The 144179-nt window shown below is 42.6% G+C and overlaps 2 protein-coding genes across 3 annotated transcripts; one reads left to right on the top strand and one right to left on the bottom strand.

The window, feature by feature from the left end:
- Positions 1-59059: 59059 nt before the first annotated feature.
- LOC120065273 (RNA-binding motif, single-stranded-interacting protein 2-like) lies at positions 59060-131760 on the top strand. 2 transcript variants are annotated; one of them, XM_039016138.1, is made up of 14 exons: positions 59060-59169; positions 87397-87560; positions 92096-92154; positions 92552-92643; positions 99340-99497; positions 102913-102992; positions 111533-111642; positions 124467-124510; positions 124784-124877; positions 125126-125176; positions 125507-125617; positions 125852-125932; positions 126101-126188; positions 127314-131760. In XM_039016138.1, the coding sequence occupies exons 1-13, from the start codon at positions 59098-59100 to the stop codon at positions 126179-126181; spliced, it is 1197 nt and encodes a 398-aa protein (XP_038872066.1). In that variant the 5' UTR covers positions 59060-59097; the 3' UTR covers positions 126182-126188; positions 127314-131760. The 2 variants fall into 2 exon arrangements, with proteins under 2 accessions (XP_038872066.1, XP_038872065.1); XM_039016137.1 differs by having other exon boundaries at positions 87394-87560.
- Positions 131761-133425: 1665 nt separating this feature from the next.
- On the bottom strand, positions 133426-140432 carry faim2b (Fas apoptotic inhibitory molecule 2b). The gene is made up of 13 exons (XM_039015504.1): positions 140165-140432; positions 139067-139105; positions 138537-138591; positions 138178-138245; positions 137857-137921; positions 137696-137749; positions 135703-135756; positions 135345-135384; positions 135154-135191; positions 134604-134691; positions 134374-134469; positions 133977-134030; positions 133426-133732 (listed from the first exon to the last, which is right to left on the bottom strand). Exons 1-13 carry the CDS (start codon positions 140177-140179, stop codon positions 133583-133585), a joined length of 816 nt encoding a protein of 271 aa, XP_038871432.1. The 5' UTR covers positions 140180-140432; the 3' UTR covers positions 133426-133582.
- Between the last annotated feature and the right edge of the window lie 3747 nt (positions 140433-144179).

The following is a 144179-nucleotide window of genomic DNA, read 5'->3' as shown; positions in this document are numbered from 1 at the left end:
ATACATTATCTGAACAAGGATGGGGCAAAGTCTTCATGAAGAGAAATGCATGACTTGAAGAGGCATGTAAACCTATATCCCCAGTATTGTCAATTTATAATCCATCACCAACTAAATTACCTACATTGCAATTATGAGTCCCAGATGATAATTCCTAAATGTTTTCCAGACAAACCCCAAAATCTGTGATTAGCAGTTCTTTAGAATAGATAATGAGTACCTAAATTATGAAGGAGGGCTTTTAGGGCATACAGAACATTCTATGGTACCAACAATGCATTACCCTGAACAGAAATAACTTATGTTTAGTAGTGCTGGGACAAAAACTGCAACTGGCTAACTCAATAATCATTCTTAACCTGTTGAGGACAGAGGGCGCTGTTTTCACTTTGGGGGAAAATCGTGCCCAATTTAAACGGCCTCGTACTCAATTCTTGCTCGTACAATATGCATATTATTATTACTATTGGATAGAAAACACTCTCTAGTTTCTAAAACCGTTTGAATTATATCTGTGAGTAAAACAGAACTCATTTTGCAGCAAGCTTCCTGACAGGAAGTGGAAAATCTGAAATCGATGCTCTGTTCTAGGGCCTGCCTATAAATGTCCTTGATATTTATTAGTATACATGCACTTCATACGTCTTCCACTAGATGTCGACAGGCAGTGAGAGAAGAAATGGAGTGTATAACTTGATCTGGGGTCGAATAAAAGCTCTCGGCATGACGTGTCACCAGTTTCCTGTTTTCTGGAGAGCGCGAGAAGGGACCTGGTATTGCCTTCTGAAAAGCTGTCGTTATAGACGACTAATATCTCCGGCTTTGATTTTATTTGATAAATGTGACAATATCATCGTAAAGTATGTTTTTTCAATATAGTTTTATTAGATTATTGAAATTTATTCGGGACGTTAGGCGTGTTGCGTTGTGTGCCTTTGTTCAGGAAGGAGAGCTTCGCGCTACTTTGCTAGCTTTCCGTGCTAATTGACTGGAGAAGAGGACATTCTAAAACCAAACAACGATTGTTCTGGACAAAGGACCCCTTGTACAACATTCTGATGGAAGATCATCAAAAGTAGAACCCATTTTATGATGCTATTTCATATATCTGTCGAACATGTGAAATAGTAGTTTGCGCCCAGATTTTGGGCACGCTCTCGCTATAACTAAGCTGGATGTCGTAATGAAGTTATTTTTAGAATTCTAACACGGCGATTGCATTAAAACCTGTTATGGCTGCAAGCCCGATATCGGTACACCTATGACAACATCCCCCCACCCCCCCCACACTGATTAGCATCGCTAGCATAGCGTCACAATTAAATAGTAGCATCTAAATATCATTAAATCACAAGTCCAAGACACCAGATGAAAGATACAGATCTTGTGAATAAACCCATCATTTCTGTTTTTTAAAATGTTTTACAGGGAAGACACAATATGTAAATCTATTAGCTAACCACGTTAGCAAAATACACCATTTTTCTTTGTCCACCATTTTTTCTCTCCACCACTAGCTATCACCAATTCGGCCAAATAAAGATATTGATAGCCACTAACCAAGAAAAAACCTCATCAGATGACAGTCTGATAACATATTTATTGTATAGGATAGGTTTTGTTAGAAAAATGTGCATATTTCAGGTAGAAATCATAGTTTACAATTGCACCCACCATCACAACTCGACTAGAATTACTACAGAGAGCAACGTGTTTTACCAATTTACTCATCATAAAACATTTCATAAAAATATACAGCTCACAGCAATGGAAAGACACAGATCTTGTGAATTCAGACAATATTTCAGATGTTCTAAGTGTTTTACAGCGAAAACACAATAAATCGTTATATTAGCATACCACATATGCAAACGTTACCCCAGCATGAATTCAAGCCAAAGAGAGCGATATCGTTATCATCGCCAAAATATATTAATTTTTTCACTAACCTTCTCAGAATTCTTCCGATGACACTCCTGTAACATCATATTACAACATACATATAGAGTTTGTTCGAAAATGTGCATATTTAGCCACAAAAAACCGTGGTTATACAATGACAAAACTAGCAAAACTAGCCTGAAAATGTCGGGCGCCATATTTGACAGTGATCTTGTCTCATGATTAACTATTCATAAACTTGACTAAAAAAATATAAGTTGGACAGCTATCGAAAGACAAATTAGTTCTTAATGCAATCGCTGAATTACATTTCTAAAATTATCCTTACTGTGCAATACAGGGTTCGCCAAGCGAAGCTATACCAAAGAAAATGGCGGAATATGCGTTTAAAATTTTTCGACAGAACAACGATTTATCATCTTAAATATTTCTTACTATGAGGTGATCTTCCATCAGAATCTTGGGCAATGTATCCTTTCTTGGGTCTAATCTTCTTTTGGTCGAAAGATGTCCTCTTGTCCGTCGAAATGCCCACTAACGTTCGACCGGTACTGGAAACGTGCCCAAAGCTTCAAAGTGCATCACTAAGAATTGCCTCATCAGCATGTTGCATTGAATAAAAAGAGACAGGATGAGGAGTTGTGGCTTGGAATACAGAGGCTTTAAGCCTGAACGCTTTCTTTAGGAAAGCAGCTGGGTTGGTGTTTCTGGTGAAAATAAACTGAGTAGGCTCATGAAATAAGCAGGCCTTGCAGTTTAAAGAATTACACAACACAGGCTACATGAAATCAACAAAACTGGTAGGCTACAGGTATTTCATGAGATGTAGCCTATTTAACGACAATCAATGCAGTACTAATTTGATAAGGAGCTGAAAGTGGACGTCAGTAAGCAGTTGCAACATAGTAGCCTCAACCCTCATCTTGTGAACGCTGCGTGTAACAAATCCGGTATCAGGATAAATAAAAAGCAAGGTCTGCTAACTTTCTTTAATTATGTTTAATTACCGCAAGCAATGAATGGCAAATGCAATTTTCGTATATACGGGTTCGCTGTATCTCCACGCAGGGTAGAACAGGGAACTGGCAGGAAGTACGTAAACAGCTGTTCTTATACCGTGATGACGTAGTTCCAACGCGTTTGTTGGCCTATCACAGTAGAGGCTGAGCGCGGTTTAGACTTTGCTCCGCCTTTGCTGGCCCTCGGACTTGTCCAAGTCCCGTAGTGCTCTCCTCTGTCCACCTCTGGTTGTTGGGTAGATTAGATCCGTCTTGTGTCTGTCGACTCTACACTGAAACAGTTCCTAATATGGTATTGTCCAGTGCCCTACCCTCCCTGGTTGGCCTAGGGATTTGCACCCCTCCCCTCTCCAGATTGACCACAACTTTTATGGCCTGTCACTCAATGTTGGTCAGTCTTTACACACCTACATCTGTATTGTGTGTGTGTGTGTGTGTGTGTAACAAAACAATATTCATCTTCATACAATATGGTAGCAGGCTATAGTGCATAAACATAAATCCTAACAATTTTCATGTCATATGTCAAAATGAATGGCTACTTAATGACTGATTAAATTTTGTCTGTAACCAAAAGACCAAGCTACATGAATGCAGATGTGACAATGTATCGCATCGTTTTCTGTGAGGAATATCACATTCGCAACAAAATAACTCGATTATTCAACGGAGTTGTGGCAATTGATAACAGATGTTCATTCCAATGGCTGGTAACCTACACAAATAAGTAACTTTCCTGGCTGCTCACGTCACACCTCCACAGCGTGTCTGTGTTGATTGATAAACTAAATTGCCACAGCCTAACCACTTGAGCGCAAATGTGTATTCCATGTAGCAATGCACCGGGCAAACATAAGGCTATTTGCAATAATAATTTCTGCCTAAGCAATTTAAACGGTCTTTTCTGAAAGTGGTTCAAGAAAAGGCAGTAAGGACAGGCGCGTAAAAGACAATTAGTTAAGGTGATACTTGCAAATTAGTGCTGCTTACCGTCGATGGCTCTGGCTGGAACGATTACTTCCAAACTGTGCAAGAATCCCCAAAAAAGCAACCCAAGCACCAGCGTGTTTGCTGTGGCGCGCAACATTGTTTTTTGGAAATATTCCAAACAAGATAAACGAAATAAAACTCATAAACCACAGGTTTAAGTCCATAAGAAATGTTGCCGTGCTCTTGCGATGCTCTTCTGATATGCGCTTTCTGATGCGCAACGGAGCTGCAATGGCTTTGTGCCCGCAACGAGAATAAAAACGGTGTATTCTCTCAGAGCTAAAGCCAAGGCTTCTTAAACCCCTGGAATGCTATGGATTCATTTGATACATGGATACTGTCACCTAGCTAGTTGGAATGATCTGTTAGTTTTTCTGTACATGAAGGAAAGGGAGAAACGTGTGCCCAAACCATAAGTGGGTGTCATTTTCTTTGTTCTCCGTGACAGCCGGCAAAACAGTTCTAACAGCCACTGCAGGAAAATAGCAATTTGTCGTTCCCCAACACCACCACCTGTGTTGCTGGTGGTAACACAGATTGAGTCGCGAGTGAGCCTCAACCCGTTAAACGGGCTGATGTTTGTGACGTCGGCATACCAATGGCTGGCCACGAGCTGGCTCTGTCCACGAGCATTCAGCGTGCTAGGCGACCATTGGTCAAATACTTTTCGGTGACAATTTCCACGAATCAAACTAGAGGGCGATGAGTGTATGTTTATCATAGTGGCATCGATTTTCAGATGTCTCAAATGGATATAATATGTTTTCATTAAAATGCTAGTGGCATAATCAACTCCTCATCCAAAAGCTGTTCCAGAGGCCAAGTTTTTCCACAGAATCCCCTGAAATATAGGGGAAATCATTCAATTGAAATACATTAATTAGGCCCTAATCTATGGATTTCACATGACTGGGTAGGGGTGCAGCCATGGGAGGGCCTTAGAGGGCATAGGCCCACCCACTTGGGAGCCCGGCCCAGCCATTCTCCCCACAAAAGGGCTTTATTGCAGACATAAATACTTGAGACATCTGTGGCATTGTGTTGTGTGACAGAACTGCAGTTTAAAGGGGCTTTTTTATTGTCCCCAGCACAAGGTGCACCTGTGTAATGATCATGCTGTTTAATCAGCTTCTTGATATGCTACACCTGTCAGCTGGATTAACTATTGTGGCTAAGGAGAAATGCTCACTAACAGAAAAGTAAACATATGTGTGCACAACATTTTGAAGAAATAAGCTTTTTGAGTGTATGGAACATTTCTGGGATTTTTTATTTCAGCTCATGAAACATGGGACCAACACTTTACATGTTGCATTTATGTATTTTTTCAGTATAGATAGGCCTACAGTGGCACGGCAACCTTGATTTGTTTGTGTGATAGCAGAGAAACACAAAATATATAAAATATGACATAATTTTGTTCTATTTATGTTTGGGTAAAGGTGCATATTTCAGAAGTGTTAACAGTCATATTTCCAGATGTATAATTTATTGGCACTGTTTTCAGGACTCTATCTAAACAGTAGAAAACTTTTTTTCTGGGATGGTGGCTAAAACATCCCATAATACATTAAAAATGAACTGTGAACAGTGTTGAGCAGTACATGCTAAAAACTGCATACAATAACACAATTTTTATGTATGTACACGGAGGAAGATTAATAGCCTAAGATGACTACTCACCAGAGGTATATTTTAAAAACTCAGTCCCATTTTTGGAGAAAAGCCTTCCCCCCTGGTCCTCTGCCCATCTCTAAGAGAGGGTTTTATAATCCACACAAGGCCCAGGTCCCCGCCCAAGACGTATAAATCACCAGAAAGCAACAGGCGAGTTCAGCTGTGTTCTACTTTCTGACATCTGTTGGCTTGAGCTAGTAAACACTGACTGCCCAGATCAGCTTGGGGGAAGGAGATATTTCCACTCCAACTAGACTGCATTTAGGGAAAGGCTGATTTTTAAAGGAATAAAACCAACAACACAATGATTTTGCCTTGCTCTATGGTTTCACATTTTAGGAATACCAGAGTGAGGGGAGTTCTATCTATACTGTATTCATTTTCCACATGAAAGGGCACTGTAGGCAGGCTATAATAATAATCATAATCATAATCATAATACAAATATATAATAAACATTATGGTCTGCATGAGGAACATTTGTCAATTTAGGAGATACGACTGTACTTGGATTTCTGTTGTTTTTAAGTAGTGGTCAGTTGCATTGGGGCCTGTCTGCATGGGATTGTGGTCTGACATGAGTGAACACTCACAACATGTGCTGTTGCTCAGATTGAGAAATAATGGCACCCGAGACAAACAATCAGCAATTGAAAGTTTGACTGCCAAGAAAAAGAGACCAATTACGTGCAACTTTTGGGGGTAATTATCACAACTCCTTATAGACTGGAAATGCTTACCCTGCCTGCATGGTACTCGAAACCCATCAGTGTGGTTGTGAAACAAGGACCAAGAACAACAAAAGCCAAGTCATTTGAAATAGGTTCAAGTTACTATTGCATTAGATTTGTCAACAGAGTGGGAGAGACCTTGGAATAAGAGTTTCATGGTCAGCATCAATCAGTAAGAGATGTTATGCCATTTTAACACGTGTTCATGTTATATTTGATGAGCCCTTAGACGAGTCACTGTAATATTCTGAGGATTTAGTTGATACCTGCAAAATCGAAAGACTACTATTTGGTAAAAAAAATGTGAAAGACCATTAGACTGGCTCAATTAAGGGCCTTACCCCCTAATTGGCTTTCACAGCTACACAGTTGAGTAAGAGGTGCTAAAACAGTCTGGCTTGCTCTAAAAACACATTGACATTGTTGACCAAGCTCATGTGAACTAGCTAAAATGTAGGAAGCGCCTTAGCTAACTACCCAACTGAAACCCCCTCAGCCACTTGGGCCCCCCTGAGTCTAACCCTTGCACTTGTCTTTTCTTACTAGCAATTATTTAACTGATAGCTGCTTTATTTGAAGAATGTTTTACTTACTATGACTGTGGTAAGATGGTTGTCCTACCTAATTAATTAAAGATGAATACATTAACTGTAAGTCACTCTGGACAAAAATGTCTGTTACATGACAAGAATATTACAATGTAAAATGTAAAACAAAAGTATAATTAATTATAGTCTTTCAGCTCACTTTCCTACTGTGCAACCCCCTCTCTCTACATGTACTGTATGTGTGTGTGTGTGTATGTGAGAAAGTGTCTCTCTCTTTGTCCCTCTCCCTCTCCATGTCTGTCTCTCTCCAGCAGGCTGTAGCTGTCTCTCTATCTCAGTAGATGGACAAACCCTAATAAGCATGCGGATGCAGCAACACTTTAGTGAGAGAGAGGCCAATGTCTCTCTCAAAAGCTTTTAGTCTTCTGACAGCCTGTCACACATACACACATGCACACAGGCACACACACACACACACACACACACACACACACACACACACACACACACACACACACACACACACACACACACACACACACACACACACACACACACACACACACACACACACACACACACACACACACACACACACACACACACACAATATTAAATTGCCAGGGCAGTGTGTCACTCTAATAGGTTAATTAAATGGACATCTTGCTTGACCCCTGTCGTCCTCCTCTGTTTGTCTGTTCTTCTCTATCTTTTCGCTGTCTTCACATGAGTGGAATGACAATTTATTCTCTAGGGGAGGAAGCAGCAAGCTGGTGAGAGGGTTTATGGGATACTTTGAAAGGTATCTGTGTTGATCTTGAAAACCCATCTGCCGGTGTGGTTAAACAGTGGTTAGCACGATGGTCTCCTTTAGTTGTCTAATTAGTCATCTAAATACTGATAACAAAAGCACAGGTAATGAAATAGTTCTGCTGATTTGATATGTGTTTATATTATTGCATCGTTATATTGTACATTCTAACTCCGGAAACAGAGAGAGGTAACGTATCAGAGTACAGTGGAGGCTCCTCAGGGGAGGAAGAGTGAATTTCAGAAAAATGTAAATAGTGACACATTAAAAAAGTTATCCCTTTTAGATAAAACTATATTAAATATATTCACATGCCACAAAATAATTGATTAAAACACACTGTTTTGCAATGAAGGTCTATAGTAGCATCAACAGCACTCTGTAGGGTAGCACTGTGGTGTAGCCGGAGAACAGCTAGTTTCCTTCCTCATCTGGGTACATTCACTTCAATACAAAACCTAGGAGGGTTGTGGTTCTCACCCCCTTTCATAGACTTACACAGTAATTATGTCAACTTCCGGAGGACATCCTCCAATCTATCAGAGCTCTTGCAAAATGAACTGACATGTTGCATAAGCATGTTGCATAAAGCATAAGCTACAGCTTGCAGTGCAGTGCAGTGCATAACATGTGGTGTATAGTTGACTCAAAGGGAAAAAGCAAGCGGGAGAGAGAGGGAGCTATCTATATTTCTTATTTTTTCCACTTTCACTTTCACTTACTTAGCTATTGAATGCAGCTACCATTAGCTAGTTAAGCCTAAACCCCCAGCTCAAACAAAGAGGGATACTATGTTAGCTAGCTGGCTATGGCTATCCAACATTGGAACTCTTCCAAGTCAAGGTAAGCTTTTGGTTTTATTAATTCATTGCCACCGGGGCTCGCTGGTGTAACTGCTAAATTCCTTGCTGACTGTACACTGTACACTATACTGCATGATTGTAGCAGGTTTTCTAAGGCGTTAGTTCTAGTAGCAATGTTGACTATGACGTTATGATATGGTGACAATGATGTAGGCTGTGTGTCGCGGTTATGATAGGAAAGTTTAACTTGGAAAGGTTTTTTCGACTGGTCACAGACAGCTGATGTGTTGTGCACTGATGTTCACAAGCAAAGAGAAAAGGTGAGAGGAGGAGAGCATGTAGGTGCGAGAAGAAATTATCCAATGATCAAAGGGATCATGCTGTATGTGCTGTATGTGGCTGCTATGAAAGTGAACTGTGTTTGCATGTGATCAGGGGTATATTCAATTCACCGAAAACATTTCTTAAACGGAAGCAAACGGATCTAAATGGGGATTAACATACCTATATTTGTCCAGTAGAATCTCTCGTTGGATAAATGATTACACCCTAGATCAGCTAGATCCAGGCAAGAGTGTGCAAGGCGGTATTGAATGTGTCAATGTCTGTCCCCTTGATTACTGAAATTTCTCTCGACCTGAGCACCTAACGTATGTTGTAAACTTTAATTCATATGCTAGTTTGCAGCAACCTCATGATGGGTATAGGGAAAATGTGAGTATCATAAAGTAGCCTAAACCTATCAATGTTACATTGAGCTGGGTGAATGGAATATGAATGACAGTCATCCAATATGCTGTAATAGAAATAAGGCCATGCTCATAAAAAAATAATCGTACTCCCTCATCTAAAACAGCACCGACCGCGACTGATAGGTTGAGCCCAAAGCTTCAGCGCATGCATTAACAGTAACATGTGGCACAAGTCTGACCTCTAGTGGCTATGATGAAATGGCATACACTAACGAGCGGTAGAACAGTGGTCCTTTGTGTTTTTGAGAAAGAAAATACTTTTACAACATAGCACGGCTATTTACAGGAAATATGTCAGCACACTGTTGATAAATTGTTTGTATTCATGTATATCTATTTATAAAGCTTCCAATGTTCTTGGTCAACAGCCACATGTCCGTATTCGTATATTTTATTATTTCTTATTGTTGTTGCATAGTTGAGAAGGAACATGTGGATCATGTACATGCAATTAATAAAATGTGAAACTTGAAACATAACACACCGTTTTTTTTCATTTCTTTTCAAATGAGAAACATATCCAACAAGATGTTTATAGAACATTTCCATGAATGATGAACAACTTTCTATGACATTTTAGGATTCAGTAATTGGCTATGGTAGGATATGAAGCTTAGATCATTAATTTAAAGATGAAGATATCGTACACTATTGTAGCCCACAGATACAGTGCCTTCAGAAAGTATTCACACCCCTTGACTTATTACACATGTTGTTGTGTTACAGCCTGAATTCAAAATGGATTAAACTGAATTTTTTCTCTCACCAATCTACACACAATATCCCATAATGACAAAGTGAAAACATGTTCAGAAATATTAGCACATTTATTGAAAATGAAATACAGATATCTAATTTACATACAGTACCAGTCAAAAGTTTGTTTTTTTGTAAACTATTTTTTACATTGTAGAATAATAGTGAAGCCATCACAACTATGAAATAACACATGGAATTATGTAGTAACCAAAAACGTGTTAAACAAATCAAAATATATTTAACATTTTAGATTCTTCAAAGTAACCACCTTTTTCCATGATGACAGCATTGCACACTCTCAACCAGCTTCACCTGAAATGCTGTTCCAACAGTCTTGAAGGAGTTCCCACATATGCTGAGCACTTGTTGGCTGCTTTTCTTTCACTCTGCGGCCCAACTCACACAAACCATCTCAATTGGATTGAGGTCGGGTGATTGTGGAGGCCAGGTCATCTGATGCAGCCCTCCATCACTCTCCTTCTTGGTCAAATAGCCCTTACACAGCCTGGAGGTGTGTTGGGTCATTGTCCTGTTGAAAAACAAATGATAGTCCCACTAAGCACAAACCAGATGGGATAGCGTATTGCTGCAGAATGCTATGGTAGCCATGCTGGTTCAGTGTGCCTTGAATTCTAAATAAATCACGACAGTGTCACCAGCAAAGCAACCCCACACCATCACACCTCCTCCTCCATGCTTCAAGGTGGGAACCACACATGCAGAGATCATCCGTTCACCAACTCTGTGTCTCACAAAGACACGGTGGTTGGAACCCAAAATCTCACATTTAGACCGGTCTCACCGGTCTAATCAAATCAAATCAAATGTTATTAGTCACATGCGCCGAATAGAACAGGTGTAGACCTCACAGTGAAATGCTTACTTACGAGCCCCTAACCAACAATGCAGTTTCAAAAAATACGGATAAGAATAGGGAATGAAAGTCACAAGTAATTAAAGAGCAGCAGTAAAATAACAATAGCGAGACTTTATACAGGGGGGTGCCGGTACAGTCAATGTGCGGGGGCAACGGTTAGTTGAGGTAATATGTACATGTTAATGTCTACTGGGTACAAAGTCTAATGTCTAATATCCATTGCTCGTGTTTCTTGGCCCAAGCAAGTCTCTTCTTCTTATTGGTGTCCTTTATAGTCGTTTCTTTGCAGCAATTCGATCATGAAGGTCTGATTCACCCAGTCTCATCTGAAAATTTGATGTTGAGATGTGTCTGTTACTTGAACTCTCTGAAGCATTTATTTGGGCTGCAATTTCTGAGGCTGGTAACTCTAATGAACTTATCCTCTGCAGCAGAGGTAACTCTGGGTCTACCTGTGGGGGTCCTCCTGAGAGCCACTTTCATCATAGCACTTCTTGGATTTTACGACTGCACTTGATGAAACTTTCAAAGTTCTTGAAATTTTCTGAATTAACTGTCCTTCATGTCATAAAGTAATGATGGACTGTTGTTTCTCTTTGCTTATTTGAGCTGTTCTTGCTATAATATGGACTTGGTCTTTTACCAAATAGGGCTATCTTCTGTATACCACCCCAACCGTGTCACAACACAACTGATTCGCTCAAACGCATTAAGAAGGAAAGAAGTAGGCCTCCCGGATGGCGCAGTGGTCTAAGGCACTGCATCGCAGTGCTAGCTGTGCCACCAGAGATTCTGGGTTCACTCCCAGGCTCTGTCACAGCCGGCTGCGACCGGGAGGCCCATGGGGTGGCGCACAATTGGCCCAGCGTTGTCTGGGTTAGGGAGGGTTTAGCCGGCAGGGATATCCTTGTCTCATGGTGCACTAGCGACTCCTTTGGCGGGCTCGGCGCAGTGCACGCTGACCAGGTTGCCAGTGTGTTTCCTCTGACACATTGGGTCTTTATGTGAGTCTTTATGAGTAGGTTTCTAACAGCTTTCCACACCTGGATTGTGCAACATTTGCCCATTATTCTTTTCGAAATTATTCAAGCTTTGTCAAATTGGTTGTTGATCATTGCTAGACAACCAAGTCTTGCCATAGAATTTCAAGTAGATTTACATCAAAACTGTAACTTGGCCACTCAGGAACATTCACTGTCTTCTTGGTAAGCAACTCCAGTGTAGATTTGGCCTTGTGTTTTAGGTTATTGTCCTGCTGAATGGTGAATTCATCTCCCAGTGCCTGGTGGAAAGAAGACTGAACCAGGTTTTCCTCTAGGATTCTTCCTGCGCTTTTTTATCCTGAAAAACTCCCCAGTCTTTAACGATTACAGGCATACCCATAACATGATGCAGCGACCACTATGCTTGAAAATATGGTGGTACTCAGTAATGTGTTGTATTGGATTGCCCCAAACATACAGTGCCTTGCAAAAGTATTCACCCCCTTGGTGTTTTTCCTATTTTGTTGCATTACAACCTGTAATTTAAATAGATTTTTATTTTTATTTCATGTAATGGACATACACAAAATAGTCCAAATTGGTGAAGTGAAATGAAAAAAATTACTTGTTTCAAAAAGAAAGAAAAAAGAAAATGGAAAAGTGGTGCGTGCATGTGTATTCACCCCCTTTGCTATGAAGCCCCTAAACAGATCTGGTGCAATCAATTAACTTCAGAAGTCACATAATTAGTTAAATAAAGTCCACCTGTGTGCAATCTAAGTGTCACATGATCTGTCACATGATCTCAGTATATATACACCTGTTCTGAAAGGCCCCAGAGTCTGCAACACTACTAAGCAAGGGGCACCACCAAGCAAGCGGCACTATGAAGACCAAGGAGCTCTCCAAACAGGTCAGGGACAAAGTTGTGGAGAAGTACAGATCAGGGTTGGGTTATAAAAAAATATCCATAAGTTTGAACATCCCACGGAGCACCATTAAATCCATTAATAAAAAATGGAAAGAATATGGCACCACAACAAACCTGCCAAGAGAGGGTCGCCCACCATAGCTCACGAACCAGGCAATGAGGGAATTAATCAGAGAGGCAAAAAAGAGACCAAAGATAACCCTGAAGGAGCTGCAAAGCTCCACAGTGGAGATTGGAGTATATGTCCATAGGACCACTTTAAGCCGTACACTCCACAGAGCTGGGCTTCACGGAAGAGTGGCCAGAAAAAAATAAGCAAAAATGTTTGGTTTTCACAAAAAGGCATGTGGGAGACTCCCCAAACATATGGAAGAAGGTACTCTGGTCAGATGAGACTAAAATTGAACTTTTTGGCCATCAAGGAAAACGCTATGTGTGGCGCAAACCCAACACCTCTCATCCCCCCGAGAGCACCATCTCCACAGTGAAGCATGGTGGTGGCAGCATCATGCTGTGGGGATGTTTTTCATTGCCAGGGACTGGGAAACTGTTCAGAATTGAAGGAATGATGAATGGTGCTAAATACAGGGAAATTCTTGAGGGAAACCTGTTTCAGGAATCCAGAAATTTGAGACTGGGATGGAGGTTCCCCTTCCAGCAGGACAATGACCCTAAGCATACTGCTAAAGCAACACTTGAGTGGTTTAAGGGGAAACATTTAAATGTCTTGAAATGGCCTAGTCAAAGCCCAGACCTCAATCCAAATGAGAATCTGTGGTATGACTTAAAGATTACTGTACACCAGCGGAACCCATCCAACTTGAAGGAACTGGAGAAGTTTTGCTTTGAAGAATGGGCTAAAATCCTAGTGGCTAGATGTGCCAAGCTTATAGAGACATACTCAAAAAGACTTGCAGCTGTAATTGCTGCAAAAGGTGGCTCTACAAAGTACTGACTTTGGGGGGGTGAATAGTTATGCACGCTCAAGTTTTCTGTTTTTTGTCTTATTTCTTGTTTGTTCCACAATGGAAAATATTTTGCATCTTCAAAGTGGTAGGCATGTTGTGTAAATCAAATGATACAAACACCCCAAAAATCTATTTTAATTCCAGGGTATAAGGCAACAAAATAGGAAAAATGCCATGGGGGGTGAATACTTTCGCAAGCCACTGTAACACTTTGTATTGAGGACAAAACCTTTATTGCTTTGCCACATGTTTTGCAGTATTACGTTAGTGCCTTGTTGCAAACAGGATGCATGTTTTGTAATATTTTTTATTTTGTACAGGCTTCCTTTTCACTCTGTCATTTAGGTTAGTATTGTGGAGTAACAACAATGTTGTTAATTCATCCTCAGTTTTCTCCTATCACAGCCATGAAACACAGCCATTAACAGCTATTAACTCTTTTAAAGTCACCATTGGCCTCATGGTGAAATCCTTGAACGGTTTGCTGCCTCCACGTCAACTGAGTTAGCAAGGACGCCTGTATCTTTGTTTGTGACTGGGTGTATTGATACACCATCCAAAGTGTCATTATTAACTTCATCATGTTCAAATGGATATTCAATGACTGCTTTAAAAAAATGTGTACCCATCTACCAATGGGTGTCCTTCTTTGCGAGGCATTGGAAAACCTCCATGGTCTTAGTGGTTGAATCTGTATTTGAAATTCACTGCTCGACTGAGGGACTTCACAGGTAATTGTATGTGTGGGGTACAGAGATGAGGTAGTCATTCAAAAATCATGTTAAACACTATTATTGCACACAGAGTGAGTCCATGCAACTTATTATGTGACTTGTTAAGCACATTTTTACTCCTGAACTTATTTAGGCTTGCCATAACAAAGGGGTTGAGTACTTATTGACTCAAGACATTTCATCTTTTCACTTTAATTAATTTGTAAAAATTTTGAAAACATAATTCCACTTTGTCATTATGGGGTAACTTTCTTGTTGATGCCTCAGCTTTGTTCAAAACACTTTTCTCCTTCTCATTCCAAACAATGAGAGCGATAGGGAGAGGAATGAGAAGAGGCAGGTCATGGAAAAACTGCAATTAAACCGAGCGGAGACGAAAACCTCCTTGTCATTGAAGGCTACCACAGCATTCTATTCTCCCTTGAGGACATCGCTGGAGGAACACAAGGTCACCACGAAACCTCAATAGAATGTCATCTGTCCTCCCTTTCCCTTTCCTCACCACCGTATTTATCCAACTCACAGTTTCCTGGCGGTTCTGAGGGAACACAGGGTGTTTTTTTGTCCAGGTGCAGCACAATAGGCCTAGAAGCCAAGGTGACCTGGGGAATGTAACTTGGGCCATAGCTGTGTAATCATTGTTGTGTTTGATAATGTTATGATACTTTTGCTATCTTAATGTTGCTGTAGCTGTCTGTTACTGGCTTTATCCTATTTCATTTGTGTTCTTGGCTCTTTCTCAATTCATCTTTCCATGATTCCTAGCATCCTCTCTCCACGCCTTCTGCTCAAAAGACATTGAAGAAGTACATTAGAGGGGAAGGACCTTGAAACTCCCAATACGGTTGAGAGGGAGGTGAGTAGACGTGGAGACCGGAGCTGAAGAATCCTGGACAAATAAGGATTGAGATAGAATGGGAGCCCCATGCAGAATAAGGTCACCCTGACCTTCCCTATACCCCTCTGAACTACCACTTCCTCCTCTTCCTGTCTCCGTCTGTGAAGGCTTCCTAGATTAAACCACTTCAAACACAGCCTTTGTTCAGAGTCACTTCCATACAGAATATCACTCTGTTCTTCCTTCTGCTTTTCTGGGCCTGATACTTTGGGCATCATAGCTAGTTGCTACATTGGAGTGCTTTGGCAGGAACTTGAGGGCGTAATCTGCTGTTGTTACTTGGTTTCCAAGAGTTGAGTGTCTGATAGCCCACATAGCAGCAGTAACTGACGACATACGTGTTAATCTATCAAATGTAGCAGCCTGGTCCAAGCAGGCTCCTCCTATTAGGAACTTTGGATCAACTTCCTAAAATGAAATCAAAACAGACACAGAGACATCATTTGAGGGAGAATGACGAAAAGTAAGGAGTTACAAGAAAATACACTATGCGTATTAATGGGCACACTCGCACGTACACACCCACCGCACGCACTCCCCGCACCACACACACACACACACACACACACACACACACACACACACACACACACACACACACACACACACACACACACACACACACACACACACACACACACACACACACACACACACACACACACACACACACAGTCCATCTTCTGACCTCAAGATGGCGCCATCATCCTGCCATTTGTCACACTCGCTCCACAAACCAACAGTCAACAGAAAAGTGATTAAAACTGGACGTTCTGTCCATTTAGAGAAACAATCAACAAATCAAGCAATTTTTTTCTCCCCTCTGACAAGGCACCTTACAGTTGCTTTTCCCAACTTTGTTACAGAAGACTCAGTGAAGGCACGTTCCATCCCTTCACTCTCATGGGAGCTGTGAGCTTGAAAGGGTGCTTTACTCTAAACTCTGAATCCTCAAGTCTGGCAGGCATGTGGTGTAAGACACACACACACACACACACACACACACACACACACACACACACACACACACACACACACACACACACACACACACACACACACACACACACACACACACACACACACACACACACACACACACACACACACACACACTGGGGTCATGTTGCAGCTGGTCATTATGTTCACTTACAATCATCCTTTTTTCTCTAGAGGAAAAATAATATTACACCTCTGACATTCCCCCCCGAAGAAGACACAGGTTGATTTTTGGGAAGACCAGGCGACTGTTGGTCTTATTTAGGTTTCAGAAGGGACCGTACTTACGGATACAATGTTGTATTACAGGGCATCGAGCCCCTATTATTAACATCAAAGGAAGTGGAAAAACCCATTTCATCCTTCTGCCTGCTTAACACCTGATTCTAATGTCAGACAGTTGGAGTTTTGGATGCTAATTTTGGATGCAGTTCCTGTAGAACTGCATCCCAGACCAGCATACTGACCTGCACTGCATATACTGCTAGAATTCACATGACAATGAGAACCTTGTGTTGTTTTTGCAGCCATACTAGTTTGCACTGATATAAAGCAATGGACATCGCAGGACGTAGTAGTGGTAGAAGTGGTTGTAGTGGCAGTAGTGGTAGTAGTGGTAGTAGTAGTAGTGGTAGTAGTAGTGATAGTAGTAGTAGTAGTAGTGGTAGTGGTAGTAGTGTGTTGGTCATTACTGAGACGTTAAGAAAGAGTGTTTTGAATACTGATGTTAACCTTTCTGGTTATAACCTTTTTCGGCAAGACAGATCTTCCAAAGGTGGGGCATGGCAAGGATTTACCAAGGATCACCTTCAGTGCTCGGTTGTCTCCACCAAGTTTGTCCCCAAACAATTTGATTTGCTGGTTTTAAGCATTAAACTTTCAAATAGCTCTTCGATGACTGTTGCTGGGTTTTATCGTCCTCCATTAGCACCGGCTTGTACCCTACCTGCCCTAAGCTCTCTCCTGGACCTTTACACTAAGTCTGAATTTGTCCTGCTAGGTTACTTAAACTGGACCTACTTAAACCACTGTCACGACTTCCGCCGAGGTCGGTCCCTCTCCTTGTTCGGGCGGCGTTCGGCAGTCGACGTCACCGGTCTTCTAGCCATCGCCGATCCACCTTTCATTTTCCATTTGTTTTGTCTTGTTTTTCCGCACACCTGGTTTGCATTCCCTCATTACTCGTCTTGCATATAACCCTCTGTTTCCCCCCATGTATGTGTGTGGAATTGTTATATGTAGTGTATGTGTACTCCAGGCTGGTTTGTGTGTTTAGTTTTCTGAGTACCGTGTTTTGTTCGCCTCATTAAAGGGCTCCGTTTGCTACCCATTTCTGCTCTCCTGCGCCTGACTTCCCTGCAGCCAGTTATGCACTCCTTTACAACCACCTGTCCAAGTCCTAAAGCAATGGGACTAAATCTTTCTCAGATTATTACCAATCCCACAAGGTATGACTCCAAACACCCAGAAAAGGCTACTCTCCTCGATGTTATCCTCACAAATAATTCTGATAGGTATCAGTCTGGTGTTTTCTGTAATGACCATAGTGATCACTGTTTTACATCCTGGTGTTCGCAATGGCTGCTCAGTGAAATGACCTGTACTGATTTGTTATAGATGCTTGCGAAAAAACTTTAAAGAGCAAGCATTCCTTCATGACCTGGCCTCTGTAAATTGGTATAGAATCAGCTTGATCACCTCTGTCGAAGACGCTTGGACCTTCTTTTTTAAATATTTTCAGTGATATTGTTAACAAACATGCCCCCATAAAGAAAATTTGAAATATAAACAGCCCCTGGTTCGACCGTGATCTTGCAGAGTTACTCCACCTCAAGAATTGCATTTGGCGAAAGACTCGGCACACGCATACTCAGGCTGACTGGTTCTCGTTCAGGCAAATGAGAAATAAGTGCACTCTAGCTATCCGGAAGTCCATAGTTAGTTACTTTAAGGAGCAGTTCTCTCTCTGTGGGTCTAACCTCAAGAAGTTTAGGAAAACGGTTAAAGACCTGGAGAATAAACCCTCATCCTCACAGCTGCCCATGTCCCTTAAAGTTGATGATATGGTTGTTACTGACAAGAAGCACATGGCAGAGCTTTTTAATCACCACTTCATTAAGTCAGGATTCCTATTTGACTCCTTACCCGTCCAACATTTCCTCATCTCCCACCCCTTTTAATGCGACTAGCCCCGATGCTCCTCCCTCTTTTCCTACAAAGCTACAAAGTTTCTCCCTGCAGGCAGTCACTGAGTCCGAGGTGCTAAAGGAGCTCCTTAAACTTGACCCCCAAAAAACATTTGCCCCTATAATCGCCAAGCCTATATCTGACCATTTTAACCTGTTTCTCCTCTCTGGGGAGGTTCCCATTGTTTGGAAGGCAGCCACGGTTCGTCCTTTATTTAAAGGGGGAGGTCAAGCTGATCGTAATTGTTATAGGACTATTTCTATTTTGCCCTGTTTATCAAAAGTGTTGGAAAAACTTGTCAATAAACCAACTGACTGGCTTTCTTGATGTCTATAGTATTCGCTCGGGTATGCAATCTGGTTTCCACTCAGGTTATGGATGAGTCACTGCAACCTTAAAGGTCCTCAATGATGTCACCATTACCCTTGATTCTAAGAAATGTTGTTCTGCTATTTTTATTGACTTGGCCAAAGCTTTTGATACGGTAGACCATTCCTTTTTTGTGGGCCGGCTAAGGAGTATTGGTGTCTCTGAGGGGTCTTTGGCCTGGTTTGCTAACTACCTCTCTCAAAGAGTGCAGTGTATAAAGTCAGAACATCTGCTGTCTCAGCCACTGCCTGTCACCAAGGGTGTACCCCAAGGCTCGATCCTAGGCCCCACGCTCTTCACAACAACATAGCTCAGGTAGTAGGAAGCTCTCATCCATTTATATGCAGATTATGCAGTCTTATACCCAGCTCGTCCTTCCCCGGATTGTGTGTTAAACACTCTACAACAAAGCTTTCTTGGTGTCCAACAAGCTGTCTCTGCCCTTAACCTTGTTCTGAACCTCTAAAACAAAGAATGCCCCTCTCCCCACAGGTGTGATTACTACCTATGAGGGTTTAGAGCTTGAGGTAGTCACCTCATACAAGTACCTGGGAGTATGGCTAGACAGTACACTGTCCTTCTCTCAGCACATATCAAAGCTGCAGGCTAAAGTTAAATCTAGACTTGGTTTCCTCTATCGTAATCGCTTCTCTTTCATCCCAGCTGCCAAACTAACCCTGACTCTGATGACCATCCTACCCATGCTAGATTATGGAGATGTAATTTATAGATCGGCAGGTAAGGGTGATCTCGAACGACTAGATGTTCTTTACCATTCCGCCATCAGATTTGCCACTAATGTTCCTTACAGGAAACATCACTGCAATCTATACTCTTCGGTAAACTGGCCGTCTGTATACCCGTCGCAAGACCCACTGGTTGATGCTTATTTATAAAACCGTCTTAGGCTTCACTCCCCCCTATATGAGATATCTACTGCAGCCCTCATCCTCCACATACAAAACCCGTTCTGCCAGTCACATTCTGTTAAAGGTTCCCAAAGCACACACATCCCTGGGTTGCTCGTCTTTTCAGTTCACTGCAGCTAGCGACTGGAACGAGCTGCAACAAACACTCAAACTGGACAGTTTTATCTCAATCTCTTCATTCAGACTCAATCATGGACACTCTTACTGACAGTTGTGGCTGTTTTGTGTGAAGTATTGTTGTCTCTGCCTTCTTGCCCTTTGTGCTGTTGTCTGTGCCCAATAATGTTTGTACCCTGTTTTGTGCTGCTGCCATGTTGTGTTGCTACCATGTTGTTGTCATGTTGTGTTGCTACCGTGCTGTGTTGTCATGTGTTGCTGCCATGCTATGTTGTTGTCTTAGGTCTCTCTTTATGTAGTGTTGTGTTGTCTCTCTTGTTGTGATGTGTGTTTTGTCCTATAATTTTATTTAATGTATTTTGATTTTTAATCCCAGCCCCCGTCCCCACAGAAGGCCTTTTGCCGTTTGGTAGGCCGTCATCGTAAATACGAATTTGTTCTTAACTGACTTGCCTAGTTAAATAAAATAAAAAAAATATTAGGTTTTGTTGTGAAATTGTTAGATATTACCTGTTTGATACTGTTGCATGGTCGGATCTAGAAGCATAAGCATTTCGCTACACTTGCAATAACATCTGCTAACCATGTGCATTTGACCTTTTTTTTTTTTTTTTTGAGTGGTGGTAGTGGTGGTAGTAGTGGCAGTGGTAGTGGTGGTAGTAATGGCAGTAGTAGTAGTGGTAGTAGTAGAAGTAGTGGTAATAGTAGGGGTAGTAATGGTAGTAGTAGGAGTGGTAGTAGTAGTGGTAAAAGTAGTGGTAGTAGTAGTAGGAGGAGGAGGAGGAGTGGTAGTAGTAATAGTGGTAGTAGTGGTTGTAGTAGTGATAATAGTAGTGGTAGTAGTAGCGGTGATAATAGTAGTGGTAGTAGTAGTGGCAGTAGTGATAATAGTAGTGGTAGTAGTAGTAGTAGTAGTGGTAGTAGTAGTGATAATAGTAGTGGTAGTAGTAGTAGTAGTGATAATAGTAGTGGTAATAGCAGTGGTAGTAGTGATAATAGTAGTGGTAGTAGTAGTAGTATTGGTAGTAGTAATAGTGGTAGTAGTGATAATAGTAGTGGTAGTAGTAGTAGTGATAATAGTAGTGGTAGTAGTGGTAGTAGTAGTGGTAGTAGTGATAATGGTAGTGGTAGTAGTAGTAGGGATAATAGTAGTGGTAGTAGTAGTAGTAGTAGTGGTAGTAGTGATAATAGTAGTGGTAATAGCAGTGGTAGTAGTGATAATAGTAGTGGTAGTAGTAGTAGTAGTATTGGTAGTAGTAATAGTGGTAGTAGTAGTAGTGGTAGTAGTGATAATAGTAGTGGTAGTAGTGGTAGTAGTAGTGGTAGTAGTGATAATAGTAGTGGTAGTAGTAGTAGGGATAATAGTAGTGGTAGTAGTAGTAGTAGTAGTGGTAGTAGTGATAATAGTAGTGGTAGTAGTAGTAGGGATAATAGTAGTGGTAGTAGTAGTAGTGGTAGTAATGATAATAGTAGTGGTAGTAGTAGTAGTAGTGGTAGTAGTGATAATAGTAGTGGTAGTAGTAGTAGGGATAATAGTAGTGGTAGTAGTAGTAGTAGTGGTAGTAGTGATAATAGTAGTGGTAGTAGTAGTAGGGATAATAGTAGTGGTAGTAGTAGTAGTAGTGGTAGTAATGATAATAGTAGTGGTAGTAGTAGTAGTGGTAGTAGTATTGGTAGTAGTAATAGTAGTGGTAGTAATGATAATAGTAGTGGTAGTAGTAGTAGTAGTGGTAGTAATGATAATAGTAGTGGTAGTAGTGATAATAGTAGTGGTAATAGTAGGAGTGGTAGTAGTAATAATGGTAGTAGTGGTAGTAGTGATAATAGTAGTGGTAGTAGTGATAATAGTAGTGGTAATAGTTGGAGTGGTAGTAGTAATAGTGGTAGTAGTGGTAGCCGTCTGCCATGCTGGGGATGTAGCTCATTGGGTGACTAGGCTACTATCTGGTGTTGTACGGTACGGTTGGATCAGTGCTCGCTGCTTGCTCTGTTGTTTGTTGACACCATCTCCATGGGTACAGGGCTCAGCTGGAGATCTGGCGTGCGTCAGTGTGAGCGGCGAAGACTCAGTCCTGGGACGTAGGGCCATGTGGGTGGAACCGGTACAGGACATGCAGGCCTTCATTACACTCTTAGAAAAAAGGTGCTATCTAGAACCTGAAAAGGTTATTCGGCTGTCCCGATAGGAGAATCCTTTGAAGAACCCTTTTTGGTTATAGGAAGAACCCCTTTTGTTTCCAGGTAGAACCCTTTCCCCAGAGGGTCCTTTATAAATGGAACCCAAAAGCGTTCTACCTGGAACTAAAAAGGGTTCTACTTGGAACCAAAAAGGGTTCTCCTATGGGACAGCCGAAGAAGCCTTTTGGAACCCTTTTTTTTCTAAGAGTGTACTCTGCAACACCACCCCTTATTCTCTCCCACAGTGTGTGAGTTGGTGGGTGTGAGTGTGTTTTTGACATCGATCTAGTCTAATGGCATCAGTTGACGTAGCAGCTAATGAGTGATGGTGTCCCATGATGATGTTAAAAATGCCATGTCTATGTTCATTGGAGGTTATTCAACCAAACACAACGGAAGAGAGTGTGTCATTGTTTAGTATTGTGATGTTCCTGAGCTGTTGCAGTCAGTGACAGGTGCAAGGACAGGCAGCCATGCAACATGGGAGGCAGACCATTTTGTATTTGTGCTGGGGCTGAGAGGCTGGCCTCCCTCAAGACTGAGGCAGGCACATCTGTAGACAATCCAACTTCAGAGCAGAGCAGGCTTAGCAGGACCAGCTGTGGAGTGCAGGGAGGTGAAGATAAGACTGAGGAGAGGAGAAGAGAAGAGAGGAGAGGAGAGGAGAGGAGAGGAGAGGAGAGGAGAGGAGAGGAGAGGAGAGGAGAGGAAAGGAAAGCAGAGGAGAGGAGAGGAGAGGAGAGGAGAGGAGAGGAGAGGAGAGGAGAGGAGAGGAGAGGAGAGGAGAGGAGAGGAGAGGAGAGGAGAGGAGGGGAGGGGAGGGGAGGGGAGGGGAAGAGAACAGCATAGAACAGAACAGAACACTCAAGGGAAAAAACTGAACTAGAAAATAGTTTGAGAGAATGTTGTAAGGGGAGGCTTTCTAGGCACCAGGCTGATTATGAAGGTATAATACTGTGATGATAAATGTTAAATTCAATGACAGACTTTTCTGGGGCTACAACACCAGACACATACAGTCCGTCATCACATTTTCACTCCAAAACTGTATTCATTTCCTCTTCCACCTCTACAGAGCTGTATCAAATTATAAGTTCTGACTTTAAATGTCTCACTCATAGCCTTTTCGAGTTACAGTAAGGGTGTTGCAACTACAATGTGAGCATACAGTCCTATAATTCCTATAATAACCTCAACCTAAAACTTCTTACCTGGGAATATTGAAGACTCATGTTAAAAGGAACCACCAGCTTTCATATGTTCTCATGTTCTGAGCAAGGAACTTAAATGTTAGCTTTTTTACATGGCACATATTGCACTTTTACTTTCTTCTCCAACACTTTGTTTTTGCATTATTTTAACCAAATTGAACATGTTTCATTATTTATTTGAGGCTAAATTGATTTCATTGATGTATTATATTAAGTTATTGTTGTAATTGTCATTATTACAAATAAATTAATTAATAAGGTGCTATTTTGGATAACTTAGTGTTGACATGAACAAGGGACTGATGAAACTTGACTTTCAGTTGATGTGTATTTATACATTTTATATTCTTGTCGATTGTGAATTTAGCATTATATGATTTTTTTTTTTTTTTTTTAAATCGGCCGATCAATTGGTATCGGATTTTTTTGGTCCTCCAATAATCGGTATCGGTATCGGCATTGAAAAATCATAATCGGTCGACCTCTAGATTAGACTACTGCAATGCTATACTTTCCAGCAAACCGGAAAAGCACTAAATAAACTTCAGTTAGTGCTAAACACGGCTGCTAGAATCTTGACTAGAACCAAAAAAAATTATCATATTACTCCAGTGCTAGCCTCTCAACACTGGCTTCCTGTTAAGGCAAGGGCTGATTTCAAGGTTTCACTGTTAACCTTTGAAGTATTACATGGGCTTGCTCCTACCTATCTTTCCGATTTGGTCCTGCCGTACATACCTACATGTACGCTACGGTCACAAGATGCAGGCCTCCTTATTGTCCCTAGAATTTTATGGAATGGTCTGCTTATTCATGTGAGAGACGCAGACTCTGTCTCAACCTTTAAGTCTTTATTGAAGACTCATCTCTTCAGTAGGTCCTATGATTGAGTGTATTCTGGCCCAGGGATGTGAAGGTGAACAGAAAGGCACTGGAGCGACGAACCACCCTTGCTGTCTCTGCCTGGCCGGTTCCCCTATCTCCCCTGGGATCCTCTTCCTCTAACCCTATTACGTGGGCTGAGTCACTGGCTTACTGGTGCTCTTCCATGCCGTCCCTAGGAAGGGTGCGTCACTTGAGTGGGTTGAGTCTCTGACGTGATCTTCCTGTCCGGGTTGGCGCCCCCCTCGGGTTCGTGCCGTGGGGAGATCTTTGTGGGCTATACTCGGCCTTGTCTCAGGGTAGTAAGTTGGTGGTTGAAGATATCCTTCTAGTGGTGTGGGGGCTGTGCTTTGGAAAGGTGGGTGCGGTTATATCCTGCCTGGTTGGCCCTGTAGTCGGACGGGGCAACCGTGCCTCCCGACCCCTCCTGTCTCAGCCTCCAGTAATTATGCTGCAGTAGTTTATGTGTCAGGGGCTAGGGTCAGTCTGTTATATCTGGAGTATTTATCCTTTCTTATCCAGTGTCCTGTGTGAATGTGTCACGTTCCTGACCTGTTTTCCGTTGTTTTTGTAAGTGTTTAGTATGGTCAGGGCGTGAGCTGGGTGGGTAGTCTATGTTATGTGTTTCTATGTTGGGTTCAATGTGTTGCCTGATATGGTTCTCAATTAGGGGCAGGTGTTTGACGTTTCCTCTGATTGAGAACCATATTAAGGTAGGCTGTTCACACCGTTTGTTTGTGGGTGATTGTCATCCGTGTCAGTGTTTGTTACCACACGGGACTGTTTCGTTTGTCTAGTCTGTTCCTGTTCGTGCGTTCTTCGTTTATATGTAAGTTCTCATGTTCAGGTCGGTCTACGTCGTTTTTTGTTTTGTAATTTCTCAAGTGTATTTCGTGTTCGTCTTGTCTAAATAAATTCATCATGTCTTCACAACACGCTGCATTTTGGTCCGATCCCTACACCTCCTCTTCAGACGAAGAGGGGGAAATCAATCGTTACAGAATCACCCACCAACCAAGGACCAAGCGGCGTGGGGGAAAGCAGCAGCAGCGATCGCAGGATTCCTGGACATGGGAGGAAATACTGGATGGTAAAGGTCCATGGGCTCAACCTGGAGAATATCGCCGCCCTCGTGAAGGGCTGGAGGCAGCTAAAGCCGAGAGGCGGCGGTATGAGGAGGCAGCACGGAAACAGGAGCAAAATCTGGACTACACTACGTGGGAGGAGATCTACAGGTGGGCGATCGACCCAGGGAGAAAGCCGGAGCCCGCCTGGGATTCTTTGGCGCAGTGTGAGGAGGGATACCGGCGAATGGAGGCAGCACGACGATGCGGTAGGAAGCCTGTTAGTCAAGCCCAAAATTTCTTGCGGGGGGCTAAAGGGTAGTGTGGCGAAGTCAGGTAGGAGACCTGCGCCAACTTCCCGATCTTACCGTGGAGAGCGAGAGTACGGGCAGACACCGTGTTATGCGGTAGAGCGCACGGTGTCTCCTGTACGTGTGCGTAGCCCGGTGCGGGTTATTCCACCTCCCCGCACTGGCAGGGCTAGATTGAGTATTGAGCTAGGTGCCATGAAGGCGGCTCAACGCGTCTGGTCTCCAGTGCGTCTCCTCGGGCCGGCATACATGGCACCAGCCTTACGCATGGTGTCCCCGGTTCGCCTACACAGCCCAGTGCGGGTTATTCCACCTCCCCGAACTGGTCGGGCTACGGGGAGCATACAACCAGGTAAGGTTGGGCAGGCTCAGTGCTCAAGGGAGCCAGTACGCCTGCATGGTCCGGTATATCCGGCGCCACCTCCCCGCCCCAGCCCAGTACCACCAGTGCTTACACCACGCACCAGGCTTCCTGTGTGTCTCCAGAGCCCTGTTCCTCCTCCACGCACTAGCCCTATGGTGCGTGTCTTCAGCCCGGTACCACCAGTTCCGGCACCACGCAACAAGCCTCCTGTGCGTCTCCAGAGCCCTGTTCCTCCTCCACGCACTAGCCCTGTGGTGCGTGTCTCCAGCCCAGTACCTCCAGTTCCGGTACCACGCACCAAGCCTCCTGTGCGCCTCCAGAGTCCTGTGCGTCCTGTTGTTGCTCCCCGCACTAGCCTTAAGGTGCGTGTCCTTAGCCCGGTACCTCCAGTTCCGGCACCACGCACCAGACCTACAGTGCACCTCAGCCGGCCAGAGTCTGCCGTCTGCCCAGCGGCGCCTGAACTGCCCGTCTGCCCAACGCCTTCTGAGCTGTCCGTCTGCCAAGCGCCGCCTGCGCTGTCCGTCTGTCCTGAGCCTTCAAAGCCGCCCGTCTGTCCTGAGCCTTCAAAGCCGCCCGTCTGTCCTGAGCCTTCAAAGCCGCCCGTCTGTCCTGAGCCTTCAGAGCCGTCCGTCAGTCAGGAGCTGCTAGAGCCGTCCGCCAGACAGGAGCCGCTAGAGCCGTCCGCCAGACAGGAGCCGCTAGAGCCGTCCGCCAGACAGGAGCCGCTAGAGCCGTCCGCCAGACAGGAGCCGCTAGAGCCGTCTGTCAGACAGGATCCGCCAGAGCCTTCCGCCAGACAGGAGCCGCCAGAGCCTTCCGCCAGACAGGAGCCGCCAGAGCCTTCCGCCAGACAGGAGCAGCCAGAGCCTTCCGCCAGCCATGAGCAGCCAGAGCCTTCCGCCAGCCATGAGCAGCCAGAGCCTTCCGCCAGCCATGAGCAGCCAGAGCCTTCCGCCAGCCATGAGCAGCCAGAGCCGTCAGCCAGCCATGAGCAGCCAGAGCCGTCAGCCAGTCATGAGCTGCCCTTCAGTCATGAGCTGCCCTCCAGTCATGAGCTGCCCTCCAGTCATGAGCTGCCCTCCAGTCATGAGCTGCCCTCCAGTCATGAGCTGAGTCATGAGCTGCCCTCCAGTCATGAGCTGAGTCATGAGCTGCCCTCCAGTCATGAGCTGCCCTCCAGTCATAAGGTGCCCTCCAGTCATGAGCTGCCCTCCAGTCATGAGCTGCCCTCCAGTCATGAGCTGCCCTCCAGTCATGAGCTGCCCTCCAGTCATGAGCTGCCACTAGTCCGGAGCGACCATTCAGTCCAGAGCTGCCTCTCTGTCCGGAGCTACCTCTCTGTCCTGAGCTACCTCTCTGTCCTGAGCTACCTCTCTGTCCTGAGCTACCTCTCTGTCCTGAGTTATCTCCTCTATCTAGGGGGGACCTGTGTTAAGGTTCCTAGACCAGGGTCGGGGGCGAGGATCACCACTCAAAGGACGCTAAGGAGGGGGACAAAGACAATGGTGGAGTGGTGTCCTCGTCCTGCGCCGGAGCTGCCACCGCGGACAGATGCCCACCCAGACCCTCCCCTAGATTGTTAGGTGGTGCGCCCGGAGTTCGCACCTTGAGGGGGGGGGGTTCTGTCACGTTCCTGACCTGTTTTCCGTTGTTTTTGTATGTGTTTAGTATGGTCAGGGCGTGAGCTGGGTGGGTAGTCTATGTTATGTGTTTCTATGTTGGGTTCAATGTGTTGCCTGATATGGTTCTCAATTAGGGGCAGGTGTTTGACGTTTCCTCTGATTGAGAACCATATTAAGGTAGGCTGTTCTCACTGTTTGTTTGTGGGTGATTGTCATCCGTGTCAGTGTTTGTTACCACACGGGACTGTTTCGTTTGTCTAGTCTGTTCCTGTTCGTGCGTTCTTCGTTTATATGTAAGTTCTCATGTTCAGGTCGGTCTACGTCGTTTTTTGTTTTGTAATTTCTCAAGTGTATTTCGTGTTCGTCTTGTCTAAATAAATTCATCATGTCTTCACAACACGCTGCGTTTTGGTCCGATCCCTACACCTCCTCTTCAGACGAAGAGGGGGAAATCAATCGTTACAGAATGTAAGTATGCTCCCTCTAATTTTCTCTTAATTTTCCCGAGGAGCAGTTGTTGGTGCCTTGCTCAAGGGCAGAAAGGCAGATTTCTCCACCTTACTGGCTTGGGGATTCAAACCAGCGACCCTTTGGTTACTGGTCCAACACTCTTAACCGCTAGTCTACCTGCCACCTTCAACAGGGAACACTCACATTATTGAATTACTGATTTTATATGAATATATTTGCAGTTTAAAATGTGGCCTGTCTGTCGTTAATTTGCCTGTGTTGCTTGCTTGCCAAAGAGGCATTTTAATCATTTTTGACATCCCCTCCAAGCCTCTCTGTCCTGTTGTGCAGGTCTGTCTATGGCTGTTGTGTTTACCTTTCCTCTATAAGAGCCTGAGGTCATTTGTATTGCTTGAAGGAGAGTATTATACCTTCATAATCAGCCTGGTGCCTGCATGTGACATCCCCTCCAAGTCGATAGCATATCTTGGGGGTATGATCTTTGACCCTCTGTGACCCTCATTATTCACGATTCATTCAGGATTATCTGTAATCGTGGTAGCATTTACATTAATGTAGAAGTGTTTAGAAACATATTCTATTCTTAATAAAAGTCACTCCAAAATGACACAATACATTATTTACCATTCATTTCTATTGGGAACAACATAATCTGAAACACAACCAAAACAAACTGCAAATGTATCCAACAAATTTGTTAAGTCACAAGCTTGATGTAGTCACAAGCTTGATGTAGCCACCGTTAGAGAGAGGCAGGGAGACCAGAAAAGCCAATGAGGAAACAATGGTGACAAGTGGGCATTAGCCAGCCAATTGACCTGCACCAAAATAATAAAGAGACCCTCTCTGGCATGCTTACTCTTCATATCCCCTCCACTCAGTAAAGTCCTCTGCAGTCTAAGAGAAGCGATTGGGCCTGATGTTCATTGACACTGTTAGCATAAAAGTGTAAATATAGTTCATCTGATTTGTGTCACAATTGGGGCGTGCATTGTTTTTCCCTCGTCATACTGTACTTTCATGCCTAATTGAGGCCAGCAATGAGAGGAGCCTCCACCCAGCTCATTCTACTGTTGATGGAAGCCAGATTTGAGCCCCACTGCAGAGACATACAGACCAGAGGGAACACATCAGCATCTACATGCTGTTTCACTGGGGACCTTTCTCATTGTACGCATTGAAGTGATATTCTGGTTAAACTTTTACTAATAATAGTTCAGACCCAAATTGGTTTCTGGTATTTCAATACCTCTTGGTTGTGTGTGCAGATTTGTAGTTAGCCTTAGATGACAGTGAACTTGACTGACACCATTAAGGGACTGTACGTTATTTATAACGAGGGATACCTGGAGAAAATCGGACCTCTCTGAAATGGAAATAGACCCGACCCTCCCTGAATCCCTGAATGCTTGAAAAAAAACAAGTAACTCTCCCCATACCCAAAATAATAATTAAAGCATAAAGTGGATAACAGAGATAACATGCCTACCGTTTACCCTCACTCCTAGGACAGACCAGAGCCTTAGATATGCAGTTTTATAAGTATTAGTTTTGTAAGTATTACATGGCAAAGTAACCAGAAGGTTGTGGATTCGCAGACAACCTCGGACAAGGGGGGTGTGAAAAGATATCCATTAAAATAAAAGCACTGCATGAATCTATCATCTTATTTGCCTTTTGAGAAAAAAACACCTTTTATAAACACATTTCATGCAATTCTACATCATTTTACATGACTGGAGACAAGCAGAATCTTTATTAATACCGCGATAGAGCATGACAATGAATGAGCGGATGCTGTTGTTCTGATACATTCCATACAGGCTGTTGTTAATAAAGAGCATAGTCTAAGTTTGGAACAGTGCTAAAGTTGTATATCAACTGTAAAAATGTTACAGTTACAGCAGAAGAATATGATCATCAATGAATTAGAGAAAAAGCCATTTATTGTTTAACATATCAGCCGCATATCATCAGGTAGGTCTATATGCACTTGTAAAAAAAAATCTTTTGAAAAACTATAATTTTCTAATTTAGCATCTGCTAGGCTAGATTAACAAACTAGGCATGCATAGCTTACCGCATGATCCTCAAACCAAAGACTGGTCAAACTCGTGTTTCTAAAAGTGTATTCGAAGGCACTGTAGAATGACTATATAGACTAATAAGGATTTTTTTGTTTCCTTATTATTTAATTCTAAGTAATTATTTGTTTTTTATTTCATTTTAAACAGCCTAAATGTGAAATGTTGTTGAAGTGCTGTTGTTGATGTGTTGTTGAAAGGCTGAGTGCTCCTGCCAGCCTGTAGCATGTCACAAATGCTTCACAATTGATTTCTTAAATGGCAGGCTATAGCCTTAAAATAATAATAATATAGCCTACATAATTCATTTTCGTTTCTTCTTAGGCTACCTGGCTTGCTCCTGACTGATTTAGAGTTAGTATGTTGTTTAATATCCAGTTGAAATGTCCAACGTCAGTTGACAATGACAGAATCACGTCTCCTCGGCTATAGAATATCATAGAGACAAACCAAAGATATCCCATATGCATCGGAGTCACAACTTTTTACAGCTTGTTTCTAGCACTAAGCATTGCAGACTTAAACAATGTTATACAGTGTATCGCTTTAAATAATCAGGTCCATTAAATTGTTTTCAAAAGCTAACAAGGGGTAAGCCTATGCTTTTAGCCATTTTCTTTAACAGAAGCCACAGTACCCTCACATACCTCCTCAATTCGAGCCCTGGTTTTAACTTAACACACCAAGCTCTTCACTGACACTGAGATATTTAAGGAATGCATGGTGACTGAAGGAATTGGCTGACAGAATCTATGGATAGTACACTATAATTTCATCTGTCAAACAGGTATGTCTACCTCTTATTCCTTGAATAGGAAGAAATAGGCTCCAACACTAAGCCCTCTTGTTGTTAGTTGCCTAAAGTCAAATTAAAATGAAGACTGTTTAAATGAATTAGGCCTTCTCGATTAGCCTTCTTTCAGCACCCATGCGCTGTCCATCTCCGCGGCTGCTGCTTCACAGTAATCTAAGTTATGCTTATTTTGAGGTCAATAACTCTGATAAATAGCTTCATTATGGGCAACAAAACATATTGTTTTTATTAAAATCAATTCTAGAAGTAACAAGCTTACCTCCGGTCCTCCTTATCTTCGCGCTCTCCCTCTCAAACTGAACAGGACGTCATTAGGCCTAGTCTGTGCGCACAGATATAGATTTTTTTTAAACAAATAAAAAAGTATTTTCGGAAGAAGCTTTTAACTCACCTCCTGAAGTGCTACTGTACACAGCACAGTCATTGATTAGGCAGTACAAAAGGACTTACATCAGCCACTGTACACAGCACAGTCATTGATTAGGCAGTACAAAAGGATTTACATCAGCAAGAGCAGGGCAGGCCAGGGTTTACATCAGCAAGAGCAGGGCAGGCCAGGGTTTACATCAGCAAGAGCAGGGCAGGCCAGGGCTCATGATTGGGTACACCTATCCATTGCAGTGTGTAATGCAGTGTAGCCTAGTTTTATATACACCATCCCAGCAGCGCAAAAACCTTGGAAGGAAGTACATTTTCTTAAAAATATAACTTTGCCCTGTGCTTCTCCGAGCATGCTCTTCATATAGCCTAGGCCTATAGCCTATAGTATAGGCAATGGATAATATTTTTGAGACCACACTAGGCACACTTGATATTGCCCTAGTGGGGGGCATCATAGGGCACACATCGAGATATTATAATAAGCAACTCATTCTCAAACCCTGAGCAATATGACATTTAATCGATTACAAATGAACTACATGACCCTCCCCTGGACTAAATAAAAAATACTAAACCCTTCCCCTGACAAAAATGTAAAAAGCATGACCCTCCTCCATTTTCCTCTGAGTAACAATTATGTACATTTCTAACATTCCCTAACTCCTAAATAAGATAATGAGTTGCATCATTATTTGGAACTATAATCAGCTCCTCCTTAGTTTGTGCTCCCCCTCCCATTCCTCCCTCATTCCCTCCCTCCCCTCCATACCTCCACTAGCCTCAGAGCCAGATGGATTATCTCATCAGTCAAGTCTCCCAGAGCTCTATGCCTGCTCTGTGTATCCCACCAATACTGTTTCCCCAGTGAGAAAGCAGTCAGAATTCTTCACTGAAAAAAAGTTAATGATCTCATCAGCCCCACTCTCTATTTATCTACACTTTGCAAAGGACTCAAACAGGAAACAGCAAATCTAGCCCAGGCACAAAAACCTCTTAAAACAGTGCTTCAAAGAAATACATTGCATAAGGGTTTGGCAGGAGTTTGGGAATGTAATCCCTAACAATAGAGATAGCTAGAGTCTTTTCCACAGAGAGAGAGAGAGAGAGAGACGGAGAGGGGCGACAGAGAGAGAGATGAGAGAAAGACGGAGAGAGAGACGGAGAGGGGGCGACGGAGAGATAGACGGAGAGGGGGAGATGGAGAGAGAGACGGAGAGGGGGCGATGGAGAGAGAGAGACGGAGAGGGGGCGACAGAGATAGACGGAGAGGGGGAGACGGAGAGAGAGACGGAGAGGGGCGACGAAGAGAGAGACGGAGAGGGGCGACGGAGAGAGAGACGGAGAGGGGGCGACGGAGAGAGAGAGGTGGGCGACGGAGAGAGACTAGGGGGAGAGAGGCTAAGGGGGGAGAGAGAGACAAGTCCTTAAATTGAATTGAGAGAGAATCCAGAAACAGGAACAAGATCTTCTTATCAGTGCAGGGTTGTCACAGTCCTCTTATCCACAGAGGAACACAGTGATTCCTGGCAATCAGACAGCAGCTCTCCCAACCCAACACAGTCCAGCTGAGTTTTCTATATAGAGAGGAGAGCATCCCTTTTCAAGCCCAGCAAAACATAGAGAACCCTCTCTCTATCTATCTCTCCCTCCCTCTCTTTCTCTCGCATTCTCAATTCAATGATGTTTACATTGCCAAAGCTAGTGAATTAAACAATAAACAAAAGTGAAAAGAAACTAATTTAACAACATAAACAAAACAATATTAGAAATTAACAGCAAACATTGCACTCAAAAAGGTTTCAAAAAGATAAAGACATTTCAAGTGTTATATTATCAGGTATGTACAGTGTTTTAGCAATGTGCAAATAGTTGTAGTAGGAATAGTAGGGAAGATAAATAAACAGATAAGTATTGGTGGTATTTACAATGTTGTTTTTGCTCCACTGGTTGCCCTTTTCTCATGGCAACAGGCCACACATCTTGCTGCTGCGATTGTACATTGTGGTATTTTGCCTTACAGATATGTGAGTTTATCAATACTGGATTTGTTTTCTAATTCGTTGTGGGTCTGTGTGATCTGTGGGAAATGTGGTCTCTAATGTGGTCATACATTTGGCTGGAGGTCAGGAAGTGCAACTCAGTTTCCACCTCATTTTGTGGACAGTGGGCACATATCCTGTCTTCCCTTGAGAGCCAGGTCTGCCTATGGTGACCTCTCTCAATAGCAAGGCTATGCTCACCGAGTCTGTACATTTTCTTCATTTTGGGTCAGTCACAGTGGTCAGGTATTCTGCCACTGTGTACTCTCTGTTGAGGACCAGATAACGTTCCAATTTGCTCTGTTTCTTGGTTGATTTTTTCCAGTGTGTCGAATAGTTATCTTTTTGCTTTCTCATACTTTTCTTGGGTCTAATTGTGTTGCTGGCCTGGGGCTCTGTGGAGTCTTTTTGTGTTTGTGAACAGAGCCCCAGAACCAGCTGGCTGTTGTAGTGGAATATGTGGGCATTGCTTACTTTTAGGTGCTTGTAGAATTTAAAAGCTCTTTTCTGGATTTTGATAACTAGCGGGTATAGTCATAATTCTGCTCTGCATGCATTGTTTGGAGTTTTGTGTTGTACACAAAGTATATTTTTGCAGATTTCTGCATGCAGTCTCAATTGGGTGTTTGTCCCATTTTGTGAATTCTTGGTGGTGAGTGAACCTCAGACCTCACAAACATAGGGGGCAATGGGTTCTATAATGGATTTAAGTATTTTTAGCCAGATCCTAATTGGGTTAACCTCTACATCACCAGAGCAACAGAGGAGGAGTAGGTCGTCACTTGTCGTCACTTCCTCTTGAATTTGCAGACGTGTTGCTGTGCGTTTTGTTGCTGTGCGTTTTGTTGCCAACCTTACTTTACTAGCTGACAACTTTACGTTTTTTTTTTTTCTTTTTAATTACCGTTTATATTTTTAGTTTTTCCATCACAACTTTTTTCCCTCATTCAACTTTTTCACTCCGGACGCTTTATCTGGACATGGTTCGTCAGCACTTTCAACAGCCGAAGCTAAGTAGTAACATTAACATGATGTCTTCTAATTGCAGTCGCTGTACTCATAATATACAGGAGAACGATCGCCTTATGGCGAGGATAGCTGTGCTGCAAGCCCAGCTTCAGACGCAATCGTTAGGCAAGGGTAATTTCAGTGTAGGAAAGGATGAAACAGCGTCTGTGCCACCAGTAAGTACAGATAGTAACGTTAGTATAAATCCCCCCGCACAGTCCCCGCACCCGGACAACTTTCTCATGGCTTCTGGAGGGAAATGCTGTAGGAATGCTCAACTGGTGTCGCTCATTCAGCCGACAGAAACTTTCAACCGGTTTTCCCCATTAAGTAGCGAGTCGGAGTCTGAGGCCGAGTCTTCTCTTGTCTCTACTCCTCCCGTTACGGGGTCTGAGACGCCGAAGGCTCCCACCATTAGCTCTGACAAATTGAAAACCCTAGTCATTGGCGACTCCATTACCCGCAGTATTAGACTTAAAACGAATCACCCAGCGATCATACACTGTTTACCAGGGGGCAGGGCTACCGACGTTAAGGCTAATCTGAAGATGGTGCTGGCTAAAGCTAAAACTGGCGAGTGTAGAGAGTATAGAGATATTGTTATCCACGTCGGCACCAACGATGTTAGGATGAAACAGTCAGAGGTCACCAAGCGCAACATAGCTTCAGCGTGTAAATCAGCTAGAAAGATGTGTCGGCATCGAGTAATTGTCTCTGGCCCCCTCCCAGTTAGGGGGAGTGACGAGCTCTACAGCAGAGTCTCACAACTCAATCGCTGGTTGAAAACTGTTTTCTGCCCCTCCCAAAAGATAGAATTTGTAGATAATTGGCCCTCTTTCTGGGACTCACCCACAAACAGGAACAAGCCTGACCTGCTGAGGAGTGACGGACTCCATCCTAGCTGGAGGGGTGCTCTCATCTTATCTACCAACATAGACAGGGCTCTAACTCCTCTAGCTCCACAATGAAATAGGGTGCAGGCCAGGCAGCAGGCTGTTAGCCAACCTGCCAGCTTAGTGGAGTCTGCCACTAGCATAGTCAGTGTCGTCAGCTCAGCCATCCCCATTGAGACTGTGTCTGTGCCTCGACCTAGGTTGGGCAAAACTAAACATGGCGGTGTTCGCCTTAGCAATCTCATTACGATAAAGACCTCCTCCATTCCTGCCATTATTGAAAGAGATCGTGATACCTCACATCTCAAAATAGGGTTACTTAATGTTAGATCCCTCACTTCAAAGGCAGTTATAGTCAATGAACTAATCACTGATCATAATCTTGATGTGATTGGCCTGACTGAAACATGGCTTAAGCCTGATGAATTTACTGTGTTAAATGAGGCCTCTCCTCCTGGTTACACTAGTGACCATATCCCCCGTGCATCCCGCAAAGGCGGAGGTGTTGCTAACATTTACGATAGCAAATTTCAATTTACAAAAAAAAAAATGACGTTTTCGTCTTTTGAGCTTCTAGTCATGAAATCTATGCAGCCTACTCAATCACTTTTTATAGCTACTGTTTACAGGCCTCCTGGGCCATATACAGCGTTCCTCTCTGAGTTCCCTGAATTCCTATCGGACCTTGTAGTCATAGCAGATCATATTCTAATTTTTGGTGATTTCATATGGAGAAGTCCACAGACCCACTCCAAAAGGCTTTCGGAGCCATCATCGACTCAGTGGGTTTTGTCCAACATGTCTCTGGACCTACTCACTGCCACAGTCATACTCTGGACCTAGTTTTGTTCCATGGAATAAATGTTGTAGATCTTAATGTTTTTCCTCATAATCCTGGACTATCGGACCACCATTTTATTACGTTTGCAATCGCAACAAATAATCTGCTCAGACCCCAACCAAGGAGCATCAAAAGTCGTGCTATAAATTCTCAGACAACACAAAAATTCCTTGATGCCCTTCCAGACTCCTTCTGCCTACCCAAGGACGTCAGAGGACAAATATCAGTTAACCACCTAACTAAGGAACTCAATTTAACCTTGCGCAATACCCTAGATGCAGTTGCACCCCTAAAAACGAAAAACATTTGTCATAAGAAACTAGCTCCCTGGTATATAGAAAATACCCGAGCTCTGAAGCAAGCTTCCAGAAAATTGGAACGGAAATGGCGCCACACTAAACTGGAAGTCTTCCGACTAGCTTGGAAAGACAGTACCGTGCAGTATCGAAGAGCCCTCACTGCTGCTCGATCATCCTACTTTTCCAACTTAATTGAGGAAAATAAGAACAATCCAAAATTTATTTTTGATACTGTTGCAAAGCTAACTAAAAAGCAGCATTCCCCAAGAGAGGATGGCTTTCACTTCAGCAGTAATAAATTCATGAACTTCTTTGAGGAAAAGATCATGATCATTAGAAAGCAAATTACGGACTCCTCTTTAAATCTGCGTATTCCTCCAGGGCTTAGCTGTCCTGGATCTGCACAGCTCTGCCAGGGCCTGGGATCGGGAGAGACACTGAAGTGTTTTAGTACTATATCTCTTGACACAATGATGAAAATAATCATGGCCTCTAAACCTTCAAGCTGCATACTGGATCCTATTCCAACTAAACTACTGAAAGAGCTGCTTCATGTGCTTGGCCCTCCTATGTTGAACATAATAAACGGCTCTCTATCCACCGGATGTGTACCAAACTCACTAAAAGTGGCAGTAATAAAGCCTCTCTTGAAAAAGCCAAACCTTGACCTGGAAAATATAAAAAACTATCGGCCTATATCGAATCTTCCATTCCTCTCAAAAATTTTAGAAAAAGCTGTTGCGCAGCAACTCACTGCCTTCCTGAAGACAAACAATGTATACGAAATGCTTCAGTCTGGTTTTAGACCCCATCATAGCACTGAGACTGCACTTGTGAAGGTGGTAAATGACCTTTTAATGGCGTCAGACCGAGGCTCTGCATCTGTCCTCGTGCTACTAGACCTTAGTGCTGCCTTTGATACCATCGATCACCACATTCTTTTGGAGAGACTGGAAACCCAAATTGGCCTACACAGACAAGTTCTGGCCTGGTTTAGATCTTATCTGTCGGAAAGATATCAGTTTGTCTCTGTGAATGGTTTGTCCTCTGACAAATCAACTGTACATTTCGGTGTTCCTCAAGGTTCCGTTTTAGGACCACTATTGTTTTCACTATATATTTTACCTCTTGGGGATGTTATTCGAAAACATAATGTTAACTTTCACTGCTATGCGGATGACACACAGCTGTACATTTCAATGAAACATGGTGAAGCCCCAAAATTGCCCTCGCTAGAAGCCTGTGTTTCAGACATAAGGAAGTGGATGGCTGAAAACGTTCTACTTTTAAACTCGGACAAAACAGAGATGCTTGTTCTAGGTCCCAAGAAACAAAGAGATCTTCTGTTAAATCTGACAATTAATCTTGATGGTTGTAAAGTCGTCTCAAATAAAACTGTGAAGGACCTCGGCGTTACTCTTGACCCTGATCTCTCTTTTGACGAACATATCAAGACTGTTTCAAGGACAGCTTTTTTCCATCTACGTAACATTGCAAAAATCAGAAGTTTTCTGTCCAAAAATGATGCAGAAAAATTAATCCATGCATTTGTTACTTCTAGGTTAGAGTACTGCAATGCTCTACTTTCCGGCTACCCGGATAAAGCACTAAATAAACTTCAGTTAGTGCTAAATACGGCTGCTAGAATCCTGACTAGAACCAAGAAATTTGATCATATTACTCCAGTGCTAGCTTCCCTACACTGGCTTCCTGTTAAGGCAAGGGCTGATTTCAAGGTTTTACTGTTTACCTATAAAGCGTTACATGGGCTTGCTCCTACCTATCTTTCCGAGTTGGTCCTGCCGTACATACCTACACGTACGCTACGGTCACAAGACGCAGGCCTCCTAATTGTCCCTAGAATTTCTAAGCAAACAGCTGGAGGCAGGGCTTTCTCCTATAGATCTCCATTTTTATGGAATGGTCTGCCTATTCATGTGAGAGACGCAGACTCGGTCTCAACCTTTAAGTCTTTACTGAAGACTTATCTCTTCAGTAGGTCATATGATTGAGTGTAGTCTGGCCCAGGAGTGTGAAGGTGAACGGAAAGGCTCTGGAGCAACGAACCGCCCTTGCTGTCTCTGCCTGGCCGGTTCCCCTCTCTCCACTGGGATTCTCTGCCTCTAACCCTATTACAGGGGCTGAGTCACTGGCTTACTGGTGCTCTTTCATGCCGTCCCTAGGAGGGGTGCGTCACTTGAGTGGGTTGAGTTACTGACGTGATCTTCCTGTCTGGGTTGGCGCCCCCCCTTGGTTTGTGCTGTGGTGGAGATCTTTGTGGGCTATACTCGGCCTTGTCTCAGGATTGTAAGTTGGTGGTTGAAGATATCCCTCTAGTGGTGCGGGGGCTGTGCTTTGGCAAAGTGGGTGGGGTTATATCCTTCCTGTTTGGCCCTGTCCGGGGGTATCATCGGATGGGGCCACAGTGTCTCCTGACCCCTCCTGTCTCAGCCTCCAGTATTTATGCTGCAGTAGTTTGTGTCGGGGGGCTAGGGTCAGTTGGTTATATCTGGAGTACTTCTCCTGTCTTATCCAGTGTCCTGTGTGAATTTAAGTATGCTCTCTCTAATTCTCTCCTTCTCTCTTTCTTTCTCTCTCTCAGAGAACCTGAGCCCTAGGACCATACGTCAGGACTACCGGGCATGATGACTCCTTGCTGTCCCCAGTCCACCTGGCCTTGCTGCTGTTCCAGTTTCAACTGTTCTGCCTGCGGTTATGGAACCCCTACCTGTCCCAGACCTGCTGCTTTCAACTCTTAATGATCGGCTATGAAAAGCCAACTGACATTTATTCCTGATTATTATTTGACCATGCTTGTCACTTATGAACATTTTGAACATCTTGGCCATGTTCTGTTATAATCTCCACCCGGCACAGCCAGAAGAGGACTGGCCACCCCTCATAGCCTGGTTCCTCTCTAGGTTTCTTCCTAGGTTTTGGCCACCGTGCTTCTACACCTGCATTGCTTGCTGTTTGGGGTTTTAGGCTGGGTTTCTGTACAGCACTTCGAGATATTAGCTGATGTACGAAGGGCTATATAAAATAAACTTGATTTGATTTGATGTTGAGTTTTATGTTCCTTTTGATGGCATAGAAGGCCCCATTCACAGCCTTGTGGAAGTTACTTGTGGTGTTGATGTTTAGGCCGAGGTAGGTATTATTCTTTGTGTGCTCTAGGGCAACAGTCTATATAGAATTTGTATTTGTTTTCCTGGCAACTGGACCTTTTTTGGAACACCATTATTTTTGTCTTACTGAGATTCACTGTCAGGCCCCAAGTCTGACAGAATTCATGCAGAAGATCTAGGTGCTGCTATAGGCCCTCCTTGGTTGGGGACAGAAACACCTGATCATCAGTAAACAGTAGACATTTAATTTACGGGTCCAGTAGGGTGAGGCCAGGAGCTGCAGACTGTTCTAGTACCCTCACCAATTCATTGACATACACTACTATTCAAAAGTTTGGGGTCACTTAGAAATGTCATTGTTTTTGAAAGAAAATCCCAAAAAAATTGCCCATTAAAATAACATCAAATTGATCAGAAATACAGTGTAGACTTTGTTAATGTTGTAAATGACTATTGTAGCTGGAAACAACTGATTTTGAATGGAATATCTACACATCAGCAACCATCACTCCTATGTTCCAGTGGCACATTGTGTTAGCTAATCCAAGTTTATCATTTTATAAGGCTAATTGATCATTAGAAAACCCTTTTGCAATTATGTTAGCACAGCTGAAAACTGTTGTGCTGATTAAAGCAGCAATAAAACTGGCCTTCTTTAGACTAGTTGACTATATGGAACATCAGCATTTATGGGTTCGATTACAGGCTCAAAATGGCCAGAAACAAATAACTTTCTTCTGAAACTCGTCAGTCTATTCTTGTTCTGAGAAATGAAGGCTATTCCATGCGAGAAATTGCCAAGAAACTGAAGATCTCATACAACGCTGTGTTCTACTGCCTTCACAGAACAGAACAAACTGTCTCTAACCAGAATAGAAAGAGGAGTGGGAGGCCCCGGTGCACAGCTGAGAAAGAAGACAAGTACATTAGAGTCTCTAGTTTGAGAAACAGATGCCTCACAAGTCCTCAACTGGCAGCTTCATTAAATAGTACCTGCAAAACACCAGTCTCAATGTCAACAGTGAAGCGGCAACTCCAGGATGCTGTCCTTCTAGGCAGAGTTGCAAAGAAAAGCAATATCTCAGACTGGCCAGGATTAAAAAGATTAAGATGGGCAAAAGAACACAGACACTGGACAGAGGAACTCTGTCTAGAAGGCCAGCATCCCGGAATCGCCTCTTAACTGTTGACGTTGAAACTGATGTTTTCAGACCCCTTGACTTTTTCCACATATTGTTATGTTACAGCCTGCCATTGACTATGTACAGAACCAGCTTGCGACGGAGCTGCAGGAGTTGTGACCCGCCATTTTTGTTGGTTGTTTTGACGCAGTTGTGTCTAGGGGTGGATATTGGGGAGGGAATGCTGTCACCTCCGTGTAGGTGTTTGCCCCCCTCTGTGCTGACAGTGTCAGGTTCTTGTCTAGTTCTGGCATTTAGGTCGCCACAGACTAGTACATGTCCCTGGGCATGGAAATGGTTGATCTCCCCCTTTAGGGTGGAGAAACTGTCATCATTAAAGTATGGGGTTCTATTGGGGGGATATAGGTAGCATACAAGAGGAAATGTTTCTCTGTTGAGATCATTTCCCTATTAATTTCTAACCACATGTAAAATGCTCCTGTTTTGATTAATTGAGAACAGTGGGTTAGGTCTGATCTATACCAAATTCACATACCCCGTGAGTCCCTTCCCTGTTTAAATCCTGGTAGTTTGGTGGATGGGACTACCAGCTCTCTTTAACCTAGAGGGCAACCAGTGGGTCCATCTCTTCTATGCCATGTTTTTTGTAGAAATGTCTGTATTTCTGATTTCTTTGGTGAAGTCTGGGTTCCTGTTCTTTAGGCCAAAGGCAGATTACTTCAGGCTATTCCAGCATGCGCCGGTAAAACCTTTGTTTTCCATAGTGTCCAGTGTTATTCGTGTGGTTTAGTATTACCATTAGTTGTGAGCAGAGCATGCTGAGCATCTGGTGAATGCCTCTTAGGTTGTTGGATGGGGCATGGTTAGGTCGTCGGATGGGGCTTTGTGTTACAAGGTGGGATTAAAATGGATTTAATTGTAATTTTTTGTTAACGATCTACACAAAGTACTCTGTGATTCTAACATTTGTAAAAAACAATGTATGATTAGATAAGTATTCAACCCCCTGAGTCAATACATGTTAGAATCCCCTTGGACACCGATTACTTCTGTGAGTCTTTCTGGGTGAGTCTCTCAAAGCTTTGTACACCTGGATTGTTCAACAAAATTCTTCAAGCTCTGTCAAGTGAGTTGTTGATCATTGCGAGACAGCCATTTTCAAGTCTTGCCATAGATTTTTAAGCTGTTTTCAGTAAAAATTGTATCTAGACAACTCAGGAACATTCAATGTCATCTTGGTAAGCAACTCCAGGGTATTTTTGGCCTTGTGATTTAAGTTATTGTCCTGCGGAAAGGTGAATTAATCTCCCAGGGTCTGTTGGAGGGCAGACTGAACCAGGTTTCCCTCTAGGATGTTACCTGTCCTTAGCTCTATTCCGTTTCTTTTTATCCCCATTTTGGAATATTTTTATTCTGTACAGTCTTCCTTCTTTTCACTCTGTCAATTAGGTTAGTATTGTAGAGTAACTACAATGTTGTTGATCCATCCTCAGTTTTCTCCTACCACAGTCATTATACTCTGGAACTGTTTTAAAGTCGCTATTGGCCTCATGGTGAAATCTCTGAGCGGGTTCCTTCCTCTCTGGCAACTGAGTTAGGAAGGACGCCTGTGTCTTTGAAGTGGCTTTGTATTGATACACCATCCAACGTGTAATTAATAACTTCACCATGTTCAAAGGGATATTCAATGTCTGCTTTTTTTGTTTTACCCATCTACCAATTGGTGCCCTTCTATGTGAGGCATTGGAAAACCTCCCTGGTCTTTGTAGTTGAATCTGTGCTTGATATTCACTGCTCGACTGAGGGACCTTACAGAAAATTGTGTTAGGGGGGGAACAGAGAGGAGGTAGTCATTAAGAAATCATGTTAAACACTATTATTGCAACTTATTATGTGACTTGTTAAGCACATTTTTACTCCTGAAATTATTTAGGCTTGCCATAACAAAGAGGTTGAATACTTATTGACTCAAGACATTTCAGCTTTCCAATTTGTATTAATTTGTAAAAATGTCGAGAAACAGAATTCCATTTTCACATTATAGGTTATTGTCTGTAAGACATTGCCACACAATCTCAATTGAATCCATTTTAAATTCAGACCCGGGGGGGTCGACTGGTTGAGGTGTAGGGAGGGGAGGGGGGACTGGTGATGCTGTGGTCTGGTTGCAAGTCCTCTGGGTACAAGTCCGGGGGGGGGGGGGGGGGGGGGGGGAGTCTTACAGGTCTTCTCATCGCTCTGTTGCTCCTGTGTAAAGTGCTGGGGCTACGGTTGAGTGCGATGTCTCTCTCTCTCATTATTATCAAGACACTATTCACTTTATCTCAGGGGATATCTCGGAGGGTTGCATGTGTTCCTCCTGTGTGTTTCTCCTGTATGTTCTTCCTGTGTGATCCTCCTGTGTGATCCTCCTCTCTGTTCTTCCTGTGTGTTCGTTCATGTAAACTGTGCTGGCAATGGATTATGCAATGACCATTATTGAAATGGTAGAAGATAAGGTGTCATGGCAGATAGGACATGGCAGATAGAAAGATGCAATACCGCAAAGGGCTTATCAATTTAAGTGCTCCACCCTCCATTGTAGTGTGTGTTGTGAATTATGGTGCCACCAACCTTGATTTGCATACTGTTATGTGATTGGTTGACCTTGACCTTGGGAGGTCAGGGCTTCCCTGTCAGAATTTAGCAGTAATATGGACAGCATTATCAACCTGGGTTACCAAGGGAACAACATTCAAAAGACACTATGGGGTTGCTGGATACTGTCACAAACCTGAGATGGATTCATTCACAGGAAGACTGAGTTGAGATCAAGTCTGGGAGAGGCAGAGTCCCTAGGGAAATATAATTTTCAGAATCAAGATTACCTCAATTCAAGGGTGATGTCCACTAATCTGATTTTATCCAAGAACAGCATAAACATAATCTGCCTTTGTATTAATCTTAATCTAAGCTATTTCTCTCAACCAGCTTCACCTGGAATGCTTTTCCAACAGTCTTGAAGGAGTTCCCACATATGCTGAGCACTTGTTGGCTGCTTTTCCTTCACTCTGCGGTCTGACTCATCCCAAACCATCTCAATTTGGTTGAGGTCGGGGAATTGTGGAGTTCAGATCATCTGATGCAACACTCCATCACTCTCCTTCTTGGTAAAATAGCCCTTACACAGCCTGCAGGTGTGTTGGGTCATTGTCCTGTTGAAAAACAAATGATAGTCCCACTAAGCCCAAACCAGATGGGATGGTGTATCGCTGCAGAATGCTGTGGTAGCCATGCTGGGTCAGGTTGCCTTTAATTCTAAATAAATCACAGACAGTGTCACCAGCAAAGCACCCCCACACCATAACACCTTCTCCTCCATGCTTTACGGTGGGAAATACACATGCAGAGATCATCCGTTCACCCACACTGCGTCTCACAAAGACACAGCGTTTGGAACCAAAAATCTCCAATTTGGACTCATCAGACCAAAGGACAGATTTCCACTGGTCTAATGTTCTTGGCCCAAGCAAGTCTCTTCTTATTATTGGTGTCTTTTAGTAGTGGTTTCTTTGCAGCAATTCGACCATGAAGGCCTGATTCACACAGTCTCCTCTGAACAGTTGATGTTGAGATGTGTCTGTTATATGAACTCTGTGAAGCATTTATTTGGGCTGCATTTTCTGAGGCTGATAACTCGAATGAACTTATTCTCTGCAGCAGAGGTAACTCTGGATCTTACATTCCTGTGGCGGTCCTCATGAGAGCCAGTCTCATCATAGCGCTTGATGGTTTTTGCGACTGCACTTGAAGAAACGTTCAAAGTACTTGAAATGTTCCATATTGACTGACCTTCATGTCTTAAAGTAATGATGGACTGTCATTTCTCTTTGCAAATTTGAGCTGTTCTTGCCATAATATGGACTTGGTATTTTACCCCTACTTTGTCACAACACAACTGATTGGCTCAAACGCATTAAGAAGGAAAACAATTCCACAAATTAACTTTTAAGAAGGCACACCTGTTAATTGAAATGCATTCCAGGTGTCTACCTCATAAAGCTGGTTGAGAGAATGCCAAGAGTGTGCAAAGCTGTTATCAAGGCAAACGTTGGCTATTTCAAGAATCTCAAATATAAAATACTTCTTTGGTTACTACATGATTCTATATGTGTAACGATTTTCCTCCTCTTCAGACGAGGAGTATGAAGGATCGGACCAATACGCAGCGTGGTAAGTGTCCATGATAGTTTAATCAAACTGAACACGACAAAATACAAAAATAACAAAGTGAATGATAACGAAAACCGAAACAGTCCTGAAATGTGAAACAAACACTAACACAGGAAACAATCACCCACCACACACAATGGAAAACAGGCTACCTAAATATGGCTCCCAATCAGAGACAACGATAAACAGCTGCCTCTGATTGGGAACCACACCAGGCCAAACACATAGAAAAACAACAACCTAGAAAAAAGAACATAGACTGCCCACCCTAACTCACGCCCTGACCACACTAACATAGAGACACAAAAACGGAACTAAGGTCAGGACGTGACAATATGTGTTATTTCATAGTTTTGATGTCTTCACTATTAATCTACAATGTAGAAAATAGTAAAAATGAAGAAAAACCCTTGAATGAGTAAATGTTCTAAAACTTTTGACCGGTAGTGTATATATTTGATAAAATATAGAATTTGGGCTTTACTAATATAGCCTTTTTTGTTGGCACAAATCTACCTCCATATGTTTTTTAAACAGGTACCGGCTACCTTCAGACATTAGTTATTAGGCCAAACCGTTCGGATGCTACAGACGTTTTTGTGAGAATACCGATTTTATGGATGTCTCCTGGTCTGACAAACAGCTGTAGTTCTTCCTCAGGCGGATGCTGTGGCTTGAGATGCAGCCCATGTAAAGAAACTGATATCTCTAGCTTATACTGACAGATTTTGATGGGAATGTTTTTATTATGTTCATTAGTGCATCAATAGACTCTTAAGGACTTAACCAACAAACTCTCTCGCTCTACTAAATTCGAGTTAGCAAGAGCATTAGCATGTAGCAGAGTTTCTGTGTGTTTTACAGAGCTGGCTATGCTGATAACACATAAGGAATGCCAAGCATGCACAAACAGCCCTTCCCCCATCTGCTCTACTCCATATCCCTCCTTCCCGCCCTTCCCTATCCTCCCTTCTCCTTCCTTCCCCCAGCCCTCATCCCCATGCCCTCCTCTCCCTTTCCCTCGCTTTCTCTTTCTCCCTCTCTTCAGTCTCAGAAATCTGTTCCTCAAATGACTTCCATCTGGACAGTGGAGTAAATACTTAGCTCTGGTGATTCTGGATTCCAGTGAAGAAAAAAGAGAAAGAAAACAGAGTGTCGTAAGTCTAGAACACTGCGTATACAGTAAAGCGCACCCAAATGCTGGGTGATGTTAACCCACCGGACTCTTCAGGAAAACCTTCTGCTGTCTGGGAAGTTGTGTGGAGAGAAGGAGAGTAGACGGTCTGAATTAGATAGATACTGGTCCCCAAGATCACTAGGCTTGACTCTCACTAGGCTTGACTCTTAAAATCTATGGCAAGACTTGAAAATGGCTGTCTAGCAATGATAAACAACCAATTCGACAGAGCTTGAAGAATTTTTCAAATAATAAAGTGCAAATACAATTCAGGTCTGCAAAGCTCTTAGAGACTTACCCAGAAATACTCACAGCTGTAATCACTGCCAAAGGTGATTCTAAAATGTATTCACCTAGGGGTGTGAATACTTATGTAAATTAGATATTTGTGTATTCCATTTTTATACATTTGCTAATATGTATAAAAATCTGTTTTGACTTTGTCATTATGGGGTATCGTGTGTAGATGGGTGAGAATATTTTTTTTATTCCTTTTGAATTCAGGCTGTAGCACAACAAAATGTGGAATAAGTCAAGTGGTATTAATATTTTCTGAAGGCACTGTAATTGTCACATAATGACTTATCTAATTACTTAATTGAAGGAACAACAAACAACTTACTTGGGTAACACTTTACTTAATGTGGCTTTTTATGAAGCTTTGCATTACCTTAACAACATGTACAACACCTTACAGACAGTCATACTGCATCAACAAACTGTATAACAGGACATTAAGGCATGAAAGCTGTGATATTATTAGCTGTAATGTAATACATTCACAATATATCATGGCATCTCTCGCCTCTCTCACTTTACTTCATAAGAAGTTGTTTCAAGAAAGTGTTACCAAAAATGTAAACAGGGTGTTCATTTGACAGTAGGTGCATTCTAGACAGTGATGATTAACATTATGGGACCACAACAAGTCTATAGTCACACCCATTTCAACACAGAAAAGCTCTTCAGTGTCAAGAAAAACGTAATATGGATGTCTACATTATTCCACAAACTAGTAATAGTCTATGAACCAGTAATTAACAGTTTATTAACTACTTACAAACCTTTTATAAACCCTTTATAAATGATATGTTAAGTTAAATTGGACTGAAATATAGTATGTGAATGTTGTGACTAGCCGTTTCAAAAACAAATGCACCTGCTCAGATGAAAACAACAACATTCCCACTGAGCATACATAATGAGGTGTGGTTGGCTGTACCTACCTAAATGACAGTACAGGCTTTATACAACTGCTGCCTCTAAAGATATGGTGCATTTTTAATTCAGCCAATGGAAGGGGGAATCCAGAGGAGAGAAGGTTACCATGGTGCAAACTGCAACTTATTGATGTAACGCTCTCACTCTTTGCTTATGTTCCTCTCTTACATTTTCATTAGGATAATATAATACATGGAGAGTGCATTTACAACACATTAATATGAACCATCTGAATGAACAGCTACAGGGTATATACAGTTGAAGTCGGAAGTTTACATCCACCTTAGCCAAATACATTTAAACTCAGTTTTTCACAATTCCTGACATTTAATCCTACTAAAAATGTCCTGTTTTAGGTCATTTAGGATCACCACATTATTTTAAGAATGTGAAATGTCAGAATAATAGTAGAGAGAATGATTTATTTCAGCTTTTATTTCTTTCATCACATTCCCAGTGGGTCAGAAGTTTACGTACACTCAATTAGTATTTGGTAGCATTGACTTTAAATTGTTTAAAGGCACAGTTTTTCAGTTCTGCCCACAAATTTTCTATAGGATTGAGGTCAGGGCTTTGTGATGGCCACTCCAATACCTGGACTTTGTTGTCCTTAAGCCATTTTGCCGCAACTTTTGAAGTATGCTTGGGGTCATTGTTCATTTGGAAGACCCATTTGCAACCAAGCTTTAACTTCCTGACTGATGTCTTGAGATGTTGCTTCAATATATCCACATAATTTTCCTGCCTCGTGATGCCATCTATTTTGTGCACCAGTCCCTCCTGCAGCAAAGCACCCCCACAACATGATGCTACCACCCCCATGCTTCATGGTTGGGATGGTGTTCTTCGGCTTGCAAGCCTCCCCCTTTTTCCTCCAAACATAACGATGGTCATTATGGCCAAACAGTTCTATTTTTGTTTCATCAGACCAGAGGACATTTCTCCAAAAAAGTACAATCTTTGTCCCCATGTGCAGATGCAAACTGTAGTCTGGCTTTTTTATGCTGTTCTTGGAGCAGTGGCTTCTTCCTTGCTGAGCGGCCTTTCAGGTTATGTCGATATAGGACTTGTTTTACTGTGGATATAGATACTTTTGTACCTGTTTCCTCCAGCATCTTCACAAGGTCCTTTGCTGTTGCTCTTGGATTGATTTGCACTTTTCGCACCAAAGTATGTTTATCTCTAGGAGACAGAATGCATCTCCTTCCTAAGCAGTATGACGGCTGCGTGGTCTCATGATGTTTATACTTGTGTACTATTGTTTGTACAAATGCACGTGGTACCTTCAGGTGTTTGGAAATTGCTCCCAAGGATGAACCAGACTTGTGGAGGTCTACAGTTCTTTTGGTCTTGGCTGATTTCTTTTGATCTTCCCATGATGTCAAGCAAAGAGGCACTGAGTTTGAAGGTAGGCCTTGAAATACATCCACAGGAACACCTCCAATTGACTCAAATTATGTCAATTAGCCTATCAGAAGCTTCTAAAGCCATTACTTAATTTTTTGGAATGTTCCAAGCTGTTTAAAGGCACAGTCAACTTAATGTATGTAAACTTCTGACCCACTGTAATTGTGATACAGTGAATTATAAGTGAAATAATCTGTCTGCAAACAATTGTTGGAAAAATTACTTGTATCAATGCACAAAGTAGATGTCCTAACCGACTTGCCAAAACTGTAGTTTGTTAACAAGAAATTTGTGGAGCGGTTGAAAACTAGTTTTAATGACTCCAACCTAAGTGTATGTAAACTTCCAACTTCAACTGTAGTTCCTTCCACACCATACATTCTTTCTTACATTCTTAAAGCTGTAAAACACTGCTTGTGGAAGACTATGGTTATGTTGTGTTTAAAGTGATTTCCCAGTGCTGGTGCAGACATATGTCACCGCCGTCAAAAGGAGGAGACCAAGGCGCAGCGTGGTATACGTACATTCTTTTTTATACTAAGAATGAACACTGAACAAAACTAACAAAATAACAAAACGAACCGTGAAGCTATACAAATGAGTGCTGAACAGGCAACTACACATAGACAAGAACCCACAAATACCCAAGGGACAATGGCTATCTAAATATGGTCCCCAATCAGAGACAACGATAAACAGCTGCCTCTGATTGGGAACCATATCAGGCCACCATAGACATATACAGTATATACCTAGACTTACAAAAACCCTAGATATACAAAAACCCTAGACAAGACAAAACTAGCATACCCACCCTAGTCACACCCTGACCTAACCAAAATAATAAAGAAAACATAGATAACTAAGGTCAGGGCGTGACAACATAATGCCATCTCTGTCTTCATTCGACATATAAATCACTATCATGTATTCTGAGAACAACCAGTCTTTTTTGGTCCTCTAAAACATATCTTTGGTGCCTAAATGAACAACAAGATACTGTGTTCTGTAATTGAGACACTACTCACAAACTCGTCTCCCACAGGGATTGGAAATGATGCAGACAATTACATTGGAAGCAACATTCTTTCCGCAATATTAAGCTGATCCACCCCCCAAAAAAAATAAAAAAAAAATTAAAAAAAATAAAAACTCGTCTCCCATATGCACACACACACACACACACGCATGCACGCAAGCACACACACACACACACACACACACACACACACACACACACACACACACACACACACACACACACACACACACACACACACACACACACACACACACACACACACACACACACACACACACACACGCACATACACACACACACGCACATACACACACACACGCACATACACACACACACACACACACACACACACACACACACACACACACACACACACACACACACGCACACACACACACACACACACACACACACACACACACACACACACACACACACACACACAAAACCATGCATATAATCAACAATGCCCATATGAGTGTTGTTTTTCCTCTGTTAATGACTAAGGGGGGCTTGTGCACCAATTACCCACCTTCCCTTTAACCCTCTACAAAGCCCCAATCCTCCTCTTTCACACACTCTGACAAACACATTCCAGCCCTCAGGAACACAACTGACTGACTGATGTTTTCTGTGTTTTTGTGTGTGGTCTCTTCTGGAGACGATCACTTTCATCTGGAGTCACCAATACACACGCTGTCTCAGTCTATGAAATTCTCTCTGTGCATCTGTTCTTGACTCAATTTCTGCTCAATTAAAATGTGCCTCTTTTTTTCTGCTTCTCTACCAGTTTCTTCCCTCTCCACCTTTTCTCCATAATTCCCCCCATTTTCTCTGTCCCTCTATCCTCTCTTTAGGCTTCCCGCTTTCTCTCACTCTGTAGCCAAGGTGCCTGTGTTATGACCGCTTCTCTGCTCTTTCTCCTATTGCTCTGTCCACATTCTGATCTTGATGACAGTCTCAATGACTCAACCCCCTAACCCCTTCCCTCCCCCTCACACACAGACACACATGAACCCCCTGAACCCTGTACTACTGCCATTCACAGCGACGCCACACGCTCCATCCCTCCCCTTCCTCCCACATCCACCCACTTTAAGGTTGGTGCACACTGTTCATTCCCACAAAAGTGTTGCTTTGAGCTTGGCGTATAGATGTATGGGGGATATGGGGTTCTCCCTGCATGCAAGGAGGGGGTGGTGGAGGTTTTATCCTGCTTGAGTTGAATTGTTGTCAGAAGCGATAAAGTGTAAATAATTGAAAATAATCCCTTTCTACATTGTGAAGTCACATAATAAGTAAAGGAGGTTGTTCAAAATGAATAAGTTTGAATAAATAAAGATAGTTCATGGCTGTTAGCTGGCACATAAGATATGATCTTAGTTAGATGTATCACTGGATTGACCCAGATCCTGACCTGGGAACAACTTTAAGTTCCCTGTCCTGACTGGTGAGACGCAGAGTTCACTCCTTCAAGTGATGAGGCTGTTCTAAACTGTGTTTAGGAGGGTCACAAAACAGTAAGAATTAATGCCATACCCACACACAAACGCATACACACATGCAAATAGTCTCAAACTACTCTGAAACACACTTAGATATATCCTTTGATGATGCAGTAATAGCTATACATGGTTATAGCATATACAGGAAAGATAGAAATGCAAATTGTGGAGGTGTTGCTATATAAGTCTTGAGTCATATTCGTTAGACTAAGAGAGGATCTCATGTCTGATGATGTTGAAGTAATATGGCTATAGTCATGGCCAAACGTTTTGAGAATGACACAAATATTAATTTCCACAAAGTCTGCTGCTTCAGTGTCTTTAGATATTTTTGTCAGATGTTACTATGGAATACTGACGTATAATTACAATAATTGCATAAGTGTCAGAGGCTTTTATTGACAATTACATGAAGTTGAGGCAAAGAGTCAATATTTGCAGTGTTGATCCTTCTTTTTCAAGACCTCTGCAATCCGCCCTGGCATGCTGTCAATTAACCTCTGGGCCACATCCTGACTGATGGCAGCCCATTCTTGCATAATCAATGCTTGGAGTTTGTCAGAATTTGTGGGTTTTTGTTTGTCCACCCGCCTCTTGAGGATTGACCACAAGCTCTCAATGGAAGGTCTGGGGAGTTTCCTGGCAATGGACCCAAAATATCGATATTTTGTTCACCGAGCCACTTAGTTATCACTTTTGCCTTATGGCAAGGTGCTCCATCATGCTGGAAAAGGCATTGTTCATCACCAAACTGTTCCTGGATGGTTGGGAGAAGTTGCTCTCGGAGGATGTGTTGGTACCATTCTTTATTCATGGCTGTGTTCTTAGGCAAAATTGTGAGTGAGCCCACTCCCTTGGCTGAGAAGCAACCCCACACATGAATGGTCTCAGGATGCTTTACTGTTGGCATGACACAGGACTGATGGTAGTGCTCACCTTGTCTTCTACGGACAAGCTTTTTTCCGGATGCCCCAAACAATCGGAAAGGGGATTCATCAGAGAAAATGACTTTACCCCAGTCCTCAGCAGTCCAATCCCTGTACCTTTTGCAGAATATCAGTCTGTCCCTGATGTTTTTCCTGGAGAGAAGTGGCTTCTTTTCTGCCCTTCTTGACACCAGGCCATCCTCCAAAAGTCTTCGCCTCACTGTGCGTGCAGATGCACTTACACCTGCCTGCTGCCATTCCTGAGCAAGCTCTGTACTGGTGGTACCCCGATCCCGCAGCTGAATCAATTTTAGGAGACAGTCCTGGTGCTTGCTGGACTTTTTTGGGCACCCTGAAGCCTTCTTCACAACAATTGAACCGCTCTCCTTGAAGTTCTTGATGATCCGATAAATGGTTGATTTAGGTGCAATCTTACTGGCAGTAATATCCTTGCCTGTGAAGCCCTTTTTGTGCAAAGCAATGATGATGGCACGTGTTTCCTTTAGGTAACCATGGTTGACAGAGGAAGAACAATGATTCCAAGCACCACCCTCCTTTTGAAGCTTCCAGTCTGTTATTCAAACTCAATCAGCTTGACAGAGTGATCTCCAGCCTTGTCCTCATCAACACTCACACCTGTGTTAACGAGAGAATCACTGACATGATGTCAGCTGATCCTTTTGTGGCAGGGCTGAAATGCAGTGGAAATGTTTTTGGGGATTCAGTTCATTTGCATGGCAAAGAGGGACTTTGCAATTAATTGCAATTCATCTGATCACTCTTCATAACATTCTGGAGTATATGCAAATTGCCATCATACAAACTGAGGCAGCAGACTTTGTGAAAATTAATATTTGTGTCATTCTCAAAACTTTTGGCCACGACTGTACATGTTCCTCTGCCTCACCTAAAGCCTATTCACGTAGGAAGTGAATCTTGTTTTTCATGGTCTGAGAGTCTTTGCGTGCCTTTTGTAAAACTTCAAGCAGGCTGTCATGTGCCTTTTACTCAGAAGTGGCGTCCGTCTGGCCACTCTACCATAAATACCTGATTGGTGGAGTGCTGCAGAGATGGTTATCCTTCTAGAAGGTTCTCCCATCTCCACAGAGGAAGTCTGGAGGTCTATCAGTGACCGTCGGGTTCTTGGTCACCTCCCTGGCCAAGGCTCTTCTCCCACGATTGCTCAGTTTGGCAAGGAGGCCAGCTCTAGGAAGAGTCTTGGTGGTTACAAACTTCTTCCATTTAAGAATGATGGAGGCCACTGTGTTCTTGGGGACCTTCAATGCTGCAGAAATGTTTTAGTACCCTTCCCCAGATATATGCCTCGACAAAATCCTGTCTCGGAGCTCTAAAGACAATTCCTTCCACCTCATGGCTTGGGTTTTGCTCTGACATGCACTGTCAACTGTGGGAGCTTATATAGACAGGTGTGTGCCTTTCCAAATCATGTCTAATCAATTCAATTTAACATAGGTGGACTCCAATCAAGTTGTAGAAACCTTATACCTTCTAGAAACCCATCTGTTGGTTGGGTTTTGCTCTGACATGCACTGTCAATTGTGGGAGCTTATATAGACAGGTGTGTGCCTTTCCAAATCATGTCTAATCAATTCAATTTAACACAGGTGGACTCCAATCAAGTTGTAGAAACATCTCAATGTGTCATGCCCTGACCTTAGAGATCCTTTATTCTCTATTTTGGGTTAGGTCGGGGTGTGACTAGGGTGGGCATTCTAGTTTCTTTATTTCTAGGTTGGCCTGGTATGGTTCCCAATCAGAGGCAGCTGTCTAACGTTGTCTCTGATTGGGGATCATACTTCAGCAGCTTTTTCCCATCTGTTGGTTGTGGGATCTTGTTTGTGTATAGTTGCCTTGAGCACTGCATAGCTTCACGTTCGTTTTGTTCTTTATTGTTCTTTTGCCGGTTCACGTAATAAAGATGATGAACCCAAACCACGCTGCATTTTAGTCCGATTCTTACAACAACGGTCGTGACACAAGGATGATCAAAGGAAACGGAATGCACCTGAGCTCAATTTCGAGTCTCATAGCACAGGGTCTGAATACTTAGGTAAATAAGGTATTTCAGTTTTTAGTTTGAATAAATTAGCAAACATTTCTAAAAACCTGTTTTCATGTGGAAAAAGTCAAGGGGTTTGAATACATTCCAAAGACACTGTATGTATGAAATGCTTGATAATGCATGTGATATCAACTGAGAGGTATATTTTCTGGGTGACCTAAATATTGCCTGGTTGTCATCAAGCTGACCACTCAAAAAGAAGGAATTAACTTCACGCTGTAACCAATGCCTGCATTCTGGTTCAGGTTATCAGTCAACTTCCAGGGTATTTACAAACAGAGCAGGAACTAAGTCATCCACATGTATTGACCATCTGTAGTAATGCGTCGGAAATCTGCTCTACAGCAGTATCCACACTCATCGGATGTAGTGATCATAATATAATAGCAATATCTAGGAAAAACAAGATTCCAAAGACTGGACCTAAAATTGTGTATAAGTGATCATACAAGAGGTTTTGCAATGATTCCCATGTCAAAGATGTGAAGAATATTTGTTGGTATGATGTATGTAATGAGGAACAACCTGACGCTGCACTTGAAGTGTTTATGAAATTGCTTTATCCGGTTACTGATAGGCCTGCGCCCATCAAGAAACTGACTGTTAGAACTGCCAAATCCACATGGATAGATGATGAATTGAAAAACTGTATGGCTGAGAGTGATGAGGCAAAGGGAATAGCAAAGTCTGAGAACACAACAGATTGGCAAACATACAGTAAACTGAGAAATCATGTAACTTAACAAAAAGAAGAAGATACCATACCATGGAACAAAGATACATGATATAAAGAATGATAGTAAAAAGCTCTGGAGTACCTTAAATGAAATTCTAGGCAAAAAAGCTCAGCTCCATCCTTCATTGAGACAGATGGGTTATTCATTAGTGGGGGTGCAGGTCAGCTGTTTGTTCACCCGCACCCACCCGCAAATGCTAATAACCCATCCGCAACCACCCCGACTATATGTGATGAAGTGAAAATCTGAGGCATGCACCCAACCCTAACCTGCAAATATAGAAAATGCACTATAGGCTAAAGTAAAAGACGGCAGAAGGATTTTTTGACAGGAGGTGCAGGATTTTTTGACAGGAGGTACAGGATTTTTTGACAGGAGGTGCAGGATTTTTTGACAGGAGGTGCAGGATTTTTTGACAGGAGGTGAAGGATTTTTTGACAGGAGGTGAAGGATTTTTTGACAGGAGGTGCAGGATTTTGTTGTTGCCTGATTTAGATATGTCTCTCTTTTCTCATGTTGCCCTAGAAGACTAAATAAACCCTTGCTCAACAGAATGATGTCATAGATCGATAGAATGAGTGCTTTAATTTATTTGACAACTGTAAGTTTTCTCTGTCGTCTTTTGCCGAGCGAAGTCATTAAGGGACTGGGGAGAAAATACAATAAAGCAACAACAACAAAAAACTGAAAAGATTTTCTGTGCAAAATGTCTGAATGACATCAGTTTGACCGGTTGTAAGGGAAAAGAAAGCTGTGAAAACGACGTGTTTTGATGAGATTTCAGTTGGGCGTCCATGCATATTTTATGTGGTTGAAGTACTATCAGCTTTTATAATTAAGACAGCACCTCTACAGATGGTATCTAACTGAGCATTGAATTCTCTGAAGACGCAGAAAGAAATAAACCATCATTCTCCACTCCTGTTCCCAAGTCCAAAGTTTGTGTATCATTTTACTGCAAGAAATGCTTAATTCTACAGGAGTTATTATTATGGCTATGTGAGAGGTTATAGACCTACAGTCAGTGTCCAGATTTCAGTTTCCATTTAACCCATCTAAACAGTAGGCTACAGTTCCCTTGACATGCCATGGGCCTATTTCAAGTCCCGTCTTGTGACTGTCGAATTTGTACAGCACCTCACAAGGGCTCCCGACTGGCACAATGGTCTAAGGCACTGCCTCTCAGTGCTAGAGGCATCACTACAGACCCAGGTTTGATTCCAGGCTGTATCACAACCGGTTGTAATTGGGAGTACCATAGGGCGGCACACAATTCGTCTGGGTTTGGCCGGTGTAGGCCATCATTGTAAATAAGCATTTGTTCTTTACTGACTTTTCTAGTTAAATAAAGGTCAAATACAAATCACACACAAAGATACATGATACATAACGTAGCCAGCACTGCTTTTATCACCTCACCAAATATTTTCCAAACATTACTTTTCTGACTCTCCCTTCTCTTTATTGTCAACTCTGCTTTCGCAACTTTTGCATTATTTAATTAAACTTTGACAATGTCCATTTTGCCTCTGTGGATTCCCAATGCCCATTCCCAAAAGCATTGTTTGGCGATTGGCTGTGTTGGTTATTTGGCGCACGTACAGTTAAGCCCTAAAGCTTAGGCTTATGCATCAATGTAGCCTATATGAATTGCACAAGAATGATACATTTATGGATTTTTGAAGGTATTGTTTTTCTTTATTTAATAACCCTAAACCCGTCCGGCCCGCAGATAAAACCGTGTGAACTGTGGGTTATGAGTCAACCCGCACATCACTATTGTTCATAACAAAACCCTTTGATATTGCCAACCACATGAATCCCTTTTTGTTGACAAGATTAGCAAACTTAGGCATGACATCCAAACAACAAACCCTGAGCCTTCATGTCACCAAATAATGAAAGAAATGCAATGCAATGCACTGTACGCTGATGCGACTCAACTGATACAAATCAGCTATGAAAGTAAAATGAATAACTGGCACCCTTAACATAGAGCTCCAGTCAGTTTTACAATGGGTAACTAGCAGTAGGCTGGTGCTAAATATCTCACTCACTCAACCCTAACGGGACATATCACTCACTCAACCCTAAACGTCATCTAGATCTATTACTGAATAATGTGGCGGTTGAGCAAGCTGAGGAGACTGGCTGAGGAGACTGGCTGAGACTGGCTGAGACTGGGTGTAACCCTAGATAGCAAGCTGTCATGGTCAAAACATATAGACTCAATGGTTGCTAAATTAGGAAGAAGTCAGTCCATGATAAGGTGTTGCTCAACTTTCTTCACATCTAAATCCACCAGGCAGGTTCTACAGGCCCTAGTTTTGTCACACCTGGACTACTGCCTAGTTGTGTGGTCATGTGTGGCAAAGAAGGACATAGGAAAATTGCAGTTGGTCCAGAACAGAGCAGCAGGTATTGCACTTAGATGTACATGGAGAGCGAATGTCAGGGGTATGCAGGTCAGTCTCTCCTGGCTGAAAGTTGAGAAGAGATTGACTACATCACTATTGGTCTTTGTGCGAGGTGTTGATGGATTAAAGGTACCGAACTGTCTGTTCAAGCAGTTAGCACACAGTCCAGATACTCATCAGTACCACACAAGACATGCAGCCAGAGGTCTCTTCACAGTCCCCAGGTCCAGAACAAAGGCTGGGAAACACAGAGTTAAATAAAGCCATGACTAAATGGAACTCTGCCACCCCAGGAAACTCAAGCTAGCAATAAAACTAGATTAAAAAACAGATAAAAGAACACCTTATGGCACGACGAGGACTGTGAAGAGATAGACATTTGTATATATTTTGTATTTGTATTTTGCATTGAATTGTATTATGTAGTGTTATGTATATTATGCATTGTATGTATTTTATTTGTTGTGCTTTGTTTCCTGTTCGGACCCCAGGATCCTTATAAAATACTAAATAATACAAATGTATCTCTCACTTGTGCACACACTTTCATAAACTCACACACATACACATATACACTATACAAACACACAGACAATACTTGGGCACCTTAGAGGTAATCCATTTGGATTTACGAGTCAAAACACTGGGATAGGAGGGGGTTGCTTAGCGACGGGCCTGTTGCTGTCCAAACAATGTTAGCATCGTCAAAACGACTGGCTGTGCCAGACCGGGGTTTTGCTGAGTGCAACAATGTCACTTGTGTTGTGAGTCCCCGTCTGCAACCAGTCAGTGGTACGCTCCAACCCAACAGCCGTCAGGCAGACAGACTTAGCCTACATCTCTGAGACACAGACACAGTGACACACTCTCGCTCACACACACTAGGCTATGCATGCACTCATACACACATGCAAGCATATTTTTTATTTTATTTATTTTAAAAGGGGTGTTATACTGAGACCAATGTCTCTTTTACAGATGAGCCCTGAATTACATAAATTACAGAAAATAGACACATCAAAAGATAAATACAAAATGCAAGCAGGAAGAAGAACACGGTCATAAAAAAAACATATTCATCAGTAATAAGGTCCTCAATCAGCTTTCTGAATTGCCCAAGATAATTGCCACGGCTGCGGGAAGATGTTTAGGGGTGGTGGTACTGTCTTATTCTTCTCTGCTCTGCTGACCAGTATTTTGCACTGTTCATACAGGAGTAATAAAGGCCTAGTGCACTCTTTTGGTGGAATTAAAAATATATATATTATACTTTTTTTCTCTGATTTATCAGGGGGTGCTGCAGCACCATCAGCAACCCTCCAGCACCATCAGCAACACTCCATCCTGCGCCTATGCACCTTGTACTTAGCCCTAAACTATATTTTCAGAGTAGCTTCCCCAACATAGCCCTACAGTCTTTATGTTTCGTTCATTCAGTAACCGTTCCATCTTATGTTTCGTTTATCAGTAACCGTTCCATAGACTAGGTTGGTTTTGGCGCGCTAGGACCCAGACGTGTGAAAAAGCACCGCTTGGCCGCGGCAGCAGCATTGGCGGCAGCAGGACTTGCATCGCTCCCAAGCTTCCCGAGCTGCTGACGTCAGCTGGCAGCCTGGGCTGTACTCGCCGCACTGGACATAGAGCCGAGAAAATGCTGCTCTCCGTACCGCCAAGGGCAGATATCAATCCATACATCGGCTATAACAGCAGAAACAGCAAAAAGGTAAACCCTTTCAGGATTTTCAGTTTTTCTTGCGCTCTCGGTCACCCAGTAGGGCATTACGCCCCCGTATCAGTCGCGACAGAAACATATGTAGAGCATGACAGTAGTTTATACAGTGTCCTTGAAAAACAAAGTCTACAAAATAAACTTAAGTCTTTGTAGAGAAAATTGTGGCTCACTATTCTGCACCCACAGTGGTATGTGTAAAAACGGCTATTCGATGGTCTGGGCATCTATGCATCCTTTATGTATTTTTAATTTCCTATATGGGAGTTACACCGTAGAGAGAAAGGATGTCGATATGGTTATGTTCAGTCAGAAAAAGTCAATAGTGGATACAAACTTTTATGAGTAACTACCATATTGGGACAGTGTTGAGCGAATGTTCATAAATGTGAATCCCGAATAGGTGGGGGCGGGGAGCAGAAGAGGGAAAAGGAGAATGTGTTATTCAGTGGAGCCTTAACTGATTTCAGTCTCATTTTCAGCATGGTTGTCAATGAACAGTGATACCAATAGTGTAAAATCAAGTATCCATTGTCTACGCAGCCGCGTTAGTTTGGCAAAGTATTTTTCTTTTTTTAAATGAAAGGCACAGATGCCCCACCCCTTGAAAAACCCCACCATTGTGACGATGCTTACTTTTCCCATATTATGAATAGCAAAATAACAGTTATATTACATTTATTATACTGAGTCGTTGTAGCCAACAATAATCAATCTGCAACTGAAACGTTACAAATCATATCAGGGTTTTGACATTATGAACCGTTGTAATATAAAATATATACATTGTACCACGAATGCAAGAGTGAAAATATGTTTTATAGCCTAACTATTAACTAGATATTACAATGTTATTACAACATACAGCCCCAGTCAAAAGTTTGGACACACCTACTCATTCAAGGGTTTTTCTTTATTTTTACTATTTTGTACATTGTAGAATAATAGTGAAGACATCAAAACTATGAAATAACACATATGGAATCATGTAGTAACCAAAAAAGTGTTAAATCAAAATATATTTGAGATTCTTCAAAGTAGCCACCATTTTCCTTGATGACAGCTTTGCACACTCTTGGCATTCTCTCAACCAGGTTCACCTGGAATGCTTTTCCAACTTGAAGGAGTTCCCACATATGCTGAGCACTTGTTGGCTGCTTTTCCTTTACTCTGAGGTCCAACTCATCCCAAACCATCTCAAATGGGTTGAGGTCAAGTGATTGTGGAGGCCAGGTCATCTGATGCAGCACTTCATCACTCTCCTTCTTGGTCAAATAGCCCTACTAGCATAAATGTTGCGTTCAAAAGAAACACAATACAAGATCAAAGCCAAAGCTATTGGGTTCTATTAATGCAACACCTAAAATATTTGATAAATTATGCTGTAGTCAGAATCGTTTCGTTACAAATTGGCGAGAGAGAAATGCAATCATGTGTTTTAATAGTTGTTCTGATGAAGTGACAGGTCACCATCATTTACAGCATTTTAGTCTCTCTGGAATATGATTATAGCCTATGCCTACATTAGAGCTTGTCACGCCCTGACCATAGAGAGCCTTTTATTCTCTATGTTGGTTAGGTCGGGGTGTGACTAGGGTGGGTCATCTAGGTAATTATATTTCTATGTTGGCCTGGTATGGTTCCAATCAGAGGCAGCTGTTTATCGTTGTCTCTGATTGGAGATCATATTTAGGCAGCCATTTCCCCTTTGTGCTTTGTGGGATCTTGTCTATGTTGCCTGTTAGCCCTATTGTTCGCTTCACGTTTCGTTTTGAGATTTATTGTTTTGTTTTGCTGTGAGTTTCACCTAGAAATAAAAAGATGTGGAACCCAGATCACGCTGCGCTTTGGTCCACTTATTATAACGATCGTGACAGAGCTATGCAATTAATCTAATATTAATGTCTTGACATGATTTCAAATGGAACTTGATATTGTAAGGTGTTTTATTTAACTTAACTAAATTACTATTAAGATGTACAGTGGGGTCTGAAATTATTGACAACCTTGATAAAGATGAGCAATAATGACTTACTGAAATAAATAATTAAAATACTGAGCTATATTGTATGCAAAACAAATTGGGAAATTATATTATTTTATACTAATACAATTGCACAGAAAACACGATTTTGTTTAACAACTAATATTTTTCTTTCTAAAAAAGGTAGGGGTCAAAATCATTGACACCCCTCAAGATTCTTATAAATAAAATAGTCAAAACTTTTGTGTTTAGTCCCATATTCCTAGCACACAATGACTACATCAAGCTTGTGACTCTACAAGCTTGTTGGATGCATTTGCAGTTTGTTTTGGTTGTGTTTCAGATTATTTTGTGCTCGATAGAAATGAATGGTAAATAATGTATTGTGTCATTTGAGTTACTTTTATTGTAAATAAGAATAGAATATGTTTCTAAACACTTCTACATTAATGTGGATGTTACTATGATTACGGATTATCCTGAATGAATAGTAAATAATTGAGAGTGAGAAAGTTACAGAGGGTCAAAGATCATACCCACAAGACACGCTAATCTCCCTGTTATTGGTAATGGTGAGAGGTTAGCATGTCTTGGGGGTATGATCTTTGATACAAATTGTTTTATTGTATTATTTTGAGCGTGCAATATAGCTGAGTATTTAAATTATTTTAGTTATTGCTCATCTTTATCAAGGGTGTCAAGCATTTCGGACCCCACTGTATTTCCTCAGCTTTTCAAATTCTGCACATTTCAGGGTTGGTTATGTGGCTCTTGGATGCTTTTACACATAGTCTTTTTACTGTAAAAACTAGTGATGCACCGATATGACATTTTTGGCTGATAATGATATCCAATATTTTCCTTGCCAACAAAAAAAACTATTTTTTGCGGCCTTTTAAGCGTTCTAGTACAGTTAAATAGTTAACACACACACATGGACGCAGAGGTCTAAGGCACTGCATTTCAGTGCAAGAGGCATCACTACAGTCCCTGGTTCGAATCCAGGCTGTATCACATCCGGCCGTGATTGGGAGTCCCATAGGGCGGCGCACAATTGGCCCAGCGTCGTCTGGATTTGGCAGGGGTAGGCCGGCATTGTAAATAAGAATTAGTCCCTAACTGACTTGCCTAGTTAAATAAAGGTTACACACATACACCACACTGACCAAAATGTTATTTTGTTGGCATTTCCGTATGTCCCTATTACTAGTAAAACATAATCAAAACCTATTTCTTTCACTTACTTGCTGTGCTGTTCGTTGTTCATTTTTTCAGTCGTTTCATTCTCAACCAGGATTTCTATGGAACGCCGTTTGCGTCTTTGCGCGTCAAAGAAAATACACGTCAAATAACACTATTTGATGTTTCAAATAACACTATTTGACGTGTCAAAAAACACTATTCGACGTGTCAAATAAGCTTGTTGACCAATCAGGACCTGAATATGACTGCACGTCACATAATAAATTAACGCGTTCATACATTTTTTTACGTAGTTATTACACATTGATTGCACTATCACTCGTATTTCATATGTCACAACGATTCATCGATACGTATGCTATGATGCTGGTAAAGTTGTCTCGCGCTGTCACAGCCGTCGAAAGAACTGGACCAAAGCGCAGCGTGGTGGGCGTACATATTCCTTTTATTTTGAATGACGCCGACAAAACAATAAACAATACAAAAACGACCGTGAAGCTTAAGGGCTATGTGCCACAAACAAAGTTAACTTCCCACACTGAAAGGAGGGAAAAGGGCTACCTAAGTATGGTCCCAATCAGAGACAACGATAGACAGCTGTCCCTGATTGAGAACCATACCCGGCCAAAACATAGAAATACAAAATCATAGAAAAACAAAACATAGAATGCCCACCCCAAATCAGACATAAAAAGGCTCTCTAAGGTCAGGGCGTGACAGTACCCCCCCCCCCCCCCCCCCCACACAAAGGTGCGGACTCCGGCCGCAAAACCTGAACCTATAGGGGAGGGTCTGGGTGGGCATCTATCCGCGGTGGCGGCTCAGGTGCGGGACGCAGACCCCGCTCCACCACTGGCTCACCCCACTTTGGTGGCACCTCTGGGACCCTCGTCGCCGACCCCGGACTGGGGACCCTCGTTGCGGGCCCCGGACTGGGCACCCTGGTAGCGGGCCCCGGACTGGGCACCCTCGTAGCGGGCCCCGGACTGGGCACCCTCGCTGCGGGCCCCGGACTGTGCACCCTCGTTGCGGGCCCCGGACTGGGCACCCTCGTAGCGGGCCCCGGACTGGGCACCCTCGTAGCGGGCCCCGGACTGGGCACCCTCGCTGCGGGCCCCGGACTGGGCACCCTCGCTGCGGGCCTCGGATTGGGAACCCTCGCTGCGGGCCCCGGACTGGGCACCCTCGTTGCGGGCCCCGGACTGGGCACCCTCGTTGCGGGCCCCGGACTGGGCACCCTCGTTGCGGGCCCCGGACTGGGCACCCTCGTTGCGGGCTCCGGACTGGAGACCGTCGCTGGAGGCTCCGGACTGGAGACCGTCGCTGGAGACTCCGGACTGGAGACCGTCGCTGGAGACTCCGGACTGGAGACCGTCCCTGGTGGCTCCGGACTGGAGACCGTCGCTGGAGGCTCCGGACTGGAGATTGTCGCTGGAGGCTCCTGACTGGAGGCTCCGGACTGGAGACCGTCGCTGGAGGCTTCGTGCCATGGATCGTCACTGGAGGCTTCGTGCCATGGATCATCACTGGAGTGAGGAGACGTATGGGCAGTCTGGTACGTGGAGCTGCCACAGGGCTCACCAGGCTGGGGAGACATACAGGAGGCCTGGTTCTGGCAACAGGCACAGGACACACCAGGCTGGGGAGACATACTGGAGGCTTGGTTCTTGGAGCTGGCACCGGAAACACTGGGCCGTGGAGGCGCACAGGAGGTCTCGAACGCAGAGCTGGCACAATCCGTTCTGGCTGGATGCCCACTTCCACCCGGCAAATGCGGGACGCTGGCACAGAGCACACCGGCCTGTGAATGCTCACTCGAGACACCGTGCACATCACCCCATAACACGGTGCCTGACCAGTCACATGCTCCCCACGGTAAGCACGGGGAGTTGGCTCAGGTCTATAACCTGACTCCGCCAATCTCCCCGTGTGCCACGTGTGATACTCCCCAGCCTGCCTCCAGTGTCCCTTACCGTCCATGATCTCCCATGTCCAGGAGTCCCTTTCACCAAGCTGCTTGGTCCTTTGGTGGTGGGAAGTTCTGTCACGGCCGTCGAAAGAACTGGACCAAAGCGCAGCGTGGTGGGCGTACATATTCCTTTTATTTTGAATGACGCCAACAAAACAATAAACAATACAAAAACGACCGTGAAGCTTAATGGCTATGGGCCACAAACAAAGTTAACTTCCCCCACTGAAAGGAGGGAAAAGGGCTACCTAAGTATGTATGGTTCCCAATCAGAGACAACGATAGACAGCTGTCCCTGATTGAGAACCATACCCGGCCAATAAAAGTATGTCATTGACAGTGAATCAAATGAATGCAAATAGAAGATTTATGCCATAATTGAATAGATCATGCTAAACGAGGTTGGAATGTTGTTATATAAAATCAACAAAAGACAATAATTTGTTAATTTGACAAAAATCTGTTGAAATCTCACTGGATGTATTATACTTTAGAATTGAATTGGGGGCGAACTTATTTCACTGTACAGAGGTTCCTATGGATTGTGGATCAATGACATGGAGTATCAGTCTACTCTGTGACACCCAGAGAGCATTAGCATCGTTGCTCTTATTGCAGGACTCTGAAACAACTGTAAATTGAGCCACATTTATTGTCAACCTATGTGTATTGAACACTATTCCCGAGGAAAAACAATACTGCGTGGATGTTTTGGAGTCTGATAACTCTGAGGAGGACGTTGGGAAAAAATTGAGTAGACTGGGACCCCATTTCATTGATCCCCGATCCTTAGGTAAAGCGGTACAGTGCAATATGAATGTCAATACACACAATAGGCTGACTTGGGAGGTGATTTCACACAGTCACAGAAACGCGATAAGAGCTACAATGCTAATATTTGCGTAAACTCTTCACAGTTGTGTTCTGTGGGTGTCACCGAGTAGACTGATATCCCATTTCATTGCTTCACATTCCGACCTTGTTTAACATTATCCAGTCTAAATATGGCATGATTCCACCAATTGTAACCTTCTGCATCACTTTCAAATAGTTACTTTTATTTTGAAGGCAAACCGCAAATTCCACTATTGTGCCTATTCCTTATTGTGGCTAGCTTCACAACACATAACCCGGTCCGGTCGAGCCTCAGTAGACAGATGAAGCTAGCTGGCTGCTTATAACGTTAGCTTTGGGCAACAGGGTTAAGTAGCTGGCTAACTATTTATTTTCATGAACTGAAGTTCAATTTCAGTAGGCAAACAACAGTGGCTACCTAGCTAATACTTACTCACAAGGATTCCTAAATCATTGCTAAGAATAATGCAAATGACTGCAGTTTCTACTCGTCATTATTTTCAGGCTGGTTGTATTGGGGCTAGCTAGGTACCAAGCTAAAGCTAGCTAGCTACCCCAGAAGTTGCGGTCGAACAAATAATGCTTTATTACCAACCCGGTATTGTAAACACATCATTTGTGGTCGGTGTTTGCTTGTTTGCAGACGTTTTTGTACAGCTTTGACAGTGCTACTGATAGTAGTGGTGGCGCTTGGCTTGCACGTGCAAATTCAGAACACACAACATTCTACAATAAAACTGTGTTATTTGACGTGTCAAATTAAAAGCTTATTTAACGGGTCCAATAGTGTTATTTGAAGCGTCAAATAGTGTTATTTGATGTGTATCTTTTTGGAGAACGCAAAGACCCAAACGGCGTTCCATAGTATGTATGTCTTGAAGCTAATAGCAGTGACGCTATTACTGTGTAACTCCGGTAGGGCAACATCTGAAAAATAGTGCACTTGGTAGTATGTACCGGTGCTCGACCAGTCGACGAAAGCCAACATCATCCACGACAGAGAATGGTTGATTGTCAAGGGCAATGAATTCCATTATTGTATTTTTCCGTTGAGTTGTCTCGCTGAAATTTTCTTACTCTTTCGAATGACTGCTCGATCCATACAGCAGACATTGTGTGGGCTAGGTTAGGAATGCTGTGTTGCACGTGTAGTGCAACATTTTACGTGGCGTGATTACACCATGTATGTCACGTTCCTGACCGGTTTTCTGTTATTTTGTATGTGTTTGACGGTCAGGGTGTGAGTTTGGGTGGGTAGTCTATGTTATGTGTTTCTATGTTTGTTAAAGGGTGACCTGATATGGTTCTCAATTAGAGGCAGGTGGTTTTCATTTCCTCTGATTGAGAGCCATATTAAGGTAGGTGTTTTCACATTGATTGTTGTGGGTGGTTGTCTCCTGTGTCTGTGTTTGTCGCGCCACACGGGACTGTTTCGGTTTGTTTGTTTGTTCGGTCGTTCGTTTTGTGTAGTCTGTTTTCCCTGTTCGTACGTTCTTCGTTACATGTAAGTTCTTACGTTCAGGTCAGTCTACGTTCGTTTTGTTATTTTGTTTAGTATCAAGTATAGTTCGTTTTTTGTCTTGTTTAATAAATATAATGTCAAACTACCACGCTGCATATTGGTCATCTGATCCGTCTCGCCTCTCCTCGTCCGAGGAGGAGGAGGAGCTAGATAATTGTTACAGAACCACCCACCGAACCAGAACCAAGCAGCGTGAGTTCGAGCAGTGGCCTACGAAACAGGAATCCTGGACATGGGAAGAAGTATTGGAGGGAGAAGGACACTGGGCTCATATTGGGGAATATCGCCGCGCTCGTGAGGAGATGGAAGCAGCGAGAGCCCAGGAGCGGTGGTATGAGGAGGCAGCAAGGAGACGTGGCTGGAAGCCCGCGAAGAAACCCCAAAAATTTCTTGGGGGGGGGCTAAAAGGTAGTGGGCCAAGGGCAGGTAGGAGACCTGCGCCCACTTCCCAGGCTAACCGTGGAGAGCGGGAGTACGGGCAGACACCGTGTTACGCAGTAGAGCGCACGGTGTCTCCTGTACGTGTTCATAGCCCGGTGCGGGTTATTCCACCTCCCCGCACTGGTAGGGTTAGATTGGGCATTGAGCCAGGTGTCATGAAGCCGGCTCAACGCGTCTGGTCTCCAGTGCGTCTCCTCGGGCCGGCATACATGGCACCAGCCTTACGCATGGTGTCCCCGGTTCGCCTACATAGCCCGGTGCGGGTTATTCCACCTCCCCGCACTGGTCGGGCAACGGGGAGCATTCAACCAGGTAAGGTTGTGCAGGCTCAATGCTCAAGGGAGCCAGTACGCCTGCACGGTCCGGTATTTCCGGCGCCACCTCCCCGCCCCAGCCCAGTACCACCAGTGCTTACACCACGCACCAGGCTTCCTGTGTGTCTCCAGAGCCCTGTTCCTCCTCCACGCACTCTCCCTATGGTGCGTGTCTCCAGCCCAGTACCTCCAGTTTCGGCACCACGCACTAAGCCACCTGTGCGTCTCCAGAGCCCTGTACGCACTGTTCCTTCTCCCCGTACTCGTCCTGATGTGCGTGCCCTCAGCCCGGTGCCACCAGTGCCGGTACCACGCACCAGGTCCATAGTGCGTTTTGAGAGTCCAGTGTGCCCTGTCCCTGCTCCCCGCACTAGCCTGAAGGTGCGTGTCCTTAGCCCGGTGCCTCCAGTTCCGGCACCACGCACCAGGACTACAGTGCGCCTCATCCGGCCAGAGCCATCCGTCTGCCCAGTGCCATCTGAGCCATCCGTCTCCTCAGTGCCATCTGAGCCATCCGTCTCCCCAGCGCCATCTGAGCCATCCGTCTCCCCAGCGCCATCTGAGCCATCCGTCTCCCCAGCGCCATCTGAGCCATCCGTCTCCCCAGCGCCATCTGAGCCATCCGTCTCCCCAGCGCCATCTGAGCCATCCGTCTGCCCAGTGCCGTCTGAGCCATCCGTCTGTCCCGAGCCATTAGAGCCGCCCGTCTGTCCCGAGCCGTCAGAGCCGTTAGTCAGTCAGGAGCCATTAGAGCCATTCGTCAGTCAGGATCTGCCAGAGCCGCCAACCAGACAGGATCTGCCAGCGCCGCCAACCAGACAGGATCTGCCAGAGCCGTCAACCAGACAGGATCTGCCAGAGCCGCCAACCAGACAGGATCTGCCAGAGCCGCCAACCAGACAGGATCTGCCAGAGCCGCCAACCAGACAGGATCTGCCAGAGCCGCCAACCAGACAGGATCTGCCAGAGCCGTCAGCCAGCCATGATCGTCCAGAGCCGTCAGCCAGCCATGAGCGTCCAGAGCCGTCAGCTAGCCATGAGCGTCCAGAGCCGTCAGCGAGCCATGAGCGTCCAGAGCCGTCAGCCAGCCATGAGCGTCCAGAGCCGTCAGCCAGCCATGAGCGTCCAGAGCCGTCAGCCAGCCATGAGCGTCCAGAGCCGTCAGCGAGCCATGAGCGTCCAGAGCCGTCAGCGAGCCATGAGCGTCCAGAGCCGTCAGCCAGCCATGAGCGTCCAGAGCCGTCAGCCAGCCATGAGCGTCCAGAGCCGTCAGCCAGTCATGAGCTGCCCCTCAGCCCAGAGCTGCCATTTATCCAGAACTGCCCCTCAGTCCAGAGCTGTCTCTCTGTCCGGAGCTGCCCTTCAGTCCGGAGTTGCCCCTCTATCCTGAGCTACCTCTCTATCCTGACCTACCTCTCTGTCCTGAGCTATCTCTCTGTCCTGAGCTACCTTATCCCGGTGCTGCCCCTTGTCCCGGTGCTGCCCCTTATCTTAAGGTTACCATTTAAATTAAGTGGGTGTAATATGAGGGTGGTCATTCTAAGGGGGAGACGTAAGCTGGGATTGACTATGGTGGGGTGGGGACCTCGCCCAGAGCCTGAGCCACCACCGTGGTCAGACGCCCACCCAGACCCTCCCCTAGACTTTTGGTGGTGCGTTCGGAGTACGCACCTTGAGGGGGGGGTTATGTCATGTTCCTGACCGGTTTTCTGTTATTTTGTATGTGTTTGACGGTCAGGGCGTGAGTTTGGGTGGGTAGTCTATGTTATGTGTTTCTATGTTTGTTAAAGGGTGACCTGATATGGTTCTCAATTAGAGGCAGGTGGTTTTCATTTCCTCTGATTGAGAGCCATATTAAGGTAGGTGTTTTCACATTGATTGTTGTGGGTGGTTGTCTCCTGTGTCTGTGTTTGTCGCGCCACACGGGACTGTTTCGGTTTGTTTGTTTGTTCGGTCGTTCGTTTTGTGTAGTCTGTTTTCCCTGTTCGTACGTTCTTCGTTACATGTAAGTTCTTACGTTCAGGTCAGTCTACGTTCGTTTTGTTATTTTGTTTAGTATCAAGTATAGTTCGTTTTTTGTCTTGTTTAATAAATATAATGTCAAACTACCACGCTGCATATTGGTCATCTGATCCGTCTCGCCTCTCCTCGTCCGAGGAGGAGGAAGAGCTAGAGAATCGTTACAATGTACCTACGTTATATAGGTATGCATGGTAGCTTTGACAGCGGTTTTGCACATTGGCGTTAAACTAGACATCAAATCAAATCAAACTTTATTTGCCACATGCGCTGAATACAACAAGTGTAGACTTTACCGTGAAATGCTTACTTACAAGCCCTTAACCAACAGTGCAGTTCAAGAAGAAGAAAATATTTACCAAGTAGGCTAAAATAAAAAGTAATAATAATAAGTAACACAATAAGAATAACAATAACGAGGCTATATACAGGGGGCACCAGTACCGAGTCAGTGTGCAGGGGGTACAGGCTAGTTGAGGTAATCTGTAGATGTAGGTGGGGGTGAAGTGATTAACAGACAAACAGAGAGTAGCAGCAGTGTACAAGGTGGGGGGGGGGTCCATGTAAATGGGCCTGTGGCGATTTTTATGAATTGTTCAGCAGTCTAATGGCTTGGGGGTAGAAGTTGTTGAGGAGCCTTTTGGTCCTAGACATGGCGCTCCAGTACCGCTTGCCGGCGGTAGCAGAGAAAACAGTCTATGACTTGGGTGACTGGAGTCTCTGACAATTTTATGGGCTTTGCTCTGACACCGCCTATTATATACAGTTGAAGTCGGAAGTTTACACACACCTTAGCCAAGTACATTTAAACTCAGTTTTTCACAATTCTTGACATTTAATCCTAGTAAAAAAAATGTCCTGTGTTAGGTCAGTTAGGATCACCACTTTATTTTAAGACTATGAAATGTCAGAATAAATGTAGAGAGAATGATTTATTTCAGCTTTTATTTCTTTCATCACATTGCCAGTGGGTCAGAAGTTTACATACACTCAATTAGTATTTGGTAGCATTGCCTTTAAATTGTTTAACTTGGGTTAAACGTTTCGGGTAGCCTTCCAAAGCTTCCCACAATAAGTTGGGTGAATTTTGGCCCACTCCTCCTGACAGAGCTGGTCTAACTGAGTCAGGTTTGTAGGCCTCCTTGCTCGCACACGGTTTTCAGTTCTGCCCACAAATTTTCTGTAGCCAATACCTTGACTTTGTTGTCCTTAAGCCATTTTTCCACAACTTTGGAAGTATGCTTGAGGTCATTGTCCATTTGGAAGACCCATTTGCGACCAAGCTTTAACTTCTTGACTGATGTCTTGAGATGTTGCTTCAATATATCCACATCATTTTCCTACCTCATGATACCATCTATTTTGTGAAGTGCACCAGTCCCTCCTGCAGCAAAGCACCCCCACAACATGATGCTGCCATCCCCGTGCTTCACGGTTGGGATGGTGTTCTTCGGCTTGCAAGCCTCCCCCTTTTTCCTCCAAACATAACAATGGTCATTATGGCCAAACAGTACTATATTTGTTTCATCAGACCAGAGGACATTTCTCCAAAAAGTATGATCTTTGTCCCCATGTGCAATTGCAAACCGTAGTCTGGCTTCTTTATGGCGGTTTTAGAGCAGTGGCTTCTTCCTTGCTTAGCGGCCTTTCAAGTTATCTCGATATAGGACTCGTTTTACTCTGGTTATAGATACTTTTGTACCTGTTTCCTCCAGCATCATCACAAGGTCCTTTGCTGTTGTTCTAGGATTGATTTGCACTTTTCGCACCAAAGTACGTTAATCTCTAGGAGACAGAACACGTCTCCTTCCTGAGCGGTATGATGGCTGCGTGGTCCCATGTTGTTTATACTTGCGTACTATTGTTTGTACAGATGAACGTGGTACCTTCAGGCGTTTGGAAATTACTCCCAAGGATGAACCAGACTTGTGGAGGTCTACAATTCTTTTTCTGAGATCTTGGCTAATTTCTATTGATTTTTCTATGATGTCAAGCAAAGAGGCACTGAGTTTGAAGGTAGGCCTTGAAACACATCCACAGGTACACCTCCAAATGACTCAAATGATGTCAATCAGAAGCTTCTAAAGCCATGACATCATTTTCTGGAATTTTCCAAGCTGTTTAAATGCACAGTCAACTTAGTGTATATAAACTTCTGACCTACTGGAATTGTGATACAGTGAATTATAAGTGAAATAATCTTTCTGTAAACAATTGTTGGAAACATTACTTGTATCATGCACAAAGTAGATATCCTAACCGACTTGCCAAAACTACAGTTTGTTAACAAGAAATTTGTGGAGTGGTTGAAAAGCGAGTTTTAATGACTCCAACCTAAGTGTATGTAAACTTCCGACTTCAATTGTAGGTCCTGGATGGCAGGAAGCTTGGCCCCAGTAATGTACTGGGACGTTCGCACTACCCTCTGTAGCGCCTTACTGTCAGATGCCGAGCAGTTGCCATACCAGGAGGTGATGCAACCGGTCAGGATGCTCTCGATGGTGCAGCTGTAGAACCTTTTGAGGATCTGGGGGCCCGAGCCAAATCTTTTCAGTCTCCTGAGGTTTTGTCATGCCCTCTTCATGACTGTCTTGGTATGTTTGGACCATGATAGTTTGTTAGTGATGTGGACGCCAAGGAACTTGGCCTGTTTGGTCCGCCTTTTCCTGTAGTCCACGATCAGCTCCTTTGTCTTGCTCACATTGAGGGAGAGGTTGTTGTCCTGGCAGTGTGAACTACACTGACCTCCTCCCTATAGGCCATCTCATCGTTTTCGATGATCAGGCCTACCACTGTTGTGTCGTCAGCAAACTTAATGATGGTGTTGGAGTCGTGTTTGGCCACATGGTCGTGGGTGAACAGGGAATACAAGAGGGGACTAAGTACACCCCCCTGAGGGGCCCCAGTGTTAAGGATCAGCGTGGCAGACGTGTTGTTGCCTACTCTTACCACCTGGGGGCGGCCCGTCAGCAAGTCCAGGATCCAGTTGCAGAGTTAGGTGTTTAGTCCCAGAGTCCTTAGCTTAGTGATGAGCTTTGTGGGCACTATGGTGTTGAACGCTGAGCTGTAGTCGATGAACAGCATTCTCACATAGGTGTTCCTTTTGTCCAGGTGAGAAAGGGCAGTGTGGAGTGCGATTGAGATTGCGTCATCTGTGGATCTGTTGGGGTGATATGTGAATTGGAGTGGGTCTAGGGTGTCCGGGAGGATGCTGTTGATGTGAGCTATGACCAACCTTTCAAAGCACTTCATTGCTACCGACGTGAGTGCCACGAGGCGGTAACCATCTAGGCAGGTTACCTTCGCTTCCTTGAGCACAGGGACTATGGTGGTCTGCTTGAAACATGTGGGTATTACGGACTCGGTCAGGGACAGGTTGAAAATGTCAGTGAAGATACTTGACAGTTTGTCCGCGCATGCTTTGAGTACACGTCCTGGTAATCCGTCTGGCCCAGCGGCTTTGTGAATGTTGACCTGTTTAACTTTTTAGGGATAGGGGGCAGCATTTTCACTCTGGATAAATAGCGTGCCCAGAGTGAACTGCCTCTTACTCTGTCCCAGATGCTAATATATGCATATTATTATTACTATTGGATATAAAACACTCTGAAGTTTCTCAAACTGTTTGAATGGCTGTGAGTATAACAGAACTCATATGGCAGGCAAAAACCTGAGAAAAAATCCAAACAGGAAGTTAGAATTCTGAGGCTGGTCGATTTTCAACTCATCGCCTATTGAAATCCCAGTGGGATATGGATCTGTTTGCACTTCCTACGCCTTCCACTATGTCAGCAGTCTGTAGAACGTTGAATGAAGCTTCTACTGTGTTGTTGAGCCGGATGGGAGCTGTTTGAGTCAATGGTCTGGCAGAGTGCCAGGTCCTGGTCATGCGCATTCCACATGATATCGACTTGCGTTCCATTACTTCTATAGACACAAAGGAATTCTCCGGTTGGAACGTTATTGAATATATATGATAACAACATCCTAAAGATTGATTCCATACTTAGTTTGACAAGTTTATTTGACCTGTAATATAACTTTTTGAAGTTTTCGTCCGACGTTCGCCTGGATCTGCACTAGCGTTTGGATATGTGTACTAAACGTGCTAACAAAAGTAGCTACTTGGACATAAATAATGGACATTATCGAACAAAACAACAATTTATTGTGGAACTAGGATTCCTGGGAGTGCATTCTGATGAAGATCATCAAAGGTAAGGGAATATTTATCATGTAATTTCGTATTTCTGTTGACTCCAACATGGCGGAGAAATGTTGTTTGTATCTGAGCGCCGTCTCAGATTATTGCATGGTTTGCTTTTTCCGTAAAGTTTTTTTGAAATCTGACACAGCGGTTGCATTAAGAACAAGTGTATCTTTAATTCTATGTGAAACATGTATCTTTAATCAAAGTTTATGATGAGTATTTCTGTTATTTGATGTGGCTCTCTGCAATTTCTCCGGATCTTTTGGAGGCATTTCTGAACATGGCGCCAATGTAAACTGAGATTTTTGGATATAAATATGCACATTATCGAACAAAACATTCATGTATTGTGTAACATGATGTCCTATGAGTGTCATCTGATGAAGATCATCAAAGGTTAGTGATTAATTTTATCTCTATTTCTGCTTTTTGTGACTGGCTGTGTGTTTTTGGCTGTGTGTTTTTTGGACTTGGCGGTGATCTAACATAATCATATGTTGTGTTTTCGCTGTAAAGCATTTTTTAAATCGGACACGATGGGTAGATTAAAGGTTTTGTTCACATCGGCTACTGAGAGCGTTATCACACAGTCATCCAGAACAGCTGGTGCTCTCGTGCATGCTTCAGTGTTGCTTGCCTTGAAGCGAGCATAAAAGGCATTTAGCTCATCTGGTAGGCTCGCTTCACTGGGCAGCTCGCCGGGCTGGGCAGCTCACCGATGTTGGCATTTTTAGCTAATATCTGCTGATTCCGATATGTTCACTGATTTAAAGTGCATCCCTAGTAAAAACACAACACAACAGGGAAAACTCACATTATTGAATTACTGATTTTATATGAATATATTTGCAGTGTAAAATGTGGCCTGTCTGTCGTTAATTTGCCTGTGTTGCTTGCTTGCCAAAAGGTATTTGAGTAGTTTTTGACATCCCCTCCAAGCCTCTCTGTCCTGTTGTGCAGGTCTGTCTGTGGCTGTTGTGTTTACCTTTCCTCTATGAGAGCCTGAGGTCATTTGATTTGCTTGAAGGAGGAGGTTGTGGAGAGAGAGAGAGATGTTTACTGTTCATTTCAAATCGTTTTTTGTTTATGTTGTTTTGTGTCTTCTCACTTTTGTTTATTGTTTATTTCACTTGCTTTGGCAATGCGAACACGTTTCCCATGCCAATAAAGCCCCTTTGAATTGAATTGAGAGAGAGAGAGAGAGAGAGAGATGCAGGACAGAATGAATACCACAGACTGTGATGATGCTAATTTTAGCAGTGCATTGTCATGTTTTGACAGTTTGTCTTTCATTTATAGACAATCATGTCTGCTATATCATTTCACTAAAACTGGAAGAACTAACATGTTCAGTTATCATACAATTGGCATCATTTTGTTACTGGAGTAAGAGTATTGTGATTGAGAGATTAAGTGATTGAGTTTCCCCTTCTGGACATTCTTAATGGTTATTTTTGTCAGGAACCCATAGCACTGTCATGATATTGGAGAGCCAATGGGCAGTGTTAGAAATGGAGGAATTGAATTTGTCCAGGTGAGAATTGGGAATTGAACCAGTGTGAACCATTGTGTATGTCAAATATATTATGATCCATTTATTGAGAGATGGAATGTAATGATGACAACAAGCCATGAGCACTTCAAGGGGAAGAAAAAAAGTATTTATTCAGTGACAGTTTGAGTTCATTGATGTTGAGATCTGAAAAATAATGGAGTAGAGAGAGAGAGAGAGAGAGAGAGAGAGAGAGAGGTGTTTCCCTTGTTTTTATCCCTATTGTTTATTGTCTATTTCGTTTGCTTTGACAATGTAAACATAAGTTTCCCATGCCAACAAAGCCCTTTGAATTGAATTGAAAATTGATAGCGAGAGAGAGAGAGAGAGAGAGAGAGAGAGAGAGAGAGAGAGAGAGAGAGAGAGAGAGAGAGAGAGAGAGAGAGAGAGAGAGAGAGAGACAGAGAGAGAGAGAGAGAGAGAGAGAGAGACCGAGAATAGGAAGTTGACACTGCATTACTTTTTTTACATATTCTCAGCACTGTTCCCTCTGTACTTCATTAATACAGAGGTAGGAAGAATGCTGTCACACACACCCACACACTGTCGTGGACCTGGAGTTCACTAAGATGTCAAGATGTCATGTGGAGAGATTTCTTACATATCACCCTCCCTCCCTCTGTTCCTCTACTTTCCCATCCTTCTCCCTCCCTCCCTCTGTTCCTCTCTACTTTCCCATCCTTCTCCCTCCCTCCCTCTGTTCCTCTCTACTTTCCCATCCTTCTCCCTCCCTCCCTCTGTTCCTCTCTACTTTCCCATCCTTCTCCCTCCCTCCCTTTGTTCCTCTCTACTTTCCCATCCTTCTCCCTCCCTCCCTCTGTTCCTCTCTACTTTCCCATCCTTCTCCCTCCCTCCCTCTGTTCCTCTCTACTTTCCCATCCTTCTCCCTCCCTCCATCTGTTCCTCTCTACTTTCCCATCCTTCTCCCTCCCTCCCTCTGTTCCTCTCTACTTTCCCATCCTTCTCCCTCCCTTCCTCTGTTCCTCTACTTTCCTATCCTTCTCCCTCCCTCCCTCTGTTCCTCTACTTTCCTATCCTTCTCCCTCCCTCCCTCTGTTCCTCTACTTTCCCATCCTTCTCCCTCCCTCCCTCTGTTCCTCTCTACTTTCCCATCCTTCTCCCTCCCTCCCTCTGTTCCTCTCTACTTTCCCATCCTTCTCCCTTACTCTCTCTCTTTCGCTCCGGCTCTCTCTTTTGCTTCTCTATCTCACCCTCTCTCTCCTTCTCCCTTTCTCTCTCTCTCTCTCCCTCTTTCTCTCTTTCTCTACCTCTCTACCTGTCTGACGTTCCTGTATACCTGAGCGTCCGGCAGGAGTATATAAAAGACAAAGACAAAATAAAGGGCGTGCTGAGCTGAGGGGTGAAAGAAGAGCTTGTTGTGTGTGTGAGGTGATTAACCAACCAGATGGCACCAGGGGTTTGGTTACTGTGGTGCCTCCAGATGCATCCGCTCCTCCTCCCCTGCCTGCCCTACTACCTAAATTCTTCTCCCAAATAAATATAATGAATGGTCAATTTGTTTTGGTCCTGTCCTGAATTTCCTGGTGGAAAATACAAAACGAGGATGCAAGTTATTCCAAAACCAAGGATCGAATGTCTTTATTCTGCTCTTTTGTATGTGCACATTTGTGTATTTCACAACCAAATTTCGTACTCAATTAATGTGACCGAATGATGATAGAATGGAAGTTGTCATTTTCAAGGTGTTAATACTGTGTAATACTGGTGTTAAGTGCTAAAACCTGTGATAAAATAAAGTATACAGAAGTCATGGTGCCTTGTCTTTGTAAGAAGACACCTTTCAATATATACACATGGAGAAATTCTTAAGGTTATTTCTTTACTGTCTCATTTCAAGTGACTAAGTAAAAAAAGATATACTGTATATATATATGACTAAGTATTAGAACTCAACATGAAAATAAACTTCAGCAGAAGTATTTTGAGGGAAAGATCTGTGTTTCATCCTAAGATCCCCTGAGGAGGCCTGGTGGATGTGAGGCCCTGCATGCATGCCTTTCCTTTGAATTAATCTATTTCATACTTTCACTTTCAACCCACCAAAACCTAAGAAATATCATCAACATTAAAGGATACTAGCCCTAATGCAAACCAGGGCACTTATTTCCAGTTTTGTTTTGGCTTTCAAGTTTCTTTCTTTGATGCAGAGAGATCTGAGTTGGGTAGACATTTTTGAATCTTAAACAATATGCTCAACACAACAACAGGTGTTTGTTCGTATGTCTGAACTGCTCAGAAAATGTCTGAAATGTCTGAAATGCTCACTGTTGTGTCTCTTGTCCTGACCAGTTTGCCTTCATCCATAAAGTATTTTATTTTACTGCAAGTGTAACTGGTGAGAAATGGCTAGGTAGTTAGTGGTGCGCGCTAGTAGCATTTCAATCGGTGACGTCACTCCCTCTGAGACCTTGAAGTAGTTGTTTCCCTTTCTCTGCAAGGGCCGTTGCTTTTGTGGAGCGATAGGTAATGATGCTTCGTGGGAGGCAGTTGTTGATGTATTCAGAGGGTCCCTGGTCCGAGCCTAGGTTGGGGCAAGGAGAGGGATGGAAGACAAACTGTTACATTGATGCTGTTGACCCGGATCACTCAGTTGGGCTCTGCCCAGCTGCTGGGGTTGTTGCGGGGAAAGAAGTAGTGGTGGCTATTCAGCATGATAAATGTCCATTGGGGGCAGGGTAGATGTCTGTTGGGGGGGGTCTAATGGGGGAGCAGCAGGGGTTATGGAAGCGGGGATAACAGGCCGTGGCTCGGGTGGCTGAGGTCCCTGATGATTTTCTTGGCCTTCCTGCGACACCTGGTGTTGTAGTAGGTGTTCTGGAGGGCAGGCAGTAGGCACCCAACGGTACTTTCGGCTGAGCGTACCACCCTCTGTAGTGCCTTGCAGTCAGAGGCGGTGGATGTGATGGTGGCTGTGATGCAGCCCGACAGTATGCTCTCGATGGTGCTCCGTAGAACACTGTGAAGGCCCTCGGGGACAGGCCAAATTTATTCAACATCCTGAAGTTGAAGAGTCGCTTTCGTGCCTTCTTCACCACGGATTCCGTCTGGTTTGACCATTTTAGCTCCTAGGAGATGTGTACGCCGAGGAACTTGACATTTTTGACCGTCTCCACAGCGGCTTCGTTGATGAAGATGGGGGCATGCTCAACCTGGTTCCTCCTGATGTCTACAATCAGCTCCTTTGTTTTGCTGACGTTGAGGGAGTGATAGGTAACGATGCTTCTTGAGTGACTGTTGTCGATGTTGGCAGAGGGTCCCTGGTTCGAGCCCAGGTTGGGGCAAGAATAGGGACTGAAGTGATTCTGTTACACATGCACATAGATTCTTAGCAAATGTAGCCTAACCAAATAATCACAATAATATTTAAGCTTAGTTATACAGTGCATTCGGAAACTATTCAGACCCCTTCCCTTTTTCTACATTTTGTTTTACGTTACAGCCTTCGATCTACACACAAAACCCCATAATGACTAAGCGAAAACAGGTGTTTAGAAATGTGTGCAGATTTATTAAAAATAAAAACAGAAATACCTTATTTACATAGGTATTCAGACCCTTTGTTATGAGACTAGAAATTGAGCTCAGGTGCATCCTGTTTCCATTGATCATCCTTGACATGTTTCATCAACTTGATTGGAGTCCACCTATGGTACATTTACTTGATTGGACTTGATTTGGAAATGCACACACCTGTCTATTTAAGGTTGCACAGTTGACAGTACATGTCAGAGCAAAAACCAAGCCATGAGGTCCAAGGAATTGTTCGTAGAGCTCTAAGACAGGATTGTGTCGAGGCACAGATCTGGGAAGGGTAACAAAAAAATTCTGCAGCATCGAAGATCCCCAAGATCCCTCCATCATTCTTAAATGGAAGAAATTTGGAACCACCAAGACTCTTCCTAGAGCTGGCCGCACGGCCAAACTGAGCAATTGGGGGCTGAAGGGCCTTGGTCAGTGAGGTGACCAAGAACCAGATGGTCACTCTGACAGAGCTCTAGAGTTCTTCTGTGGCGATGGGAGAACCTTCCAGAAAGACAACCATCTCTGCAGCACTCCACCAATCAGGCCTTTATGGTAGAGTGGCCAGACGGAAGCCACTATTCAGTAAATGGCACATGACACCTTGCTTAGAGTTTGCTGAAAGGCACCTAAAGGACTCAGACCATGAGAAACAAGATGGAACTCTTTGGCCTGAATGCCAATGTCACCTTCCAACAGGACAACGACCCTAAGCACACAGCCAAGACAACGCAAGAATGGCTTTGGGACAAGTCTCTGAATGTCCTTGAGTAGCCCAACCAGAACCCGGACTTGAACCCGATCGAACATCTCTGGAGAGACCTGAAAATAGCTGTACAGCGACGCTCCCCATCCAACCTGACTGAACTTGAGAGGATCTGCAGAGAAGAATGGGAGAAACTTCCCAAATACAAGTGCGCCAAGCTTGTAGCGTCATATCTAACAAGACTCAAGGCTGTAATCGCTGCCAAAGGTGCTTCAACAATGTACTGAGTATAGGGTCTGAATACTTATGTAAATGTGATATTTCTAAAAACCTGTTTTTGTTTTGTCATTATGAGGTTTTGTGTGTAGATTGATGAGGAAAAAAACGATTTAATCCATTTTAGAATAAGGCTGTAACGTAACAAAATGTGAAAAGTCTAGGGGTCTGAATACTTTCCATATGCACTTTACAGTACAATACCCCATAATGACAAAGCAGAAACAGGTTTTTAGACATTTTTGCCCCCCCCAAAAAAACTGAAATATCACATTTACGTACGTATTCAGGTCCCTTTACTAAAAACCTGTTTTTGAATTGTCATTATGGGTTATTGTGTGTAGGTTGATGAGAATTGTATGTAGAATTGATGATATAATACAAACAAACAAAAACATTTAGAATAAGGCTGTAACATAACAAAATGTGGAAAAAGTGAAGGGGTCTGAATACTTTCCGAAGGTATTGTAATTCAAGTAAACATTCCCTCTTTGGATTTTCTCATAAATAGACCATTGCAGTATGTCATTTTAAGATAATGTATGATTTTTTTGTTGTTTTTGAGGTTAACATAAATACAATTACGTGGGCTGTGTTAGATTGTCTCCTTTGTATGCCCTGTATAAAGTCACGTAAAGAAACATGTACAAACCTTTTGTCCCCCGGGGGCCTTCTCAAACATGGATACATTGCTATTTACAGCTACACCAACTACCAGGGGACATTATCAGACACTACACCTTTATGCATTGTAAGCTGGGCTGGTGTAGTAAATGGGTGGGCTAGGTGCAATACGTTCTACTGGTGTAGTGGATAGGTGTGATAGGTGCAGTAAGTTTGACTGGTGTAGTGGATAGGTGGGATAAGTGCAGTAAGTTCTACTGGTGTAGTTGTCGGGTGGGATAGGTGCAGTAAGTTATACTGGTGTAGTGCATAGGTGTGATAGGTGCAGTAAGTTTGACTGGTGTAGTGGATAGGTGGGATAGATGCAGTAAGTTATACTGGTGTAGTTGTCGGGTGGGATAGGTGCAGTAAGTTCTACTGGTGTAGTGGATAGGTGGGATAGGTGCAATAAGTACGACTGGTGTAGTGGATAGGTGGGATAGGTGCAGTAAGTTCTACTGGTGTAGTGGATAGGTGGGATAGATGCAGTAAGTTTGACTGGTGTAGTGGATGGGTGGGATAGGTGCAGTAAGTTCTACTGGTGTAGTGGATAGGTGGGATAGGTGCAATAAGTACGACTGGTGTAGTGGATAGGTGGGATAGGTGCAGTAAGTTCTACTGGTGTAGTTGACGGGTGGGATAGGTGCAGTAAGTTCTACTGGTGTAGTGGATGGGTGGGATAGGTGCAGTAAGTTCTACTGGTGTAGTGGATGGGTGGGATAGGTGCAGTAAGTTCTACTGGTGTAGTGGATAAGTGGGATAGGTGCAATAAGTTCGACTGGTGTAGTGGATAGGTGGGATAGGTGCAGTAAGTTCTACTGGTGTAGTGGATGGGTGGGATAGGTGCAGTAAGTTCTACTGGTGTAGTGGATGTTTGGGATAGGTACAGTAAGTTCTACTGGTGTAGTGGATGGGTGGGATATGTGCAGTAAGTTCTACTGGTGTAGTGGATGTTTGGGATAGGTGCAGTAAGTTCTACTGGTGTAGTGGATGGGTGGGATTGGTGCAGTAAGTTCTACTGGTGTAGTGGATGTTTGGGATAGGTGCAGTAAGTTCTACTGGTGTAGTGGATGGGTGGGATAGGTGCAGTAAGTTCTACTGGTGTAGTGGATGGGTGGGATAGGTGCAGTAAGTTCTACTGGTGTAGTGGATGGGTGGGATAGGTACAGTAAGTTCTACTGGTGTAGTGGATGGGTGGGATAGGTGCAGTAAGTTCTACTGGTGTAGTGGATGGGTGGGACAGGTACAGTAAGTTCTACTGGTGTAGTGGATGGGTGGGATAGGTGCAGTAAGTTCTACTGGTGTAGTGGATGGGTGGGATATGTGCAGTAAGTCAGTGAGTAAGATAAACTCTGCTGGTGTAGTGGCTTGACACTGGATCAACTTTGCCGGTGCAGTCTCCTTTGTTCCATTGGCTCTGCTCCCACTGTATGTTTATCTAGCTCTCTGTCATTGTTTAATGCGACAGACTTTGAAAATGGTCTCTCCCTCCATTGCCAACCGCATGAGTAGTCCAAGGAAGAGAGAGAGAGTCCTTGGACAAAAGCACAACTATCTGAAATATGATGCCAAGCACGGCAGTGATGCCAGGCACTGACTGCCTCACATTTTGTTAGATCTCATAAGCTGCTATGGGGCACTGTTTTAAAGGCAGGATCTGGTTCCCCAAGCCTCTGCCACCTGCCACATGCAGCTAAAACTCTGCATGTGTATATTCTGACATCAGTATGCGTACATGAACATTACGCATGTATGTGGGACAGAAAGTCAAAGAAATGAAACCGAGAGAGAGAGGAAGGAGCATGGGCGAGGGATGCAAGAGAGAGAGGAAAGAGCATGGGCGAGGGATGCAAGAGAGAGAGGAAGGAGCATGGGCGAGGGATGCAAGAGAGAGAGGAAAGAGAAAGAAGAAGGTGAGAACAGTAGGTGAGAGATAAAGAGGAAGTAAAGATAAAGAGATGGAGAGAGATAGATAAAGCCCCTTTGAATTGAGAGAGAGAGAGAGAGAGAGAGAGAGAGAGAGAGAGAGAGAGAGAGAGAGAAAGAGAGAGAGAGAAAGAGAGAGAGAGAGGTTTCATGGACAAGTCTGGACTGGAGCCTGGTGTCCTTCGTCACCTGGTAGAAATGTAGAGCGGCTGGCTGGCTGGCTGATGAAAATGACTGCATGATAAGATCAGGAGGAGGCAGAACAAATATGTCCTGTCTGCCTCTGTACTCTGTACCAGCCTGCCGACTATAAACCACAGCACAGGAACGTTCAGCCAATGTTCAGAGTAACATTTCCCTGTCACCTGAGGCAAAAATACAGCCAGGTTGGCAATAATTACTTCCTTTTACTGTAATCAACCAAGCCTTTTGCTTTGTGGTTGTACCCGTGTGTTGGCTAGAGAACAGGAGAGGGAAAAACAAGTCTTTTGCTTTGTGGTTGTACCAGTGTGTTGGCTAGAGAACAGGAGAGGGAAAAACAAGTATTTTGCTTTGTGGTTGTACCAGTGTGTTGGCTAAAGAACAGGAGAGGGGAAAACAAGTCTTTTGCTTTGTGGTTGTACCAGTGTGTTGGCTAGAGAACAGGAGAGGGAAAAACACGTATTTTGCTTTGTGGTTGTACCAGTGTGTTGACTAGAGAACAGGAGAGGGGAAAACAAGTATTTTGCTTTGTGGTTGTACCAGTGTGTTGGCTAGAGAACAGGAGAGGGAAAAACACGTATTTTGCTTTGTGGTTGTACCAGTGTGTTGGCTAGAGAACAGGAGAGGGAAAAACAAGTCTTTTGCTTTGTGGTTGTACCAGTGTGTTGGCTAGAGAACAGGAGAGGGGAAAACAAGTATTTTGCTTTGTGGTTGTACCAGTGTGTTGGCTTGAGAACAGGAGAGGGGAAAACAAGTCTTTTGCTTTGTGGTTGTACCCGTGTGTTGGCTAGAGAACAGGAGAGGGAAAAACACGTATTTTGCTTTGTGGTTGTACCAGTGTGTTGGCTAGAGAACAGGAGAGGGGAAAACAAGTATTTTGCTTTGTGGTTGTACCAGTGTGTTGGCTAGAGAACAGGAGAGGGAAAAACAAGTATTTTGCTTTGTGGTTGTACCAGTGTGTTGGCTAGAGAACAGGAGAGGGGAAAACAAGTCTTTTGCTTTGTGGTAGTACCAGTGTGTTGGCTAGAGAACAGGAGAGGGGAAAACAAGTATTTTGCTTTGTGGTTGTACCAGTGTGTTGGCTAGAGAACAGGAGAGGGGAAAACAAGTCTTTTGCTTTGTGGTTGTACCAGTGTGTTGGCTAGAGAACAGGAGAGGGGAAAACAAGTATTTTGCTTTGGGGTTGATTGGGTAGCCTAGTCTTAGTAGCCTAGTCTTAGTAGAAATTGTCAGGTTGGTAACGGAGAGACTGAAGGAAAATAAGTTGAGGCTTACTTATGGTATTGTCCTGTGTGTGTGTGTGTGTGTGTGTGTGTGTGTGTGTGTGTGTGTGTGTGTGTGTGTGTGTGTGTGTGTGTGTGTGTGTGTGTGTGTGTGTGTGTGTGTGTGTGTGTGTGTGTGTGTGTGTGTGTGTGTGAATTAATGAATGAATTACGTTGTATTTTTGTGTCAAATCGCCCATCCCATAATTAATACATACGCAATCATTACAATAATACACTGCGATAATTCAGTGATAATTCTTCTGGTGTTCTGTGCAGTGTGCACCGCATAAAGATTGTGTGTGTGTATGTGTGTGTGCGTTTTGTTTGTGTATGCTCTGAAAACTAGAGGGGTCACAGGATAAGGTAACTACTATGAGTTAGTCTGAGGGGGCTGCATGGTCAGAGAGACAGGTTTGGAACGCAGACCCACACTCTAGACTGTGTAAATGTAAGAAAGCACCTGTGTGGGTATTTACAGTATTCATGACAAGCAGAAGTTACAGGCTCAGTAGCAACTAGGTTTGGTATGACGGAAGCTGCTCCAGTCCACCAAGCATCCCACATACCTGTCTTGCTCCACTCATAATCCCTCATTTTGGCAAACAGAGAGGAATGAGATTGCTCTGATCTTCCACAGCAGCTGTGTGTGTAGCCCTAGTCTGCTGAATTAAAGGGTACTGTAGTAATCATGTGTTACTCTTACCCTGTGAGATTTCAAGTTCCTATAAAGATGTATGAATGGGCACATCATTCCTGAATTTTTTTCTTTCTCACATAGCATATACACACACACCCCAACATATTCAGTCATTTCTAGAGTACATACAAGCATGTAATGATCAGTATTCATGTATTCATTACAAAAAAAAGAGTGAGAAATGTATTTGCTGGATCATGATTGCACACCATTAACACCAACGTGGGTTTGCCAGTGTGTGCGTGTGTGTACCTGTGCATGTGTATGAGAGCGACAGAGAGGAATACAACTCCCCCCTGTCTTATTGTGTATTAATTTGACCAGGGCATGCCTCCATGTCATCTAACATGAGCAAACAGGGAGAATCTCTTCAGGCTGAATCAGCATCGGAGAAAGAGGGGATTAAGCCTTGGAGAAATGAGCCTGGCAGCCTGTGCTGCAGGGGGGGTGTCTGTCGGGGTGCCAGTGGTGGCTCATATAGGGAGGGGTCAGGGGGGTGTTTGAGGGGACACAAAGGGGGACACTGTGCCTCCGTGAATAGGGTTCAATTAGTGAGATTCATCCCTTGCTCTTGACTCGCCCATCTGCGTCTCAACCTCCCCCTTTGTCCCCTTGGTGCAGCTCATCCACTGGGCCTGATTTAATTAGAACCCCTTCAGGAGAGACAGGCAGGGAACAGGAGAGGAGAGGGCCTCTATAAGAGAGCTATACTGTAGGCAGGATTCTACACAACACAATAAGCTACTGGAGAGAGGATGGCAGGGTTGAGGAGCTTTGGGGAATTTTTCATAAGTCAGACGATGACACGTGGCTGGTAGATTTAGGAAAAATTGCATTAAAACACTAAAATTGATTCACACACACACACACACACACACACACACACACACACACACACACACACACACACACACACACACACACACACACACACACACACACACACACACACACACACACACACACACAAACTCCTTCACAATGACAAACACACCACTGGTGTTAATTTGCTGTCGTAGGAATGTTTATGCGAGACTGTTAAAAGCATTGTGTAATGTTGATACGCTAAAATTGTGTTATTGCATCAATATAGTTGTTTTGGAAATTACTATATTCCTGGGAAGCAACTTCAATAAATCTCCAAATTAATGAAAGAACACTCATTCCAAATGTACTCAAACCATTATTACTGTCAGAAAAAAACGATTTCAGTCAACAGTTGTGAAATAAAAATGACTGGATTCAAGTGAAGCAAAAACATTTTCTCTTGAGTCCTACTATTCCAGACTCATTCATGGGAAACTTCTGTTTTGCCTGTTGCGCAATGCTCCATGTTTGTGTTTAGCGACTCACAGTGTGTTGAATAACTGATCCTCCCCATAGGCTATTGAAGCACCATCCAGAATGCTGAAGTGCTATAGGGAGAGTTTTCATAGGCTGGAATAGAGCTGTTATAAATGCATTAAGCAGCTTGTTATAAACAGTTATAGCAGGTCAGAGAATGCTGCTGTTCTGTGCCAGGCTCAGCTGACGGGGAACTCTTCTCAAATAGTATTTTGTTAACCATCATTGGGAGCTCTCCTGTCTCCTCATTTCCCATTTGCTGTGACATATGTAACTGCGGTGCTTATGAACATACAGACCTTGGACCTATTGTGGACTGAGCTGACCTTATTGTTTGAATTGTTTACTTTTCCCCCCCAGGGAGTCGAGCAACAGTTAGCTACGCTGTATTGTTGAGGAGACAATTGACTGAGAGAGAGAGGAGTGAGAGGGAAATGTCTGAACAACTGAGTTAAACCTGTGGTTGTGGAGTAGAGATAAAAGACTGTAAGCCCGACCAGATGTTTGTATTGTTTTTTGAAGTGCTCCCTTTATACAGAGAGTGTGGTATGGGAGAAAAGACAGCTCATGACTTCTCACAAAGAACAAAAGGGAAACATTAATGTTGGTGTATGTTGTTCTTTGAATCATTGGGTTTCGCTGTGCAAAGCAGAGGAATCTTCTGCGGTTTTGAAAGTTTTGATAGTGAAAAAAGGAGCAGTTGCCCAGTATGGAGTAAGCAGAAAAGAGGCCCATTTTCCCAATATGACCTAGACAGCAAAGAGGCCCCACGTTCACTTCAGAATGCAGTATTGGTGAGTGTTGACATGAGGGCTGTGTGATATCGTTTTACGCTTCTCTCACACAATCGCCTGTCTCTTGAGCCACCATTTTGAAGCTGTGTTCGCTAAAAACCGTGGTTTGAGTTTTAGTCCTTTTGAAAGGTAACAGCTGTAACAATTCAAAGAACGCTGTGAATAATTTATGAAAATGTAACGTACCTGAACTGAATATACTCCCACACATGTTCTTAACTGGCTAGAAAGAGAAGAATCTTCCAACTCACACTCCCACCATTTTATAAGATTTTTCCATTCCAAAATCATGACTAAATCGTTTATCATCTCCGTGGTCTACCAGAAGACCCAAGGGAGCTTTAGTGCCTTCATGACACAGCCCTTCCCAATATATGATACGTAACAGGCAAATTCAAATCAGGACCTCGTAGCCAGTTCCAATGCTGATTTTCAATCTTCCCCTCTAATCAAGGACTGATTTAGACATAGGACACAATAGTCCAGATTTCCAGGCTTGATTTTGAATACCCCTGATATATAAATCTCTCCCTCTCTCTCTCTCTCTCTCTCTCTCTCTCTCTCTCTCTCTCTCTCTCTCTCTCTCTCTCTCTCTCTCTCTCTCTCTCTCTCTCTCTCTCTCTCTCTCTCTCTCTCTCTCTCTCTCTCTCTCTCTCTCTCTCTCTCTCTCTCTCTCTCTCTCTCTCTCTCTCTCTCTCTCTCTCTCTCTCTCTCTCCCTCCCTCTCTCTCTCTCCAGCAGTCATATGTGTCCTCCAGCCACCAGATGGCACCCCCCAGTCCCAACACCAACAGCAGCAGCAACAGCAGTGTCGGGGGAGTGGAACAGCTGAGTAAAACTAACCTGTACATCCGCGGTCTTCACCCCGGGACTACAGACCAGGACCTGGTCAAGCTATGCCAGCCGTAGGTCTTCTTCTCCTAATTGCCCACTTTCTTTTACACGGGTAGGGTGAAGTTGCCTCTAGATGGTGATTTAAGATCAGTTTAGTATTTTCATCCTGGTGGTTAGGGTTAGGATGGGAGCGGGATAAACAAATCCTAGATATGTGCCCACAGGTGAATTCTACCTGGAGCTCTTCAATAGGTGCTACTTTGCCACAAAGTGACTACACATGCTACCTATATAAAAGCCTACCCTCAGATCAGAACTGGTTGACTTTGCTGCATTATGGTTGGCTATACAACCTACACGTGTTGCGACAAGGGTTGTTGTGGCTGGATATTCTAAACAGACTGGTGAGGCTCAGCAGGAGAAAAACAAAACCCACACCCACCAAGTCACCATCTACATACAACACACACTCTTACACTGGCCTCACACACACACACACACACACACACACACACACACACACACACACACACACACACACACACACACACACACACACACACACACACACACACACACACACACACACACACACACACACACACACACATACAGTCAAAAAAGGCGGGCTTGCTTTCACTAACAAAAAACGTAACATCCAGCCCAGGCACCAGAAAAACCACACCAGGAGGGTAACAGAAGGTCGGGGCTTAGGTGCTGGGGAGTATGGGAGCGTGGAACAGAAACAACAATGTGGACACACACTGAGTGTGTCCCAATAATATCTCCTTTCTCCTGAAGCGTGCACTTGTTCACTACTTCCGACAAATCTTAAAGCATTGGATTGGTGGAGCCATGGGCTAGTTAGAGTTTCCACCATATTTCTTATCAAATCAGTGAAGGGAAGTGACAATTGCACACTTTGGGAAGAAGGAGAGAGACTTGGTATGCAGACATAGCCTCTGTTAATAGCATACAGTTTGGATGCATTCTAATTATTGTTTGGATAAGTGAAGGAGTGTAGAGTGAGTGACCTAGAGAGGACTAGGAATTTTTAATTGCTATTTAAAACAGAAAACTCGGACTTAACTTCTTATGGCTGCAGGGACAGTATTGAGTAGCTTGGATGAAAGGTGCCCAGAGGTGCCCAGAGTAAACGGCCCGCTCCTCAGTCCCAGTTGCTAATATATGCATATTATTATTAGTATTGGATAGAAAACACTGAAGTTTCTAAAACTGTTTGAATGATGTCTGTGAGTATAACAGAACTCATATGGCAGGCAAAAACCTGAGAAGAAATCCAAACAGGAAGTGGGAAATCTGAGGTTGGTCGATTTTCAACCCAGCCCCTATTGAATACACAGTGGGATATGGGTTATGTTGCACTTCCTAAGGCTTCCACTAGATGTCAACCGTCTTTAGAAACTTGTTTGAGGATTCTACTGTGAAGTGGGGGCGAATGAGAGAGGAATGAGACAGGTATTTGGCAGATTGCCACAGGCTCTGAGGCGCGGTCACGAGAGAGTTAGCTCTCGTTCCATTGCTTTTATACAGACATAGGAATTCTCTGGTTGGAACATTATTGACGTTTTATGTTAAAAACCCCCTTAAAGAATGAGTCCATACATCGTTTGACATGTTTCTACGGACAGTAACGGAACTTTTTGACATTTCGTTTGCAATTAGGGAACGCGCTTCATGACTTTGGATTTGTTTACCAAACATGCTAACAAAAGTAGCTCTTTGGACATAAATGATGGACATTATCGAACTAAATCAAACATTTAATGTGGAACTGGGATTCCTGGGAGTGCATTCTGATGAAGATCACCAAAGGTAAGTGAATATTTATAATGCTATTTCTGACTTCTGTTGACTACCCAATATGGCGGATATCTTTTTTGGCTGCTTTGTTGTCTGAAAACTGTACTCAGATTATTGCATGGTTTGCTTTTTCCGTAAAGTTTTTTTTAAAATTTGACACAGCGGTTGCATTAAGGAGAAGTGTATCTATATTTCCATGTCTAACAATTGTATTTTCATCGACATTTATAATGAGTATTTCTGTAAAATGATGTGGCTCTCTGCAATATCACCGGATGTTTTTGGAACTAGTGAACATAACGCGCCAATGTATACTGAGATTTTTGATATAAATATGCACTTTATCTAACAAAACATATATGTATTGAGTAACATGAAGTCATATGAGTGTCATCTGATGAAGATCATCAAAGGTTAGTGATTCATTTTATCTCTATTTGTGCTTTTTGTGACTCCTCTCTTTGGCTGGAAAAATGGCAGAATTTTTCTGTGACTTGGCGGTGACCTAACATAATCGTTTGTGGTGCTTTCGCTGTAAAGCCTATTTGAAATCGAACACTTTGGTGGGATTAACAACAAGATTACCTTTAAAATGGTATAAGATACATGTTTGTTTGAGGAATTTTAATTATGATATTTCTGTTGTTTGAATTTGGCGCCCTGCACTTTCACTGGCTGTTGTCATATCGATCCCGTTAACGGGATTGCAGCCATATTAACAGGGTAAAGCCTGGAGATTGACATCAAGTTGGAGAGGGAGGGGTGGGTTTGTGTAATATGTGTTGGAGAAGGGGAGGTGGGGGGTATTGACGGAGAAGCGAACCTTGGAGGGGAAATGCAATTGACTGGGAAAAGAATAGCATGGCATGCTGGGTAAAGAATGCCACAGGCCTGTAAGTGGGTCAGAGTTAAGACCTTGTACCCCATCCTCCACTCCCTACTACACACACACACACACACACACACACACACACACACACACACACACACACACACACACACACACACACACACACACACACACTTTACAACAACTGTTGATGAAGTTGAGGTAGGAGGAAGGTCAGAGAGTTACTGCCACACAACCTTTAAACTGTTCAACAGGATGCATGACTTTGTTAATGACAACACAAACTATTTCTCTCTCTCTCCATTACAACAGAGGGCACATGCCCACCAAAAAGTTAGTGGGCATTGAGTGTTTATGTATGGCTGTGGTCATATGGCTCAAGGTAGAAATGTCCTCCTATTCACAAATCTAAAATCCGATTACCTAACTTCCAATTGTAACCTTAACCAACAGAGGAATGAAAGAAGATCTGACTCTGTGTCAGAGTTTAGGGGCAACTTCATGTGTGGCCGCTAATGCTAACGGCCAGGCTTTAGGACCCAGAGGTGGAAAGAGAGTGTGGGAGCAGAGGACAGTGGAGAGAGAGAGGGGACAGGAAGGGGTGAAGGATCCAGTTACACTTTACACTCCACCCCAGCACTCTGTTAGGGCCAGCCAGTGGAACACCAGCCGCCCTCGCTGACTGCATTACACAGAGACAGTGGAGGGCAGGACCTCTCTCTCTCTGACTAGCAGAAGTCAGGTTGGCCGAGCGGTCTAAGGCGCTGCGTTCAGGCCGCAGTCTCCGCTGGAGGCGTAGATTTGAATCCCACTTCTGACATCCATTTTATTTCACTATCCTATACCATTGTACTGTAAAGTTACACTGCATTCTACTAAGCAGTACTTTAAATTTCCTATTATACTGCTCTCTGTTTATATTGTAGCAAATTTGGGGGGTAGCCTGAGTCCAGCGACTGTCAAGCCAACACCTTCATTAACTCTATTATGTTTTGCTATATTTTTCTACACCGTGTCACATTAGACAGTCAGTTCTCTAAAGTGCCACCATTTTGGTCGAATAGGCCTGTGTTCATAAATATTTGCTGTGTTCATAAATATTTGTTGTGTGACCTCAAATTTTTATTTGGTAGCACCAGTGCGCTTAGAAAGATATTCATCCAGATAATACATTGAACAGCAAAATTGAAGTTGTGCCTCTGGGTTTGGGAGCAAGCAAAGTTGTTACATTTGTTTGTTTGTTTCATGTCCCGTGAGCCCTGGCTGTTGTTACATTTGTATCATCATCAGAGTGGCGTGCATCGTGAGCATGTTGATACGATACTTTGTATCATTTCACCTCTAACCTGTGAGAGTGAAATTCAGCAACACTTGATGGGCAGTAGAAGTTATTTGCTTCTGTATTGATAAAAGCAGGGGCACAACTTTGGTTTTAGAAGTTTTTTTATTTTTTATCTGTCGGCTAAATCCTGTCAGCCTACCCGACCGCTCGGAGGCATCTGCATGGTCCTAAAGCATACCGTTGCCTCGTTTTGTATCACATTCAATGATTTAACTTGGGATGACAAAAATGCAATTTCAGAATGTGGACATGTCCCCCCCGTCCCCAGTGAAAGTTGTGTGTGTGTGTGTGTGTGTGTGTGTGTGTGTGTGTGTGTGTGTGTGTGTGTGTGTGTGTGTGTGTGTATATGTGTGTGTGTGTGTGTGTGTGTGTGTGTGTGTGTGTGTGTGTGTGTGTGTGTGTGTGTGTGTGTGTGTGTGTGTGTGTGTGTGTGTGTGTGTGTGTGTGTGTGTGTGTGTGTGCGCATGCATAATTACCCAGCATTAGGAAGTGTTTGTGTCTAAATGTTAGGGAGGTTACACAAAATGTCCGATAGTCACCTCCTCCTCATATGGTCTGATGATGTCATGTTTATGTGTTTTTTTTTGAAGGTATGGGAAGATTGTTTCCACCAAGGCCATCCTGGACAAAACCACCAACAAGTGCAAAGGTGAGAGTTCAGAGTTCAACAGGTTGTTTGGTTCATGGCACAGATGCCACTTACATTTAACCTGGAACGATAGTGTTAGTGTCTAGTGTTGTGTTGTTGACTGTGTCTCCTTAAACAAGCTCATGGACTTATGGACTCAAACTCGATCACAACTGCATTATACAATATTCGATGGTATTAGGCTATATAATATAATGTTAAAGTATTAGTCTGGTTACAGGTCTACTAATATACTGTATAAATCTATAAATCCACTAAACTTTAGTCATTTTACAGAATGTCTTTAGACTTTAAACACCAGTAGTTAATCTAACAACCATTTTGAATTCCAATCTTACTTATCAAGCATGAACATTTTGTACAAATGTAAAAATGTGTGTGTATATGTGTTGTGTAGGCTATGGCTTTGTGGACTTTGACAGTCCGACAGCGGCCCAGAAAGCAGTGACCGCCCTGAAGTCCAGTGGTGCCCAGGCTCAGATGGCCAAGGTAAGACACACACTCATTTACATCAACTCCACACACACACTTTATATATTCACAGTCACACATGATCTGTTATAAACTTTTCTATTAGGAGTTCAATCACAACTTCAATGTGACTCCTTACATCCTCAATTTCTTTATTTCATTGCCAAACTCATATGAAAAAATGCTATTGTATACTATGGTATAAATACTATAGTATTCAATGTAGTGTTTTTGCAGACTTTACTGTAGTATTCATTGTAGTGTATTTACTGTAGTATACTGTAGTATTTACAGTTAGCTATAGTATAAATACAGTAGTATAAGAAAACTGTAGTATATACTATAGTAATTAATGTACTGTTTTGTGGATTGTAGTATACTGTAGTATTTACTGTAGTGTTTTTGCAGACTGTAGCATACTTTAGTATTTACTGTAGTGTTTTTGTGGACATTACTGTAGTATTTACTATAGTGTTTTTGTTTTATTTTCTGTGACATAGAAGTGGAGGCTTTCTCCTTCAGGAAACCTAATGGAGAAATACTAAAAGAGCAGATTGTCAATAACCTGTATGTAGGCAGGACTGGGGTCTGAACGGATAGTTCAGCGCTTTTGCTCTTTTCTATAGCTTGTAGGGAACACAATGCATGATCTATACTTTGCATGTAGGTGTTTCACTTATTGGTGGCACAAATTGCAATATAGGGGAATGGGCAGGGTATATGCAAATACTTTAGTATTTACTATAGTTTAAAAAGGGTAGTGTTTTTGCAGACATTACTTTAGTATTGACTACAGTTTTTTTTTGCAGATATTACTGTAGTATTTACTATAGTATCCTACAGTATACTACATCATTGTAGAGTAAGTACTACACATGATCGAGGGATACTCCAGTGTGTAGTATACTATTCTACAGTATACTACAATTTACTATAGAATTCTGTAGTAAGTACTGTAGAATTCTATAATAAACTGTAGTATTTTTTTATGTGAGAATGTTCAGAGAACCTGAACTTTCAAAGAATTTATTTGATTTGATGGTGAATTGACAGTTCGTTCTGCCAAGTTGGCATCTATATTGAACCACAAAAAGGAGAGACAGTGTTCTAGCAAACACACTCCCTCCAACATTCCCAGTGGTTACAAAGGTGAGCTCTTATACTGTATGTTGTTATGGCCTGAATGGTGATAAGTGTTCTCTTGGCACCATCTCAAGATCTTCGTTAGCTGGCAGTTGGCTGGGTGGGAGAGAGGGAGGGTGAAGAGGTCACAGCATCTGAGGAGAACAGGAAGGCTATCAGATGGAATGGAACTGGTCGTTTCTCCTCTTCCCTCTCTTGACTCTTCCTCTCCTCTTCACCTCTATTCTCACATCTCCCCTCGCCCCTTTTCACCCATCCCTCTCTCCCTCTTTCCCTCCTCCTTTGTGTGGCTGGCAATATGTGTGTCCTGCTAAGTGGCTCCTGCTATGGGCCTTGTCCTGAGCTCTTTGTGTGGGTGTTTGCAGTCAAAGGGACTGTTGTGGGCCCATTAAGCTGATCCCTCTGTGCCTCTCAGGCCCCCCATTGAGAGGGCCCCGGGAAGGGTGCCACTGCACCCGCCGTCAATGGGACGGGGACAATGAGCTGGCCTGTGCCTGCCTGGGTTTGTATCTGGGCCTGGGGCGGACACTATAGGGCTACAATCACTCCAACCCGGCCCTGCAACAGGGTCCAAGTCACTTCACTACTACAGAGCGAAGATGGACCAGCACGGGAATTTATACACTAACTTCAGAATTAAGACGAGCCTTGCAACTGAAAATCAGGGTCCACCTAATCACTCCTCCTGCTACCCAGATATTGTATCCAAACACTCACTGTAATAGAAGTTAGAACACAATAGCCTAACTTACATAAACAGTATACAGTGGCAAGAGAAAGTATGTGAACCCTTTGGAATTATTGGATCTGATCTTCATCTAAGTCACAACAATTGACAAATACAGTCTGCTTAAACTAATAACACACAAACAATTATATGTTTGCATGTCTTTATTGATCACACCGTGTAAACATTCACAGTGCAGGGTGGAAAAAGTATGTGAACCCTTGGATTTAATAACTGGTTGATCCTACTTTGGCAGCAATAACCTCAACCAAACCTTTTCTGTAGTTGCGGATCAGACCTGCACAACGGTCAGGAGGAATTTTGGACCATTCCTCTTTACAAAACTGTTTCAGTTCAGCAATATTCTTGGGATGTCTGGTTTGAAACGCTCTCTTGATGTCATGCCACAGCATCTCAATCGGGTTGAGGTCAGGACTCTTACTAGGCCACTCCAGAAGGCGTATTTTCTTCTGTTGAAGCCATTCTGTTGTTGATTTACTTCTGTGTTTTGGGTCATTGTCCTGTTGCATCACCCAACTTCTGTTGAGCTTCAATTGGCGGACAGATAGCTTTACATTCTCCTGCAAAATGTCTTGATAAACTTGGGAATTCATTTTTCCGTCGATGATAGCAAGCTGTCCAGGCCTTGAGGCAGCGAAGCAGCTCCAAACCATGATGCTCCCTTCACCAAGCTTTACAGTTGGGATGAGGTTTTGATGTTGGTGTGCTGTGCCTTTCTTTCTCCACACGTATGTTACCTTTCCTGCCTCGCCTCCAGGCCGTAGTCGGGACGGCTCAGGGGAGCCTTCACTTACTAGCTCCGGGGCCAGGGCAATATATGGATGCTCTGGGGAAATTCCCACATTTGGGGATCTTATCCGCTGCTAATGACGAGTTAGTCTGGAATTCCACTGAAATAGTTAACTTTTATTAAAACTTGTACATCATTTGAGGTAGTCTGAATGACAAAATAAAATAGTGGGCTAGTGGGCTAACCATTCTTGTTTAGTGTTTTACGTAGTGTAGACTCGTCAACAGAGATATTAGCACGTTCCAGAGATTTCTTTAAGTCTTTAGCTGACACTCTAAGATTCTTCTTAACCTCATTGAACATTCTGCGCTGTGCTCTTGCAGTCATCTTTGCAGGATGGACACTACTAGGGAGAGTAGCAACAGGGCTGAACTTTCTCCATTTATAGACAGTTTGTCTTACCGTGAACTGATGAACATCAAGGCTTTTAGAGATACTTTTTTAACCCTTTCCAGCTTTATGCAAGTCAACAATTCTTAATCTTGCATCTTCCGAGATCTCTTTTGTTCGAGGCATAGTTCACATCAGGCAGTGCTTCTTGTGAATAGCAAACTCAAATTTTGTGAGTGTTTTTTATAGGGCAGGGCAGCTCTAACCAACATCTCCAATCTCATCTCATTGATTGGACTCCAGGTTAGCTGACTCCTGACTCCAATTAGCTTTTGGAGAAGTCATTAGCCTAGGGGTTCACATACTTTTTCCAACCTACACTGTGAATGTTTAAATTATTATTCAATATAGACAAGAAAAATACAATAATTTGTGAGTTATTAGTTTAAGCAGACTGTGTTTGTCTGTTGTTGTGACTTAGAGGAAGATTGTTATGACCAATTTATGCAGAAATCCAGATAATTCCAAAGGGTTCACATACTTTTTCTTGCTACTGTAACTGAGAAGTTGGTAGTGGCCAAAACAGTGGAGAGTGCCCTATTAGAAGTCATTTTGGGCCTGTGAGCTACAGTGAGCTACTCTGCATCATGACCTGGCCTTCTGAACTGGGCTTATGGGTTGTTAGGTTACCCAGGTATAACTCAGTCTTTGATTAAAGACAAGGAGAAAACCACAGATACTGACAGTGATGACCACCCTGTTTTGTGCATCCCTGATTTAAACAGTATCTGTCTAAATCTGAAATCAGACACTAAAATAAAATATATTTGCATTAGTCAGGTTATTTCCTTGTACTGTCACTGAATGTGGGTCATGTTGTTGTCATGTTTCCAGTGTGTTGGATCTTTAACAGTGTGGGCCATGCTGAGCGTTATCATAACTCACAGCCAGTCAGTCGTCTCTACAGAGGAGTGTCTATGGGGCTAGCTTTGGGGCTGTCTATGGGGCTGTCTATGGGGTGGCTATGGGGAAGGATATTGGACTGGCTATGGGCTTTCTATAGGGCTGCCTATGGGGCTGACTATGGGGCTGTTTAGTGGCTGGCTTGTGAGTTGTCTATAGGTTGTCTATGGGGCTGGTTATGGTACTGTCTATGGGGCTGGTTATGGTACTGTCTATGGGGCTGGTTATGGTACTGTTTTTGGGGTTGGCTATGGTACTGTTTTTGGGGTTGGCTATGTGGCTAGTTATGGGCTGTCTATGGGGCTGTCTATAGGCTGACTATGGGGCTGTCTATAGGCTGACTATGTGGCTAGTTATGGGCTGTCTGGGGCTGTCTATAGGCTGACTATGGGGCTGTCTATGGGGTAGTTTACGTGACTGTTTATGGGCTGTCTTTGGACTTGGTGGGGAGGGACAGGGAAATAATGGAAAGTGATATAAATCAACAGCTCTTTACTTTCTAGAGAGCCTTCCTTTCTGCGTACAGACGTCAGCTCACACTCACCACCAGCTCGTCGCCATAGATGCATACTGAGCAAAACTCCAGGGTTGTGTGTCACCAGAGGAGAGAGAAAGAATAGAGAGGGAGAGTTGGATAAAAAGAGAGAAAGAGCAAGGAAGAGATTCCATTTCACATGTGGTGTGCTTGGGTGTGGTCCAGACATAATTTGAATATAAGCATCAGAGGAACCGTTTAAGAGATGTTGTCCCCGCATGCAGAACAGGATTAGATAGATCAGTCAGTCTTATCTACATTTACATTTACATTTAAGTCATTTAGCAGACGCTCTTATCCAGAGCGACTTACAAATTGGTGCATTCACCTTATGATATCCAGTGGAACAACTAAATCTTTTAAGGGGGGGGGGGGGGGGGGGGTTAGAAGGATTACTTTATCCTATCCTAGGTATTCCTTAAAGAGGTGGGGTTTCAGGTGTCTCCGGAAGGTGGTGATTGACTCCGCTGACCTGGCGTCGTGAGGGAGTTTGTTCCACCATTGGGGTGCCAGAGCAGCGAACAGTTTTGACTGGGCTGTCTATATTATATGACTGGTCACAGTACCACTGAGTTGTGTAACAAGGAAGTGTCTCCTTAACCACCAATGTGGTTTAAAATCCCGTAAATTAGACTTTCCCTCACGTTGAATCCTGGTTAATTTAAGGAGATGTATATTTATTGTGAGGACAGGCCAACACAGCGTGCCATTGAGAAGTGTTTCAGGATGCTGTGTGTTGACACGCTTCAGTACCATAAATCCACCCAGGAATTCCTCATTGTCCGATCAACAAAGTGACAAGCATGGTACAACACCCAGCTCAACTCCTGCTGAACTCCCTGTGCAAACTGAGGGTGCGTCCCAAATGCACCCTATTCCCTATGTAGCGCAATACTTTTGACCTCAAACTGAAGCTCCAGTAGGCAGCTACCTGTGTTCTTCGGCTCTCCTGTCTATTTGACTTAGGATCAAGCCGACTCTTTGCTTATGAATCAACAGAGATAAGTGTGGACTTACTGGTCTGTTGAATTAACCTATATTTTGGCTCAGTTTCTGTCTTAAAGGAGGGAGATGGAAATGGAGGGAACAGCAGGATGTAGTGTAGTCATATGGGGTGGTGTCACTTGTGTGGATGGTGTTTTTGACTGGTGGTGACGAGGTGTATGTGGATCTGTAATTTAGACTTGACTGAAATGCTAGCTTTAAACACTGTATCTCAACCTTAGCTCATATCCTCTCTATTACTCCCTGGGGCATGAACCTGGTAACCTGATATTCACTATCACATTTCATAACAAGTTGTTGTTTCCTCATGCTCTCTCAAATGTTGCATAAAAACCTTTGTGAGAGGGAAAGAGAGACTGTGGGAAAGGCTGTATCAGGAGAGAGAGAGACTATTGCATGAGACAGGGAGAAAAGACTGTGTACAGTCAGACACTTTTGTAGTTCCTCCCTCTATCCGCTCTCCCACTGTACCCCCCTCTATTGTCTTTGCTTTTCAATGCTCCTCATTCCCCCTAGTCTCTCCCACCCCCTATAGTTTTCTCATTTACCTCCTTCAGTTACAGCAGGTTGTCAGATAGAAGCACAACTCCAATGAACAAACACACTCCTCTCCCCCATCATCCAATTCTCCCCCTTTTCACTCCCTTCCTCCTGAATATTACTTGCCTTTCTCCTCTCCCCTGTTTGTTGAAGCTCCCTCTTCCATCCCTCCTCCCCTCCTCTCCCTGCATTTGGCCCAGCGCCTACTCACCCGGTTGCCAAGCTCCTGTTGTTGTGCGAACTCTAAACTTCACGCCTGGTTTCCTGTATGTTTCTACATAGTCTCACAAGGTTTCACTTTTGAGCTCTGGAATCGGAATCGTCTCTCATTCCTCTTTTATTAATTATTTTGGTCTGGGCTCTTTTTCAGTCCTTCCACATTTCCACATACTTTTCCTGCATTATAATGCTTACATTTCCTAGTAGCTGAATATGTTTTTAAGAGGTGAAAAGTGCTCTTGTACTCACAAAAGCACTCACATACAACCCACATTCAGTCATAAACCACTGACAATACTAATTTGTTATATCGTATATCTTTCATGACCATGACGTCACAAATATATCTAACAGAATTTAAACAGTGAATGTAAACCCTCTTTGTTTGTGATTACACACTGTGAGTCTGATTTACCCTGTCTGTCTGTTTTCCTTATACAGCAACAGGAGCAGGACCCCACCAACCTGTACATCTCCAACCTGCCTGTGTCCATGGACGAGCAGGAGCTGGAGAGCATGCTAAAGTCCTTCGGCCAGGTCATCTCCACACGCATCCTCCGCGATGCCAACGGGATCAGCCGTGGCGTTGGCTTCGCCAGGTACACACTACATGCTACACCAGTAGCATCTTTGGCAACGTGTTACACCAGCAGTTAAAACTACATGTTACAATAGTAGCAGTGGTGTAGTGGAGGGTATACGCAGAAATATGGCATGTACCCACTTTTTTTTTCTTGGGCATTGCGTATACTCACTTCTTAATCCCCATGATGCATATCAAAGTAGTGTAGTGGAGGTATACGTTGTATCAATTAATAAGGCCTATGGAACAGATCAGAATGTTTAGCTTAACATTATGATAAACCCATTATTTATTCTCATTTTAAGCACAGCAATGTGCACACTGCGTTAGGCCTACAATACGCATGCATGTTCCAACACGCGAATATTCCAAAATGCAATTTGCGGGAAAACACTGTTCTAAAATGCACATGTAAACGGTTTCATGGACAGAGATGGAAACATTAATTCGAAAATTTGAAAGAGGAGAGATCTAAAGATGCAACAAGTATTATGGGTTGCTAATATGACTAGGATAATGCTTTTGGCTGCTAGACAATGAAAGAAAGTCGATTTGACAACCAATAGAACAGGAGAGTGAAAATTATACTGATGCTAATGATAGGCCTAACCATCTTCTGGTAGATAGAAAGGCTTTCCCAAAAACCTTTGCTATTAAATGTTAACTAGCTACAAAGTAGTCTACCTGGCAGAATGATATGATTATTTGCATCAATCCAGTTGTAACGGTCGTCGTCGTCTGATGAGGAAGAATCGGACCAAAGTGCAGCGTGGTAAGTGTTCATGATTTTATTAAACTGAATACTAGAACAAAATAACAAAGTGAATAAACGAAACCGAAACAGTCCTGTCAGGTGCAGAACACTAAACAGAAAACAACTACCCACAAAACACAGGTGGGAAAGTCTACCTAAGTATGGTTCCCAATCAGAGACAACGATAGACATCTGTCCCTGACTGAGAACCATACCCGGCCAAAACAAAGAAATACAGAACATAGAAAAAATAACATAGAATGCCCACCCCAAATCACACCCTGACCAAACCAAAATAGAGACATAAAAAGCTCTCTAAGGTCAGGGCGTGACACCAGTGGCCATTTGTTCTACAAACTCCATCTCATATGAGCTACAGAAACACCACCCACCAAACAACAGTGCCAGGTGCCTACACACTTTAATTAAAGGGTAACTACACTCAAAAATCCAAATTTATTAGATTTTTCTCAGATCTCAAAAGTGGTGTCCTGATGTGGTTTAAGCATTGTTGTGCAATGTTGTTGTTTTTCTATAAAACAAACTGTGAATTTATCTAGGTTTCAATCCAATTGCCAAAAGATTTTAATCCGAATATTCTAAAATCAGCATAAAATGTGCATTTTCCCACCAGAGATGTGCTTCCATCAAACTGACTTGTGGGTAAAAGGATATGTGTGATGACGTAGTACACATGAACATTTATTTTGCGGTTAAATTCCGATCATGTACCAAATAATGAATCGTAACTTACTTCATCTGTAGCCTAATAAACTGCATACTTTCCCGAGTGTAAATGGGAGTACCACACAACATGTCATCGCGTGACTCCAAGTTTACTTCAATATGATAGTTGCTATATCAATATTTGCTCCTAAAAGCGTGTCCACCACCATTTCTCGCATAATTAATTTTACAGACACAAAACGACACACATTGTCTAGCGTATTTTGTTTTTGTCGTCATTTGGTGAGTTTACAGACGAATTTGCGGTTTCAGTCAGGCCTGTTGTGCAAATTTTTTTATCCAACATGTTATTTAGTGGAATAAAAAGGTTGGATGGTAACCTGGTTATAGAGAGCAAAAAAGAAATGTATGGACAAATCAGAAACCTGTGAACTTCTGATTCAGTTGACAAGCTCATTCATCTATTTCAATAGTAGGCCTAATATTACCTACTTGCACAGTACACGTTTTTTGCCAAATAAGAGTATACCCACTTCTCCAGGCACCCCTACACCACTGATTAGCAGAGAGGGGTAAATTGAACCTAAGGGGTAAGTTTAGCCACCCTTGTATCTAGGAAACCATAACCAAAATTAATCATTTGACCAAATATTTTGGAAGAGGTCATTATTTCATGGAGTCCGTGAAGGAAGAAACTACATGGGAAAATGGTTAGGTCCAAAAAATAGATTTTCACCTAGTCAAGTTAATGTATAGTGTTAGAGGTTTCATGATGCTTTTATCTAAACCAAAGTAAATCATTTTAAGATTGTTCTATAAATCAGTTGGGGTCTCTATAAGCTTCAATATGAGGTCCTAAACAGAATGAAAGTGCATCCTTGTAGCCAAGGCTATAAATGAGCATTTTTCATTGGTAACACTGTTCCTCCCAACGTTAAAAAGTTAGGAGCACCACATGACATTGAGATACAACCTATATAGGTCCTATATGAATTCTAGCTACTTTTGAAGCACATGGTGTGCACTAGAAACTAATATATGACACTGGAAAGACATTCATTTATTATAAAAGCTAAAGTCCTTTGTGGAATATTAGGTTTCTACATTGTGTAAAAGCACAATTTTCCGAAGGAGATGCATTACATTGACAATTGTACACTGTGTCTTTAAAAATGTCAGGCTTATGATGATGACATGCAAGAGATCTCTCATTCATTCATTGCTATCATTATTGATCTCCTGAAGAAGCTAACCATCACACTACCATCGCCATGCTTTCATTCATTCATTGCTATCATTATTGATCTCCTGAAGAAGCTAACCATCACACTACCATCGCCATGCTTTCATTCATTCATTGCTATCATTATTGATTTCCTGAAGAAGCTAACCATCACACTACCATCGCCATGCTTTCATTCATTCATTGCTATCATTATTGATCTCCTGAAGAAGCTAACCATCACACTACCATCGCCATGCTTTCATTCATTCATTGCTATCATTATTGATCTCCTGAAGAAGCTAACCATCACACTACCATCGCCATGCTTTCATTCATTCATTGCTATCATTATTGATCTCCTGAAGAAGCTAACCATCACACTACCATCGCCATGCTTGACCGTTGGTATGAGGTTCTTACTGTGGAATGCAGTGTTTGGTTTTCGCCAGGCATAATGGGACCCATGTCGTCCAAAAAGTTATACTTTTGACCCATCTGTCCATAGAACATTCTTCCAAGAGTCTTGATGATCTTCCAGGTGCTTTTTGGAAAACTTTTTGGATGACATGGGTCCTAATGCTCCTAATGTTTTGTACACTCAGTGTATTTGTTAGAAAGAATACTATAATTCCCCTGGCTGAGTGATGCTGAATGTAAAAATGCGTTCAATTTACCCATCTCTTCCCTACATGCTATATCAGCAACAACAAGGGTCACACTGGGGTCTCTCAGAGTAATGAAATGGAATGTTTGACTTTGTTTCAGGATGGAGTCCACAGAGAAGTGTGAAGCCATTATTCAACATTTTAATGGCAAATTCATTAAGACTCCACCAGGAGTTCCAGGTGAGCAGATCTTTCTACCTGTCTCATCTATGTATTCCCCACAAAGCCCAGATGTTATGATACCACCTCAGTCATTCACTTCAGATGGCAAAACAAGAGCTGTGTCCAGAAACAATCGCTATCCCCTATCCCCTACAAATGTGTGGAGATCTGAGAGGTTTGGACAGATATAAGCAATATGGCAAAACTTCAATCTAGCCTACACTATAAAAAAAATCTAGTTGTTTCAACTAAATATTATTAGGTAACTAGTTCCACTGTATTTTTTTTGTTTACTAAACTTTTCGGTCAAATTGTTACCTGAATTTAATGTTTTTAGTTGGCCCAAACTTAGCTTCAACATGTGAAAACATAGGCAAAAATTCTGTCAACTTAAAATGTGTTTATTCAAATTGTCTAGAAATTATTATTTTGGAATGTTACCCCCCAAAATGACTGTGGACCTAGTTACACACAGACAGTGCTTATAACATACAATGTTTTCAACTTACATTTTTTATACACGTTGACACGCTGTCTTTTCTTTAGGTAAGATGTCAAAAATTATCATTTCTAGTTCACTCCTTTCTCAATTGAAAATCATTCCCCCCTCCTCAATCAGTCAATCAATCAAATGTATTTATAAAGCCTTTTTTACATCAGCTGAGATCACAAAGTGCTGTATAGAAACCCGGCCTAAAACTCCAAACAGCAAGCAATGCAGATGTAGAAGCACGGTGGCTAGGAAAAACTCCCTAGAAAGGCAGGAACCTAGGAAGAAGCCTAGAGAGGAACCATGCTCTGAGGGGTGGCCAGTCCTCTTCTGGCTGTGCCGGGTGGAGATTATAACAGTACATGGCCAAGATGTTCAAACATTCATAGATGATCAGCAGGGTAAAATAATAATAATCACAGTGGTTGTAGAGGGTGCAACAGGTCAGCACCTCAGGACTACATGTCAGTTGGCTTTTCATAGCCAATCGTTCAGAGTTAGAGACAGCAGGTGGGGTAGAGAGAGAGAGTCGAAAACAGCAGGTCCGGGACAAGGTAGCACGTCCGGTGAACAGGTCAGGGTTCCATAGCCTCAGGCAGAACAGTTGAAACTGGAGCAGCAGCACGACCAGGTGGACTGGGGACAGCAAGGAGTGATCAGGCCAGGTAGTCTGAGGCATGGTCCTAGGGCTCAGGTCCTCCGAGAGAAGAGAAAGAGAGAGAGAGAGAGAGAGAGAGAATTAGAGGGAGCATACTTACATTCACACAGGACACTGGATAAGACAGGATACATACTCCAGATATAACAGACTGACCCTAGCCCCTGACACATAAACTACTGCAGCATAATTACTAGAGGCTGAGACAGGAGGGGTCGGGAGACACGGTTGCCCCGTCCGACTACAGGGCCAACCAGGCAGGATATAACTGCACCCACTTTGCCAAAGCACAGCCCCCACACCACTAGAAGGATATCTTCAACCACCAACTTACTACCCTGAGACAAGGCCGAGTATAGCCCACAAAGATCTCCCCACGGCACGAACCCGAGGGGGGCGCCAACCCGGACAGGAAGATCACGTCAGAGACTCAACCCACTCAAGTGACGCACCCTTCCTAGGGACGGCATGGAAGAGCACCAGTAAGCCAGTGACTCAGCCCCCGTAATAGGGTTAGAGGCAGAGAATCCCAGTGGAGAGAGGGGAACCAGCCAGGCAGAGATAGCAAGGGTGGTTCGTCGCTCCAGTGCCTTTCTGTTCACCTTCACACCCCTGGGCCAGAATACACTCAATCATAGGACCTACTGAAGAGATGAGTCTTCAATAAAGACTTAAAGGTCGAGACAGAGTCTGCGTCTCTCACATGAATAGGCAGACCATTCCATAAAAATGTAGCTCTATAGGAGAAAGCCCTGCCTCCAGCCGTTTGCTTAGAAATTCTAGGGACAATAAGGAGGCCTGTGTCTTGTGACCGTAGCGTACATGTAGGTATGTACAGCAGGACCAAATCAGAAGGATAGGTAGGAGCAAGCCCATGTAATACTTCAAAGGTTAACAGTAAAACCTTGAAATCAGCCCTTGCCTTAACAGGAAGCCAGTGTTGAGAGGCTAGCACTGGAGTAATATGATATTTTTTTGGGGTTCTAGTCAAGATTCTAGCAGCCGTGTTTAGCACTAACTGAAGTTTATTTAGTGCTTTTCCGGTTTGCCGGAAAGTATAGCATTGCAGTAGTCTAATCTAGAGGTCGACCGATTATGATTTGTCAACGCCGATACCGATACCGATTATTGGAGGACAAAAAAAATCCGATACCAATTGATCGGCCGATTTTTTAAAATTAATTAATTTGTAATAATGACAATTACAACAATACTGAATGAAAACTTTTAGTTTAACTAATATAATACATCAATGAAATCAATTTAGCCTCAAATAAATAATGAAACATGTTCAATTTGGTTAAAATAATGCAAAAACAAAGTGTTGGAGAAGAAAGTAAAAGTGCAATATGTGCCATGTAAAAAAGCTAACGTTTAAGTTCCTTGCTCAGAACATGAGAACATATGAAAGCTGGTGGTTCCTTTTAACATGAGTCTTCAATATTCCCAGGTAAGAAGTTTTAGGTTGAGGTTATTATAGGAATTATAGGACTATTTCTCTCTATACCATTTGTATTTCATATACCTTTGACTATTGGATGTTCTTATAGGCACTTTAGTTTTGCCAGTGTAACAGTATAGCCTTCCGTCCCTCTCCTCGCCCCTACCTGTGCTCGAACCAGTAACACATCGACAACAGCCGCTCTCGAAGCATCGTTACCCAAGGGGAACAACTACTCCAAGTCTCAGAGCGAGTGACGTTTGAAACGCTATTAGCGCGCACCCCGCTGACTAGCTAGCCATTTCACATCGTTTACACCAGTCTAATCTCGGGAGTTGATAGGCTTGAAGTCATAAACAGCGCAATGCTTGAAGCATTGCGAAGAGCTGCTGGTAAACGCACGAAAGTGCTGTTTGAATGAATGCTTACAAGCCTGCTGCTGCCTACCACCGCTCAGTCAGACTGCTCTATCAAATATCAAATCATAGACTTAATTATAACATAATAACACACAGAAATACGAGCCTTAGGTCATTAATATGGTCAAATCCGGAAACTATAATTTCGAAAATAAAACGTTTATTCTTTCAGTGAAATACGGAACTGTTCCGTATTTTATCTAACGGGTGGCATCCATAAGTCTAAATATTCCTGTTACATTGCACAACCTTCAATGTTATGTCATAATTACGTAAAATTCTGGCAAATTAGTTCGCAACGAGCCAGGCGGCCCAAACTGTTGCATATACCCTGACTCTGCGTGCAATGAACGCAAGACAAGTGACACAATTTCCCTAGTTTAATATTGCCTGCTAACATGAATTTCTTTTAACTACATATGCAGGTTTATAAATATATACTTCTGTGTATTGATTTTAAGAAAGGCATTGATGTTTATGGTTAGGTACATTCGTGCAACGATTATGCTTTTTTCGCAAATGCGCTTTTGTTAAATCATCCCCCATTTGGCGAAGTTGGCTGTCTTTGTTAGGAAGAAATAGTCTTCACAGTTCGCAATGAGCCAGGCGGCCCAAACTGCTGCATATACCCTGACTCTGTTGCACAGAACGCAAGAGAAGTGACACAATTTCCCTAGTTAAAAGAAATTCGTGTTAGCAGGCAATATTAACTAAATATGCAGGTTTAAAAATATATACTTGGGTATTGATTTTAAGAAAGGCGTTGATGTTTATGGTTAGGTACACATTGGTGCAACGACAGTGCTTTTTTCACGAATGCGCTTGTTAAATCACCCGTTTGGCGAAGTAGGCTATGATTCAATGATAAATTAACAGGCACCGCATCGATTATATGCAACGCAGGACAAGCTAGATAAACTAGTATTATCATCAACCATGTGTAGTTAACTAGTGATTATGTTAAGATTTATTGTTTTTTATAAGATACGTTTAATGCTACCTAGCACCTTACCTTGGCTTCTTGCTGCACTCACATAACAAGTAGTCAGCCTGCCACGCAGTCTCCTCGTGGAGTGCAATGTAATCGGCCATGATCGGTGTCCAAAAATGCTGATTACCGATTGTTATGAAAACTTAAAATCGGCCCTAATTAATCAGCCATTCCGATTAATCGGTCGACCTCTAGTCTAATCTAGAAGTGTCAAAAGCATGGATAAATATTTCTGCATCATTTTTGGACAGAAAGTTTCTGATTTTTGCAATGTTACGTAGATGGAAAAAAGATGTCCTTGAAACAGTCTTGATATGTACGTCAATAGAGAGATCAGGGTCCAGAGTAACGCTGAGGTCCTTCACAGTTTTATTTGAGACAACTGTTTCAATATCAAGATTAATTGTCAGATCCAACAGAAGATCTCTTTGTTTCTTGGGACCTAGAACTAGCATTTCTGTTTTGTCCGAGTTTAAAAGTAAAACATTTGCCGCCATCCACTTCCTTATGTCTGAAACACAGGCTTCCAATGAGGGCAATTTTGGGGCTTCACCATATTTCATCGAAATGTACAGCTGTGTATCGTACGCATAGCTAACATTATGTTTCCGAATGACAACTATCGAGGATCGCTATGGGGCGCAATCGGGCGATGTAGGCTTGTACACAATCACCCAACCTTAACACACACACACACACACACACACACACACACACACACACACACACACACACACACACACACACACACACACACACACACACACACACACACACACACACACACACACACACACACTCTCTCTCTCTCTGTGGTTACAGTAGGCTTATGTATGTCAATGGTTTTAGGAACAGCAGTAACATCAGGCAGGATTTAGGCTACCAACTGCCTAGCCAGTTGTAGCTCAATCTTGGGTGCAATGATCACGTTCCCGCACTGACTGACTGTGTGGAGGCTCATTGATTTAATGTTATGTTAGCCTACATGATACACCAGTAAAGTAATAAAATATATAGCTGTTGGCTATATTAGCCACGACTTACCGTTCTTTGTGCAGCTACAAATGTCGAACAAAGTTGGAAATTGTTGCACCTCCATCTGTAATGTTCTTCCCGCATGTTCTGCAAGTTGCAATCCGTTTTTTGTTGTTACAGCATAGTCTTTATTTCCGAAAATAATAATTTTGAGTATCATCTTTCCAGGGCTCCATCTGAATTCACCTGCCAACGTTCCTCTGCACTGCCACACACAACTTTTTCTCAGCTGGCACAATTTGATTGGCTGCTGTCCGATTCAAACTGTAATCTGTTAAATGAAGAGTTGATGCGCTGCACACTTTTTTTAATAGCATAATTTTTAATATTTGGGCTTGGGGAGGGTATCAAGTCAGTTCAAGTCAAAAGGCTCAAGTCCAAGTCAAGTCACGAGTCATTGGTGTTAAAGTCAAAGTCGAGTTGCAAGTCATCATATTTGGGACTGGAGTCTGACTCGAGTCCAAGTCATGTGACTCGAGTCCACACCTCTGCCAAGAGGTAAAATATATAGTGAAAACAATAGACCTCCTAAAACCTTGAGGAACATTGAAATTTACAGTTGATTTGTCGGAGGACAAACCATCCACAGAGACAAACTGATATCTTTCTGACAGATAAGATCTAAACCAGGCCAGAACTTGTCCGTCTAGACTAATTTCGGTTTCTAATCTCTCCAAATGAATGTGGTGATCGATGGTATCAAAAGCAAGAATAAGGTCTAGGAGCACGTGGACAGATGCAGAGCCTTGGTCTGACGCCAATAAAGGTAATTTACCACCTTCACGAGTGCAGTCTCAGTGCTATGATGGGGTCTAAAACCAGACTGATGCGTTTCGTATACATTGTTAGTCTTCAGGAAGGCAGTGAGTTGCTGCGCAACAGATTTGTATAACATTTTTGAGAGGAATGGGAGATTTGATATAGGCCGATAGTTTTTTATATTTTCTGGGTCAAGGTTTGGCTTTTTCAAGAGAGGCTTTATTCCTGCCACTTTTATTGAGTTTGGTACACATCCGGTGGATAGGGAGCTGTTTATTATGTTCAACATAGGAGGGCCAAGCACAGCTCTTTCAGTAGTTTAGTTGGAATAGGGTCCAGTATGCAGCTCGAAGGTTTAGAGACCATGACTATTTTCATCAATGTGTCAAGAGATAAACTATTAAACAACTTGAGTGTCTACCTTGAGCCTAGGTCCTGGCAGTGTTGTGCAGACTCAGGACAACTGAGCTTTGGAGAAATACGCAGATTTAAAGAGGAGTCCATAATTTGCTTTCTAATGATCATGATCTTTTCGTCAAAGAAGTTCATGAATGTATCACTGCTGAAGTGAAAACCATCCTCTCTTGAGGAATGCTGCTTTTTAGTTAGCTTTGCGACAGTATCAAAAAAATGTGGGATTGTTCTTATTCTACTTAAGTTGGAAAAATAGGATGATCGAGCAGCAGTGAGGGCTCTTCGATACTGCACGGAATTGCCTTTCCAAGCTAATAGGAAGATTTCCAGTTTGGTGTAGCACCATTTCCTTTCCAATTTTCTGGAAGCTTGAAGGGCATCTACAAAATCTTTGGGTTGTCCGAGAATTTATAGCATGGCTTTTGATGATCCTTGGTTGGGGTCTGAGCAGATTATTTGTTGCGATTGCAAACATAATAAAATGGTGGTCCGATAGTCCAGGATTATGAGGAAAAACATTAAGATCCACAATATTTATTCTGCGGGACTAAACTAGGTCCAGAGTATGACTGTGGCAGTGAGTAGGTCCGGAGACATGTTAGCCAAAACTCACTGAGCCGATGATGGTTCCGAAAGCCTTTTGGAGTGGATCTGTGGACTTTTCCATGTGAATATTAAAGTCTCGAAAAATGTTAATATTATCTGCCATGACTACAAGGTCCGATAGGAATTCAGGGAACTCAGTGAGGAACTCTGTATATGGCCCAGGAGGCCTGTAAACAGTAGCTATAAATAGTGATTTAGTAGGCTGCATAAATTTCATAAATAGAAGCTCGAAAGAAGAAAACGCAGTCATTTTTTTTTTGTACATTTAAATTTGGTATCGTAAATGTTAGCAACACCTCCGCCTTTGCGGGATACGCGGGGTATATGGTCACTAGTGTAACCAGGAGGAGAGGCCTCATTTAACACAGTAAATTCCTCAGGCTTAAGCCATGTTTCAGTCAGGCCAATCACATCAAGATTATGATCAGTGATTAGTTCATTGACTATAACTGCGTTCGAAGTGAGGGATCTAACATTAAGTAGCCCTATTTTGAGATGTGAGATATCACAATCTCTTTCAATAATGACAGGAATGGAGGAGGTCTTTATTCCAGTGAGATTGCTAAGGTGAACACCTCCATGTTTAGTTTTGCCCAACCTAGATCGAGGCACAGACACGGTCTCAATGGGGATAGCTGAGCTGGCTACACTGACTGTGCTAGTGGCAGACTCCACTAAGCTGGCAGGCTGGCTAACAGCCCGCACGCGGTCTGGCCTGCACCATATCTCATTGTGGAGCTAGAGTAGTTGGAGCCCTGTCTATGTTCATAGATAAGATGAGAGCATCCTAATTGAATGAACATACAGTGCACAACAAATTGAGCAAACACATAATTTTAAATTGACATCATTTTTGCCTACGTTTTCTCATATTTGGGCCAACTAAAAATGTTAAGTTCAGGTAACACAGAAAAGTTGAGTAAAGGAAAAAAAGTTTGTGGAACCAGTTACCTAATAATAAGTAGTTGAAACTTCTAGATTTGTGGGTATTAATTTTAAAGTGTATCAGAGTTAAAGGTAGAGCTAACACGACATTGCTTAAACCTATTAAATCCTCACAGATCTCCACACGTATCTAGAGGTTAGTAGTCTTGGAAACCCGGACCTGGGGAGGATGTCTAAATCTCTTGGACATTTCGAAAGAGGAAAAGCATTTGTTCCGGTGAACGTTCTCTTCAGACAGACAACTCTCCCAACAAATCGTAGGTGGGGCTTAAAATGCGGGCAGGAATTTTGCTCATGTTTAGCTAGGGAAAGTATAAGTGGGATTGTGACATCACCCCATTGACGTTTACATTTTAAACGGTTAAAGGGTTAGGTTATGGTTGTGGTTAAGGTTAGGGTTAGTGTGAGGGTTGTGGTTAAGGTTAGGGTTAGTGTGAGGGTTGGGGTTAAGGTTAGGGTATGGACGTATAAAGGATCCCACTTAGAATCTACCGTTTAGCTAGGGCAAAAAGCAGATACGGCAGTGACGTCACCGGTGAATCACGTCCCATTTCCAACACCTCTGTCCCAACTGATGCTGGAACTTCTAAAGACATGTAAGCTGAAGCATTGTTACGTTGTTGGAGGCAATCCATCTGTCTAGAGAGACTAAGAGGTTAGGGGCTAGGATTTTTGTCTGAACAAGTCCTTGGTCTCTGATCCCAGGCTCCTGGATTTACCTATCAACTCTTCCAGTGGATTGTTATTCCTAGCCTCCCATTGAATTCACCCTCTGATTTAATCTGTTTCTCTCCCCACAGTGCCCCCTGAACCATTATTGTGCAAGTTTGCAGACGGGGGACAGAAAAAGAGGCAGAACCAGGGGAAGTACCTTCAGAATGGCAGGCCCTGGGCCAGGGATGGAGAGATGGTGAGTGGCTTGATGGGTGGAGGATTTCATTTATTTATTTTTGGGAGTTAGAGACTGCATGTTAGTTCCAAAAAAACTTTAACCTCTACTTCATCACCCTCCCGGATCCGGGATCCTCCTTATCAAAAAAGCTGACTAGCATAGCCTAGCCTAACGGGACAGGGATATCATATAATATAGTTTTCATGAAATCACAAGTCCAATACAGCAAATGTAAGATAAACATCTTGTGAATCCAGCCATCATTTCCGATTTTTAAAATGTTTTACAGCGAAAACACAATATGTATTTCTATTAGCTAACCACAAAAGCCAAACACACACCCGCATATTTTCACCATGTTTCCACCGCATAGGTAGCTTTCACAAAACCGACAAAATAGAGATAAAATTAGTCACTAACCAAGAAACAACTTCATCAGATGACAGTCTTATAACATGTTATACAATACATTTATGTTTTGTTCGAAAATGTGCATATTTGAGGTATAAATCATAGTTTTACATTGCAGCCACCGTCAAAAATAGCACCAAAGCAGCCAGAATAATTACAGAGAGCAACGTGAAATACATAAATACTCATCATAAAACATTTATGAAAAATACATGGTGTACAGCAAATAAAAGATAAACATCTTGTGAATCCAGCCAATATTTCCGATTTTTTAAGTGTTTTACAGCAAAAACACAATATAGAATTATATTAGCTTACCACAATAGCCAATCACACAAACACATTTATTCACCGCAAAGGTAGCTTTCGCAAAAAACAGCAATAGATATAAAATTAATCACTAACCTTTGGACAACTTCATCAGATGACAGTCTTATAACATCATGTTATACAATACATTTATGTTTTGTTCGAAAATGTGCATATTTAGAGCTGCAAATCGTGGTTATACATTGTGAATACGTAGCAACATTTCCCCAGAATGTCCGGAGATATTTTGGACACTCACCTAATCTGACCAAAGAACTCATCATAAACTTTACATAAAAATACTTGTTGTATGGCAAATGAAAGATACTCTGGTTCTTAATGCAACCGCTGTGTTAGATTTTTAAAAATAACTTTACCACAACATACAGCTTGGGTTATTGTGAGACAGCGCTCACCAACACGGCGGAGAATAGACATCAACATATTACACAGAAATACGAAATAACATCATAAATGTTGTCTTACTTTTGCTGAGCTTCCATCAGAATGTTGTACAAGGAGTCCTATTTCCAGAATAAATCGTTGTTTGGTTTTAGAATGTCCATTTCTTCTGTCGAATTCACGCCACAATGCTAGCCAAGGTTGCTAACATTCCCATCCTCTCTTGGCGCAAAGAACGGAAAACTCCAAAAGTCCCAATAAACGTTGAATAAACTGATAAAACTCGGTTAAAAAAACCTACTTTATGATGTTATTATCATATGTATCAAATAAAATCAGAGCCGGAGATATTCGCCGTGTATACCAAACGCTTTTCAGAAGACAATGTCGAGGTCCCTCGCGTGCCGTCGAAGACAAAGAAAATACCGGACCTGTCACTCCAAAAGCTCTTGTTCGGCCTCAGATCAAGCTAGACACCCCATTCCACCTTCCACTGCCTGTTGACATCTAGTGGAAGGCGTATGAAGTGCATGCATATCGATAAATAAAAGCCAGTTGAATAGGCAGGCCCTGAAACAGAGCCTCGTTTTCAGATTTTTCACTTCCTTTATGGAAGTTTGCTGCCAAATGAGTTCTGTTTTACTCACAGATATAATTCAAACAGTTTTAGAAGCTTGAGAGTGTTTTCTATCCAATAGTAATAATAATATGCATATTGTATGATCTAGAACAGAGTACGAGGCCGTTTCATTTGGGCGCGATTTTTTCCAAAGTGAAAACAGCGCCCCCGTATTGACAAGAAGTTTTAAACAAGAGGTCATTGTCAAAGCAAAATAGAGCTGGAAATCTGATCTCACATGGATTGTGTGTCTAAACCCTAAACATTCATAAAGGGGCAGTGCAGTTAAAAACATTTTTTGAGGTCGAAATTACACTCTGAAGTTGTGAAAATGAAAATGCCCTTTTTGTGTAAGAGCTGTTTTAAAAAAATGCCTGGAATTTCAACCTGTTCCGGTGGGATGGAATTTTTGGCCCACATCATGACTTCGCAATGTGATCTGATTATAATATACCAATGAATGTTCATCTGGGTAAGGGGATGGGTTCTAGACCATCCTATCAGCGGATCAGCGCTGACCAGCTGGCAAGCGTCTTTACTGACATTTTCAACCTATCCCTGACCCGGTCTTTAATACCAACTGGTTTCAAGCAGACCACCATAGTCCCTGTGCCCAAGAATGCCAAGGTAACCTTCCTTAAATTACTCTCTCCCCGTAGCACTCACATCTATAGCCACGAAATGCTTTGAAAGGCCATCATCCCAGACACCCTAGACCCACTCCAATTGCCCCAACAGATCCACAGATTACTCAATCTCTATTGCACTCCACACTGCCCTCACCCACCTGGACAAAAGGAATGCGTATGTAAGAATGCTGTTTATTGACTACAGCTCAGCATTCAACACCATAGACCCCTCCAAGCTCAACACCAAGCTCAGGACCTTAGGACTGAACACCTTTGCAACTGGATCCTGGACTTCCTGACGGACTGTCCCCAGGCGGTGAGGGTAGGTAACAACACATCCGCCACGCTGACCATCAAAACTGGGCCCCTCAGGTGTGTGTGCTTAGTCCCCTCCTGTACTCCCTGTTCAACCACAGCTGCATGGCCACGCATGACTCCAACACCATCATCAAGTTTGCTGAAGACACAACGGTGGTAGGTCTGATCACCGACGACGGCTATAGGGAGGAGGTCAGAGACCTGGCAGTGTGGTGCCAGGACAACAACCTCTCTCTCAGTGTCAGCAAGACAAAGGAGCTGATTGTGGACTACAGGGAACGGAGGGGAGAGCATGCCCCCACATCGATGGGGCTGTAGTGGAGTGGGTCGAGAGCTTCAAGTTCTTTGGTGTCCACATCACTAAGGAATTAACATGGTCCCCACACACCCAAACAGTTGTGAAGAGGGCACGACCGCAAGCACTACAGAGGGTGGGGAGTACGGCCCAGTACATCACTGGGGCTGAGCTCCCTGCCATCCAGGACTTCTATATCAGGCGCTGTCAGAGGAAAGCCCAAAAAATAGTTAAAGACTTCAGCCACCAAGTCATAGACTGTCCTCTCTGCGGTAACACTTTATTTGGCTAGTTCATCTGTAGATGCTCTACAAACTATCTACAGATTATCAGTAACATTTAAACTAACTACATTGCCTTCAGAAAGAATTCACACCCCATATTTTGTTATGTTAAAGCCTGAATTTAAAACTGATTACGTTGAGAGTTAGTGTCACTGGCCTACACAGAATACCCCATAATGTCAAAGTGAAATTATGTTTGTGAAAAAATTATTATTATTATCATTTTTTTAAACAAATGAATACAAAAATTAAAAGCTGAAATGTCTTGAGTCAATAAGTATTCAACCCCTTTGTTATGGCAAGCCTAAATATATAACATTGCCAAAAGTATGTGCACACCCCTTCAAATTAGTGAATTTGTCTATTTTAGCCCATCTGTTGCTGACAGGTATATACAATCGAGCACACAGCCATGCAATCTCCATAGACACACATTGGCAGTAGAATGGCCCATATTGCAGAGCTCAGTGACTTTCAACGTGGCACCATCATAGGATGCCACCTTTCGAACAAGTCAGTTTGTCAAATTTCTGCCCTGCTAGAGCTGCTTCGGTCAACTGTAAGTGCTGTTATTGTGAAGTAGAAACATCTAGGAGCAACAACGGCTTAGCCACGAAGTGGTAGGCCACACGAGCACACAGAACGCGATCGCCGAGTGCTGAAACGCGCAGTGCGTAAAAAAAATCATATGTCCTCGGTTGCAACACTCACTATCGAGTTCCAAACGGCCTTTGGAAGCAACGTCAGCACAATAACTGTCCGTCGGGAGCTTCATGAAATGGGTTTACATGGCCGAGCAGCTGCACCCAAGTCTAAAATAACCATGCGCAATTCCAAGCATTTGGGTTTGGCAGATTCCAGGAGAACGCTACCTGTCCCAATGTATTGTGCCAACTGTAAAGTTTGGTGGAGGAGGAATAATGGTCTGAGGCTGTTTCTCATGGTTCGGACTAGGCCCCTTAGTTCCAATGAAGGGAAATCTTAATGCTACAGCATACAATGACATTCTAGATGATTCTGTGCTTCCAACTTTGTGGCAACAGTTTGGGGAAGCCCTTTCCTGTTTCAGCATGACAATGCCCTGGTGCGCAAAGCGAGGTCATAAAGAAATGGTTTGTTGAGATCGGTGTGAAAAAACTTGACTGGCCTGCACAGAACCCTGACCGTAACCCCATCAAACACCTTTGGGATGATTTGGAACGCCGACTGCGAGCCAGGCCTAATCGCCCAACATCAGTGTCTGACCTCACTGATGCTCTTGTGGCTGAATGGAAGAAAGTCCCCTCAGCAATGTTACAACATTTAGTGGAAAGCATTTCCAGAAAAGTGGAGGCTGTTATAGCAGCAAAGGGGGGACCAACTCCATATTAATGCCCATGATTTTGGAATTAGATGTTCTATGAGCAGGTGTCCAAATACCTTTGGCCATGTAGTGTAAGTTCAGTAGTAAAAATGTGCTTAACAAGTCACATAATAAGTTGCATGGACTCACTCTATAATGGTGTTTAACATGATTTTTTAATGACTACCTCACTGTAAGGTCCCTCAGTCGAGACACTGAATATCCCTTTAAGCATGGTGAAGTTATTCATTACACTTTGGATGGTGTATCAATACACCCAGTCACTACAAAGACACAGGTGTCCTTCTGAACTTAGTTGCCGGAGAGGAAGGAAACCGCTCAGGGATCTCACCATGAGGCCAATGGTGACTTTAAAACAGTTACAGAGTTGAACGGCTGAACAATTTCTAACATTGAAAGAGTTTCCAATACCTTTCAGAGAGTTTATTTCTGTGATCAAAGCCGTTCCTAGTGGTCTAACTACACTTATAAAAAGTCATCTTAATTTTGGGAATGATCACAAAGTTTATCCAGAACTCAGATTGGAAGGCGTGGGCTTACTTGAGAGATCTTGTTGTAATAAATATATAAGACAAATTCTTCATTCACAAAACCAACTTACACCGAGAGGAAAGTTTTTCTGGAACATGCTTATTCCTGACATTGTCTGGAAAAATGCATGGTTAAGGCCTTACAAATACTGTATACCAAACAAAGTTAAGGAAGTGCACTTCAAAATTTTACATAAGATATATCCATGTAATTCTATGATTTCCAAATTTGTGGCTATTGATGATATCTGCGTTTTCTGTGGAAAAGAAGGTGAGAATCTGTCTCACTTGTTCTTTGAATGTAAATTTGTGTCAGAATTTTGGGAAAACCTTGCTTATTACTTATTTACTTGCTTAAGTACTTATTTACCATTATGAACACTTGCTATATTTTTAACAAAAAATATATAATATGTTGCTATTGCAATGATAACAAAACCACTGAAATGATTGTTATTTTTTTTAATTCTTGTTGCCAAATACTTTATACACAAACAAAGATTCCAAAATTCTATACCATAATTACCAATTTTTCTGATTGAATTTAATTATCTTATTAAAACATTAACCCTAGTGAATAACAACAAGAATAACATATTCATGAATCATTATAATAAGATCTTTTCAGAATGAATATAATTGCACTTAAATTGTTTATTGTTTGTATTTTATTTTTATTTTTTGTATGTTTGAGTATTGTTAATACCTGTGTTTGGTTTGCTAAGACATGTTTGATGTAGCAATGTAAGTTGATTTTTGTATTATGAATAAATAAATAAAATATATATATATATTTTTTTAATAAAACAAAACACAATTACGGAATGATGGCGTGGGATGGATGCTGTGTTTGCGCTTCCAGTATGTGTGTCATGATAGTTAAAATAGAATGAATAGCTAATGAAATGTCTACCCAGGCGACATGCATTGACCCTATTTTGCACTAACTCTCTTGCACTGATTCTATGCACACACACCGGTCTCTACCCACGCACACACACGACATACGCCCACACACACATAACATGCACACGCATGCATACTGACGCCACACACACATTCACACCACACACACTCACACACACACACACACACACGCACTCACTCACTCACTCACCACATACACTGCTGCTACTGTCTGTCTATTCTGTTGCCTAGTCACTTTACCCCTACCTATATGTACAGTACATACAGTGCATTCTGAAAGTATTCAGACCCTTTTTCCACATGTTGTTATGTTACAGCCTTATTCTAAAATTGATTAAATATTGTGGATTTGACATTATGGGGTATTGTGTATAGATTGATGAGGGAAAAAAACAATTTAATCAATTTTAGAATAAAGCTGTAACGTAACAAAATGTGGAAAAAGTCAAGGGGGCTGAATACTTTCCGAATGCACTGTAGCTATCTCAATTACCTGCACATCGACTCAGTACTGGTACTCCCTGTATATAGCCATATTATTTTTACTCGTTATTGGTATTTATTATTTACTGTGTATTTATTCCTCGTGTCACTTTCTATCTGCATTGTTGGAAAATGACACGTTAGTAAGCATTTCACTGTTAGTCTACACCTGTTGTTTACGAAGCATGTGACAAATAAACATTTATTTGATTTGGTGTGTGTATTGGTAAGGGGGTGTACTCTAGACCATCCTTTCAGCCAATCAGGGCTGTGTATGTACAGTACCAGTCAAAAGTTTGGACACACCTATTCATTCTAGGGTTTTTCTTTATTTTTACTATTTTCTACATTGTAGAATAATAGTGAAGACATCAAAACTTTTAAATAACACATATGGAATCATGTAGTAAACAAAACAGTGTTAAACAAATCAAAATATATTTTGTATTGATGACAGCTTTGCACACTCTTGGCATTCTCTCAACCAGCTTCACCTGGAATGCTTTTCCAACAGTCTTGAAGGAGTTCCTACATATGCTGGGCCCTTATTGGCTGCTTTTCCTTCACTCTGCGGTTCAACTCATCCCAAACCATCTCAATTGGGTTGAGATCAGGTGATTGTGGAGGACAGGTCATCTGATGCAGCAATCCATCACTCTCATTCTTGGTCAAATAGCCATTACACAGCCTGAGGTGTGTTTTGGGTCATTGTCCTGTTGAAACACAAATGATAGTCCCACTAAGCGCAAACCAGATGGGATGGCGTATCGCTGCAGAATGCTGTGGTAGCCATGCTGGTTAAGTGTGCCTTGAATTCTAAATAAATCACTGACAGTGTCACAAGCAAAGAACCCCCACACCATCACACCTCCTTCTCCATACTTCATGGTGGGAACCACACGTGTAGAGATCATCCGTTCACCTACTCTACGTCTCACAAAGACTTGGCGGTTGGAACCAAACATTTAAAATTTGGACTCATCAGACCGAAGGACAGATTTTCACCGGTCTAATGTCCCTTGCTTGTGTTTCTTGGCCAAAGCAAGTATCTTCTTCTTATTAGTGTCCTTAAGTAGTGGTTTCTTTGCAGCAATTTGACCATGAAGGCCTGATTCACGCAGTCTCCTCTGAACAGTTGATGTTGAGATGTGTCTATGACTTGAAATCTGTGAAGCATTTATTTGGGCTGCAATCTGAGGTGCAGTTAACTCTAATGTAGCAGAGGTAACTCTGGGTCTTCCTTTCCTGTGGCGTTCCTGATGAGAGTCAGTTTCATCATAGCACTTGAAGGTTTTTGCGACTGCACTTGATGAAACTTTCAATGTTCTTCAAATTTGTCTTAAAGTAATGATGGACTGTCATTTCTCTTTGTTATTTGAGTTGTTCTTGCCATAATATGGACTTGGTCTTTTACCAAATAGGGCTATCTTCTGTATACCCACCCTACCTTGTCACAACACAACTGATTAGCTCAAATGCATTAAGAAGGAAATAAATTATTGGCCAACGTGCAATCATTGGAAAACAAACTGGACGTTCTACAATTAAGACTATCCTACCAACGGGACATTAAAAACTGTAATAACTTATGTTTCATCGAGATGTGGCTGAACGACGACACTGATAATATAGAGCTGGATGGCTTCTCCGAGCATTGGCAGGACAGAGCAGCTACGTCTGCTAAGACGAGGGGCTGGGTTGTGTGTCTTTTTGTCAAGAACTGCTGGTGCGCGAGGTCTAATATTAAAGAAGTCTCAAGGTATTGCTCGCCTGAGGTAGAATACTTCATGATAAGCTGTAGACCACACTATCTACCAAGAGAGTTCTTATCTATATTATTCGTAGCCGTCTATTTACCACCACAAACCGATGCTGGCACTAAGATCGCACTCAACGAGCTGTATAAGGCCATTAGCAAACAAGAAAATGCTCATCCAGAAGCGGGGCTCCTAGTGGCTGGGGACTTTAATGCAGGCAGACTTAAATCTGTTCTACCTCATTTCTACCAGCATGTCACATGTGCAACCAGAGGAAAAAAACTCTAGACCACCTTTACTCCACACACAGACGCATAAAAATCTCATCCTCGCCCTCCATTTGGCAAGTCTGACCATAATTCTATCCTCCTGATTCCTGCTTACAAGCAAAAACTAAAGCAGGAGGTACCAGTGACTCTCTCAATACGGAAGTGGTCAGATGACATGGATGCTACAGGACTGTTTTGCTAGCACAGACTGGAATATGTTCCGGGATTCATTTAAAAAATATATATATATTTTTATTTCACCTTTATTTAACCAGGTAAGCTAGTTGAGAACAAGTTCTCATTTACAACTGCGACCTGGCCAAGTTAAAGCAAAGCAGTGCGACAGAAACAACACAGAGTTACACATGGAATAAACAAGCGTACAGTCAACAATAGAAAAAAATAAAGTCTATATACAGTGTGTGCAAATGGCATGAGGAGGTATGGCAATAAATAGGCCATAGTAGAAAAGTAATTACAATTTAGCAGATTAACACTGGAGTGATAGATGAGCAGATGATGAGCAGATGATGGTGTGTAAGTAGTGATACTGGTGTGCAAAAGAGCAGCAAAGTAAATAAAAACAATATGGGGATGAGGTAGGTAGATTGGGTGGGCTATTTACAGATGGACTATGTACAGCTGCAGCGATCGGTTAGCTGCTCAGATAGCTGATGTTTAAAGTTAGTGAGGGAAATGTAAGTCTCCAGCATCAGCAATTTTTGCAATTCGTTCCAGTCACTGGCAGCAGAGAACTGGAAGGAAAGGCTGCCAAAGTATGTGTTGGCTTTGGGGATGACCAGTGAGATATACCTGCTGGAGCGCGTGCTACGGGTGGGTGTTGTTATCGTGACCAGTGAGCTGAGATAAGGCGGAGCTTTACCTAGCATAGACTTGTAGATGACCTGGAGCCAGTGCGTCTGGCGACGAATATGTAGCGAGGGCCAGCCGACTAGAGCAGGTCGCAGTGGTGGGTGGTATAAGGCGCTTTGGTAACAAAACGGATGGCACTGTGATAGACTGCATTCAATTTGCTGAGTAGAGTATTGGAAGCTATTTTGTAGATGACATCGCCGAAGTCGAGGATCGGTAGGATAGTCAGTTTTACAAGGGTAAGTTTGGCGGCGTGAGTGAAGGAGGCTTTGTTGCGAAATAGAAAGCCGATTCTAGATTTCATTATGGATTGGAGATGTTTGATATGAGTCTGGAAAGAGAGTTTACAGTCTAGCCAGAGACCTAGGTATTTGTAGTTGTCCACGTATTCTAGGTTAGAACCGTCCAGAGTAGTGATGCTAGGCGGGCGGGCGGGTGCGGGTAGCGAATGGTTGAAAAGCGTCATCCAATGGCATTGAGGAGCATACTGTACCACCTCAGTCACCGGCTTCATCAATAAGTGCATCAATGACGTCGTACCCACAGTGAAAATACGTACATTTCCCAACCAGAAGCCATGGATTACAGGCAACATCCGCACCAAGCTAAAGGCTAGAGCTGCTGCTTTCAAGGAGCGAGACACTAATCCAAACGCTTATAAAAAATCTTGCTATGCCCTCAGACAAACCATCAAACAGGCAAAGCATCAATACAGGACTAAGATTGAATCGTACTGCACCAGCTCTGATGCTTGTCGGATGTGGCAGGGCTTGAAAAATATTACGGACTACTATTAGGGAAACCCAGCTGCGAGCGCCCCAGTGACACGAGCCTACCAGACGATCTAAATGCCTTTTATGCTTGCTTCGAGGCAAGCAACACCGAAGCAGGCGTGAGAGCACCAGCTGTTCCAGACGACTGTGTGATCACGCTCTCTGTAGCTGATGTGAGCAATACCTTTAAACAGGTCAATATTCACAAAGCCGCGGGTCCAGACAGATTACCAGGACGTATACTCCAAGCATGCGTGGACCAACTGGGAAGTGTCTTCACTGACATTTTCAACCTTTCCTTGATCGAATCTGTAATACCTACTGCACATGTTTCAAACATAGTCCCTGTTCCCAAGAAAGTGAAGGTAACCTGCCTAAATGATTACCGCCCCGTAGCACTCACTTCAGGAGCCATGAAGTGCTTTGAAAGGCTGGTCATGGCTCCCATCAATACCATCATGCCGGAAACCCTAGACCCACTCCAATTCGGATACCGCCCCTACAGATCCACAGATGACGCAATCTCAATCGCACTCCAAAATGCCCTTTCCCACCTGGACAAAAGGAGCAGCAATGTGAGAATGCTATTCATTGACTAGAGCTCAGCATTCAACACCATAGTGCCCACAAAGCTCATCACTAACCTATGGACCTAAACTAAACACCTCCCTCTGGAACTGGATCCTGGACTTCCTGTAGGGCCGGCCCCAGGTGGTAAGGGTAGGCAACAACACATCTGCCCCGCTGATCCTCAACACTAGGGCCCCTTAGGGGTGCATGCTTAGAATCCCTCATGTACTCCCTGTGCACACATGACTGCGTGGACAAGAACGACTCCAACACCATCATTAAGTTTGCAGACGACACAACAGTGGTAGGCCTCACCGACAATGATGAGTTAGCCTATAGGGAGGAGGTCAGAGACCTGGCAGTGTGAGCAAGACAAAGGAGCTGATCGTGGACTATAGGAAAAGGAGGGCCGAACATGCCCCCATTAACATTGACGGGGCTGAAGTGGAGCGGGTCGAGAGTTTCAAGTTCCTTGGTGTCCACATCACCAACAAACTATCATGGTCCAAACACACCAAGACAGTTGTGAAGAGAGCACGACAACACCTTTCCCCCTCAGGAGACTGAAAAGATTTGGCATGGGTCCCCAGATCCTTAAAAAGAGAGCATCCTGACCGGTTGCATCACCACCTGGTATGGCAACTGCTCGGCATCTGACCATATGGCACTACAGAGGGCAGTGCGTAACACGGAACCCAAAACGGCTGCGCGCGTGCGCCATCGTGCATAAATGTATTTTGTCCCCCCACACCAAACGCGATCACGACACACAGGTTAAAATATCAAAACAAACTCTGAACCAATTACATTAATTTGGGGACAGGTCGAAAAGCATTAAACATTTATGGCAATTTAGCTAGCTAGCTTGCACTTGCTAGCTAATTTGTCCTGTTTAGCTAGCTTGCTGTTGCTAGCTAATTTGTCCTGGGATATAAACATTGAGTTGTTATTTTACCTGAAATGCACAAGGTCCTCTACTCCGACAATTAATCCACACATAAAACGTTCAGCCTAATCGTTTCTAGTCATCTCTCCTCTTTCCAGGCTTTTTCTTCTCTTGACTTTATATTGCGATTGGCAACTTTCATAAATTAGGAGCATTACCGCCACTGACCTCGTTCGCCTTTCAGTTACCCACGTGGGTATAACCAATGAGGAGATGGCACATGGGTACCTGCTTCTATGAACCAATGAGGAGATGGGAGAGGCAGGACTTGCAGCGCGATCTGCATCAGAAATAGAACTGACTTCTATTTTAGTCCTTGGCAATGCAGACGCTCGTTGGCGCGTGCGAGCAGTGTGGGTGCAATAATTGAAAAATATAGATTTCTAAATTTATTTTGCAACGCTCGTGCACGCGACTCGAGCGGTGTATTCAGCCTGTAAGGCCCAGTACATCACTGGGGCCAAGCTTCCTGACATCCAGGACTTGTATACTAGGCGGTGTCAGAGGAAGGCGCAAAAAATTGTCATAGACTCCAGTCACCCAAGCATTACCGGAGCACCAAGTCTAGGATCAAAAGGCTCCTTAACAGCTTCTACCCCCAAGCCATAAGACTGCTGAACAATTAATCAAATGGCCACCCGGACTATTTATATTGACCCCCCTATGCATAGTCACTTTACAAATTACCTCAACTAAGCTGTACCCCCGCACATTGCCTCGGTACCAGTACCCCCTGTATATAGCCTCGTTATTGTTGTATACTTTTCTTGTGTTACTTTTGCTTATTTTTTTTATATATTTTTTTCACTTTAGTTTGTTTCGTAAATATTTTCTTAGCTCTATTTCTTGAACTGCATTGTTGGTTAAGGGCTTGTAAGTAAGCATTTCACCTTAAGGTCTACTACACCTGTTGTATTCGGCGCATGTGACAAATAACATTTGATTTGCTTTGATTTATTAGACATACAGTGATGATTTAAAAAATAAAATTACAAAGACTGCATGGGGGCTTTAACATAATTGATTTTATATGTGATTGTGTCCTTTACGTCTTTATTCTGAGTTATTTGTGTTGTTTTCCCAGGGAGGGATGACGCTAGCATATGACCCCACAGCCTTACAGAATGGGTGAGTATAGAGAGACAGAAACAGAAAGTCAGCCCACCAACAAAAATAAGTCATGTGTTTGTGGTGAACTATTCACTCCTGGTAGATGCAGAAGACATTGCAACACTACTTTATTTTATTGCAATCATCTACTTCAATGTAACATTTTGTAGTTCTATCATCTGGCATCACTTAATAATTACTTTCATGCACATGCGATTATAAATGCTTATTAATGTAAATTCTATAAAATAATCTGACATGCATACATCTTGATTTGTGTGTGTTGTGCAGGTTCTATTCGTCACCCTACGGTCTGACCCCAAACCGGATGATCGCCCAGACGTCCCTCTCTCCCTACATGTATTCACCGATCTCATCCTTCCAGGTCAAACACTGAACACGCACGCACGCACGCACGCACGCACGCACGCACGCACGCACGCACGCACACACACACACACATCACTACCACCACCACCAAACCAGCATTCACAAACGCATGGAGGATATCTCTGTAGACGTAGGAGCTATGTCATTGTTATTTTTCTATCCATATTCAGATTTCATCTCCACTCATTCTCCCCTGTGTGCTTGTGTGTAAAGATCCTGTATTTTCCTCATCTCTCTTTCCAGCTACATAGTCCCTCCTGGATGCACCACCAGTCGTACCTCATGCAGCCTGCAGTGAGTATTAAATATTATTATCTACCTCTGCTGCTGCAGCTTCCTCCTTACTATTCTCTTTACATCTGGTTAGCTTGCAGTTCTGCTCATCTATCTCTCTATCTCTCCTCTTTTCTTTGTCATTCTGTCTCTTTATATTCCTGTCTCTTTCTCTCGCTCTCTCTATCTCTCTGTCACTCTCTATAATCATGTCTCTGATTTATTGGCTATTTGTCCTTCTCTTTGTTGGAACCCCCCCTCTCTTTTCCCATCTCTCTCCCTCCACTTCTCTCTGTGTCTCACACAACCACTATCTCTCCTTCCCTCTCTCTCCCTCCACCTCTCTCTCAGGGCACAGTCCTGACTCCGACCATGGACCATGCCATGTCCATCCAGCCCACCTCCATGATGGGCACCATGACCCAGCAGCTCAGCCACCTATCCCTGGGCAGCACGGGCACGGTTAGTACCCTACAGATACCCACTCCACCTCCCACTCCACCCCCTTCAACTATCCACTCTATCCCCCCCTCCTTTGGTCCCCTAGTCTCATCTCAAGACTAAAACACATTGAACTGAATCAAGTTGTACTGAATTGAAGTTGAAAGTGAAGAGAAAAGCAGTTACCTGTGTCTTAGTTGGATCTCTATACAGAAATAATGACTGATGATTTCTTCTCCTCTCGTTCTGTCACAGTTTATGCCTGCCAACACAACTATGCAGGGGACATACATCCCCCAGTACCAACCAGTGCCTCCCTCCAGTGTCCCTGTAGAGGTGAGACCCCAACCAACACCATAAGCATTAACTATGCAGAACAAGCTAAGGGGATGACAAAAGGGGGCTTATTTTACAAACGAGTTCAAAACCATGCATTTACTAAGCAGTTTTTAACTCAGGGACCTGTTATTACTGTTCCACTCCATTTTCTTCCTTTTCTTGCAGGAGAACGGAGGACAACAGCAACAGGTTGCTATGGAGACACCTGCAGAACACACAAACTACTCATACCAGCACACCAAGTGAAGCTAAGGTAGGGTAATTAACCCCTCCCTGTGCATATATCTGCTAACTTAGTTCAATCAATCAATCAAATGTATTTATAAAGCCCTTCTTACATCAGCTGATGTCACAAAGTGCTGTATAGAAACCCGGCCTAAAACCCCAAGCAGCAAGCAATGCAGGTGTAGAAGCACGGTGGCTAGGAATAACTCCCTAGAAAGGCAAGAACCTAGGAAGAAACCTAGAGAGGAACCAGGCTCTGAGGGGTGGCCAGTCCTCTTCTGGCTGTGACGGGTGGAGATTACAACAGTACATGGCCAAGATGTTCAAATGTTCATAGATGACCAGCAGGGTCAAATAATAATAATCACAGTGGTTGTAGAGGGTGCAACAGGTCACCACCTCAGGAGTAAATGTCAGTTGGCTTTCATAGCCGATCATTCAGAGTTAAAGACAGCAGGTGCGGTAGAGAGAGAGAGAGTCGAAAACAGCAGGTCCGGGACAAGGTAGAACGTCTGGTGAACAGGTCAGGGTTCCATAGCCTCAGGTAGAACAGTTGAAACTGGAGCAGCAGCACGACCAGGTGGACTGGGGGCAGCAAGGAGTCATCAGGCCAGGTAGTCCTGAGGCATGGTCCTAGGGCTCAGGTTCTCGAGAGAAGAGAAAGAGAGAGAGAGAGAAAGAGAGAGAAAGAGAGAGAGAGAATTAGAGGGAGCATACTTAAATTCACATAAGACACCGGATAAGACAGGAGAAATACTCCAGATATAACAGACTCACCCTAGCCCCCGACACATAAACTATTGCAGCATATTTACTGGAGGCTGAGACAGGAGGGGTCGGGAGACACTGTACAGTACTACAGTGTACAGTGCTACTTATATGTTGTCCTTGCCTACTAGGTCCATGTCAGAACATTACATGTTGGAGCCAATTAATGTTATCATGGTTCACTAAAAAGAAAAGCTTGTCAGATATTGACCATCTTCAAAAAAAACATGTATTTATTTATTATTGATCAGCATTCTGTAAATATTATGATTTACACAACTACATGATGATATGGAGAGTATGTAGAATTGTTACATTTTGGATGTTACATCTACAATATTATGTAAAGGGAGTAGTGTGACAGAGGTAGGTGTGTGTTTTGCAGCTGGTGGTCAGAAGGCCATGTTGCAGACTGAACCCCAGAGAGTTGCTTCGCTACTGGAGGATAGCAGAGCTCCGCACAACACCACCAAGCCTCGGACTTGAACACGGATGACAAAAGCAACACGTGTGTGCTTTGAAAAAGAAGACACCGCTTATTTCGTTGGGACTTTTCCTCTCTCTTATTCAAGGGTCGATCAACCAAAGGTGGGAGCCTTCTGCAATGGAAGCTTTGATCTCTTTTAATAACTGAAAAAAGAAAATAAACAAAAATGTTGAACAAAGAAACAAATTAGGAAAGGGATAAAGACAGAGCGTTATTTTTGTGCATGTAATATAGCAAATTTGTATTTTTAAAAAGCATTCTGGAGTTTCAGAGTGATACAAGGAAAAGAGTAACAACACAATGTGTCTTTCATTTTTGGGTAAAATATGCAAAAATGTAGTTTAATTGTTTTATGTCTGTTTTTTGACATTCTATTCACAGCAGTTGGATAATGTTTTGTACAGATTTTAAAAAGTAAAAAAACACATTTAGTTGGTATAATATTTCTAGTGTAGGCTACTTTTAAGAATGGAAAATGCAAAACACACCATTTAAAGCTACTTCTCCCTTAAACTGATCCAGTAAGGCTAAGTTCAGTTAACTCACTGGCAGATGGTAACATGAATTATTTATAAATTATTTAAAATAATGTCAAACTTAAACCTTATAAAACATTCCCTTCATAAACATTCAGAATGTGTTATGAGCAGAGGACAATCATGATCATTCTTATTTATATGTACATCATAGTTCTATTTTTTGATATTTGGAAATATTCAAACATGTCACTTGCGTATTGTGTAGATTTTATTTAATTAAATTCTTTATTTAACAAGTCCGGTAAAAGCCAAACACTGGCAATAAACATATTATCACTTGTAAAATAATTAATAGGAGCTTAATGATATAAAAAAAGAAAAATCTGTTATTATTGTAAACTTTGTTATGAGAAGAAAATTAACTATTATTTTTTTGGTTATAATGCAATATGACACATCCAAATTTCACCTTCTATTTAAAAAAAACTTGAGACAAATTGGATTGTCTGAAAGTTGCAATATTATTTTCAACATTGAATAAATTATTACCATTACTATACTATACAATAACAAGATCCTCTCTCTATATTCAAAGGAAAAATAAAACAGTACATAAAATGCAAACTCTTTTGACATTATTACCAACATTTATTCACTGCAATTATGCTTGAATTCACAGATAATATAATAAATATTCTACAAAATAGTTGACTTGGTTTGTGTGTTGTGTGCTAGAGTTCATGTCACAACAGTGTCCATAAGAAGTGGTTTCAAGCGGTTTTGTTCTGGTACCTGTTCAGATGTCCATAGTAAATTTGACCTTTTGTACAAAGTAGACAGACAAATAATTGGACATGCCTTAGAATTGAGCAGTTGGATTAGTATGAAATATGTGTACAAAAGAGTGCAATTTTTTTTAAATTAAAAAGCAAAACAATGAGGGGAGTTAAAAGTAGGTCTAAAAAGAGTCCTTAATAACAGTCCTTTGTTGTTGAGAAAGGGAGCTGCAAGTCTTTATCAATGCTGCTGTTGTCTCCTGAGTTTTAATTCCTGACAATGATTTGTATTTTAGAATTTTTGTAGAAAAAAGTAAAGTATGTTTTCTCTTTTTGGGCTTTCACTTGAACCCTTCTGAGCTATCATACGTTTTGTTGTTGTTCTAAAACATATTTTTTATTAATTTCTTTACAGTAATCTAGATTTTATAAGTAGGGAAAGATCTTTCCAAGAGTTTAGATGTAAGCTTTTTTTCTTTTGTAAGAGATTCGTAGTATTTTTTTATTGTGTTCGTGCATGTCCACATGGTCCATACAAACAAAGAGATGATTTTGTGTTTCTTCAAGTTGATTTCTGTTCCAGAGCACTGTGTTGTTCACTATGATAGAGTTTTTCAGGCCCGTGTGAAATAGTTTTTAACTAAAACGCGTCCACATCTATCCTAGAGACACTAAATGAAACTCAATGACAACCATGCCACCTTGCCCACCTTCCCAGATCAGTCCAGTGGAGATGTACATGTCTAGTGTAAACACATTCTATTGTATCTGTCAGAGAAAATGATGATGCTACCCAGAAAACACATAACATAAAATGAAAGTGCCATTAAAAACAAACTGTCCCATAACAAACTGTTCCACAGAAGTTAACTTAACATTGGATGAATTCATTCTAGTTTCAACAAAGACAAACATTTGTGAAATTGGCGGGTTTTGTTAGGAATTCTGACCAGTGTTTCTAAGCCTTAACTGTAACCTGTTTCTCCTCATTGATGGCAATTCCTTTCAATCATGGTTGAGGGTATGGCCAAGAAAAGATCATACAATGCCATCAATATCAGATGTTATGTTGCCATAATATTATAAAGGGCTGAGTTTACCATACCTTGTTAAAACCTAGTGTTACCCTAGTAAACATCCCCCCATCACACTTGATCTCGGGTTTTCGTCATTGTTCAGGATGGATGACATCAAAGTTACTGTTTCTTCTTCATTGTGCATCTCTGAACCTCTCTCCACCTTCCAAATGTTTTTTTATGATTATTTATGTCTGCAACACCAAAGATGATGAAGCCATCCAACTGTCAGGAAAGCTGTCTGTCAGACTTTCTATCTTGGAGACAAATGCTGCTCTCATCTCTATTGGCGTACGTAGCTAGAATGATGCTGTAGTAACATCCTCTCAGTGGCAGTACCCTGGTAGATGGTAAACAAGCAATATGTTTCATTTAAGTTCTGAATGTGTTGAGTGTTGAATAGAGATTCATAGATATGTGTGCTTCGTTTTATCGACATATGCTCGTTTCAGTTTGGTACACCCAAAGAAAGACCAGTATATGGTGTCTTTAATACAGAGAACAGGGGCAGGGGCCTACTTTGCTTGTTTAGTGTCAATGATGAGAGCTCAGCATGTATCTCTTTCTGTAAGTACTAGGACTATTTTATGTGCTCTTTTTGGTTGAGCTGTTGTCAAAACCATAGTTATTTCCTGTTTCCACTTCTGTTGAGTGTTTTGTGTGTCTTGTGATCTGTCCAGAAAATACAAAGCGATCACTTGCAGGTTTTAAGCTACAGTGCACCTCATGAAGGAACATTTGAGAATGTTGTGAGAATGTAGTACTAGTCAGGTAATCCATTATGTCATTATGATGAATGCTGTTAAAGTAATCCAAAATATATATTTGTTAGTCATCTTCAGTCCTAAAAGCAGTCTAATGTCAAGATGACTCTATCTGTTCTGTAGATCCAAATATAGATTTTGGAGTGAACGATCACTTTAAGTTACACTCTCCACAATTAACTGTAAATCATTGTCTGAGCGAGCACGCTTTAGGCTATTGTATTTTCCTTGCTGCGTATCTTTGACAGGTATCTTATAATACTATGGAAAAATACTAAAAACAGGATGTGCAACAAATGTTGAACTTGCACTTATTTTCAATCCATGTTTATGTACATGAAAACCCTAATACCTAGCATTCTCCTGTCTTCGCTTGTTGTCCAGATCATGTAGCTTCAATGGCTAATGTCATAGTTTCAAAATGTTTTGCTGCTAAAATGGGATGTCCAAGCAATGGATAGATGGGAGCCAAATTGGATGTTCAAAAATGTCTTACTTAAACCTAGTAAATTGGATTCAAGTATAGTTAACATGAACACATTTTTCATTATATTTTAGACACATTTTGTGAAAGTTGTACTCAGAGATAACACGCTATTTGATAGTTGTTTTGGAATCTCTTTGGTAATTCACCAACTTTGTGTGAGAAATCTGACATTTTGTACATACTGCCTCATCTCTCTCACTGCTTGTAAACATTTTCCTTATTTATACTAGAACACATTTTGTACAGTTTGTTAGAGGAGAAAGGTTTTGTTATTTGGTTAGTTTGCTAGTAAGCTGGTTAGTCACTTGGCTACTTCGTCTTCCTGTGACAGAGATGCTCAAGTAACTCTTGTTTTTTATTAATTGGAAATATATGTTTTGTTTCCTTTCTTTCTTGGTTTTACTCTTTGAATTTGAACATGTCAATTTTCTTTTTTAATAAAAAAATCATGTTTTTAATGGTTGTATTCCAAAACAGTTCCAAGAATACAATGGGGGAAAAAGACACAAGTCAATTACATAAGTACCAAGTTTATTTTAGTGTTGAGCAAATTGTATTATGTTTGTTCAAAATAAATGTTTCATGTGGTAAGCAAAGTGTTTGATACCCATGAAAAAGGTGCAAGCTCCTTTCTCTTTAGGTTATCATAGTAATACCCAAACATAATTGTATTGACCAAGCCTTGACATTGTAATAATGCTACTGGATTCAAAATGCCATACATTGACCTCTCAGTTAAGTCACAATATAACTTGTAACTGATAAAACAATATTCTGATCTAATATGATCGTTCATTACACGTCTTCCCTTTTGATTTAAAGTGATTCTGTATGTATCTGGGTATGTATATGTGTAGCTAAAAGCTACTCCTACAAGATACAGAGCCTTCACGTCCATATAGAAACCACTCTAACCACATTGTAGTCTCAAACTTTATCTTGCCATACCTGGAACCTTAGGAATATATATATAGCATCATCTATAAAGATTGACAAAATAACTGACAATAAAATAAACTCTAGCGAACATATATGAAGATACTCTGTCGTATCAAAACTACAATTATGAAAATTAAACTCAACCCTGCTGAGTTCCAAAGACTTCCTGAATCCACATGATACATGTAGTTTAGGAAAACAAGAAAGAGATATATTTACAGAAAGATTGCATGCTTTGAAAGAGACCGTGTCAGTGGTAACTTGTTTTATTTTCTTTGGGCTGAGTTGACGACAGACAAGAACTGTAAATCTGTTTTCCTGAAGACTAGAGAGATCAATACGCCAAAACAACCACTATACGGGTGTCGGCTAGTGCGGATCGGAGATCATCAAACCCCTAGGGGGCCAGAACATAATTACAAAGCATTTGTAGACTGCAAATTGAATGCAAGAAGCCCAAACAGCTATATTTGACTAAACATAATCATTTCAAACCTTGCTTCAGTAAAATTAGTATATTATCACATATACATTGAGTGTACAAAACATTAAGAACACCTGTACTTTCCCTGACAGAGACTGACCAGGTGAATCCAGGTGAAAGCTATGATCTCTTATTGATATCACTTGTTAAATCCACTTCAATCAGTGTCGATGAAGGGGAGGAGATGGGTTAAAGAAGGATTTTTTTGCCTTGAGACAATTGAGGCATTGATTGTGTATGTGTGCCATTCAGAGGGTGAATGGGAAAGACAAAAAATGTAAGTGCCTTTGAACGGGGTATGGTAGCAGGTGCCAGGCACACCGGTTTGTGTCAAGAACTGCAACGCTGCTGGGTTTTTCACACTCAACAGTTTCCTGTGTGTATCAAGAATGGTCCACCACCCAAAGGACATCCAGCCAACTTGACACAACTGTGGGAAGCATTGGAGTCAGCATGGGCCAGCATCCCTTTTGGAATGGTTTTGACACCTTGTTGAGTCAATGCCCTGACAAATCGAGGCTGTTCTGAAGGTGTTGTTAATGTTTGGTATACTCAGTGTATCGCTCTATTATGTGTGGGAATACTTTGGAAAAGTTTTCCAAAATTAAAATGTTGGTGTTTTTACAGCCTATGTCAAAAAATAAATAAAAAAAGAACATTTGCTCAGTAAACTTGGGGGGCCAAATAAAATCCCCAGCGGACCATCAGTTTGGGAACCCTGCCCTAGTCAGTATTAGCCTAGGGCTCTATTCAATCCGTATTGCGGAAGTTCAGCTTTGGCGTAGACTGCATTCACAATAAATGTTGCATATGTCAGCTCAATCGAAAATTACTTAAACATTTATATTGCACAATCTGTTACGCTTCAGCGATACAGATTGAAAAGAGCGCCTTAATGCTGTTTATCTTTATTTGATTTCGTAAACAAAATGAGAACCTAGAACCGAATCTTGTGTGCTCGCTCCCCAGCTACTCAATTTAATGGTAAACAGTCTGTCACGACATGAGACTCTTTTATTGATCACAGAAGAGCCAGGGTCGTTTGAGAAGAAGACGGAAATGAAATAAGCTCTTAAGTTCTAAGGTTGAGGGAGATTGGGCTGAGTGTAAATGAGAAACAGACAGATTGAGCGACAGAAGGGTAGACAAATAGATAGAAGAATTAGTCGCGGCTCCCTCCAAAACACGAAAGTAGGAAGCTGAACAGGTATATAATGTCCAGGTAGAGGTTCAGGGTGGCAAAGACGTACTCCTCTGGACTCATAGTGTAGCGCTTGTTGCCTATCAGCAGCTGGGTGTCAAACGCCAGAAACTAAAAGAAAGAGAGAGAGAGTGAGGGAGAAAGAGAGAGAGAGCGATGGAGGACACAGTGAGAGAGAGAGAGAGAGAGAGAGAGAGAGAGAGAGAGAAAAGGGTTTTATTGTCACATACACCATTTTGCTACAGACTGTAACCCAATGATTAGGGCCAGGAGTTTGTCCTGACCACGTAACCTTGACCAGAAAAAACTCTGGGCCTTACCAATGATGAATGTGTGTTGAATATTTGCCACTCACCAGAGTGAAGAGGATAGCTCCTATCACAGCGTAGATGGCTTGTAACCAGGGAACCTGGGGGGGTAAGAATGTTATCGAACAGCGCTAAGAATATACAGGCCACTAATTTAGGAAAGACACTGGGGCTCTTCCAGATCATCTATGAGATTAAGTGAAAACTCTTCAGCTAATCCTTCTTATTCATGCTAGTATGCTACCCACCCGAATAGGGTGAGCGAGGGCCAAAAGCCTTACCGTCACTCTATATATAAACTCACTGTCAGAGTCACAACTATTCTTATTGCGGTCTGGAAAGGTACGCACAGCCATTACACCATCAAGATCTAGTTCTGCTTATGTACAGTGTCAACTCTAATGGAAGCTGATGGAAGCTAAGCAGACAAGACAGGCTACTTACATATCCAAAAGGGATGACGATGGAGAGTATGATGCAACAGTACAGCATGACCATGGTCAGGACAAACAGGACTCCCTGGTAAGAGGTGAAGTCAATCTACAGTAGGAAACAAGGGAGAGAGAATAATGGTGTGTTGTTAAAATGCACTCATGATCAATCAATTGGATTGTGCCATGGTTTAATTTCTTCAAAAGAAAACAATGTTATGAAGATGGGGTCATTTTTGTCACCTTGGTCTGGAAGCTGAAGATGGTGACAGACATACACACCACAGCAGTGATGCCCAGACACAGGACCACAGACTTGGTGTTGTAGAAGCTGGAGAGAGAGTAGAGAGACAGACATTGATTCATCCATCAATTAGTTCTAAAGAAATAAAGCAATAACACTTGCTTGTCTTTTCCTACTTGCACTGACTTTGCTGATAACTACTTTCACGAGGAAAAATGTAACTACTATGACTGTGATCTGTGGTTGTCTCACCTAGATGTAGCTATCTATAGATGAATGCACTATCTAAGTTAGTCTGGATAAAAGTTTCTGCTAAATGACTAAAATGTCAAATGTAGTCATCCTACCCATCCATGTAGATGTTGATAGATGTGTTAATTCATTCTTATCTTCATACATCATTTATTTCAACATATGTTTCTAATTGGGCCAGGAGTTTGACCGGTTCATGTGACCTGGCCAGGAAAAACTCCTAGCTCCACCTATGTCAACATCTGAGTCCCCCAACCAACCCTACCCACACATGAAACACATGAGTTAGTCATTTACCTGGACACAAAGCCCATCATGCAGGCCAGGCTGAGAGTCTGAGAGCAGGAGAGAGGAAGGCATGCAGACAGAACCGAGATAGGTAGAGAGCAGAGTCAATGAGGTACACAGACAGACGGACGGGCAGGGAGAGTATTGGGTACATGCTATTCTCTTGAATTGCTCTAATATTTATTCCTCACTATACTCACAAAGAGAGACAGCAGAATGAGGTTCCAGGGAAACTGCCTCCTGTTAGAGAGATAAAGAGAATTCAGGTTGGTAAATTCACTCTATAATATTGCATGTTATCATTCTACCATCATTGTATGACTACCATTTACTATGGATGATCACAACCATAATCTATGAAGGATGTTAGAAATACCGTATTAACGTGTTATATCTGCTTAATACATGTGTAAAGTGTTGGTGTTCATGCATATTAAAACTACATTTAACTATTTGATTTAATGAATATCCCATCTGTTTTTTGACGTGACAGTCAAGATGTGACGTAGTTGCTGTGTACTACCCAGATTGTAATTTTCATAGGAGGGAAACTATTACCTGATTTGTTCCCCACAGCAGTTCAGTGCAATGTAGGTGGCCAAGAACATCATGCTGTCGAAAAGCAAAAAGAAACCAGTTCATTATTAACACAATTACATGGCTGAATCCCAAATAACCCCCTCCCCCTCACCCCTTCATTTGCACGTTCACGCACGCCTCCGCCATATGCACAAGTGTCCCAAAACTGAGGGAGTGAAAATTATGGAGGGTGTAGGGGCTAATTGGGTCATTCCACAGAATGAGTGTCTTTTGCATCCCTTTGATATTTTAAGTTGAAATTGTGTACTAATATTGAATTTGAATTTTGAAAGCCTATTATATTAAATTAAGTGCCCTTTAATATAGACAACATGGGGAATTAAATCAATCAGATTTTTATATGAATAAAAACTTGCTGAAGTGCCAAAATACGTAATTTTGACATGTCCCTCTGTGACTTCAAGGAAAATGTTTACCCGCTTCATTTAACTCCAAACTTTCTCCTAAGTTTTCACCATAATTGTAAAGCTCTAGTTATTTTGTTTATTTGACAAAGTAATTTCTGAAGATTATTATTTAATGTGGTGTCATGATCGTCGTCTGGGTGGAAATGACCGGACCAAGGTGCAGCGTGGTAAGCGTACATGTCTTTTTTTTAATGAATGTCGCCAACAAAAAACAAGAAACAACAAAAACGAACGTGAAAATGACTAGGGCTATACAGGCCACTAACACAGACAACTACCCACAACTAAGTTGGAAAAACAGGCTGCCTAAGTATGATTCCCAATCAGAGACAATGATAGACAGCTGTCCCTGATTGAGAACCATACCCGGCCTAAACATAGAAACAGAAAACATAGAAATAAAGAAACTAGAATGGCCACCCTAGTCACACCCTGGCCTAACCAAAATAGAGAATAAAAGCCTCTCCATGGCCAGGGCGTGACATGTGGTTAGTGAATCATTTACGTCTATCCCTCGTTTTAAAATACACCCTGTTACTTGAGCTGAACTCTCGTTTTAATATGGTGAAACTATTCCCTTTAAAAAAAATGTTTGTAAAAACATGTGAGCTGGTTCATCTCTTTTTACCCATTTGGTGGTGTTTTGTGGTGAAAAACTGAACGGGTTGAGCTTAACATGTCAACCCTGTTACGCATAGATAGACAGGCTAGAAATGTTTTAACAATAAATAACAACACACAACAAACTCCCATTCCCTCTATCACAAGGGGATTAATGGCTCATTTATGAAATCTTCAACCCTGTTACGGTCAACCCTGTTATTTTATTTGACACTTAATAGGCACTTATTATAGTATTTTTTGTATTTAACCCTTATGAGATGGGAAAACTTAGTTTTTTTATTAAGTTAAACATGCTTTATATGACAGAATGTTAAAATTAGGTTTAAAAAAATGTTGTTAACCAAGTTACACTTCTCAGAAGACACTGACTTGGTGGAACAACCCAATTAGACCCTCCTTTAGCCACTTCGACCGAGTCAGCTATGCTGCCGGTTTCAGAGCAAAGTGGTATCACATATAACGCATCGCATTATTTTGGCGTTTGAGCAATTTAACACAAAATAATGGAGAGGCGTGCCTAATTCTGAGTCACCTGTATTTGTTTGTCAGATTTTGAGGCTTGGTACATGTAACATATGAAATACCACCCAAATTAAATATTTAACTGCTACTGAGGTAAAATGAGGTAAAATCTTGTAAAATGACAGGGGGAACTTTCTCATTTGTATTTCGTGCTTGTTTTATTATTTAAATGTGGAACATGAATTGCATCATTCAAGTCTCGAGTGTGTTCCGAAATTGATGGGTTTATTTGATCCCCTTGCCACTCTTGAAGTCACCATATGAGATCCGCCAGCAACACGTGACAACAGAGGGCCCTGCGAGCGAGTTGATAGGGGCAAGGGGCTAGGGGCTGGTTTGGGAGTCACCATCTGATGAAAAGTGAGGGCATGTCAATCAAGATGTTTGTTGTCACTTACTAGGAGCACATGTACAGGTGGGGGTGTGCCTGAATGTAAAACCTCACTGGTGCACTGTGGAGAGATGAGAGAGTGTTACACTATGTTGAGTACACACACACACACACATACACACACACTCATTTTGGATATATTTACAATGTAATGGATATGATACATACCAGAATGTGAAGAGCGCAACAATGGCCACAGTCACAAAGAGTTGGATCATCAGGATGGCATAGACCTATAACAATACAGAGAGGAGGAATAAGAGGGGATGGCCAAGATACACCCTCAGTATACTATACTGCATGCTGGATCATGCATGGGTGACATGCTTAAAGAAGTCACTGTAGCTCAGTTACAGTAATATTATTATCTGGATCGTATTTATTTGGGCACACAGTGGAAAAACGTTTTGCAACGGAAAACGAAAACGAGTGTTTCTAATTGGACGAGTATTTCTTCTAAGTCCAGGTTGTCCCTCCCTGTTTCAGTACCTTTCTGATGAAGATCCTCCTGACGGCCTGGTCGTCCCAGGAGAACTGGGTTTGCATCTCCTCATAGTCTGACAGGGAGGGAAGACAGAGGGTTAAACATCATAAAACAGCAGATGTGTGTAAGGATTCACCTCTAACCTCTGGTTACATCACACGCTGCAATGTTCGTTGCTGCCCATCTATCTTTGTTCTATAGTAAGGTGTGTGTGTGTGTGTGTGTGTGCGTGCGTGCGTGTGTGTGCAACCGGATGTAGAAGAAGAGCACTACATAATGTAGCCATAAAGGTGCCCATTGTTAAAGGGGATGAGATATTCCTGTGTAACTGACTAGTTGAGATACAAAGACGTTTTGATATTACCTGCAGTAGCCTCTTCATAGCTGGGTGGGTACTCTTTGCCTGTCTTTGGAGACACCTGAATATATGGTGAGAGACACAAATGGTCAGAGATACCAGTCGTTAGAAGTAGTATCAAACTGAAAGACACTTTTAATAAACACTTTAACAAAACTTCAGAAAACACTTCACCCTTACAGGGCCGGCTCGCCCTTAACACGGATCACATTGTGCATGTAGATCGCTAGGGGCCCCACAATTTAATAACATTTATGGAAAACACTTAGGCTATGGATGAAAGTTTGAATAGTAAAATACACAAAGTGTAAATTTGATATTTAGTAGTGTATAAGCAGGTTTCCTCTTGTTATGTCAGTCACTGAGTGACATAGCCATGAAGCATGGCTTTAAATGGACTAATGTCCTCTTGAGTCATGTTTTGTGTCCATATAAAAAACAACTTTTCGCAAGAGGTGGGGGGGCACCCAACCAAATCTCAATGGGGCCCGCAAAAGGCTAGAGCCGGCACTGCACTCTTATAGCATAAAACTCACTTCATCCAACTCAACTTCTTTCAACTCAACTTCCTTTTGCTGCTATAAGACAAAATGGCCAGGTGAATGATAACAGTTTAAGTTTAACAAACAATTTATGAACTTGCTATATTGTATTCTATGATTCTATTCATGCATTCAACTCCTCATGATCCACTGAAAATCCAGATAGGCTACATGTAGAGGCCTGTATCAGTGTAAACAAGCCTCCATGTTTCATCAGTGTTTAGGATAGGATAAGGATTAGGATACTCTTAGTAGGCAGCCATCTTAGTTTTGCTGACTTATGCTGCATTCGTAACCAAGTGGGAGGTGGGAATTGACCAATTTTGATGTCACAAATACCAGTTGGATGCATTCACATGCTTTAAACTCGTTCACAAATGTTGATTGGCTACAAGCTGCGTAAACCATAAACTAAAAGTACAGTTGTCATGCTTGTAAAAAAAATTATAGTTTTCAAAAACCATATTAATAGATTGCTTTTTATAAATAATGTTTTGTCGTTGCATTTAACTGCTGAAAATGCTGTTATCGCAGTCATTTCCTTAGTTGGTGATGTCAGAGGTTAGCATGTGGGAGAAGTGAGAGCTCAAGATGATAGACGAGTTTCCCACTAGTAATTACCAGTTGGAGGGTCATTCAAATGGATTTTTCTCAGTCGTATGTGGTAAATTCCCAGTTGGTTATGAACATAGAAATAGATGGTGCGTTCCTCTGCCCAGGCGTTGCTGACGCATGCCAGATCTTACAATGACTGGATAGGTATTTAACATATAAGCTAACCACATATTATGTTATAACAATCTGGTGCCTGGCGGCACAGTCGATGACGTGGCATGCAACCATTGGTTGACCCATGTAACGTCTGAGCAGGGGAACGCGTGTACAGTGAATGAGTATAACATTATAGAAAGATAAATATTTGTCCATCTCTCTTTCTCAGTTTTTTAGATTATAGTTTATGATGACATGCACGGTATATCACAGAGAGAAAACCACAAATAATGTCTGGAATTGGAAATTCAGAACAGCAACCAATTTCTGCTCACCTCAGCTTTGAAGCACTAATTTGGTAAGAGAGAAAGAAATCTTTACCTTTCCCTTGGTCATGTTTGTGTCTTTTTTTTAATCCCTTTAGCGTTGACTTTCTGTTGTTTACGGTGTTGTTGTTGTCCTTGTTCTTATGATGTCTTTCAAAGGTTTGTCAACATCAGTAGTAGATTTCCTTCTATATGATAAAGCTCCCTTTTTGTCCTTTTCTTTTTGTGTCCCTTACGTCTTTTTTCTGTTATTTTCTTTTAGGTTTCCCTCAGTTGTGGTACAGTAGAAGAGAGAGATTGAAGTTGTTCTTACAGTGGCTGTGCTGAATCTGTCTCCACTGTGCAGATTACAACCAACCAAGCCCGATATAGAGCACTATTAGGAGGTTAATCCCTTTCCAACCCTGATCCCATTTCCCCCCATATCTCTGCTCTAATGAGGCCGTTCGAGCAACATCCAGGTAAGGTTCCAGCATTGGGACGTGCAGGAATGTACCACTGCCTTAACCCAAAAAGGGGTGGTTGATATCTTTGAAGTAACGGGGGGGGGGGGGGGGGGGGTAACATATCTGAATTACATGTGTGTTATGTAGCATACTGACCCCGATGGTAGAATTACAGTAGTAGGAAGGGGGCCTCTGCCAGTCAAACCCATCCCACACATCATCCAAATCTATTTTAATAATACACTTTATAAACCTTTTATAAAACCATCAATAATATCCACCTCTTTGTCTCTCTGTCTGTCTGGCCCTCTCCTCCCCCTGATTCTCTCTTCCTCAATCTAGACCAGCAGTCCCCAAACAATTCCACAATTCCGGGAATGATAGTCCTCAAGAGCCATTAGAAACATTATTTCAGATAACTTATTTTCTAATCAATCATGTATTTTTCAAAAAATGAATTTCAAATAATACGATAAATAGATAGGAAAAACACAGCTCTTGTGAAACAGTGACATCATGTCTTTGTGTAAGACTAGTTTAGTAACAGCCAGGTAGGATTAATGAGATAGAGGTTAAGAACATTATGTTCCTGAGACGACCCACACATAGAATCATAATGGGATTTACCTGGAACAGTCATACCACAACAACCTTTGATCGTGTGCTGTACCATTCATTAAGATCCTTTTCTAGAACCTATTGTCTTATGTAACCTCTAGTGTCTCTATTCCACTGCCATCACACAGTATCTACATGGAAAACACAAGTCAACAACAGTATGGTTATTATGAGAAACTCCTATCTGCTTTCCTTGTGGCTCAGGTATGACATAGCTTGACTGAAACTAGAAAATCAGACAAGGCTCTCGTTTCTCACAGTTATGCCTGTCTCTGGTTATCTATCCTTGGTTGCATTCACGGTGCTTTATTTCTTGAGCAATCATAAGAGCCATACCACCAGCCTATTTACAAATGCTGAAGTATTCAAACATATCCATGACACACACAACATAACAATTGTTTATGAAGTCAAATATGTTGACCCACACACATTATCATAATAAGATTTAACAGAGCCAGAGGGAGTGGTTTGAAAGAATATATACTCTACTCTACTCTACTCTAATCTACTCTAGGAGCACTGTCTGGAACAGGACTGCCAGCACAACCTGGATATCCCTGATGGAAAACAGTGATTGGATTCCTGATTGAACTGTCCTGTTAGTAAGTGTGAAGGGCACAGCCTAGAGTTTAGACAGTACATTTCCACTTCCACATCCCATGCCTATAGAGGGCAGCAGAAACCAGGTCAGGTGCTGAGAGTGCCAGTAGGCTTGAGAATGATTGGCAGGTGATTGCAGATTGAGATGGGGCTTGAGTAGCTTATGTTATGTTATGTTATGTTATGTTATATTATGTTATGGCATGCCTTTTTGTTTATATTTTTATTTTATTTTGATCACCAACAATTGAACATCTATGAACTGCTTAGGATTGCTGACTACAGAGCCTGGAAAGAGCTCACCCTGGTATTTAAGCTCTCTTTTTAGACACATGTAACCAAAACCACTTTTGTGTAATAAATCAGACTGATACCAATTCTTGGTGTACAGTCTGAAACAAAGCACTGCAAAAACTAGTAAAGTTTTCTTACAAGCCAGAATGTTGGATAATATTACATTTGAACTTACCGGTTGTTTGTGCGGTTGGTCCTTCAGCTGGTCAAAATTTGAAAAAAAATATCCACAGGAAAACATTTTTACCCAACTTTTTTGAGTGCTGGTACTGGCGTTGGGATTTCCTGGCACATGCCCAAAGGAATGTAAACACCTGCAAGACTTCCGTTAGTACAGTGGCTTCGGAAAGTATTCAGAGCCCTTCCCTTTTTCCACATTTTGCTACGTTACAGCCTTATTCAAAAATGCATTGAATGATTTTCTCATCAATCTACACACAATACTCCATAACACCAAAGCGTAAACAGGTTTTTTAAATTTTTTGAATCAACAGAAATACCTTATAGCTATGAGACTCGAAATTGTGCTCAGGTGCATCTTGTTTCCATTGGTCATCCTTGAGATGTTTCTACAACTTGATTGGAGTCCACCTGTGGTAAATTCAATTGATTGGACATGATTTGGAAAGGCACACACCTGTCTATATATGGTCCCACAGTTGACAGTGCATGTCAGAGCAAAAACCAAGCCATGAGGTCGAAGGAATTGTCCGTAGAGCTCCGAGACAGGATTGTGTCGAGGCACAGATCTGGGGAAGGGTACCAAAAAATGTCTGCAGCATTGAAGGTCCCCAAGAACACAGCGGACTCCATCATTCTCAAATGGAAGAAGTTTGGAACCTCCAAGACTCTTCTTAGAGCTGGCCCCCCGGCCAAACTGAGCAATCGGGGGAGTAGGGCCTTGGTCAGGGATGTGACCAAGAACCCGATGGTCATTCTGACAGAGCTTCAATGTTCCTCTATGGAGATGGGAGAACCTTCCAGATGGACAACCATCTCTGCAGCACTCCACCAATCAGGCCTTTATGGTAGAGTGGCCAGACGGAAGCCACTCTTCAGTAAAAGGCACATGACAGTCTGCTTGGAGTTTACCGAAAGGCACATAAAGGACTCTCAGACCATGAGAAGCAAAGATTCTCTGGTCTGAAGAAACCAAGATTCAACTCTTTGGCCTGAATGCCAAGCATCACGTCTGGAGGAAACCTGGCACCATCCCTGCGGTGAAGCATGGTGGTGGCAGCATCATGCTGTGGGGATGTTTTTCAGCGGCAGGGACTGGGAGTCTAGTTCAGATTGAGTAAAAGATGAAGGGAGCCAAGTACAGAGAAATCCTGGGGCAAAGGTTCACCTTCCAACAGGACAACAAACCTAAGCACACAGGCAAGACAACGCAAGAGTGGCTTCGGGACAGATCTCTGAATGTCCTTGAGTGGCCCAGACTTGAACGCGATCGAACATCTCTGGAGAGACCTGAAAATAGCTGTACAGCGACGCTCCCCATCCAACCTGACAGAGCTTGAGAGGATCTGCAGAGAACAATGGGAGAAACTCCTCAAATACAGGTGTGCCAAGCTTGTGGTGTCATACCCAAGAAGTACTGAGTGAAAGGTCTGAATATTTATGTAAATGTAATTTTTCAGTTTTTTATTTTTTATACGTTTGCAAACATTTCTGAAAACCTGTTTTTGCTTTGTCATTATGGGATATTGCGTGCAGATTGATGAGGGCAAAAAAAACATTTAATCAATTTTAGAATAAGGCTGTAACGTAACAAAATGTGGAAAAAGTCTAGGGGTCTGAATACTTTCCGAAAGCACTGTATGCATGTATCGGGTGCATGTACTTCCGTCTTGTGCACTGCCTTAGCTGATGAGCGAACAAGTATTGATTGCCACACACAGAGACCCACATTTTGAAGTCGATTTAATAATACTTTCCTGTGGATATTTTGTCTGAAATTTTGACCCGACTAAAAACCAACCCCTTGCACAAATGGAAGAGAAGGTACATACAATGTAACTATCTTCACTTATGCTTACTTACTTCCACCTTATATGCACACATTCAGACAGGTCAAGGAACATTTTGTCAGGCCTAAAACCCCTAGAC

The sequence above is a fragment of the Salvelinus namaycush genome, chromosome 20 (genome assembly GCF_016432855.1).
Source record: "Salvelinus namaycush isolate Seneca chromosome 20, SaNama_1.0, whole genome shotgun sequence".
Taxonomy (NCBI): domain Eukaryota; kingdom Metazoa; phylum Chordata; class Actinopteri; order Salmoniformes; family Salmonidae; genus Salvelinus; species Salvelinus namaycush.
The sequence above is the reverse complement of the archived record's forward strand: the minus strand, read 5'-3'. Positions and strand labels throughout refer to the sequence as shown.

Coding starts and splice junctions, on each gene's coding strand:
- LOC120065273 (XM_039016137.1), top strand. CDS start 59,098: ATGCTGCTCTCCGTACCGCCAAGGGCAGATATCAATCCATACATCGGC. Junction 124,511..124,783: donor CCCACAGCCTTACAGAATGG/GTGAGTATAGAG, acceptor TGTGTTGTGCAG/GTTCTATTCGTCACCCTACG. Junction 125,618..125,851: donor CCCTGGGCAGCACGGGCACG/GTTAGTACCCTA, acceptor GTTCTGTCACAG/TTTATGCCTGCCAACACAAC.
- faim2b (XM_039015504.1), bottom strand. Junction 135,385..135,702: donor TGCTGTGGGGAACAAATCAG/GTAATAGTTTCC, acceptor TCTCTCTAACAG/GAGGCAGTTTCCCTGGAACC. Junction 134,031..134,373: donor TCGTCATCCCTTTTGGATAT/GTAAGTAGCCTG, acceptor TTACCCCCCCAG/GTTCCCTGGTTACAAGCCAT.